At 45.3% G+C, this 142,646-nt stretch overlaps 3 protein-coding genes across 6 annotated transcripts; 1 reads left to right on the forward strand and 2 right to left on the reverse strand.

Moving 5' to 3' along the window:
* Positions 1–43,723: 43,723 nt before the first annotated feature.
* On the forward strand, positions 43,724–51,343 carry LOC111143483 (RNA binding motif protein 15). Of its 2 annotated transcripts, none has more exons than XM_022497263.1 (2): positions 43,724–46,590; positions 49,907–51,343. In XM_022497263.1, exons 1-2 carry the CDS (start codon positions 43,724–43,726, stop codon positions 49,989–49,991), a joined length of 2,952 nt encoding a protein of 983 aa, XP_022352971.1. In that variant the 3' UTR covers positions 49,992–51,343. The 2 variants fall into 2 exon arrangements, with proteins under 2 accessions (XP_022352971.1, XP_022352972.1); XM_022497264.1 differs by having other exon boundaries at positions 43,724–46,589; positions 50,649–51,343.
* Positions 51,344–63,913: 12,570 nt separating this feature from the next.
* On the reverse strand, positions 63,914–91,199 carry LOC111143243 (solute carrier family 16 member 4). Of its 3 annotated transcripts, XM_022496849.1 has the most exons (9): positions 91,026–91,199; positions 89,523–89,621; positions 82,002–82,134; positions 81,018–81,161; positions 80,689–80,850; positions 78,922–79,407; positions 76,701–76,912; positions 75,648–75,741; positions 63,914–64,167 (listed from the first exon to the last, which is right to left on the reverse strand). In XM_022496849.1, the coding sequence occupies exons 2-9, from the start codon at positions 89,607–89,609 to the stop codon at positions 64,043–64,045; spliced, it is 1,443 nt and encodes a 480-aa protein (XP_022352557.1). In that variant the 5' UTR covers positions 89,610–89,621; positions 91,026–91,199; the 3' UTR covers positions 63,914–64,042. The 3 variants fall into 3 exon arrangements, with proteins under 3 accessions (XP_022352557.1, XP_022352559.1, XP_022352560.1); XM_022496851.1 differs by lacking the exons at positions 81,018–81,161; positions 91,026–91,199 and having other exon boundaries at positions 89,523–89,609; XM_022496852.1 differs by lacking the exons at positions 78,922–79,407; positions 91,026–91,199 and having other exon boundaries at positions 89,523–89,609.
* An 8,085-nt stretch (positions 91,200–99,284) lies between these two features.
* Positions 99,285–103,974, reverse strand: LOC111143143 (late endosomal/lysosomal adaptor, MAPK and MTOR activator 5). Its single transcript, XM_022496641.1, has 4 exons — positions 103,854–103,974; positions 102,945–103,006; positions 100,249–100,366; positions 99,285–99,617 (listed from the first exon to the last, which is right to left on the reverse strand). The coding sequence occupies exons 1-4, from the start codon at positions 103,886–103,888 to the stop codon at positions 99,557–99,559; spliced, it is 276 nt and encodes a 91-aa protein (XP_022352349.1). The 5' UTR covers positions 103,889–103,974; the 3' UTR covers positions 99,285–99,556.
* Between the last annotated feature and the right edge of the window lie 38,672 nt (positions 103,975–142,646).

Consider the following 142,646-nt stretch of genomic DNA (forward strand, 5'->3'; position numbering starts at 1 on the left):
GAGCAGGGCTGGCTGGCACCTAGTGGTCGTCCTCATGGCATCTTCATTCTCTTTTCATTAAAAAGTAGGTTTGATGGGGTCCACGCTAACAGATAAAACCCAAATTCCATGGCGGGTTGGCGGGGGATGGGGGACGGCTGTTGTTAGTCCAACAACTGAATTAAGAATCCAACTGAGTGTCAGGAAAATTAAAGACCCTGAAGCATCCCTGTAGTTGTTACTTTTATCACCACTCCCCTCGGCAGCCCCCTTTCCCTCCCTCCCCCCTCACCTCCCTCCAGTGATCCACAGGAAACCCTTAAAAGGAAAACTGGCCTGTGTGCTCTTTAGGGGTGACAGGAAGGAGGCACTGGGAAGGCTGGCTCTCTGCAGCCAGTGGGGTGGGGAGGACAGTCCCGGGGGATGAGAGTGGGTGGTGGCAGCTTTAAAAAGGAGGTTCCTTCGAGGGGGCCTGGGTGGCACAGTCCTTTAAGTGTCCAACTCTTGGTTTCGGCTCAGGTCCTGATCTTAGGCTCGTGAGACCAAGCCCCACATGGGCTCCTCGCTCAGGGCAGAGTCTGCTTGAGAGTCTCTCTCCCTCTGCCTCTCCTGCTCATGCTCATGCTCTCTCTCTCTCTCTCTCACTCTCTCTCTCTCTGTAAAATAAATCTTGAAGAAAAAGAAGGAGAAGGTGGATCCTTTGGGGGAGGGTCACTGGACCTGGGGGAATGAGGGGGGTATCTGGGGAGACATGACCCTGAGGTAGAAGAACAGGCCTTCATGCTGGTAACGTCACAAACTATCCGACATGTTGGGCTTCACAAAGCTGCCTCAAGGCTGCCTGATGCGGTTGTAGAAAAAGGCAAAACCGAAGTCGTCCTCTGCCCGTGAAAACCGGAGGGAAAGCTGTAAGTCACATTATTTTTCACACACACCCCCCCTTGAGTGTCAGGGTGGTTTTTTTTTTTTTTTTTAATCTACGCGGTGGGGATAAGAATGACTGAGAAGGCTTCCTCACAGGCTTGTTGGGGGTCAGATGGCACAAGGGTGTGAAGGATGAAAGGCCTTGCTCTTCGAGGGAAAGCTCCTGTTTTCTATGAGAACATTTATCTCCTGCATGAGTCTCCTAAGTCTGTCATAATGAAATGCCCTAATCTGAATGACTGAAATAACAGAAGTATTTTGTCTCACTGTGCTGGAGGCCAGCAGTCCAGGATGGGGGCTCCCACAGGGCTGGTTCCTCCCAAGGGCTGTGAGAGAGAACCTGTTCTGGGCCTCTCCTCTGGCTTCTGGGGCTTTGCTGGTAATCTCTGGTGTTCCCTGACATAGGGAAGCACCAGCTGGGTGTCTGCCTTCATTTACAAGGTGTCCTTCCTGTGTGTGGGTCAGAGTTTCTCCTCCCTGTAGAGACATCCGTCCTATTGGATTAAGGGCCCGTCGGACTCCAGGATGACCTCATCTTGACCAACCACTGTGCCATGACCCTGTTTCCAAATGAGGTCATATTCTAGGTACTGGGGGTTAGGACTTCGGCACGTGAGTTTCGGGGGGACTCTAATCCTTCTGTTACCTCCTTGGGCACTCTTCTGTAGAGGCTAAGCCAGCAGAATGCACAGTGAGGTCAGGTGCAGGCGTGGAGTCAGGTGGGCTGCTTCCAACTCTTCAAGCACTTTCCACCTTCAGCTGAATGGAGTCTTCCGCCACCTCTTTTATTAAACTTTTAAATATTTATTAAATGTCTACATATTCCACACACACAGGACATAAAAATGAATAAAATATTGTCCTTGACTTCAAGCAAAATGAGAGACAGGCATGTAAACAAATCATCCCAAGGCGGTATGATTCATGCAATAGGAGTTATGTGGAAAAAAGAAAAAGAAAAAAAAAGAGAGGGTCCAGGATTGTGAGGAAGGCTCCTGCAAAATGGCAGCATGAGCACCGAATCTTTAAGGATGATCTTTGGCAGATGGGAGGCAGACGCGTTTCAGTTAGAGGAAAAGTGGGGAGCGTTGTGGCCTGGCTAGGGCTATGGGCTGTGGGAGACAGAGATCAAAAGGAGGATAGGGCTCGGTATGAAGAATATGAAGAATATGAATGTTATCCTACAGCTCAGCTCTTTCTCCCCTGTCAGCTCTGAGAAAGCAGTGAGCTCATGGGTTGTGGGAAGTGAGGCTGGAGCAGTGCACAGGGCTAGCCTATGAGTGAATGAGGGAATGAATGAGTCAATGAATAGCTTTTGGGCAGCGGAGTGGAGAGGAGAGACTTAGGAGTGGGATGAATCTGGAAGCAGAAAATTACAGCCAGGAGAATTTGCTGTAGTTCAGGCGAGTCTTTTGAGAATCTGAATGCAACTCCAGGAAGGAGGCCTTACCTGGGCTGGGAGGAAGGTGGGAAGAGTGAAAATATGAATATGTTTGTAGGGTTGGAAGTCAAGGGAGTTCCTGCCCCCTGGTCTCCATCTCCGGGCCGGGCTGGTTCCTGAGGAAAGGGGCAGAAGAAGCTAGGTGAGGACTTCTTTTGGCTAAGGATCCTCCAGAAAGCAGTGAGAGTGGGAGGGTCTAAGAGTGGAGCTCAGCTGTCCCCAGGTCAAAAGGGAGATGCTGACTGTGGTCATGAGCCAGGATGGGGGATTTGGAGGGCACGTGCAGTGGCAGGAAAAGGGGGCTCTGCAGTGGGTTAAACAGTGTCCTCCCAAAATTCACGTCCACCCAGAACCTCAGAAAGTGACCTTATTTGGAAATAGAGTCTTTGCAGAAGTAATTCAGCTAAAAATTGAAATGAGATTGTCCTGGATTAGGATGGGCCCTAATCTAATGACTGGCATCGTTATAAGACACATGAGGGGACACAGATACAGAGGGAGGAAGGCCCTGTGAAGACGGAGGCCGGGACCAGAGTGTTGCCACCACAAGCCAAGGAGGGGCCACTAGGAGCCACCAGGAGCAAGAAGAGGAAGGAAGGATTCTCCCCCACGGCCTTCAGAGGGAGCCCAGCTCTGCCAACACCTTGATTTTGAACTTCTGGCCTCCAGAACTGCATGATAATAAATTTCCCAGCCTGTGGTACTTCGTGATGTCAGCCCCAGGGAAATTCACACCGGGCCAGACCACAGAGGCCGGTGGAGGTTCGGGCAAACGGTAGACTGAGGAGTGGAGACCGGGTTGGGAAATGAGGGAGGTCAGGAGGGGCCGAGAAGTTCAGTGGGAGTTGGGGCTGAAGGTCTTGGGGAAGAATGACAGGTTTAGGGGCAGGCTGAAAGGCTGGGAGGTTGATAGCCACACACCGGCCTGTTTGAAATGAAGGTTTTGGAGGCCGAGCAGCTCCAGGTGATTAGAGGTACTTGTCCGATCTGTATCTCTCTTAGAGGATGAACGCTCCCTGAAAAACAAATTCACCCTAAACGCTAGGCCATTTATCCTCCCTCAAGTCTGCTTTTTAAATCCCAGGCCTGGTGAACCACCTACGCAGGTCTTCTGAGGAATTACTATTCCCTCTCTCCATTTGGTGGCATTTCAGACTTGGAGAGTCTGTGTGTTCTAGGGAAGAGGGCACGCCATGGGTAGGGGACAGGGTGCTCAGTGCCAGGCCAAGAGCGGGTCTTCCTAGGCCTGGCCCAGCCTTGTAGAGGGGAGGCCCACCCTGGGGCTTTCAGAAAGGCGAGCACTTCCGGGGACCTCTGGGACATTAGGTGGCAGAACTAAAATAACGGTCAGGGTAAAGCTGGGCCATTTGAGGAAATTCAGAAGGAAATACCCCAAGCAGAATCTTAAGGCAGTTGAGAGACCTTGCTCTAGTGCAGGCTGGAGAAAGTCTGAGTTGCCCCCGGATCAGGAGTCACTCAATTAAACAGCAAAAGCCCAAAGAGAAACACAGGAGCAGTGCCCCCTCTTACCCAAGGAGCTCAGCTCTCGCTGTAGGCCTCACCCCATCTGCCCTCTGCCAGCACCTTCTCCCGCCAGGCCCTGTCCTTAGACCAGTCTGCCTCAGATCCCAGCTGTCTGCTCCCTTCCCTGGGGCCACAGGCACTGACCTCTCCTGCTCCTCTCCCCTGGTCCAGGCTCTTTCCTGCCACTCGCTCCTAGGGGCTTCCTAGCTGAGCTGCTGGGGGCTGCTCTCCAGTCCATGGCCTCCTAATGTTTAAGCAGGAAAGAGTGTTTGCTTTGAGGGCAGGGTCAAGAGGTGATAAGAAAGCTACATTTCCTTCCATGCGATGTGGCTGTCCCCCTCCTAGTCCCCCACGGGCCTTTCTCTTTGCCGCCCAAGAGGGTCAAGGGCATAACCCCTTCACCAGCTCTTCCATGTTCTGCCTCCCGCCCACTGCACGTTCCCCCCCACACTCCGACCCCCACCCCCAGCTCTTTCTGCAGTTCCACCAAGTAGGAGGGATGGCAGCTTAGCATTCATAACCCAGTGCAGGGATCAGCTACAGCTCGTCCAAGGACCTTGCTTGCCCCGCGGGGGAGTCCATGAAATCAATGAAGGTATTTCTCTCCCAGAAGATGGTTGATGTCCTGGGGCATCCCCTTCATCTTCTCTTGGTATTTAAGGGGACAGGCAGCTCCACGTGCCCTTTTCTCTACCTGAAGGTCAGTCTTCATCCTTCCCTTGGAGCTTCTCCCCAGTACCTGGGAGAGGGGGCTTTCCCCCAGCTCTCTCATGGGAGAAAAGCCAGAAACTGGTGGGAGAATGAGGACCTTGGGAGGTGAAGAGGCAGAATATGTCAACAAAAAGCAGTGACAGTTTCTAGGGTGTGAGCCATCTGGGACAACATGGAAGGGGGTGATTATTTTGAGTCACCATTGATGAAATATTTATTGAGCTGTGAAGGGAGAAAGCAGAGAACCATCAGTGGATTTAAGATCCAGGGGTCCAAGTCCTTACACCATCGCCTTGCTGTGTGGGGGCAGTGAGCCCTTTGTCCCCTCTGGGTGGAGACCCACCCAGCTTACAGACCTGGGTCCCAGGGGCTGGGAGGGTGCAACAAGAACGTCTAGCTGAGCCCCCATGGAGAAGCTGAGCTGCCCCAGGCTGCAGTTCCAGACTGATGGAGGCAAGGACGGCAGCAGGAGCCCACCTCTAGTCCCTGGACACTATCCCATCTATCCACCAACTAGTCGGGGGAAAGCCCTGGACCTGTCCTGACAGAAGGAAGCCATTGCCCTTCCTTCCATGTAAGCCCAAGAAGAGCAGCCTCTGCCGGATGCCAGGAGGCTTGGTCAGGCCCCCCGCAGGAAATAGGACACTCAGCTGGGATGGTCAAGGTTAAGTGAACGGAGAGACCATTTGCAGAGGTGAGACAACATTAAGAGAATCAGCAAGGGGCAGTGAGGTAGCTGGAAAGAAACCACGGCAGGAAGTGATGGCCAGCACCAGGCCCGAAGAGGCACTTGGCCAAATAGTGTTCTCTGGCCCAGTAAGTCTGAGGCCTGCGAGGGGGCCACCAGGAGGAGCCATCATCATAGAATCAAAGCAGGGCCAGGAAGGAGTGAGCAGGACAAATACCCTGACCTCTTCCTCACGGCTTCTGATCTCCTGCGGAAGCTTCCTGTTCATCTTACTCAAACTGGAAGGTGGGCCGCAGGGAGCCCTGTGATGTCATCTCCAGAGCCCAAAGCACTGAGCAGTGGAAAAACAGTCTTGGGTTGGGAGCCAAGCAAAAGCACAAAGCCAGCAGGGGGCGTGCGTGCTGTGGAGGGTACACCCAGGAGCAAAAGCAAATCCTTGGGAGCCAGTGGTCAATATGAATCCTGAGTTTATGGCTTCTAGCTTTGTGACCTTGGGTAAGTCACTTGACCTCTCTGAGCCTGGTTTTCTTCTTGAGGCTAATTATACCCTCTTAATGGAACTGTTGTGAGTATTAAATGAGGTGCCTTGTGTGAAAGCGCCACGCATATGCAAGGTGTTCGTCAAGGTCAGCTTCCCTCCCCTTCAGACTCCCCTTGTCCACGCTCTAATGAACCTGAGGTGGCAGGGTAGAGTGGAATGGCTAAGAAACACAGGCTTAATATCCAGACCCTGGCTGTATAGCTACCAGCCATGTGACCTCATAAGTCACTTACCCTTTTTAACTTTAAAAAATATATATTTGTTTAAGTAATCTCTATAACCAACATGGGGCTCAAACTCAGGACACCAAGATCAAGAGTCACTCGTTCCTTGGGCTGAGCCAGCCAGGCACCCCATAACTTTATTTTCTTAATAGTAAAAAGGGACTATCCAGTTCATAAGGTTGCTATGAGGATTAGAAATTATGTAGGTTCAGGTACGTACTGATGTATTGGGCTCGTGGCAGGTGGGCCTTGGAGTCAGACTAATTCAAATCCCATATCCCTACTTGTTGACCATGTGACCTTGGAAACATTTTTGGATCTCTCTGAGCCTCAGTGTCTTCATCTATAAAATGGGAATAATAAAAGCACCTTTCTCAGGGTTGTGATAATAACATAAAGCAAAGGGCACGCAGTATGCCAGGCAAAGAGTCAGCCCCCCAAAGTTTGCTATTATGCTTGATCATTACTGAAGTCAGTACTGCAACGTTTTTTCTCCAGTCATGCATCCAACACTGCTACTCAGACCCCAAGGTCTTCACTGGAGAAGGGCAAGCAGGGTCTGGGAGAAGGAGAGGCGGCTAATCCAGAGAGGATGAGTCCGGGTGGGGGGCGGGATGCCTCCGCTTGGCCAGCAAATGCCCTTGCCCAGCACAAGTGCATAGATATGAAGTTCAATGGAGCACTGAGCCTGTGGCTCTCCCTGGCCCACCTCTACCAGGTCACCCAGACACCAGAAAGGACTGTCCTGCTTTCTCATCCCTACCTGGGGCGTTCTGATGCCTTGTTGTGACTCTGGCTGGCTTCAGTTAGATAAAAACAGAGGGAAAGCAGAACTGAACAGTATGCCTAAACCAGGAACTGTATCCCTCCAATAATAATCTGACAAACACTTACTATGTGCTAGGCACCATTGGAGACAACGTAACTGGCACTCATCAATTTCAACAATATTATGAAATCAGCGATATTGGAAGAGGAAGCCCAGAGAGGTTAGGGAACTTGGCCAGCATCACACAGACAGTAATTGGCAGACTCCACATTTGAAATCAGGTCTAACTGTTCCCAAAACCCAAGCTTGGGCAGCCATGCCGTGTAGCCTCCCGGAAAGATGGCCCATGCGTTGAACATCAGTGGAGGGGAGTCGGGAAGGCAGGAGTAAGGAACAAACCCGGGAATAGACATGAGGAAGTATGGTCTGGTCATTTCCCAGGAGGGCTGGGTACTGAGATCTCTGGGGCTTCTTCCCCTCTGGTACCCTGTGAGCCAGATCCTAACTACCAGGACACTGGAGAGGAAAGAGAACAATCCCCTCTCCCCAGGCTCCACAAATGTGCCTTCTTTCCTCTGCCCCATCCTGGTCCCCTGGGGCATTGATTACTTTTTCCTAACCGGAGCTGAGCTTCAGGAGCTAATGACTTCCTGTGCTAATCCTCCAGAGGTGTGCCCCAGAGGGTGCCTGGAAGCAATGGTGGGCTTTCAGACAGGCGTGGGAGAATTTTCTTACATCCCCATACCACAATGCCCAGGTGCTTTTGAGCATTTAATCTGCCTCGGGTAGGTCTGTGAGCTCAGGTGCCAACTGCCTGGCTAGCCAAAGGTCTATGGGAACCCCTGGGGCCTCAGTCAGCCTCTCCAGAGCACAGGTGCTCTTTTGGGACCCCTGTAGCCAGGACAAGAGAAGCAGAGAAATCCAGGGGTACTATCATAGTGCAGGGTCTGTGCCAGGAGTGGAGTTGCCAGGGTGGGGTAAGCACACAGCCCCGGGTGCCACTCAGAACTGGCCTCCTGGGCTGTGTCCTCATTTACTGGTTTCTTCACTGATGCTGCAAGCATTTCTGGAGAGCCTGCTGTGGTGTGAGCCCTGTGCGGGCTGAATCAGGCAGCATCCTGCCCTCAAACTGCTTAGATCTAGCAGGAGTGATAAACCACGTATGTGATAACATAAATAAAATAAAATAAAATGAAATAAAATGAAATAAAATAAAACATGAAAATTATCCAAACCTGTCTTGGGCATTTATGAGCTACAAGGATTCAGAAAAGAGAGAAACAGTTGGCAGGGGACGAGGGTGGTGTTTATAGAGCACTCCTGCCCGTGCCCATCAAGGTTTTAAGGGCTTTGTTCATGTTTGTTAATCCCCACAAGGACCCTGTCACTTCAGAGACAATGGACAGGCTAACTTCCCCAAGAGCCCAAAGCTGGTCAGTGGATTTGACCAGGGTGGGAGGTGACCTTAACCCGTAGGTATTCTGCCTGTCCCTATCCTCGTGTCTTACCACCTTATTTTAAAACACAATTCTAGGAGCACCTGGGTGGCTCAGTTGGTTAAGCCACTGCCTTAGACTCAGGTTGTGATCCCAGGGTCCTGGGATGGAGTCCTGCATCGGAGGGGGGGGGGTCCTTGCTCAGTGGGGAGCCTGCTTTCTCTCTCTGCCTCTGCCTGCCATTCTACATGCTTGTGCTCTCTCTTTCTCTCTGACAAATAAAGAAATAAAATCTTTTTAAAAATTAAAAAAAACCCACAATTATAAAAATGAGCACTGATGTCATCACTGGTATTCTGTTCAGTGCTAAAAATCAGGATGCCTCCAGCATGTTCGCGTGTGTCATTGCTAGATGATAAGCTACAAAAGATCTCATTCAGCTACACTTACTGAATGTCTGCCAAGTGTCAGACACTGTGGTAGCTGCTTTCCCATATTCTAGGTCAATTTACTTCTTGCAACAGCCTTGGGAAATAGTGGCAATTTCCTTTGCTTTCCGAAGGAGGGAAATGGGAGACAGAGAGGAAGGAGACTTGTGACACCAGTAACTTGCGGTGGCAAGTTGCCTTCTCTACATCTAACATGGGGCTCGAACTCACAAGCCTGAGATCAAACATCACACGCTCCACTGACTGAGCCAGCCAGGTGCCCCTACAATTTATTTTTAGAGCTAGCATCTTAACCTCTAACATTGAAGAGCATGGAACAGAGGTTTTGAATTTGGCTCTGGGCTCAAGTTTTCTGTTTTTTGTTTTGGGGGATTTTTTATTAAGGTATGATTGACATACAACATTATATCAGTTTCACGTGGACAACATAATGATTTGATATTAGTATATGTTGCGAAATGGTCACCACAATAAGTCTAATTAATATCCATCACCAGCCATAGTTACAGATTTTTTTTTTTTTTTTTTTGTGATGAGACCGTGTTCAAGCTTTATTGACTTTCTGACTGTCACTTTAGGTATGTAAACGGGCAAATTTCAAATCTCTGAATGTCAGTTTCCTCATCTATAGGATGGGGATTATAATAAGCAACCCCACAAGGTTACTGGGAAGATCACGTTAAATAGGGGCAGCCTGGGTGGCTCAGTCATTAAGCATCTGCCTTCAGCTCAGGTCATGATCCCAGAGTCCTGGGATTGAGCCCCACATTGGGCTCCCTGCTCAGCAGAAAGCCTGCTTCTCCCTCTCCCGCTCCCCCTGCTTGTGTTCTTGCTCTTGCTGTCTCTCTCTTTCTCTCTGTCAAATAAGTAAATAAAATCTTTTTTAAAAATGATCACATTAAATAGCATACAAAAAGTGCCAAGAATTATGTGTGGTGCCCGATGGGCTCCCAATGAACGGTAGCTATCCATCATGGAAAGCCAGGCAGCATGGGTCCAATAAGCATGCACTGCACTAATGGCTTTTACACAGTGCTCTAGCACACGTTTTCATTTCATCCTGTCTATAATCTTGTGAGATTGATGTCTCATGTCAGAAATACACATCCCACCAAGAGCAGCTGGCAGAGCAGAATGTCAAATGCCTGTCTTGGGGCACTCTCCACCAGCGCTCTCTCTCTGTCTGCTGTCATCTATACAATGGGGATAGCGGCCGAGTCAGGCCTGACAGAGGAAGGTTGGGAGAGTCCCTTGGGGAGACGGGGAGACGGATGCCCAGAGGTGCTTTATAAACAAAAGGATCACAAAACACTGGTGGTGTTCACCCACTGCTTCCTCCCTGATGGTGAAGATGGGCTGGTAGTGTTTCCAAGGCACATTTACTAATGTGTGCTCCTAGACAAGTCACTCCCATGAGGTGTTCAAGGCCAAAAAAAAAAAAAAAAGGGGGGGGGTTTCTTGGCCGAACATGTTTGGCCTTGGCCAATCTAGCCTCACGGAAAGCCCCTATATTGCTTATAAGTCCTGGCTTCGAAAATTCTTAGACCTCCAACTTAGTTAGAAATTCTGTCCCTGGGGGGCGCCTGGGTGCTCAGTGGTTTAAGCCTCTGCCTTTGGCTCAGGTCATGGTCTCAGGGTCCTGGGATCGAGCCCCGAATGGGGCTCTCTGCTTGGTGGGGAGCCTGCTTCCCCTACTCTCTCTCTGCCTGCCTCTCTGCCTGCTTGTGATCTCTCTCTCTGTCAAATAAGTAAATAAAATCTTAAAAAAAAAAAAAAAAAGGAAAGAAAGAAAGAAATTCTGTTCCTGGAATCTGGCTCTGGAGTTCAGGGGTAGGGTGGTTCGAGTGAAGATTTATTGGGTAAGCTATTGATGACAGCCTAGCTTACCCCGGGCTTGGGGGCAGATAAGGCCATGTGAGTGGGGAGATTCATGCTCTCCTCACCTAATGGTCCCCCCATCTGGGGTTAGGTGGGTGAGCCTGTGATCCACAGTGAGTCTCTGTGAGGTCAGCTTTGCTTGCTGACCTTACTCTAGTCTTCGCCTTAACCGATTTCCTTGTATACCTCACCTGTGATGAGTAGATGTTTTCCACCGTCCTGAGTACCTGTCTCAGGGCCCTGGGCCTGCAGGTCCTCATGCATGGGCGTGTTAGGCTCCAGGTCCTTTTGTTTTCTTGGAAAATCACAATGTATGTTAACATATCAAAGGTTCTAAGAAATGTGTTCTAGTTCATCATGGGCCTTTCATCCTAGAACACCGATGAACATCCTGGTATCCGCAGAACATACCTTGGAGAGCACCGTTCCGATGGAAAAGTTCTGAAGTTCCGAAGTCCTAGTGGAAGAGATCCCAAGCTTCGCAAACCCCCTTAATGAGCCTCCGCGTCTAAGTGATCAGGAAAGAGGCATGAACGCTTACCGTGGGCGAAGTCCTACGGGAGAAAGTGGAGAACGCGTGGGGTGGCAAAGCCGTGCTTTGTCTTGGAGCCTGCTCTCAAGGAATCCGCATCACGGTTAGGGAGGGGGAAAGCCTGTCAGGCCGTTGAGGCTCATGAAGGCCAAGTGGGGTCATGCCAAAGACAGCCCGAGCAGGGCCATAGGAGCTACCCCTGGCAAGGAGGCCAGGGGAAAGGAGAGGAGTGGCTAAGTGGTGACTGCCCAGGCCCCAGGAGGGCTCCCCAACGAGGAGGAGAGGGGAAGTGGCCCGCAATCCCAAGTGGAGGAATGAGAAGCCAGCCAGGTGTGCCATCAGGTGTGGAGGAGGAAAGTTGGCAGGGCCGTAGCTGAGCGAGTAGCAGAGTGGTGGAAGAACAGCCATTGCCCAAGGCCTGCACAGAACGAGCAGCCATGAATAAGACGCCTGGGCTGCTCCCAGGGACGGGGGAGGCTGTGGGAAGCCGGTCCCAAGAGAGCAGTCCAGAGATGGGGGAGGGCCTGCTGGCCCCAGCTCTGAAATCTCTGACTCTAGATTCATAAGGGGGGCTGTGGGTAGGGAGAAAGCTGCAGCTCACATCCCTTGTCCCTGGGACCACCCTTTGTACTTCCCTGTAGACCAGAAAACAACAGAGAATCAAACAGCAGCAGCCCAACTTAATCTGAGCTTGGCTTCAGCCTGAGAGCTGAGCGCTGGGAGTTAATCATCCAATAAATATTTATGGAGCATCTGCGCTGTGAAAGAGACGATACCAGCCCACCTGGGTCTCTATCTTTCCCAGAGGAGAGGGCTGGGGGTAGAGGCCACGCATGGGAAATGTCAGCTTTCGGTACAGACCATGCGTGAAGAGCACTCGATAAGCTGCAGTCAGTGACTGTTGGTCCTCGTCCATTGTCCCATCTGCCAGCTCGGAGCCGGGAACCGCACGCAGCCTGGCTTCGGGCTGGGGGAAAGCCTCCCGGGCTGGCAGTCGGGGTGGGTTTCATTTTGTTCAATGGGCTGATATGAATGAGCCCAACCGCGTGCTGGTGCTCAGAGTTGGGGTGGGGATCAAACAACGAAACCTCACATACATGCTTCGACGGAACTGGGAATGACCACTGCCAACGGTCTGGAGGGAGGGAGACAAGGAATATTTCAGAGGTGGTGTGTCTGAACAGATCCAAAAGCTGATATACAGCGAGGGCATTCTGCGAACGAAGAGGAATGAGCAGACTTTGAGCAGGCTCACGGGGGATGGTGAATAATCTTGGCTAACCCCAGAAGGATAGATCTTCCATCAGACCATAGACCTCATGCATGAACTGCAGGGAAAAAGAAGGGGAGCCCTCTGGCGTGGTGAGAGTACAGGGCTGGAGAGTGGTAAGGAGTCTGGCCTTTATGGGGAGCCACTGAGGGCCCATTGGAAGGTGTGACACAGGGCACAATGGTTTAGCCTTGCCCTTTACACAAAGAGTTTCTGGTGCCTGTTCTAAGAAGGCCTAGGAGTCCTAGGGAGATCAGAGGTAGGGGACTCAGGCAGGGCTTAAGCCAGGTCTTAGGGATGGCTATATTTCAGGCATATGGAGTGGACAGCCTTTGAGGCAGGGAGAAAAGCTTGGGCCTAAGGAAAAGTGGAGCCCCAGGTATAGGGGCAGAAAGCGACCAGACCCCCGCCCAATCCATGGACTCCAATCCATGGCCCTGAAGCTACACTGTGCTCCATTCTTTCCTATAAACTCCCTCTCACCACCTTCAAATATTGTTTCTGGGACCAGCCAGCCTTGTCTCCTGCACCCAGGATGAAAGCAGGCTCTGCTCAGAGGCGAAGGGAGTAGAGATGAACAGGAGAAAGAACGGGGTCGAGAGAGGAGGGCAGGAATGGATGTAGGTCCTGCCCCACTAGCTTAGTGTCTGGGCCAGAGAGAAGAGCAGGGGCAGTCTTGAGGGGAGAGCTGACCCCAGGGATTCCCGTGTTGCGCTGAGCACGGGCAAGGCAGCCCTGGGCCTGGGGGGTGTCCCTTGGGGACAGACACAATCACGTCTAGTGATAATTTCTTTAATATTTTGAAAAAGAGGACAGCAGACAACAGGCTTTGAAGAAAAGCTCGTTCAGTTGGCCTAGGAACAACGAGAGGGGATGTGCTCGCCAGGCACAAAGTGCTGCTGGCTTAAAATGAAGCCAGGGGGCAGGGGAATAGCAGGCGTCAGAGCATTTGCCATTTAGATAGTCTGGGCACGGAGCAGGTGAGTGGCAGACGCAATTACATGTCTCCTCCTTGAGCTGCGGCACAGCCCCGAAGTATCTTCCAAAACACATTGGCCAGGCCACAACAGCTCAGACCCTCCTCCAAATGGAGGAGTGGTGACCAAAGCCTGACTCCTTGTCATTAAGGGCAGAGGACACAGGGTACAAGCCCCTTCCGGAACTCCTGAATTACGACTGCAAAGATTTGGCCCTGCCTCCCCACCACTGCTCAGCACTCTGATTCCTCCCTCTTCCCCATGCCTCGCTGAGCCCATCAGGCTCACAGACCCACAGAGATGAAAGCTAATGAGAATCTCAGAGGCTGAAATTCACCCAAACCCCAGGGCAGAGCTAGACTCGCCGGCCAGCCGGGCCTCACCTACCAGGCAAAGCTGGGATGGAGCTGGGGGCCCAGGAACAGGCTGAATGAGGAGATCCTGTTGAAGTTACTGGCAGCCCACACCCTACCTCTCCTGGGCTGAAAGTATGCATGCTAGGCTCCTGTGGCTCTTTAAATCTAAATTAGTTAAAATTAATACAATTGAAAATTTTGTTCCTCAGTCGCTCTAGCCATACCTTGTGTGCTCAACAGCCATGTGTAGCTAGTGGCTACCATATTGGACAGTGCGGACAGAAATGGCCGTCATCACAGAAAGCTCTATTGGATAGCTCTGTGACATCCAAAAGTAACAATATCAGCATTCGAATAAAGAGCCACACTTCTTACACCACGTACAAAAGAGGGTTCTTCGGCCCCATTTCCCTGTTCCCTGCTCTCTGTCCTTCTTCCCCTCTCTGTGCCCCTCTCCTCAGATGCTGGGGGCTCCCTGCTCTCCCACTGTGGCCTGACCTTCTTGAGCAGTGGCACCCCTCTTGCCCACTATCCTCCAAGTTGGTCCCTCCTTCTAGGCTCTGCCTCCCCGACTCCCCTTCCCATCTTTGTGGAAGTATTGCCATGTGGGGTGTGTGACCTGGGTGGGACCTAAGCCTCCCTTATAGCCTCATCTGAGTCCAGAGTTTGCCTTCAGGGACTGGGCACTTGTCCTCTCTTCAGAGAATTCTGTAGCCTCTGGCTGCCTGCTCCTGAGGCTAAGGAAGGGACATCTGTCAAGGCTACCCAAAGGTGGGATGTTGTCCCAAGCCCTCCATATCTCTTCCATCTGTTTATTTCTCAGGGGCCTTTTCCCAACCCTCAATCACCAAATGTCCTGTGTGATTTGGGGCATGAGGCAGACACTGCTGATGTCACCAAATCCATTTTGTCTCTCCTGGGCACACAGCTAGGCTTCGTTTCCCAGCCTTCCTTGCCATGCAGTTGTCTCCTCGGGAATGAATTCTGGCCAGTGGCAATGAGGCGATGTGGCCCCTTCCAGACCTGACCCTAAAGAGGTTGGAATACAGGGCAGCCCTTTGCTGAAGATGGCAAAAGAGGGCCACCTGTGTCCCTGAAGGAGTGTTAAGAGCAGAACCCGGGCCTTTGTTGGGGTGGGAGGAATCAGGAGACCAGATACCCTCACACAGGTACACATCCGGCCACAGGGCCTCTTCCCATCCGGCTGGAGAGGCCCCTCTGGGCTCCTGGCTCCTGGATATTCTGGCTAACAGGCACGGCCTTCCCGTCTTAAGGCTCTGGATGAAGGAACTTGTGCTGCCCCAGCCACTTCCCTGCCCACGTCACCTTTCAAGCTAGTCCACAAATCACTTTGGACCCTCGCTCTCCATTCTGAGGCCAGGAGGACCATTTCTGCCCCTGAAGGCTGGGGAATGATTTGGCTCCCGGCACTTGGCAAACTTCTACCCATGTCCTTGTGGACAAACTGCTGAGTGATGAGCACAGGAGGGCGCAGGATCTCTACTGGAGAGAAGCTCCTTGTTTCTACATTTTGAAAAGGGGCCTTCCTCCCTCCCTCAACCACTTGCAGGTAGAACCTGCCATGCCCCCACCCACTATGTCTGTCAGCAAATTTGGATTTAAATTGCAGAGATTAGATTTGAAGCTTAGTAAAACCCTGCTTGGGTCACTAAGAGGCCCAGTCACTGGCAACTTAAGACCTGCCTCGCACTGTCTGGCAACTTTCTACAGCCTCACCGCAGGGCTGAGGGCTTCGGGAGAGGGGTGGGGTGCTCTCCAGACTGGCCCAGGGGGCCTGGGCACCTTCACTTCCCTTGCTCTCTGCTCCCACCTTAGGCAGGGAGGGGGCGGGCAGGGATGGTCCTCAGTGAGGCTCGAGCTCCAGCCTAACACATCTCAGGCAAGCTGCATTCGAAGAGGGTTTCTTACCATGCTGGAGAGGCTCATGAAGCCTTCTTCAAGCCATAAATGAACAACAGCTGCCTGCCGCCTTGAGCCCAAAGCCTGGATTATTCATCCTTCTTGGCTTTCGGATCCTCCTTTTGGATCAAGACAGAGACTGCTCCTACCACAGCCACCTTGGTTTGTGACGTCCCCCTCTAGCCACCAACCCCTCAGCCACCAACCTTATTCTACTTTTGGTTGGTGGGCATGTTTCTCCCATCCATCCCCAGGCCCCTCCTTCTATCCTGGACAGAGTCTCTGGGCCATTGCTGTGGGCTTGTCTGCTTCTAGCCAATTCCTTCCCCCCTCATCCCAGCAGGCTTATACTCATTTTGTTGGCTCCTCTCCATTTTACTGAACTTTCCTTAAAATATCTCTTTCCTTTTTATCTATCTCCATTCCATCATGCCCTGAGAAGTAAGCAGTTTGGGTCGTTAGCAGCATCTTCGTTTCTGCACGTCTCCCAGCGCTACCTCCATCTTCCCTGTCACCACCATCCTCCTTGCCTGTCTCCAGCCCTTGGTGCCACAAGACAGACCATTTGCTGAGACTGTGATATGTGCCAGGCACTGTGTAAATGCTCTGCATGCATTTTTTTTTTCGTTTCATCCTCACGACGCACCTTGATGGTTGCTACTATTATCCCATTTTAGAGGTGAGGAAACTGAGGGAGGCCCAGAGAGGTTGAGTGACTTATCCAGGGTCATAGACTCAGTGCGAGTAAGGATTCTGACCCAGATCTGTCATCTGTCATGCTCTCTACTCGCATTGCCGAACACATACCTCAAGTCAACAAACATTTTCCAAAAACCTGTGGCATGCAAAGCACTTAGGTTAATAGTTACTTGGCAAAAGGAAACAAAGGGAAATAAGACAACATTCTGTCTGTGCCCTCAAAGGGTGTCCCCCCAGGACCAGAGACAGGTGTGTAAATAAACATAACACATGGAAAGTGTAAGGGGTAAGCATAACCGCAGTGTTCTGAACACTTAGGAGAAGGAGTAACTATTAGCATGAGGGACGTGAAGGCCCCTTCGGGATGGTCTTGCTTATTGAAACAAAAACCCAAAGATAGAATGAGAGCGTATTTCAGGGAAGGACTCTGCAGTCACTGCGGAAAAGTAAGATTTGTTGCAGAAAATCTGAGATGTTTAGCTCTTAGGCCCTGGGTCAGACTTTTGATCACCAACCTTGGGCAAGTAGGCTTAACATCTTGAAGCCTCAGTTTCTCTACTTGCCTCATTGCAGTGTTGGAAGCTTAACTAAGATAATACAGTACAAGGAAAGGATTGAGCATACCAGTGAGTATGTTTTAAGTGCTCAGGGATTTTCATTCCCATAACCTTTCTTCTTGCCACAAAGCCCCCCCACCACTCCTACCCCATGAAGAATTGTATTTATTAAATATTTTCTTAGGGCTAGGTGGCTTTGTACAGGCTAACGCATTCAATTCTCAGAACCAGCTTGTCAGTTTGATTTAGCCCGCTTGGTTTTCATTGTTTTAACAAATGAAGGTTACCCGGGGCTCAGAGGGTTCTGAAACTTGCTCAAGGTCATCTGGTGCCCAAGAGGCCTTCACTGGGACTCCAATGGGCTCTGCCTGGCTCTCCAAGGCCATGGTTTTCCTCTACCCGAGTCACCAAGGAGTCCTGGAGTGGAGTTGCCAAGTGGTGGAAGTGGAGGCATCAAGATGAGGGGTGGGGGATGGGAATGGGTCCCAGACCAAAGCATCTGTGGAAGGAGAGGGCAACTTGGCATCTCCAGCTGACCCAGGTATCACTAAGATGTTTCTTCACTGATAGTGGGTACAGGCAACCAGAATAGCCCATTTTGCCTGGATATGTCTACCTTTCTGGCACCATCTGCCCAGTCTGCATAGGATGGGGTTGGGGTGTGTGTGTGTGAGACGCATCCTTGCTACAAGGCAAGAGGAGGATGGGGTGGGAGGGGGAGGGGTGTCTTACTGTAATGGACACAAATTGGAAGATAATTGGACATGCCCTGGAAGCTGGCCAAGCTGGGTGAGGCACTTCGGACGAGTCCTCTGTTTGCTTATCTGCAAGCCAGAATGACCGGAATCACACCAGCCTCCGGGGCTCTGGACAGCCATCGCTATAGCCAGCAAGTCAACATGTGACTTTGACCTTGCAGGGGCATGTGTAGCCCAGAATGAATGGGGTGGGTATTCAGTGGGATTCACTGCCCAAGGGAAGAACACTGAACTATCTCCCATCCCCTGTCCGATGGTGTTGAGCAGCCTCCTAGGAGTCCTTTGAGCCCCCGGGGTTGAGGTTTTCTTCCCCCACCCTGCCCCATCACGTGTGTGGGGTCCATGCCACATACATGTTCCGTGGATCCTAAAGTCCCCAGCCCTCTCTGAGCACTCTGCCCATACCCTCACGGCTGCCACCCGTGGCCTCACACAGAGGACGCCTCAACAGTTGGGGTACCTGCTTTGGCCCCTGCTTGTTTGCCTTGACAGAGCGTCCTCCTGCCAGTACTCTTCCCCTCCCATGGAACCCATCCCTCACCCAGGCCTCTTCAAACAGGAGACCTCCTCTGGGCCCCTGGCCATTGTCTCTTCTGGAGCCTTCACGTTTCCCAGGTGGCTGAGGCTGTGGATGGCAAAGCAAGGCCACGAACTCAGAGCTCCAGGCTGTTTATCACAGCTTCTGCCAGCCCCGCTGCTCCTCCTCATCCTTCCCTGAAAAGCTTTGGCTGGAACCAGATGCCAATAGGCCAAAGTCTCTGTGGCCCAGCCCTTCACAGCCTCCAAACCAGCAAACCAGGGGCTTCCCTGGGGCTGAGTGACCTCCTCTGGGAAGTGGGCCAGCACCCAGCCAGGTGCTACCTCTTTAGCTACATCGGCTGTGTGAGGCCCGGGCTGCAGCCCAAAGAACGAGGGCCGGGCTCTATGGCTGGGAGCATCAGGCAGGCCGGGCTGCAGGGACCCTGGAGCTCACCGTGCCCAGCCTCTCCATTATCCAGAGGAGGACACTAAGGGCCAAAGAGGCACAGCAACCAGGATCCAGTCCCACTGCAATCTGGGGGCTGGAGATGTGCTGGGCCACAGCCCTCGGTGATTTCCACCATCCGAAACCTCCTAGGATTTGAACTAGAAGATTCTAACTTCTGGCTTCCTCCCCTTTTCCTTTAGGGTCCTGCTGTTAGACTGTCTGAAGGAAAAAGAAGGCTGTTGAGTTTATTCTCACTTCCAACCTCAGATTAAGTGGGACTGGAAGATATAGTATCTATAAGGAAAATACTATTGCTGTCCCCATTTTATAGAGGAGGAAAGTGAGGCTTGGGATAGAAAGTATTTTGCCCAAGGTCTCATAGCCAGCACATGGCAGAGCCGGGATTCCGACTCTGCCGGTTTTATCACATTATGCCGCTCAGAATTCCTCAACCTCAGAACCACCAGCTACAGGGCACCTGGGTGGCTCCGACTCTTGGTTTCAACTGGAGTCATGATCTTGAGATCCTGGGATCAAGCCCCATTCTGGGCTCTGTGCTTGGTACAGAATCTCCTTGAGATTCTCTCTCTCCCTCTCCTTCTGCTCTTCCTCCCGCTTGCTCTCTCTCACTCTCTCAAATAAATAAATAAAATTTTTTAAAAAAGAAAGGGGCGCCTGGGTGGCTCAGTGGGTTGAAGCCTCTGCCTTCAGCTCGGGTCATGATCTTGGGGTATCAGGATCAAGCCCCGCGTCGGGCTCTCTGCTCGGCGGTGAGCCTGCTTCCTCCCTTCACCCTCTCTGCCTGCCTCTCTGCCTGCTTGTGATCTCTGTCTGTCAAATAAATAAATGAAATCTTAAAAAAAAGAAAGAAATACCAGTGGCTCCTTGGAGCCCTAGACCCTAGCCTGGGGCTGGGAGAACTCGCTCTGCTTCACACCTGAAGCTGGGTAATGTAAGAAGTGGTTAGAGGTGAAGTAGGGAGGATGGGGGCAAAGGGAAGTCCTCAGGGAGAGGAAGAGACTCTCGCTATAGAGATCCAGCCACTTTCTTAAAACAATGACAGAAGAAGATTCTAGAAGCAACTGACAAGGACAAAAACGAACTTTCTTTCTTCCAGATTTTTATTTACTTGACACACAGAGAGAGAAAGCACAAGTAGGGAGAACAGGAGAGGGAGAAGCAGGCTCCCTGCTGAGCAGGGAGGCCAACAAATTCGAGATTCCATCCCAGGACCCTGGGATCATGACCCAAGCTGAAGGCAGACACTTACCATCCGAGCCTCGCAGGCACCAGAAACAAGAACTTCCTTTTCCCTGCCCCACTGTGCTCTGAGCCTCGGTGTTTGGACCTTCTCTTTTTAATCTGTAAAACTGAGGGTTCAAATTAGTTCTCCAAGATTCCTTCTTCATTAACAGCCAGCAAGCATTAAATACCACAGAAGCACCAGCACCCACCAACCCTCTCCTGGAGAGGAAGGAGCAGCACAGTCCCTGCTGCAGGTGAATGGAGGAAACACACAGTCTGAACGAACGCATGAATGAGTCCTTGACTTCAGGTTTAAGTGGCTCTTCTAGCCGTCACAGGGTCCACGGGAGAAACTGGAGTGTCAGGATTGTCTCCCTCCCCGTGCTATCTTCCAAGTCCCCTGTCCTCCCCGGTCTATTCCCACCTCCCTGATTTCTCAAGCCTCAGAGACGTCAAGAGACCATGGCTTGAGAGTGGCAGAGACAACGCTTTCTCCAGGCCTTCAACTGTCCCTATAGCAGGATGCTGCGGGATGAAGAGGAGGGTGGGGAGTGTCCTTCCCACGTCTTTCCCTGCAACATCACCCCCAGAGAATGCCCTCACCCTGCCGAGACTGCCAGCACAGTGGGCATCCCCTCCTCGCTGCCATGCTCAGAAGGCCTCTGCTTCCATTGTCACCCAGGGCAGGTGATGCCCACCAGGATGGGGCAGGGGAGGGGAGGGAGAGAAGAATACTCTGGCATGCTCACATCATTCTTCCGATTTCATCTTCATTAACAGCACCACCAGTTTATGAAAAAGGAAACTGAGGTATGAAAATGATTTGCCCAAGGCCCTGCAGCATATATACGGCAAAACCGGGACACAAGCCAATCTGACTCCAAACCTGCCTCCTGAGCCCAGGACCATCAGGGCTAGCTAGCATCCACTGACTCATATCCTGCCAGCCAGCCCTGCCCCCCCAACCTGTCACTGGAGGTTTCAACCCAGCCGGAAAGAGAGCTTCAAACTCCTTAGTGAGGTCATGGGTTCTCTCTGAAGCAAACCCCACCCCTCCCTGCCTTGGCAGGCCACCCCCTGCCCACCTTCTCTTCTCTAGAGGGAGCCCCAGGAAACCCTTTGCTGGGAACAGATCCCTCCAGGCTTCTCCCTCCCCACCCCACCACCCACGGACCCCCGGCCCTGAGCCCTCCGTGTTATGGATCTCAGCCTTCCTTTTGCAAGCAGGGGCTACTTCTGCCAGGCCAGGGGCCCGAGGGTGCCGATGCCCACCCCGTTGGGATGTTTGCCGCCTGGCGGGGCCGAGTGACCCAGTTTCCCCAGGGGAGAAGCTTGGCTAGCCGCTCCGCAGTCGGGCATCTGCGTGTCTCTCCTGCCCTCTGCTGGTGGCCGGGCGAGAGGCTTCGCGTCGCTGCGGGGTCGTTGACTCCCCGTCGGTGAATGTTTGCAGCAGTAACCAAATGAATGAGTGGATTGTGTGCAGTTCCAGGCTCTGTGGCCCAGAGCGAAGAGACCGGGACTAGCCTTGGCAAAACAGTGAATTCGGCAGAGCTGAATCAGCCTCCCCTTTGGCGGTCCTTTTTCTCCCTGCTGAGCGCCCTCTCCCCCATGACATGCTACCTTCTTAGGATGAACTAGAATTCCCAGACCCGGGTCAACTAGGTTCTCCCATTCCCTCACCCCCGTCCAACACACACACACACACACACACACACACACACACACACACACACACGCACACACACACACACACACCCTCATTACAGGGTCCTTTATCCCATTCCCCACTGAGTGGTCTCAAGCCTCTGCTTGAATACCTCTACTGACCAGGCACTCACAACTGTGTATTCTTTTCCACATTCTGAGAGCTATATTCAAATAATGATCTTCCTTCCTTTTTGACACCAAAGCTGCCCCTTGTCACTTGTACTCAGAGATCCAGTTCTTGCCTCTTGGATGAGGGACTCAGAAGTCTGACCTATTCACCCTGGGACAGCCTGCCACCTCCTTCAAGACAGCATTCTCGTCCCTGAGACTTCTCTCCCACCAGACACTTTCTGGGACATCCTTAATAAAAGTCTTGAACACCAAAAAGCCCAGGAGACTCTCCAGTGGGAAAATGACCCTTCAGTGGTAGAATTCTAAAAAATGGAGGTGCTTTTAGTCTGAAGACCTGAAAGTCAACAATCTGCCTACTCCTGGGAGAAGCCATGGTAACAAAATGGGACAATTCTTTCATCGCTATTGGCTCCGTGTTTTAGAGTTAGAATTTACAACAGTCTTTTACAAGCACTATCTCAGTGGACTGAAATTATTTTCATACCCATTTTAGAATGAGAAAAGTGAGACCTCAGAGAAGAAAAGTGCTGTACACGTCATCTTACAGCAGATATGAGAGAGCAGGCACCAGACCTGATCTCCTGACTCCAAGCCCACCATTCTTTCTACAAAAACCTTCATTGCAGCTACTGTCTCCTGAGAATGTAAAAAGAACCCCCAAAAAAGGCAGAAAAAAAAGTACTGAGGCCTTACTATATGCCAGACACTCTTCTAAGTGCTTCATGTGTAACTTAACACTCAGTACAACCATATAAGATATGTATTATTATTATTATTATTACTACTACTATTATTATTCCCATTTCTTCCCAGGGTTGTAAGTCAAAAATCCAGCACAGTAACCCATACGGTCCAGGTCCAGAGCTGGTACTCTTCCCCACTCCACCATACCTCTCCCTGCCTGGCCGAGTTTGGGCGCACATCTTTGTTTTTCTTCCAGGACCACGGACTGGGTGGAGAACGTTCAAGGAGAGCTCCTCCCAGGGACAGGGTGGCGAATAGGGAGAGTCCTGGAGCGGGGAAGGGAGACTGGGTGGGGACGGGGAGGATGATGTTTCCACACAAATGACTTTCAGTGGGACCTGCTCTTTGCATGGAGTAACAGGTTCTCTGAATGAAGGCGTCTAATCCAACCAGGGCGGTAAGCATACAGTAATCTCTAAGTTTAACCAGAGGCCTTGGAAAGCCAGGAAAAGCAGGAAAACCTGCTTCCTGCAACCACGGTACAAAGACAATAAAATAAATGGCAGCTGGGGCTGGGAGAGAGGCTCTCTTTGGCCTCGTAATGCAACTTGACAACAGGGACAAGGGGTCCAGATACCCTTACGCCTGACCTCAATTTGCTTTCATAGCCTGTGAACTTTTAGGAAGGAGACAAACCTGCAGTGTACAAATCTGTGAGTTCTGAGGTAATAGCATCACTGACAATAACAACCAACACTTATGGATCCCACACAGCTGGTGCAGTGGCGAACACTCATTTGTGTGTCAACTCGTTGAACTTCTATATCATTGCTTTGACCTTGGCATTAGCCCCACTGTCCCCAGGAGGAAATGAGCACACTGAGGAGTTAAAAACTTGACCGTCACCATGCTGAGAGTAGTGATCCATGTCAGAGGATGAGAACCAGACTCTCTGCTTCCAGAACCGATATTCTTTAGTGCGGTGGCGAGCCGGCCATTACTCTCATTTCAAAAATGATTGTAATCGTGTATTGAAAAATTCTTTTGTCTGAAAATTTAACTGGATCTTTAAAGGTTTCAGAGCAGCGGGTTTGTCTTGGAGCACCTTCTCAGAGACAAACTGTGCCACAGGTCAACATCCTTTACTCCCCTGGAAGTCTCTGGGTAGCTATTCTGTGCCAGGCTTTGTACTAGGCCCTGGGGGTGCTGCACGGACTTGGTCGCTGCCACGTGGAATTTACAACCTGGTAAGGCAGAGTGATAGCGGACAAAGAGTTATGTCAGTACCTGGTTCTTGAGCATGATAAGTCCAGTGGGCTTGCGTACTCTCAGAATACATCACGGGGGCAGAGACTGCCCTAGGCTGGTGGCAGAGAGGGCACACAACCTCTAGAACTTTCATGAGAAAGTTCCTCATATGAAAGAACATCTTTAATAAAATCTTAAAGAAAACAGGGGTGGGGGGTGTCGCCTGAGTGGCTCAGTGGGTTAAAGCCTCTGCCTTCAGCTCAGGTCATGATCCCAGGGTCCTGGGATCGAGCCCCACATTGGGCTCTCTGCTCAGCGGGGAGCCTGCTTCCCCATCTCTCTCTCTGCCTGCCTCTCTGCCTACTTGTGATCTCTGTCTGTCAAATAAATAAATAAAATCTTTAAAAAAAAAAAGAAAGAAAGAACATCTTTTTTTAAGATTATTTCTGAGCGAGTATAAACAATGGACATGGACTCGCATTTCATGCAGAGAAAAGACGTTCAATATGTACTTCCTACCTCTGAGAAGAAGCTCAAAGTTCTGGACATTACCAAGGAAGCTTCTGAGATGCTGCTTCTTAGGTGTCTGGAGGGGGCTGGCATGAGAGTATCTCCATCCCAGGACCGTACTGTGGCCTGGGTCTCCTTGATAAAAATGACATTTCATACACATAGATGGTGTTACCCTGAGTGATGTTGTTAGGATCCGGGGCTGTGGTGTCAGACTGACACTTGGGAGTATTTAATTCCTATAGACCTTAGTTTCTATTCTGTAAAATGGGTGAATAATAGTCTACTTCCAGGGTTAATGTGAGAAGTAAATGAGATAATCCCCCATAAAGCACTTTCCAACACACTGGGCGCATGGCAGATGCGCAACCGGTGTTAACTAGCATTAGCCTAGAACTTCAACCATGCAAAGCGATGATGTGGGGACAGCTCTGGATTTCTCTCAAGGCCCCAGGTGTAATTGGGTTTTTTTCTAAATACATTGCTTAAGTTGTCACCCTCTTTTGTTCCTCCTTTTTCTTCCTTTCCTATTTATTTTTCTACTTGGGTTATCTAACTTGACAAACCTTCAGGGAGAAAGGTCACAGACATGAAATTACTTGGTGTTTCTTATGTGAAAAGAAAAAGGGAATCAATATGGAAATTGAATTCTGTTCAGCATTCCCAATGGTTATTTATAAAATCTACCCAGAGGGAGAAACAGAGCTCTAAATAGAAAAACCACGTGGCAACTTCCGTCTAGGGGACCCCAAAGTACTTTACTTTTAATTTATTATTATCGTTGTGGAGGCTGCTGTTCAATTTCAGACATGGGGATATGGCCAGGGGAAATCCTAAGTGGGTTTTGCCCGTAACCTCTCTGGGGTCTGCGGGAGGGGTGTGGCTGTGTGTGGTCTTCAGAGCCCAAGCATACATCAAAGCCAGCTCGGTGGTGGTTTCTGGCAGTGTACTTCCCTCTCCCCAAAGCAGTAATGAAGCTACAAAGAGAATGATCCGATGGGGGTCCTGGCTCAGTGTGCCCAGGGTGTAAGAAAGCCATATCCAGCTTCCCATCCATTGCCGGAGTGCAGGAAAACAGCCCTTGTTCTCCCTGGCAGAAAGCACACTATCTTTTATCCCCTTCCTTCCACAATGGCTGGAATGCTGCCTCTCCAGGCAAAAATAATTGGTCATCATAATTACACTTGGCATTTGGGCCACACTTTATAGCCATTAATTAGTTAAATGTAGGCAGCGCCCTGTGAGACCAAGAAAGATCCTGGGCTCTGCTTTGTGTGCAGGAACAAAGGGATGGGAAGGAGGACCTAGAGCTATTGCTCAAGGCAGAGTGAGGTTGGTATCCAGGTCCTAGTCCCCCTCCAGACCCAGCACAGCAAGTTCTGGGTGGCCAGTGTAGGTTTTACCTATCCTCTCCTCCAGGAAGACAATGAGGCTGTGGTTTCCTTCTGTTATGGTAATGGAAACGAGAATCTGTACGCTCTGAGCAATCTCTACAGTCATCAGCGGCTCTGGTTAACCCATCTCCAAGCACCTCTTGAGCTTTGACTGTAAACGGCTGCGTACTTCTCTCTGTGCTGAACATCCTGGAAGAGAAGCATGCCTCTACTCCGTCCCTACCTGAGAGCATAACCTAGCTGGACAGGGTACACGAAGGAATCAGAGAGTGAGCCAAAATGGAGAGAGTGGTATGGAATGGAGTTGGCTGAAGGGCCAAAGAAAGACTTGAGGTTGAGCCTGGGAGCACCAGGAGGGTGTGCACTGGGGCTAGGATGGAAAAGGCAAGGGTCCTGGTGGCGGAAGGGGGAGACGGGGACTGGAAGGACTCGTTCCAGTTCCCAGGAGTGCTGGGGGAGGAAACCTACTGCTGTCAGTCACTGCAGAGGGTCCCTCAGTCCCTCATGATCTTGCCCAAGATCATGCTCCTGCCCATGTGGCCTAACGACAGAACAGTGCAGAAATGCCAAGACCCAGCCTCTCAGCCCATCTTGGGACAACTCTGAAGGCCACTAACTATCGTGCCATTTTAACTCCAGAGCTCCCCATGGGGTCGGCCCTGGCTACTGCTGGGTCTGATGGCGGCTCTGTTATGCCCCAATAATGGGTCTGTGATTAAAGGAGCGAGACTGATACAAAGCGAAGGTCAAGCAAAGCTTTATTTCGCGCCAAGCATCAAGAATCTAACCGAACATTCGGGGACGCACCTCTTACAAGAGAGGGCGACCCTTCTCTGTTCCGTAGACTAGCTTTTAGGGGCAAAGGCCATGCGGTCGGGCCTGGCCACGCACAGGTGGCCAATGAGATTGTAACACACACAGGAAACTCCACAGTGATGCTAGGTGACCAATTGAGTTACAATTTACCCTAGTAGACATTTGATTTAGCCTATCACACCTTGGTTAGGATTGGCGCCCAAAAGGCTCCCAAAGGGCGGGGCCCATACTCCTTGGTAACCAGGGAGACGGTATGCATCCCCCAACTGATTGGATGTCTCCACCTGGCCTGACCCACCCTTGTATCTGGGCTTTGTTACCTGAAGCTGGTTTCCAGGACTTGTCTCCCAAGTAAATCCCCTGAGGGAAGGGGGAGCAGGGACAGTTTCTAAATAGGTCCTTACTGGCTCCATCTCTTCTTCTTCCCAATCCTCGTTCCTTCTCCTCCCTTCGGCAGGTGTCCATCTCAGAGTCACTCCTGGAGAAACCCCCTGCGCACTAAATTATTCTATCTCGGAGTTCAGTTTCCAGGGGAAAGTGGCAGAAAGTGAGATGAGTGGATTTCCATCAGAGGCCACTGCAGAATGTGGAGGAGGAAAGTGGGGTGTGGGATCTGGGTAAGACTAACCAGGTTGGGGGGGCACCTGGGTGGCTCAGTGGGTTAAAGCCTCTGCCTTTGGCTCAGGTCATGATCCCAGGGTCCTGGGATCGAGCTCTGCATCAGGCTCTCTGCTTGGCAGGGAGCCTGCTTCCTCCTCTCTGCCTCCCTCTCTGCCTACTTGTGATCCCTGCCTGTCAAATGAATAAATAAAATCTAAAAAAAAAAACCAACAACTAACCAGGTTGGGATAGGTAAATGGGTAGAGGAGCAAGAGCAGTGATGGGGATGAGGAGAGCAGCAGGGGTCAAGACGCGAGGAGGAGCTGGACGGGTTGATGGCAGGCGACGGAGAGAATCAGAGAGCCAACGTGAAGAAGGAAGGAAAGACAGGAGTGGATAGCCAGTTATTTTTAGAGAAAGAAAAGGCAAAGATAAAAGATTGAGTCTATGTGTTTTTTTAGGTTATCACATGACAAAATAATAAGATTATTGAGATGGAGGGTTTTGTGATAAATTGTTTTAGACTTGAGTTTGAGTTGACAAAAGACTTTCGAGTGGAGATATCTTGTGGGCCATTCAGTTTCTAAAACAGGAGTCAGGGGCGCCTGGGTGGCTTAGTCAGCTAAAGCGTCTGCCTTTGGCTCAGGTCATGATCTCGGGTTCCTGGGATGGAGCCACACATCGGGCTCCCTGCTCAGTGGACAGTCTGCTTCTTCCTCTGCCTGCCGCTCCCCCTGCTTGTGCTTGCTCTCTCTCTCTCTCTGACTGTTTCTCAAATAAATAAACAAAACCTTAAAAAATTAAATTAAAATAAAACAAAACAGGAATAAGCAGGTCAGGACAGAAAAGGTGAGCTTGGGAGCTATGTCAGACTGTAGCTTCCAGACACGGCCACAGTATCTCCCATCCCACATGCTCTTCTATGCTGGGACCTGACCACTGCCCCCATCAAGAGGTGAAGACTAATTCCCCTCCCCTTGAATCTGGGCAGGCTTGCTCTTAGGCTCTGCTCTAAGAGTAAGAAGGTAGAAGTGAGGCTGTGTATCTTCTGGGCGTGAGTCAGAAAAGGCCATGCGGCTTCTGCCTGTTTCTCTTGCAGTGAAGCCTCATACCATGAAGGATGTCAGGCTGCCCTCAGACTGCTCTGCCGGGGAGGTGGTGTGTAGTGATGTTGGCCCATGTCAAATGCTAGCCATGTCAATGACCCACTGTGGGTACGCGGTCCCAAGGAGGTGACTAAAGCCTCAGCCAACAACCGACGGAAACAACATAGGAAATTTCAAGCTTCAGTTGCCCAGGGTTGCCCTTCTCAAATTCCTGATCTGCTATTGTTCCAAGCTGTTAATCCGGGGTCATTTGTAATGTAGCAACAGGGAGGGGAACAGGAGTCATCAGTGCTGGGGAGAAGAGGGTCTCATCACAGTGTCCTGCAGCGTAAATTCCCGTCCTCCAATCCAGGTCTACCCCCTGCATCCCATCTCACCTTCCCCTACCCTACCACCAGTCACCTTCCACCAGATGGCCAGGGAGCCTTTGCAAATGGTTCCCGGGAAAGCTGATCAAATTGCTTCCCATCTTGAAAACCTTCCCGGGTTCCAAACAGCCTACAAAGGTCTCAAATTTCAGGATGTACTATTTGGCGGTGTGGTGGTTAATTGTAACGACCATAGCACTCCCGGGACTTGTGGTCAAACATTATTCTGGGTGTGTATAAGGGTGTTTCTGGAGGAGATTAACATTTAAATCAGTAGACTGAGGAAAGCAGATTGCCTCCCCACCACCGTTTGAGTGGCCCTTATTCTATCAGTTCAAGATCTGAATAGAATGAAAAGGTTGAGTAAAAAGCCGGTCTCCTGCCTGGCTCATAGAACTGGGAGGGTGGTTTTTCCTGCCTTCTGACTTGAACTGAAAAGTTGGCTCTTTGGCTCATTCAGATCTCCCAAAATCTGAATGTGGATCTTGGGAGTTGTCTGTATTTATGTCTCTATCTATATATATCCTAGTGGTTCTGTTTTCTTTGGAGAACACTGACTAATATGGGTAGGGCACAGGAATGTGCCCTTTAAAATGAGACCCTTTAAAATGAGACCCACCCACCCCCTAAGGGTGCTGGGTGTCCAGTGAACTGGGCTACCGACTCCTGATTTTGGCTCAAGTCCTGATCTCCTGGTCAGGTCCTGATCTCAGGGTTCTGGGATCAAGCCCCACAGTGGGCTCTCTGCCCAGCAGGGAGTCTGCTTGTCCCTCTTCTTCTGCTCCGCCCCCTGCTCTCACTTTCTCTAAAGAAATAAACAAACAAATAATAAATATCTAAAAAAAAAAAAGAGAGAGAGAGAGAGAGACCCCCCCCCACCCCCGCCTCCAGGCAATTTTGATTCTGACCCTGGTTGACAACCCTTGCCTACAGGATACAATCCTTGGCAACCCAATATTCTGCTTCCCCTTCTGTTAAAGGGGAAGATTTTTTCAGAAAAATCTCACCAGTACCCTCAAGAAGACAGTGGCTTTGTTGAGAACCTCTGTATCTTCTATATTTCTCTACCAGCTTTGCTAGTTCGAGCCTCAATTTTTGTAATTTGTATTATGAAAACAATAATTTTATTCTTGTTGAGCTATAAATGTATAAAATTGAACATGTAAATTAATAATTTACATAATGTGGTTTTAAATATGCATGTGCCTAAAATTTATCAGATAAATAATAACAGTAGGAAAAAAGATCTCTTTCGGGGCGCCTGGGTGGCTCAGTGGTTTAAGCCTCTGCCTTCAGCTCGGGTCATGATCTCGGGGTCCTGGGATCGAGCCCCACATCGGGCTCTCTGCTCAGCGGGGAGCCTGCTTCTCCCTCTCTCTCTGCCTGCCTCTCTGCCTCCTTGTGATCTGTCTCTGTGTCAGGGAAATAAATAAAATCTTTAAAAAAAAAAAAAAAGATCTCTTTCAGGTAAGCATTATCCCCATCCCCACCCCTTCCGTACCCCCAGAGAATCTGATATTCTGCCCCACTGAGTTGAAAATTACTGCTGTAGCCAGTAGGGCTCCCTGAAGACCCCCCTATTCATACTAAGCGCTCCATCTGGAAGGTTTTGTGTTTCTGTGACAATATCTATTAAAGATTTAGCATGTGCCAGACACTGTGTAATGTACCATATTCCCCTTCCACAGTTGATTGTTTCTCTGGGGCCACAGACCCTGAGTTTGTACGTCTGTTGTAGCCTTGTCATTCCCTCATCCTCTAGGCTCTCCATCAGTGCTCTCTGCCCCTCCTCAGATCAAGACTGTATTTTGTTCATCTTTGTATCTCAGTCACTGGCATGGTGCCCAGTATCCAGTAGGAACTCAATTAATGTTGATGAATGACTTAATAAATGAATGATGATAGCCCGGTGTCTGGCACATCGCAGATGATCAATAAATATTGGTTAAATGCAATTGAATTGAAAGTGCAGGCCACAGAAACAAGCGCAGAGAGGCTCTCTAGAAGGAGGCTTGGGGAGCACTGTCAGAGAGATACCGAAAGATCGAGGAGGGTGAACACTGGTGAGAAAAATGAAAACACTGGATTTGACAAAAAGGAGGTTAATGTTAAATCCTAGAATAAATAGTGGTTGACAAAATGTTTATCACAAAACCAACAAGGGAAGATCAGTATTTATTTACCCTTGGTATGTTAGTGGTATCTCTTTGATGAAGTTCTTGAACCTAGGTGAGGTTCGGAGGGGTGAGGTTCGGAGCCGACAGCTAAGAAAGAATTCTTAAGACGTCTTTGGTGCAAAAATGTGGTTTATTAGAGCACGGGGACAGGACCCATGGGCAGACGGAGATGCTGCGCCGGGCATGTGAGGAGTGGCTGGTTATATACACAGGAGTTGGGTAGGTGAGGACAAAGGGGTGTTCAGAAGGGCTATTGGGGTAAAGAAGACTGTCAGGATATTGAAGGCCTGGTTACTATCAAGCCAAGGCCGCTTTCCCTCTAATGAGGCACTAACATAAAGACAATTGGGAGTCTCCTGGTGGAATGTTACATTCCTGCTATCAAGCGTCCTTGTTAGTGAGATTTAGGTTTAAAAGAAATTTAACTTTATTTACTTTTCCTTCTACCTCAGCCTCCTTCAGTTTTTATGGAGGGGAGGGTGACATTAGGGCTTGAGGAACTGAGTTATGTGCCTCTGGAAATTGGGCTATTGATAAGGTAACTTTGTTGGAAATCTCAAGGACATTTGTAAATCAAGGGAGACTCTGTCTTGCAGGATTGTGATCTCTGCAAGTTAACTATTTGTTTCTCGTTTATGGCAGTCAGGGGTGCCTGAGGAATGTGACACATATTACTGAGGGGAGTGGGTGGAGAGGGGGTGCAAGGTGCCAGCTTTTGCTTTGTTTTCAGCCAGACTCCTGCTCCCTCATCATCTTTAAATCTCATTACTGGGTGATATCCTTTGACCCCTGTGGTTTATGATGCCATCGTCCTTGCTAATTAGCTAGTTAAAATACCCATACATTTTGAATCACTATGCCCCTACACCCAAAACTAATATAACATTGTGTATCAAATAAGACTTCAATAAGCAAATGTAGCCTTCCAGTAGCTATCAAAGCTCACAAAGCTTCCGTTCACACCCCAGTTTTAAGTTTCATCTTATGATTATCCTTTCTATTAAAAGATGGGACCACTAGCTGACCTGTGATCTCTCCAGAGACTTCCTCTCTCCATTCTTTCCTCGAACAAGTACTTATTGTGGTACAAGTTCTGCTGAGTAGAGTCCATTCTTCCACTAATGATACAGCTTCTATTCATAGAGATTGTTTGTGCTTGTGGCTTTATTTTTAAAATCTTAAATCCTAGACTTGCCAGAGCAGCTTCACTCCTGGGAAATTCCTCTTAGGAACCATTTAGAACTCTTCCTGCCGTTTGCTGACTGCAGAAACAGCAGTTGCATGGCTATCCAGGAGCTCTCCCTCGAGTAGAAATGCTGCCCAGAGTGTGTCCTAGAGGACCCTGGTTTACATTCTGTGGTCCGAGTTGAACGTTCAAGTTGAGGGCTTGTCTATAGGACCTGCCAGAGTCCTTTATATGCAAAGACACACAGGGGAGAGGTAGAGCCTTGGGTAATATGGTTTAAAGTGTTTACTAAACTCATTTCACTTTTTTTCCTTAGGACCACTTCATGGGATATTGGGCAATACTTCCGAAGATTATGTTCACTCATTCACTCCACAAAAAACTGTGCGTGTGTGTACCAGTTATGTGCCTTGCGACGTGCTGAGAACTGGACACAAAACGGTAAGTAACCGGACACACAGGCCTGTCCTTATGAAGACTTGGGGGAGACAGACATGAATCAAAGACACTAAATTGCATATCAAATAATCACAACAGATGTAACTGTGACAGGTGCGATGAAGGAAATACACATCACATGGCCAGATTGGGAGAGGAAACCGAAGGGACCCTATGAAAGAAAAAGCTGGGTTTTTTTTTTTGTTGTTTTCCTTTGCTTCTTTCCCTGCTTCTGTTGTTGCTAGAAACTGCACCCCTATCTTACACACAGTTTAATGAAGGTCCACCTTGTAAAGGTCAAGGAGCTAATGATGTCTTTGGAAACTTCCAGCAGGATAGATAGATAGCATCTAAGGAGTGACCAGGTGAGGTCTTCACGAACGTTCTCCAAGACCACTGACTCCAAACACTTTGATGCTAAGACCCTTGACTCCAAGGCATAAATGACTTATGGAGGACACCTGAGCACTTGTTCTTGTTTGATCGGTTCTTGGATGCCTAAGAGACACATCCTATCATCCTCAATAAAAACGTCAGACCCCTGAACAAAGATAAGACTCAGGTTTTTCCTTTCCAACTCTCTCAAACACTGTCTGTATCTGCTTTCTCTATGTCTTCAGTCAACTCTTCTCTCATTTCCTCTTGGCTCTTGTTTGATTTCCACCCTGTATTAAGCCAAAGACCCTCCTGGTCCTCAGACCCATCCTACCTGCATCACCATGAGATCCTAGAATAGGGAACCTCAGCCTGGTCAAGGAAGGCTTCCCCGAGGAGGTGACCTGGAGCTGGTACTGAAGTATGAGTAGGAGTTCACATAGTGATGAGAATGGAGAGGAGCACATATCCTGGGATGGTAAGCATTCAGTAAGTGTGTGGGACAGAAGAAGGCCAGTAGGGGATGAGTCTAAACTGGTAGAAAAGGCCAAACCAAACAGGGTCTTCTAGGCCATATTAGGGATTTTTGTCTTTATCTGAGGAGCAATGGAAGCTATCAGATTTGTGTTTCAAGGGATGCCTGGGTGGCTCAGCAGGTTAAGCTTCAGCTCAGGTCATGATCCCAGGGTCCTGGGATGAATCCCACTTTGGGCTCCTTACTCAGCGGGGAGCCTGCTTCTCCCTCTGCCTGCTGCTCCCCCTGCTTGTGTGCACACGCTCTCTCTCTCTCTCTGACAAATAAATAAATAAAATCTTCAGAAAAAAAAAAAAAGATTTGTATTTCAAGCTGCTGAGTGGAGAGATGATTGGCCATGGGCCAGAGTGGATCTAGGTGGACAGTTTAGAAGGCCACCGAAGTGGTCTCAGGTGATGGTGGTGGAAGAGATGCTGAAAAGAATTCACTCTCAGGCCTGGATCAAGTTCCCCTTCTCCTACAAAAGCAGCTGAACCCACAGAGCTGGCTTTCCAAAAACACACAGAGAGCCATTACTTCACCAGAAATCTCCTCTCTGAACCTGAGAGACTGGGCTGGCGAAGGGGTATTCTGCCCTCACCTCTATTCATTCCCTCAAAGCACTGTATGGAAACATTTGTCTTGGGAATAGAGATGCGCTCTGCAGCCTCTTCCCTGGGATCCAGAGAGAGTCCCAGGGCCCTTTTTCCAGTGTAGAACCCATGTTCTTTGGGGACTGTCCTTTACCCTATGTGACTACAGGTTTGAGTCTAGATATCTGGGAATTTCAACGCTGGGAGGGATCTTGGAGATCATTTCACCCTGACCTGTTGCAAGGATTCCTCCTACATATCTGAAGATGATTCAAACAAAAGTCAATTCATTCTACCCCCAATTACACTAATGATTAAGATCCCAGATATAGCTTTCTCAACCTGCGGCACCCCCCCAACCTCTGGGGTCTTTAGAAGTTTAAATACCATCTCATGAACACCCAGAATAATTGCTCACATACTCATAATACACATACCACCTCATTTGCTCACAATAGTTTCAATTGACAGAGAGGTTAAGTAAGTGTCCAAAGTTACACAGTAGGGAAATTGAGGGTTGGCGCCCTTTAAAAAACAGCGTTTGGAACCTAATCAGAATTTTACACTGTGCATTCTGTATTGCCTGGAATTTTACAATGAACACATATAACTCTCCCGAGTCTGCACTGAGCACTCCCATCATGAAACTTTTACACTTAACTCTTTAAATTTTATATTTTAACAATTCACAGATTAAGTGTTCCTGATTTTTGTCCCCATCCAAGCAAATTCCATTGTGTCATCCAATTCTCCCCATATTTTCACTGTGCTAGGCACAAGGAACATGCTTTTATTTTTTTTTAAAGATTTTATTTATCTGACAGAGAAAGATCACAAGTAGGCAGAGAGGCAGGCAGAGAGAGAGGAGGAAGCAGGCTCCCCGCTGAGCAGAGAGCCTGATGCGAGGCTCGATCCCAGGACCCTGAGATCATGACCTGAGCCAAAGGCAGAGGCTTAACCCACTGAGCCACCCAGGCTCCCCAAGGAACATGCTTTTAAAACAAAATGGACTGAGTGATAGTTAAAAGACCTCATAATTTTCAAAAAGTCATGTAAAGACTGTTTATGCTCATGCTATGTACACACAAACATTCGCAGAAGCCCATTATTTCCACTAGATGATTTACGGCTGTGTTGAGGGACTGGGTTTCTCCCCCAAAGTTGATCTCTTCTTGCTAACAGTGGGCTCACAGAGATGGCCTATGAGGTGTCAGGAGTTAACTGCATTTGTGTGAGAAACATTAAGTACTAAATACACCAGGACACATATGAATCTTTTTGTCCAACTGAAACACCATTGGTGACAGAACCATTCATGTTCCCTTGGCTTTGTAACCACACTTGTCTTTATAGGTGGGTTGCATAGGACATGCAAGAGATAGAAGACCGTAGGGAACCGACTGGAAACTTCACCCAACACCGGCAGGACCATGAGGATTTTGCCCAACATCCAATAAGGTACAGCAAATCAGGCTTTAACTGCCTCTGACTTTGGAAGCTTTGTACAGTCATTGACGCCTAATTTTGTCTCTACACTGCCTACAATCAAATGAAATGCTCTCTTCCGGTTGCTGTGAACTACAGAGTTTAAAGCACCATTCTTAACGCTGGCAGATAATAACAGTTACCATATATTTTCCCATTACAGTACTGACCTATGGAATTGTTTATGCCACTTGTTACAAAATTTTCCCCTCAAAGTGTTTTTCCTGTTCCTAGCAAAGGAGGGGAGAATGGCTATCAGTCAGGCAACCAGGTGTGTTACTTATAATATGAAGCATGACTTCAGATCAAACGTTTTTCAGAGACTGGGAAAGACACAAACTCTTCCAGTGTACACATATTATTCTTCTTAAATATTTAAAATATATATTGGGCCTTTAAAACTCAGTTTCCTTACTGTGAAAGGAGAGCATGAGCCTGTCCATCTCCTGGGGTTATCGTGAGGGTGACAGGAGTTAACGTGAGGGAGGTTTTAGCAGAGTCCCTGCTAATGTAGTATGTGCTCAACAAACGCTGGCTTTGGTTTTTATTATCTATTTGTGAATGGGTTACGTAATAGGACTTACTTGTTTGGATTTCTACTTTTGGTAAGGAGAGGCAGCTGCCGGAGGTCTGCGTCATTTCCAGCAACCTAGTGCCTAAGGGATACAGTGGAAAGCGCCCCACAGTGGCCATCAGTGGACCTGCTTCTGTCCCAATCCCTGCCGTTTATGGGCCAGACTACTGAGAAGGTCACAGAGCAAAGAACTGTAGGATTTTGTGGGAGGTAGGTTCTGTCTAGAGGAGCTAGAACTCCAGAATGGTGCCCCTGCTCCTTTTTGCTTTGATTCTACTGCCTCCTTCTTTAAAACAAATCAGACCCAAACTACCACCAGCAGCAACAACTATAATTAGCCTGAGTCTTAAGTTTCCTAATCTGCAATTACAATCATATTTGTCCTAACTCATATGATTACTATGAGGACCAAATTGGATAATGCAAATGAAATCGTGAAATGACAGGTTTTAACTGAATCCTACTCCGCACCACAAGCTGGGCATGCATCACGTCATGTAACTCACCCACGAGGTAGTAGAAGAGACTGCTGGTTGACCCTAATGTCTACTCTCCCCCTTTTCCTTAGCAATAAGAGCTCCGATTTTTAGCCTGGCTAAACTAAATAGAGAATACACTTCCCAGCCTTCTGTGCTGCTAAGTGTGGCTATATGTCTACGTTCTGACCACTGAGAGAGAAGTGGAATTTTAGTGAATTATTTCCAAGTAGCGTCTTACAAGGAGAAGGACATGCTGTTGTTCCTCCCTCCTTCTTCCATGCTGCTTGACTGGAATACTTATGTAGTGGCTGGAACTTGAAAAGCCATATCAGATCATGAGGCAGCATAAGGGCAATAAAATGGAAGGAAATGATACATTTCTTGAAAGTTTTCTGAAGTACTTATTATGAGCTAGAGTTATTAGCATGCCCTTTCCAACCTTAACTATTTCAGCACGTGCTGCTGAGATCAAAGGGATTATCTTGATAACCATAGCGTAATGATCAAACTCAGGAAATATAACATCGAAACATTATTAGTAGCTAATTCACAATACATATTCAGATTTCATTACTTGTCCTTGTATTCTCCATTATGGCTTCTGCCATTTAAGATATAATGTGGAGTCATGCATTGACTTTATTGTCACCGTTCCTGAACTTCCTTTACTTTGGAAGAAATTTAACATCTACTCATGATTAAAAACTTTTAGCAAACTAGGATAACAAAAAGTAAACAGACAAAACATGTAATAAACATCATCCTAAATGGACAAACATTGGAAGCATTCCCTTTAAAATCAGGAATAAAATAGGAGTGCTCACTATCATTCTACTTAACATTGTGTCCAAGATTCTAGTTAGCAAAATAAGGCCTGAAAAATTTTAAATTATAAGGATTAGAAAGGAAGAAATACTCTTATTATCTGCAGACAACATGACTGTGTGCCGAGAAAACTCAGCGTGTTCTACGTGCTAAATTAATAAAAACAGGGCGGCTTAGCAAGTGGCTGCAATTCAAGTCACGGATGACAAACTGAAAGCGTAACTTTAAAAAAGACACTATCAACACCAACAACCCATAATAAAAAACATGCAAAGGTACTGATAAAACTACAAAAACTTTGTCAATGGAAATTAAATAAGATCTAATTAAATGAGAAGATACCCCTGTTCACCGAAAGGAAGACTTTATTATGTAACAATGTTACCTTTCCCTAAATGAATCCATAGATTTAATGAAGCCCCAATCATAGACAGATATTCATGGAGCTTGATGAACTGGCTCTAAAATGTATAAGACAAACAAAATTTTAATATAGGTGAAAATATTGGCAGCAGGATTAGAGGAAGTGAAGAGGATTTCTTAGGCAAGATACAAAAAGTGCTAACAACAAATTAATGAAAAGATAAGCTGTGAACTAGAAAAAGATGTTTGCCATATATCTATTCTACAGAATACTGGAATCAAGAATATATGAAAAACCCCTACACCTGATAAGAAAGATCTAATTCAGCAGAGGAGCAGAAGACATGAACAGATATTTCATAGATGAAGAAACATATGGCCAGGAAACTTAAAAAGCCATTCACAACATCATTGTAATTGGGAGAAATAAAACATCAAAACCACAGAGGGATACTAATTGACACCCATTTGTTTGGAAAAAAAAAAAAGTTATAAAATGCCAGTGACATGGATTAACAAGACCTCTTATACATTGCTGGCAAGGATATAAATTGATAAAAAAGAAAACTTTAGAATACAATTTGGCATTTTCTTATAAAATTGACCATTAAATATTCCCTTTATTCTGGTAGTTCTCTTCCTACGTATCCTCTACCCACCACCTCCCTATCTTATCCCAAAGAAATTTTTGCATGTGTGCCTCAAGACACACGAATAAGAACCTTCATAGTAGCACTGTTCAAAATAGCACAAAAACAGAAAATGGCCCACAGGTTCATCAGAGGAGGAATGGACATACAAGTGGTGGTATATTCAATACAATGGAATATTTTACAGTAATGGAAATAAACATAGCTACATATGATAACATGAAAGAATCATAGTAACATTAGGAATGAAAAATGCAAGTCTCAGAAGATTACAAATATTATATTGTTCAAATATAAATTTGTATAAAGTTAAAAAACAAGCAAAAATACTAAGAACACGCATGCCCATGCACGCATGCACACACACGCTTTTAAAAATTCCTTCAAAAATTCTTTAAAGTTCTTGGGGCACCTAGGTGGCGCAGTTGGTTAAGCGTCCGACTCTTGGTTTTGGATCAGGTCTGATCTCAGGGTCGTGAGATTGAGCCCTACACTGGGCTCCATACTCAGCGGGAAGTCTGCTTGAGATTCTTTCTCTTTGCTCCTCCTGCCTGTGTTCTTTTTCTCTCTTTCTAGAATAAATAAATAAATCTTAAAAGAATAAAACATCTTTTAAAGTTCTTAAAACCAATCAAAACAAGAAATTATTAAACACCAGATTCAGGATAGTAGTTACCTATGAGAGTAGGCAGTGGATAAGGAATAAGGATAAGGTATTTAGGTAGATGTAAATTACCAGCAACATTCTATTTCTTGGATTGAGTGGTAGTTTCAGGGGTATTCACAGGTTGTTGATAAGGAGATGAAAAGCTCTTTCATCTCTTTGGGTGGGCCACTGATGATTATGTATCATGAACTGAGGATTATGATTACTCCAATTTTATGTACCCAAATTCAAAAAGAAAATATATTAGTAACAGCAAACATATTTGTAGTGCTTACCATGTACCTGGCACTGTTCTAAGATCTTTATGTGTTTTAACCCATTTAGTCCTCCCAGTGAAGATCCTAGGATTATTCCCATTTTATGGATGAGAAAATGAAGGCCTAGAGAGATTAACAGTAACTCTTCTGCCCACGGCAGAGCTGGGATTTAGTCCACACTGGCTGGTTCCAGCGTCCATGCTCTTCGCCACTGCCCTATAAGACGTCTAAATATATGAAAGAGATAATCATATAAGGGCATAGTTATGCAGGAGAAGTTATAGTAGAGTGCTTTCTGTAACAATGTTAAAAGGGTGAACCACGTACAGAGCTCTGTGAGTATACTAAAAACCATGGAGTTCTATACTTTAAATGGGTGAAATTTATGGTATGTAAATTATATCTTAATAAAGCTGTTAAAAATAAAGGCTACAGACCAAAATAAGCAAGTGATTTAATAATGCAAGCTAGAGGGGCACCTGGGTGGCTCAGTGGGTTAAAGCCTCTGCTTTTGGCACTGGTTATGGTCTCAGGATCCTGGGATCAAGCCCTGCATCGGGCACTCTGCTCAGCGGGGAACCTGCTTCCTCCTCTCTCTCTGCCTGCCTCCCTACTTGTGATCTCTATCAAATAAATAAATAAAATCTTTTTAAAAAATAATGCAAGCTAGGTCCTAAATGTTTATTTGCTATTTTAGGATTTAATATATACCTATGGGTAAAATGCATGCTTTTTCTGCAGACGAACAAAATGAACCTGTCAAGAGACCACTCACTTTTATGAAAGAAGATGAAATTGAAAATTTTAATCCACTATTGTGGGTGGGAAAATAATTCCAATTCCCAGCTTCAGGCCTTTTTGCATCTGCCAGGAAATCAACCAGCTTTCAGCTCCCAAGATAAATTTCATATTGCAATCATAATTGTCTGTGTACTGAGGATACAGAAACAATAAAATGTAGGAGGGTTGAAAGAAGACATTTGATTGAAAGCATACTGATAACTTTTAATTACACAGTTTCTTCCATAACTTTCATTTTGCTTTTTCCTTTTAAAACTGATTTTAAAGGATATGGAAAAAAGCACTTCATATAGAAAGCTAGTTGTGGCTGCTTTCCTGCTGGGCTGTGACCTCCGAGGTCTTTGAATTATAGTTTCAGGGAACCAAGTTTGACGCCAGAATGGGCTATGTCAGCTTTTCCTCAACTCTATGTCTTGGTTTTTGACAAGGCATTTCCAAGCCCAGATGAAACCTTGAACTGGACCTCAACAATTCCATCACCAACGCCAGAAAAAAGGTTTAAAGTCCTGGTCTTCTAAATCCTGGATCACTTTGATCCTCTTTCTGCTCTCTCTAAAGCATGTATGTGAACATAAGCTGATACGACCTCACTAAGCACCTTCATGCTTTAAAGAACACTAAGGAGTGCTGTGAAGTGTGTAAACCTGGCGATTCACAGACCTGTACGCCTGGGGATAAAAATATATTATATGTTTATAAAAAATAAAATTTAAAAAAATATATAAAAAAAATAAAGAACACTAAGGAAATAAAAACACTCACTGTGACTACAGCATGGGCATATTTGAATCATTATCAATTCTGTTGTGGACATACACACATACACATACATCAAGGTTCTATTTTGGCTGTCACTAAAAACAGAAGCCAGTGCTCTTCTGTCTACCCATTCTATTTACCAATCCTTTCAACAGCAGACAGGCCACCAGTCCCCTTAGGCAAGCTCTCCTGCCACCTACAGCTCTCTGCAGTAGCTTCCATCAGGCTCCCTGGTATTTCAAATGCTAAGCCACACTGCTAAGCTTTGCAGAGCCTTAGGCACTGCCCAGTACCTGCTCCTTGAATTCTTTCCTACCATTCTCAATCCCTGTCATGTTTGAGAAACTACGCTGATTTGGTCATTACTTTTTCTCTGGTCATTTGCTTACCTACGCAGGTCAGTTTAGGCCAAAAATAGTCACTCTGGTTTGTTTGGATTGGCTGTTACATTAAGTAACCAGATAATGGCTTAACTTCAATTTTGTGTTGTGTTTAATATAACCTTGAAACAGATTAAAATTCCCTAATAACTAAAACCTTTTGTTTTGTGCCTTTACAAATACTGTATTGGTTGTTGTCTTACCTCCTAACATCCATATTTTTATCTTTAAATATCATTTCTCCCTAAAAGGAACCAGATATCCTTGGAGAAATGGCTGCTTTCATGTCTGGGGCAGGAAATGTACCAGATAAGACTGGAACAAAATAACAGAGAGGGGAAAGAGTGGGAAGAGAGTGTACAGGAAACAAGACTGACAGGAATTGGTAATTGTTGAAACTGGGTGTTGGGTACATGGGAGTTCTTTATAGTATTCTAGTTCTGTAATTTTTTTTCCTATAAATTTAAGGGAAGCTAAAAATAATTGCTATTTTTAAAAAATGGAACACTAATAGTATGCACATGGTAAAACAAGTTTCCTTTTAATAATGCAGAAAGATATACAGTGGAAGTTGAGTCTCTCTCCCACCCAGATCCTCTACCCGCCTCTCAGGGTGATCTTAGTAACCATACTGAAGCACTCTCAATGAAGTTTCTATGAATATATTAACAGAAACACTTGCACCTACGCATATATATTGTTTTTTAAAACCACAAACGGTAGCAAGTTTTAAAATAGTCTTAATACAGCAAGTCAGTCAGTCTACATACTACAATCACGCAGATTTTTATGCTTTTACCTAGTAGGCTTCTTTCAAGCTTCTTTGTCAAATCAAGAGATAAAATTCATATTCATCTTCCTCAAGATTTCTAGAAAAAGGATGGCTACGGCAGGACTAAACATGTTGCTGTCCCAATCGTAACACAGCTTTGAAGTTTAGATTTGTTTTGGCGACATTCATATTACCTTGAAAAACGTTAGTGTTTAAAAATCTCATTTTCGGGGCGCCTGGGTGGCTCAGTGGGTTGAGCCGCTGCCTTCGGCTCGGGTCATGATCTCAGGGTCCTGGGATCGAGCCCCGCATCGGGCTCTCTGCTCGGCGGGGAGACTGCTTCCTCCTCTCTCTCTGCCTGCCTCTCTGCCTGCTTGTGATCTCTGTCTGTCAAATAAAAAATTAAAAAAAAAATTATTTAAAAAAAAATAAAAATCTCATTTTCTCCTACGTATTGGACTTGAAAGAAGTGGCAGAAGAGAGGATCAACACAAGAACCCTCATAACCTCATAACCTCCCTCATAACCTTCAACACAAGAATCCTCATAACCTCTGGGAGGACGGCAACAAGCCTAACTAACCGCTGTGAAGAACTCAGCACTTCCTCCCTTCACCTGACGAAGGGCACCTGGCACACCTGCTTTCCGTACCTCAACCCAAGTTGGGTTTTGGAGCGGTTGATGCCTGAAGGAGGCAAAGAGGTTCCTCCGGAGAGTCGGCAAGGTGGCTGCGCTACTGGCTTCTTACACTAACCGGATGCCGGGAGATACGAGAAGCTGCAGAAAAAACGCGCGACACGTCTGCCCCCGGAGCGTCCATGTGACTATCATTTAACCGGGAGGGGCATTACAGGTACGAAGCGAAGAGACCTAGATCACCGGATCTTGTACAAAATCCAAAACGCACGCGACTTCGCAATAGGAAACTGGGAACGCAGAGACACGCGCGCCGGCGGCGGGGCCCGGGCGCCGGGCATTCCTCCGCCGCCCCCTCCGGTTACGCGGGGTGCTTGGGCTGGAGCGGGGAACGCCAGAGAGCCGGGCCCCGGGCGAAGGCGGCAGCTCGGCCCCGCTGCTTCCCGGCTGCTGGTCCCCGAGAGCCCCAGGCGTTAGTGGGACCGGCACTTGGCGAACTGGGAACACGCGGCCAGCCCGCCCCCCGGGGACCCCAGCTTTTTCAGCCTGTTCTGAGGCCGGAGGGACTAAGATGGTGTCCGCTGAGGTTCCTTCCTGAGGCATTCGCCCCGACAGCCCCTTGTCCCAGACAAGAACTAAGCAGGCGTGACCAGAAGTTTCGAGTTCCAGGAGCCAAGGTACACCCAACACCGCGCGGGATCAGATTAATGCTTGAGAAGAGAACACAGAAAGCGCGAGGAGGCGGAGCTGACGCTGGGTCACCATCTCGCGACGTCTTAGTGACGTCGCACAGCAAGCGCGTGTTCTACTCTTTCACCTTCAGTCAGCCTCCCCAGTATGCGAGCCTACCCCTTTAAGCGAATGACGGACAGTTATTTCAGCCTATCAACTTCCTGGTCAACATCCAATCAGATTTAAACTTCTTTCAGCCGCCCGAGGAGTTGGAGAAGGGGTCGAGAAAGGGAGAACTTTCTCTCTCGCGAGAACGCTGTAAGCGGGGCTCTCAGAAAAAACGCCAGAACAGATGCCCCGACTTCCCAAATAGTGAGTTAAAGGACGGAGTACCAAACCAATGAAAGGAATGAGGAGGTGGGATCACTGCTTTTACCGCGCTAGAAGTACCGTTATAGGGCAGACTTTTTGTCCAATCAACGCCTCCAGAGTTTGGGTCAGGTGACCCTAGAGTGCGGGGGGCGGAGCCACGGCCTGGCGCGAGGAACCGTTAAGATGGACAACAAATATAACCAATAAGGTACTCAGACTAAGGCATTGGGAACCCAATAACAGTGGTTGGGCGGGCGCCTTTCCGGAGCGCGGGGAGATGTAAAGACAGACAAATCGTTTTCCCAATGAGACTGTAGAAGAGAGGAGCTAATTGACCAATGAGGACTGCGGGGCGGGATCCTTTGCCGCGGCGGAGTCCAAGATGGCGGCGTGCGGTTCCGCTGTGTGAAACGAGCGCGGGCCGGCGGGTTAATCATCTCCGCGGAGACGACCTCCAACGACCCGCAACAATGAAGGGAAAAGAGCGCTCTCCAGTCAAGGCCAAACGGTCCCGTGGAGGTGAGGACTCGACTTCCCGCGGGGAGCGGAGCAAGAAGTTAGGGGGCTCTGGTGGCAGCAATGGGAGTAGCAGCGGAAAGACCGACAGCGGCGGCGGGTCGCGGCGCAGCCTTCATCTGGACAAGTCCAGCAGCCGAGGTGGCAGCCGCGAGTATGACACTGGCGGGGGCAGCTCCAGTAGCCGCTTGCATAGTTACAGCTCCCCAAGCACCAAAAATTCCTCGGGCGGGGGCGAGTCGCGCAGCAGCTCCCGGGGTGGAGGCGGGGAGTCACGTTCCTCTGGGGCCGCCTCCTCAGCTCCTGGCGGCGGGGACGGCGGGGAATACAAGACACTGAAGATCAGCGAGTTGGGGTCCCAGCTGAGTGACGAAGCGGTGGAGGACGGACTGTTTCACGAGTTCAAACGCTTCGGTGATGTAAGTGTCAAAATCAGTCATCTCTCGGGTTCTGGCAGCGGGGATGAGCGAGTAGCCTTTGTGAACTTCCGGCGGCCAGAGGACGCGCGGGCGGCCAAGCATGCCCGAGGCCGCCTAGTGCTCTATGACCGGCCCCTGAAGATAGAAGCTGTGTATGTGAGCCGGCGCCGCAGCCGCTCGCCTTTAGACAAAGATACTTATCCTCCTTCAGCCAGCGTGGTCGGGGCCTCGGTAGGTGGACACCGGCACCCCCCTGGAGGAGGTGGGGGCCAGAGATCACTTTCCCCTGGTGGCGCAGCCTTGGGATACAGAGACTACCGGTTGCAGCAGTTGGCTCTTGGCCGCCTGCCCCCACCACCTCCGCCACCATTGCCCCGTGAGCTGGAGAGAGAGCGAGACTACCCATTCTATGAGAGAGTGCGCCCAGCATACAGTCTTGAGCCAAGGGTGGGAGCTGGAGCAGGTGCTGCTCCTTTCCGAGAAGTAGATGAGATCTCTCCCGAGGATGATCAGCGAGCTAACCGGACGCTTTTCTTGGGCAACCTAGACATCACTGTGACAGAGAGTGATCTAAGAAGGGCTTTTGACCGCTTTGGAGTCATCACTGAGGTAGACATCAAGAGGCCTTCTCGGGGCCAGACCAGTACCTATGGCTTTCTCAAATTTGAGAACCTAGACATGTCTCACCGGGCCAAACTGGCAATGTCTGGCAAAATTATTATTCGGAATCCTATCAAAATTGGTTACGGTAAAGCTACACCCACCACCCGCCTGTGGGTAGGTGGTCTGGGACCTTGGGTGCCTCTTGCTGCCCTGGCACGAGAGTTTGACCGATTTGGCACCATTCGCACTATAGACTACCGCAAAGGCGATAGTTGGGCATATATCCAATATGAAAGCCTCGATGCAGCTCATGCTGCCTGGACCCATATGCGTGGCTTCCCACTTGGTGGCCCAGATCGTCGCCTTAGAGTAGACTTTGCAGATACAGAACATCGTTACCAGCAGCAATATTTGCAGCCTCTACCCTTAACTCATTATGAATTGGTGACAGATGCTTTTGGACATCGAGCACCTGACCCTTTGAGGGGTGCTCGGGATAGGACACCACCCTTACTATACAGAGATCGTGACAGAGACCTTTATCCTGACTCTGACTGGGTGCCACCCCCACCCCCAGTCCGTGAACGCAGCACTCGGACTGCAGCTACTGCTGTGCCTGCTTATGAGCCACTGGATAGCTTGGATCGCAGGCGAGATGGCTGGTCTTTGGACCGGGACAGAGGTGAGCGAGATCTTCCCAGCAGCAGAGACCAGCCTAGGAAGCGAAGGCCGCCTGAGGAGAGTGGGGGCCGGCACCTGGATAGGTCTCCTGAGAGTGACCGTCCCCGAAAACGTCACTGTGCTCTTTCTCCCGACCGCAGCCCAGAATTGAGCAGTAGCCGGGATCGCTACAACAGTGACAATGATCGATCTTCCCGTCTTCTTATCTTGGAAAGGCCCTCTCCAGTCAGAGACAGACGAGGTAGTTTGGAGAAGAGCCAGGGTGACAAGCGAGACCGTAAAAACTCTGCATCAGCTGAACGGGATAGGAAGCACCGGACAGCGGCTCCCACTGAGGGAAAAAGCCCTCTGAAAAAAGAAGACCGGTCTGATGGGAGTGCACCCAGCACCAGCACTGTTTCCTCAAAGCTAAAGTCCCCCTCCCAGAAACAGGATGGTGGGACAGCCCCGACAGCTGCAGCCTCTCCCAAACTCTGTTTGGCCTGGCAGGGCATGCTTCTGTTGAAGAACAGCAACTTTCCTTCCAACATGCATCTGTTGCAGGGTGACCTCCAAGTGGCTAGTAGTCTTCTTGTGGAGGGCGCAACGGGAGGCAAAGTAGCCCAGCTCAAGATCACTCAGCGTCTTCGTTTGGACCAGCCCAAGTTGGATGAAGTAACTCGACGCATCAAAGTGGCAGGGCCCAATGGTTATGCCATTCTTCTGGCTGTGCCTGGAAATTCTGACAGCAGGTCCTCCTCTTCCTCAGCCACATCAGACACTGCCACCTCTACTCAGAGGCCACTTAGGAACCTTGTGTCCTATTTAAAGCAAAAGCAGGCCGCTGGGGTGATAAGCCTCCCTGTGGGGGGCAACAAAGACAAGGAAAACACCGGGGTCCTACATGCTTTCCCACCCTGTGAGTTCTCCCAGCAGTTCCTGGATTCCCCTGCCAAGGCACTGGCCAAATCTGAAGAAGATTACCTGGTCATGATCATTGTCCGTGGTGCGTCCTAAAGTCCATGTGTAACTTGTATTTACTACTTTGACATGGTTCCTGTTTTGTGATGTGTAATGGGATACAGCATCAGATGAAATTTCCTTTTGAATTAGTTTTAGTTGTAGCTTTTTTCTTTTTTATATTTTTATAAACCTTTAAAATAGAAGTCAGGACAGTTTAGCTATTATTTTAAGTGAAAGGGATGCCCTGAAGGTAGCAGGCAGATGAATTTATTTTAATTAGGAGTTCCTACTCTTTTATGAGTAACTTTTTTCCTCTTTTTTCTTCAGTTTTTTTTTTCCCTTTTGTAACCTTGAGCTTAAAAAAAAAAAAATCCTCAGAGTTACAAACCCAAAATTTTCTTGAAAAGTCGGGATTTGGAGAAGAGCCCACTGACTTTTAAAGATGATATTACACCTAAAAGTGGGTTGATTGGTATGTAAGTAAATAATTTCTGTACCAGAAATGTTATTTGTGTGGCTGAAATTTGATCAGGAATCTTAAAAGTACAAGCTGGTAAACTGTATAGCAATGTAATTATTTTAATCAGGTATTTGAGTATTTCTCTTAAAGTACATGGTTTATTCCCGGAGTTTGCTTTAACATACACATTTTTATCATTAGTTCTTAAGTTCTGTATCCCGTATATGCACTTTTGGTTTGTAGCTGTAACTGTTCAGAAAAAATTGAGGAGTAGGTTACAAACCATCTATGTCTTATGCTAGTATGCAAGAAGTGAGTAGGTGTTTTTAAAATCAGAATTCTTTGGTTAGTTATTGGTGTGTGGTGGTGTTTTTACTGACTTTCAGAGAGGTATAGCAGGTACAGGTCTAATTTAATTGTGCATATTTCAAAACTTTTAAGTGTTTTTCATCAAAGATGAATGTTTTTGTATCCATGCAAATTTCTGATTTCAATAATAGAAAGAAGAGTTGTCTGCAGGCTCATAAGTCAGCTTTTGTTTTAGTGGGCATTAATCAGCCATATCTGGATTGCAGAAATTTTTAAAGTCATCGTGAAATGCCTTTGACATGCTCTTTTTAAATTTTGCCTGTATTTTTATTTTCATATATAAACAGTAGCGATGACATTACATTATTGAAAATGTTGAATATCTTTGAAATTTTGTGTTTAATATTTTCATGGGTGTCCAGCCACAGAGAACTGAAATGTCAGTGTAGGAAAACCACTTTTTATTGTTTTATTTCCCAAACACCTGAAATTAATACAGAATAATTTAACCCACCCTCACAGTTTTTTTCAAAGCTGAAGGTTATATCAATTTCTGGTTCTTAACAAGGGCTTTTGCTGCATAACAGTAATGGATGATTTTCTTTTTTGTCTTGTTTCTTTGATCTGTCCCCTTGTCCTCACCCCTAGTTTCTCAGGTCATTAGTAAGTATATTTCCCCCGCCTTGATATATATATATGCTGAGGACTTTAGCTAAGGCCCTTGATATTTAATTATGATTAGAAACTCTAGGACCTTTTGGATCATGGTCATGTTTCTATTCTGTGAAAATGACTTATAGAAAGCCTGGCAGAACTCAACTGTTTTCTTTCTGTTATCAAAGCTGGTAGTTTTGAAATAGCACCAATAATAACCCAGGGAAATGTCATGTAATTTTTTTATTTTCCGTTATGACAGGTGTCTAATGCATGTCAGCATGAAATCCTCATCACTGCTGTGTCATCCTTTTGGTTTTCACTATGCATTTATAAATTTCTTTTTAAGTTGGGAGGTCTTTGTGGGGTTTTTTTGTTTGTTTTGTTTTTAAACTGGAAAAATTAGCTATTTTGACAGAAGGAAGGTACTAGGCAATGAGCACAAAGGTCCTTGGTGTCCCTGTAGGAAAAATATCTGAAATCCTACAAATAAGACTTGCTGCTTTTTGTTTTTAAAAAGCTGTGCTTAGCACACTAATATGGAGGAGACACTTCAGAAACTAACGCAAGTTTGCAGTCTGTGCATACATGGGGTCAAAGTACAGTTTGGCTAGATACATTTTTCCAGTTTAAATAATCTCACTAACCATTAACTTTTGAATATCTTTTGATAAGAAGGCTGGACAGATGATTTTGCTCTTTTAGAGAGTGAAGTTCATAACATTTAATTTTACTCTAATCCAAAATGTGGTTTTTCCCACTTTCCTTTTTATCTCTCTTTTTTTTTCTTTTTTAAGTTGATGTGACAACTTACCGAAGAGTACTGTGGTTTTTGCTCCATGTTTGTTTATTTGAATCTTTATCTGACATGGCGGCTTTTGTTAGATCTGGGCAATTTGTGCTTCTGTGTTTTTGAAACAATGGCTTGATACCATTTCTAAATGTATGTATTAGAAATAACTAATTATGTTTAGTTTGGTGCTTACCTACAGAGTGCCATCATTCAGGTGGATTTCTTATTTGTGTTGCCCATTCTGTTGTGCCGGTTCATAATACTGTTAAACTATTTAAGCCTTCAGGATGGAATGAAAGCGAGAGTCTAAAGCTATCTGGTTCTAATTCTCATTAGCCAGAATTTCATAATCTCATTATTGGATGTTCTTTGCAACAACCACTTGTTTCTTTTACTTAAAAAAAAAAACAAAAAACAAAACTTGTTTAGCTAAATTGATTTTTCTGGAACTCTGTTGAAATGAATGCAAAGAAAATTGCAGTATATCATTTAATGACTTATTAAGTATTACTGGTGAAGAACATCAAACTAATTAAGACTTAGATCACAACTTCAAAGTTTATGGAAAATTAAACAATCATTCAGCTCCTAGCCAGTCTTTTAAAGATTATTTTGTTGGTTTTAACTGGGATTCCTATAAAGCGTTTTCTACACAAAAATTTAAATTCCTGGTTTAACATGTATACTTGGACTCTGTAGATTGAGTTTTCCCTTTAAGGATTACATCTTAAAATGTCCATCCTCTGGCTGGCATAAGCTTTTGTCACATTTTGAAGGTAACATACTCTGGCCCTTAATTCAGTTAGATCATTTGAGATACAGTAGGAAAAGTGAGGTGTGTAAGTGTTGCTTTCAGAGTCAAACACTGTTTTGGTTTATTTAAAAATTTTATGAGCAGATTTTCACTGACAGTATTTGTTTTGTTTTTTTTTTTACAATTTGAAATCCACGTTCTTTAGACCATGAAATTGCTCGTTATGCAGGTATAGCTTGAACTGCAGTTTGGGTTCATATAGGAACCGTTCACCAAAAACTCTGGTAACAGAATCAGGAAATCCTTTTGAGAAGAGGGCCTTAATAACCTTTTATGTGAAAAGTTTTGGAGAGAATTTCGGGACTTCTTTTTTTCTGTCTCTGCTATGGCGTTTGGTTTTGAGATGGCAGTTAGGTATGAGAGCAAGAGAAGTGGAGCTGACCCTGTTAACGTGCTGGTTAAAGGGAGAAAATGATTTCAGGTAACCACAGTGAACTGTCTGACTAAATAAAAAAGGTTTCTATGTTTGATTTAAATAGTTGAAAAGTAAAAGTCCTAAAATGTTCTTTGGCTGTTTAGCAATTATTCGTATGAGTTTTCTTAAAAGAACAGCTGCTGTCTTTGGTAACACAGATGAAGGTGGATTTTTAAGTGGCTTTGTATCTTGACCCCTTTTTACAATGGAGTAGTTCTGGATTGTTCCATGTAAATTATGGAATGAAAACAGAGGGGTAAAAGTTTGACTAAACTCCACCTTTTTTTAGTTTAATTTTTTAAGTTATATTTAGGATATATTGATCATAAATTGATTATAAACGTCCTTCTGAATTTTTTTGACATATTTTACTCAGTTACATGAGTATAAAGGGTATTTTCAATCCTATGATCTTTGCTTAATTTCAGTCCTTAAAAAAATCCACCCTGTTGTTCTACTTGTTATTTGTCTATTCATACAGTAAATTCATTCAAAGTATGTGCCAGTGGGTATTATTGGTGCTTTTTGAAGTCAAGCTGGACTATCCAGGAAGGTCTTGTTAATGTTATGTTCATCTATAATGGCATAGGGGAAATATATATATTTTTAATATTGTAAACATTTGTACTGAATAACCTTTTTTTCCCCCCCCGCAAGCAAAACTGGTGAACTGCGGATTGAAGATATGGAATTCAAAGCTCTAATGGACCTTTTTGAAGAGAAGTTGTGGCTTATGTGGAGTTTACATGGGCCTCTTGATGGAAGAAAGCTAATCTGTTTAGTATTTGTGCATTTTACTAAAATGGCAGCTTAAAGTTGTGTATCTGCTATTGTGATGCCAATGCCGGTGTTTTAAGTGGAAAAAAAATGACCTCTTGCTTTGTGCTGTGTACACAAGATTTCTGGAAAAGTAAAGAAAAACCCTTTTTATGGCTCACACAGCTTAAAAGTAGCTGTCACTCAAACGTGCGCTCACAGTTGAGCTGCTTTTGTTTTATTCTAAATAAATTGTTTCTTTTGAGGAAAATGTTTTTCTGCCTGGAAGTGAATTGACGGCAAACCTTTGACCCCTTTGTTTGCAGCCGAGGGGGTACTTTCTGCTGCTCAGATCTTGTATGTCTTGAGCAAGAAGCAGGGAGACCATCATTTTGACTATCACGGTGTGTCAATTCTGAAGGATCACTAGTGTTACTGTGACCCCCTTTGTTTGCAGCGAAGGGGATCTTTGGCCTCTCAGTCCTCAACTTGATGAGGAAATGGTGCTGTTTGCTGGCACACAAGAAGCCGGGGCAAGCACCGTAAGCCTCACCACAGTGCACGAGTCGGGGGCTTTGCTGGTTTGAAGAGCCGGAGTTGCTGAAATTTAAGTTTTGATTTATTTTGTTCACCCGTCACGTTTGGCCTTAGTTTCATTTTTAATTTGAAGAGAAGTTTGAAATTGCTTTATCTTGCACTTAACATTTGCACCAAATTGCCAAAAGAAGGAGAAATGCTCCGTTTGCTTTTTAAATGTTAATGATGATGTTAATAAAGCCTTTCCTGACACATTTGAGGAGCTCCTCCGTCTCCAGGGGCTTCTTACCAGAGTTATGCAGTGATGGGTTTAGTTCTGAATGGATGAAGAGTTCCTGAGAGCTAGCGTGTGTAATTAGAACCGTTACTGTGGTATCTGTGCCTTATTTGACCTGTGGTTCCACATGCCTCGGATGTGCATGCACCGTGACGGTTTCGTAGGTACGAACGCACACTCAGGCCCGGTCACTTCGGTTGGTAGTACAGAGTGTGAGGAAAAAATGGAGGCGTCCCTAAGGAGGAGAAAGTGTTTGCCTTTAGTTCCTGCGTTATCCTGTACAGGGGCTCCTGAGCTTTGGAAGCTGTTCCCAGTACAGGAGAACAACTCCCCTGTTTGCAGCAGGAGACTTCGGTGCACAGTGACAACGCTGGAGTTCAAGAGGAAGCCAGCAGTGCTGCACCATTGGCTTCAGACACCACTGTTGTTTGCCAGTTTTAAACTTACCTAGTTGCAGACGAAGACCACCTTGAAATGCAGGCTTGTTGGGCTTGTTTTGAATTTTAACCTCGGATGGAAGAGCCCTAGTGCTGTCTGTCTCCATGCGGGATGATGCTTAGGCAACAGGTGATTATCAACAAAGGATGGCACGGTTATACTCTGCAAGGTGGTGTTCCAGTGGCAAACAGCTGTATAAACTCTTGTAAACAGGTAAGAGGGTTTTTAGAGATCAAAAATGCATTTGGTTAACAGGGTGAGGGCTTTTACTGGTGGGGATATTGTTTCTCTGATTGGAAGTCTTGAGGCACTCTGCTGCTATCTCTAGCTTCCTCTCCTTACCAAAGTGTTGTGTTTGTAAAATTCTGGGCCAGAACTTCTGTTGTACTTGGTGTTTATATGTGTATTTTTTTTTAATTTAACGTGTGAAAAAAGATTTTGTATCGTGGGAGCCAAAAGTGTAAAAATCCTGGTCATGGGTTTGGGACTTAACAGCCTGGTGTCCTGTACAGTTTGGACATTTTCCATTAACCCTAGCCTTCACCCTCTGTGGTGATTTAATGGTTCTAGAAGAACTTACTACTGTAAAATGTTGCCATTACAAACACTGATTCTAAACCTCTGGGTTAGTATATAGCACCAGAAAAAAAAAAGTACCATCATGCTGGGAATGATCGTTTAGCCAAAATGGTTAGTTTTCTTTTTGGCTTGCAAAGAGATTGAATTATGGAAATAGGCAACTACAGTTTTGGGAAGTGAATCGGCAATGTTAACGAGAAATCTAGTTTTTGTTCTGCTCTTACCATTTTTGTTGTGCCTCTATTCCTACCAGCCTTCTGAGCCCTTCCAATCCACCGCCCACCCCCCACCCCGCCAATTAATCTGGTATGAGGCTTTGGCAACTTGGTATAAGCACAGCTTTTTTAGTGTATGATAAAACTAGGTTTCCTTTCTTTTAAATAGGGTTGAAATGTTGAATGTTTCTTTTTCACAAAATTCTGGTTTTTCATCTCTTTCGAAAGGGGAAAGGTGAAGTGCAGTTGTGTGTTTTTGCCTTTCAATTTGTCATTGTGTGATTCACAAGTTTTTAAAACCTGCTTATGAGTTGGCTGTCATCTAAAACTGCTGGATGATCTCACCTGCATTTCTTTTTTTTTTTTTTTAAAGATTTTATTTATTTATTTGACAGACAGAGATCACAAGTAGGCAGAGAGACAGGCAGAGAGAGAGGGGGAAGCAGGCTCCCCGCCGAGCAGAGAGCCCGATATGGGGCTCGATCCCAGGACTCTGGGATCATGACCCGAGCTGAAGGCAGAGGCTTTAACCCACTGAGCCACCCAGGCGCCCCTCACCTGCATTTCTTCAGACGTTTTATACCTGTTGGAAATGTCAATTTCCAATGTATTTTCTTTCTCTGGCAAGTCCACACTGAAAGCCCATTAAGTAGTTTTTCCAACTAGTAAGCAAGTATTTTAAATCACTGTAATGATTTAAGGAAGATTATGTGACACTCTGCATGTTTCTACATGTTTGGTATCTTTCTAAGATCTCGGGTTTCATCTCAAGAACAAGAAGAAAAGTTTGTGAATAGAACATTTATTTGTATATGAAAGCATATCATGCAAAATGGTAGGGTACACAGCATGACAATCTTTTGAAACTATTCATGAAATCATTTTATTTCTAGCTATACCATGAGAGAAAAATTATTAATTGGGCTGAGTGTTAGATCTAGAGTTCTGGTTTTATAAGTTGGGACCTGCCTTTTTGAATTCTTTGTGTGGTTTCTCAGTATCTTTCATATGGTCTAAATATAGGATTCTACTATAAAGGAAATTATTCCAAGAAAACCTCTGAATTGACTTGGGCTTATTTTGAAAAGCCTGGCTGTGGTATTAAAATGAGAATAGGGAGTACCTGGATTTTAGTAATACAACTTAGAGTCTATAAATTGCCACTTCTGTAGCTTAAGTCACATTCTGGTTTACAAGCTGTTTATCTGAGGCAGTCATTTTAGTGCTTATGGCTGGTTGCAGCATCTGTTTTTCTTTTTACAATGGGTTATCTGATTATGGCTTATCTGACCACCATTTACATCTCCCTCTGGTTTCCTAAGCAATTTATTGAATGACAGAATTCCTTCAAACCTCAGACAAGATTGTCCTTAGCAGCCAAGAAGAGATTTTGACCTTCAGGTCAAATTACTTAACATGCTTCTACTCAAATGCTGTAACATTAAGCTCTCAGGTAGAATTGCTGTATAATCATTTGTATGCTGACTGTATCTTAAGAAGTAAGGTGCTGAGCATATAGATGGAAAGTATCAAATAGGCTCTACCCGTGTCAGCAACTTATACTGTCATTGGGGACACTAGATATAAACAAGTAAATGGTTAAATATCAGGGGGAAAATTCACAGTTTAAGACCGTTGTAAGAGATGTCACAGGCCGGTTTTTTATTAATTGCTAATGAATTTTTACAGGTGATATGGGTCTATGAGCATATGAACTTAAAGTTTCCTTTAAGCTGGGATAGTCAAGAAAGACTTTACAAATAATTTGTTAGTTGGAGGAGGGTGTGGAATGATGAGGGAGATTGGGATTGAGATGTTGGGCAGATAAGCATGAATAACAAAATAGCTTGTTGATCAATGGAAAAGTTGAGCAGGCTGAAGCCTGGAAAACGTGTGAAACGGTCATTTCGACAGAACTAGGAAGGGAATCTTGAAAGGCAAGGCAGTTTGAGGAAGGTGGGAAGTGAGGATGCATAATGAGTTTGAGGCAGGTTGATGGAAAGGGACAGTACTAATAATAGCCATTGTTTATTAAATACCCACTTAGGCCAAGCATTCTGCCAAGGCTTGTGCACACATTGTTTCAGTTAAGTTTCACTACAGACCATAATCTCACAGCTAGAACTGATAGAGCCAGAGTTGTAACCAGGCCTTTGTTTCACCTAGTGTTCTTGGTTGCTGTGCTGTCAGACCTCAGTTTTTTCTGGAGGCTGGGATGGGATAAAGCTGCAAACTTAAGAAAATTTCTGGGCAGTGGGTTTCCAGCTACAGAGTGTATCAGCACTAGTGGTTTTTGGGAAACATTCAGGCCTTTGACTGCTACCCCATGCATTCTGGGATTTGTTAGGGCTGGCATGGCCCAGGAGTCTTTGTTGGTCTATGAGCATCCCCGGTAATTCTGATGTAGTTTGTGGTGGTTGGCCACATGTTGAGCATCACTGGCTCAGAGAGAGTAGAGTGCTGAAATATAAACTTTGGGGTAATGTCATATATAAGGCATGGGAAGGGGAGATGGTGTGGAAAAGATTCCCAAGAAGAAGAGCCAGAGTAGTGTTCTCTCTCTGAGGCGGAGAGGAGGTATTTCCAGAAGATAAATTCAGAGCTGTTACAGAAACAAACAATGAAACTGCAAATGCCAGGGAACTTATCACTTAAAATTGTCACTTAAGTAACCTTTATAGTTGTGTGATTATTTTTCCAAGGAATTCAATCTAGCTTAGTATGTGATTTTTGCCTTATAACAGTCTGTAAGAAGGGCCACTCTTTAAAAAGTTTATAAAATGCTAAAGGAGTACCAGGAAAGTTTTGTGAGTTTGGGTAGGGGATACACAACCAGAAACTGATTGGGGTATCCTTGAGGTTTCAGATGTTAATCTAAAAATACTGTGAATTCAGTCTCTTTTAAGTTAAAATGAAAGTGATTCTAGGATTATGAGTATGTGTATGTACACGAGCAAGTTGTTTTCCATGAATGAACCGGCACCTATATATACCACCTCTGAAGCTGGTTACTGATAGGATTGAGACAGAATGGAATTAGGAAGTTGAGTGTATCTTTGACTTCTAGATGGTTGAAGGATTTCCTATTTTGGGTTATATAACCTGGGTTTGTCTTCAATTAGTATAGAATTAATTCATTTTTAAAATATTTAGATATCTGTTATGTACCAGGAATTATTCTAGATTTTGGGAGTATATTAGTGAAGAAAACAGACAAGTTTCTCTTTTCTCATGGAGCTGACATTTTGGTAGAAGAAGGGAGATAGTGAAGTGTAAGGGCCAAGTTGCCAAGGACAAATGCTGAATGCAATAGAAAGCCATTGAAAGTTTCCAGGAGGCAGAGTGATGTGATTTGATCAAGATTTGACTACCTGTCTCAGGAAAGTAACACAAATTTCTTCAACTTTTCCCAAGATCTAGAATAATGCCTGGCAGATAATAGCTACCCAAATATTTGAAGAATTAAGTAGCTACATTAATTGAAGACAGATGCAATATAAGTAATTCAAAATAGGAAATCTTTCAGCTGCTGACAAGTCAAAGATACTATTTCCTCCAAAGATATATTAGCATTTCCTATTCACTGTAAGACTGAAAATGTTCTTGTTCAGAGATCAGTGGTGTTCTTTTATTTAAATAAGCATAGTAGAGATTGTATTTCTTCTTCAGGCTCAGAGTTGCCGGCCGCCCTGAGATTTCACATCAAAGCAGTCTTCCTCCGAGTACATCTTATTTCCTCAACGTGTCGTTTCTTATTCTTTCTGCTTTCAGGCCATTGTCAGAAGAGCTTCCGCTATAGTCATACACGGTTCCTGCTACGTTAGCTTCTACGTTAGCATCACCTGAGGAACTTTTTAGTGCCAGTGCCTGCAAATCACTCAGATTCATTTAAATTGATCTAGGTGGAGCGGGACTTTGCCAAGGCCCTGGTATTATTTTTTTGTTTGAGGTGCCCCAGATGATTCTAATGTGTAGCTGGGGATGACAACCATTGCTCTAGAAACAGGTCTTAAACAGCCTCACGAACACACACAATGAGCCTCTTGAGCACTGTTTGAAAATCAAAACCAAAAACTTTCAGAGTACAGTATATATATATATATGTTGCTTGGTCTTTCAGTAGCCTTAACCCTTTAACGTGTGCGCCTCAGACCGGTAGCATAACCATCACTTGGAAACTTGTTAGAAGTATAGAATTATACGGTCTCCCCCGGACCCATTGTGTGAAATGAGATCCCCAGGTAATTTGTATGTACTTGAAAGTTTAAGAAGCAGTGCTTAAGCTATAGATACATAAATATTTTCTATGCTAAAAATGGATGATTAGAATCTTACTCCTCATGGGTAAGATTTTCTGATTTGTTCATTAGGATGTGACATTTACTTCAAAGCATTCAGAAAATATCTTCATCAAGAAAAGTAGGAACAGAGTTCTTAGGTAGTGAGCTTCTGGTGACCAGGAAATTACTAGAGGTCTCTGTCCCTAAGACAAGGGGAGGGGTTGTTGTTGCCTGTCTTGGTTAGCTCTTGCTTATTGGTTCTTGCTTATTTTGTTATGCTTCTTTTTTCTCTCCTTCCGATTCTGTTCTAGTCTACTCTTTTCATTGTGAGATAGAACATGTTATTTTTGAGGATAGTTGAGATGCTGTTTGCTGATAGCTGCCTCGTACTTTAGAAAATTTTGTAGAGGTAGGTTTAGATCTCTCTATGGGGATGGATATAGACAGGATGGAGGAGTGGGTTTGAATTGCTTTGGTTTTTAATTGTAATATGATAGTAACTTCATAAATGAACTGATTTTCCTCACATAGCAATAAGAATCAAGAATCTAATTCATATTAATCAGTGATAAAAAACACAATAAATATTAAGATCCATATATTAAGGAGAGTGGTCTGGTATGAATGATCAGGGACTACTCTAAATTGCAGTGTATCAATTTAGATACAGGAATGATTTTTACTTTGTAAATTTTCATGATAAATGACTCTAAAACACCAAGCAATCCTGTTGATATCAAATGAAGAAATGCAGCAAGATTATTCACATTCCACAATGTTTTAGTTTTTAAATTGGCACATTTGCTTTAGAGGCAGTCAGCTTCTCCAGAAAACTTTTCTAGGTTCATTTCTGATTTATAGATTGCTCCTGCGGCCTGAGATATTTGTTTTTAGTGGAGACTTAACCTATATCATCATTTATTGCTCCTGACAAACTTCATTTGTTTGTAGTGTTATAATCTTACTGAAAATACATTTCACAGAAAAGAATGAATTCATCCAACTTTTAAGGTTTGGTGGTTGACAGTACTTTATTTCTGTGATACATGAGTGGTTTTTTCCTTCAATGTGTGGGTGTAAAGGTATTTTGAACCTTCAAAGACACCTTTTCTTAAATTTGCTGCTCCTTAAGTTTAGAGATAATCTGAAGCTCTAATAAAATGTTTTTAACATGTATGGTATTGGATCAACCTCCTCCACCTTTTTTAATAGCCAAGTTTAAAGGAGGGAGAATGTTTAAGTACAATAATTGGTTAAACATCTTTTTTTTCCTCCTGGGTTTCTTTTTAGGAACTACTGACAATCAAAAACGTATAGCCGACTTTGGGATATGACTTTATTATTCAGCAACTAAAAGATGAGTTCTAATTGGCAGACTTCTGGCACTGGCACTTGTCCTCCTGTTTCTATAGAAACTGGGTTGGAAGTCAGAGCTGCACAAAGGGAAAGGGTAAGTTTCTTTTAAACTCCATATTTATAAACCCATATCTTATTAACTGGCATGGTGTCAGTTTTCAATAAGGAAATACGTCGGTGAACTAGAACTCAAACATCAACTACTAATTTTCACTTGAGTGGAAACTGACATCAAGTCATTAACTATAATAGGGTTTAAATATGGATTTATTTTTCTTGTGACTCTGACTTCACATTTCTTGAAACAATTGAACTCAGTATGACAATTCTCACTTTCAGTTATTTCTAATTTGGGGGTTATGAAATTGATTTTTATCCTCTTAGATCTTATTCTATTGAACTTTTCTGGTAAGTGAAAATTGGAATATAAAATATGTACAGAGGACATTTTAAAAGTCTGCATGATTTACAAGTCTCTTCTTTTGAGCAAAGTCCTATTCTTTCCATTATAGAGCAAGTACTTTACTACTGACCAGTTTTTTAGTTTCTCTCCTCTCTTTGCCAAGCAGGATGAGGTCGTCTGTTGGGCACATACATTTGTTTTCATCCAGGTAGACATCCATTATTTGTAGACCTTAAGACACCTGCCAGTTGGTGAGTCATCTTACTGCTCTGGCTTCAGAGAGCTATGCTACACAGCTGGGGCATTTAGTCTTGAAATTGTTTAACCAAGTGTGATAAACTCCAGTCTATAGGTTGATGTATGCAAATTATGCTAAACTCTGACTAGCTTTGAGATATTGGAAGGAAAACAATTTGGCCCTTGCTCTTTTTTTTTTTTTTTAAGATTTTATTTATTTATTTGACAGAGATCGCAAGTAGGCAGAGAAGCAGGCAGAGAGAGAGGAAGGGAAGCAGGCTCCCCGCTGAGCAGAGAGCCCGACATGGGACTCGATCTCAGAACCCCGAGATCATGACCCGGGCCTAAGGCCACGGCCTAACCCACTGAGCCACCCAGGTGCCCCTGGCCCTTGCTCTTTAACACTTAATTTTCTCATTTCCTTGGTCCTGACAAACTTCTCTTTCCTGCTAAAACATTCCTGTTGGTTGACATGAACCAAAGAGTTGGGACATCTTGGCTTTACTTCAGCTCAAATTGTCACTTCTGTAGAAATAGTAGAAGTGAAAACTGGAAGTCTTCCATTACTTCCAAGTCCCTGGGCAGATAATGCCTGAAAGTGGATTCTCATTAAAAATGTCTGCCTCCCTTCCTTAACTACTAATGTGTAGCCTGTTTCTGTTTGCTCGCCGGGGCTTGAATGAGGTAAAAATAGAATTGAATTTGTGATTTTCTTCTTTTTTGGGGGGGGTGGGCAGTTGCTAGAAGAAAACTTCAGGTTTTAGCTTTGCTCTGTCAAATATCTAGACATTCAGAGTATAAGGGTGGCCAACTCATTTTGGTTTTGAAACTGGAAGTCCTGTGTCCCAGGAACTCTTGTTTCCAGCCAAACCAGATAGTTGGTTACCCTATCTAAGTTTATTCTCTGTATCCCTAAAGAAAAGCTCCACTAGCTTACCATTCCTAAAGAAAAGCTCCACTAGCTTACCATTGATCATTATTTTGTGTAGAAGGAGATTTCACAATATCCCAGCTTCTGTTGGAATGTTACCAGGGATTAGGTTCTTTTGCTCTTCCTTTTTCTTTCTTTCTTTTTTTTTTTTTTAATTAAAAAAATTTTTTTTAAAGATTTTATTTATTTGAGAGAGAGAGGGAGAGGGAGCATGAGCAGAGGCAGGGCAGAGGGAGAAGCAGTCCCCAGTGAGCAAGGAGCCCATTGCTTCTAGGCTCTGCTGTGAAGCTCCAATCCCAGACCTCTGGGGTCCTAACCTGAGCCAAAGGCAGACACTTAACTGAGCCACCCAGGGGCTCCTCTTTCCTTTTTTTTAAAGAAATGATTGTCATTTGTCTCAGTGACTGTAGGTAATACCAGCTTACCTCTCAGAAATAAAACATGAATTTTAACTGATTTGTTGATTCCAGAGTTGATTCCAGTCACTTCTGTTATTTTTTGTTTGTGTATATGTTAAGACCTTAGGTATAAATCTGAGACAGTTGGATGATATTTGTGGGAAATGAGTAGGCAAATGAGGTAAATATGTGTACATAAAGCCTCCTACAAGTTGATTTTTGGGTTAAGAGAAACACTTAAGGTTTTTAAAAAGTATTGGGCTTTTTTTGTATTCAAGTCTTCAGAGAAACCACTGTCCATGTTTTGTATTGTCTTGCATAAAAATAACTAAAATCAAATACTAATACATGGTGTGTTTTTTCTCATGGAAAAAGCTGATTTTACAGTAGGACAAGTTTATTAACTAAGCTAACATTTTTTTTTTTAAGATTTTATTTATTTATTTGACAGAGATTACAAGTAGGCAGAGAGGCAGGCAGAGAGAGAGGAGGAAGCAGGCTCCCTCTGAGCAGAGAGCCCGATGTGGGGCTAGATCCCAGGACCCTGGGATCATGACCTGGGCCGAAGGCAGAGGCTTTAACCCACTGAGCCACCCAGGCGCCCCATAACTAAGCTAACTTTTTGCAAACAAGCATAGCATCACATATATTAATATGCCTAGATTATTTGGAAAATATCACAAAATTACCACCTCAGTCCATTTAAGTGTAGTTGTTGCTTTTATTAAATTTTAATCTTCTAGACAATCATTAAAGAAGGGAAAGCCAGGGGCCGTGATCTAATCAACACTGGTAATTGGGTTTCAGAATTGGCTCTGTTAAAGACTAGCTTTGTAACTTTCCGCAAATAACTTGGTTTTCATTTGCTTTTGTTCCTTAAGTATAAAATAGGAATAATAATACCTATTCAGCTTCCTTACAGCCTTGACATGATGATGAGATAATGGGTAAGAAGGAACTTTCAAAAGTTAAAGGTACCATAAAGGTAGAGTTTTAGTATCAGAAATAGTACTTCATGATCAACATATGTAGAAAATTCCTTCTGTTTTGGTGATAGTATGGCACATCTTAGAGTAATAGCTGCAAGAAATGGTATCTTTGACTGTTTTATTTTTTAAATTTTTTTAAAAGATTTTATTTATTTGACAGAGCACAAGCAGGGGGAGTGGCAAGCAGAGGGAGGGGAGAAGCTGGGGAGCCTGATGTGGGACTTGATCCCTGGACCCCGGGATCATGACCTTAGCCGAAGGTAGTCGCTCAACCAACTGAGCCACCCAGGCACCCAGGAGTTTCAAATATAAGCCAGCAAGTAGCTGAGAAGAAAGTATGCTGAACTTTTATGTTCAAATTATCATAGCTCTACTAAATACAAAAATACATTTATGTGTATTTTAAGGCTTAAAATTTACAAACATTACAACTAATATTTTAGTACTGAGGAGCTAATTACAAGTGGCCTATACTCAAGCATTACTGTCTTTGGTAAGATTAGGTGAATATTGGAAGACCTAAAAAAAGTTAATTATCGTTACAGTTACATTGTTACTGCACTGTAGCAGATGTGTTTTGTTGCTTTAATTTGTTCTGGTTCTTCAGTACTTTGCATTCTCCTTTTCATTTCAATCTAGATATTATAAAATTTTATGCCAGTTTGAGTTAGAACAAATTTATAACTGCTTCCAGTTAAATCAGCTTCATAATCTTGTGGTGCTGGTGAGAAGTCAGGGTGATCTAGGCGTGACAGTGTAGGGTTTCTTGTCAGTCTGTATGAATTGTGACTTCACTAGTTACTGGATGTTTAATTGCTTTGACTTTATTCATTGTAAGATGGGCATCATGCTACCTGTTTCTAAAGTTGTGAAGATTAAATAATATATAAAATGTGCCTCCCTCAGTGTTGGGTATATATTGGATGTTGAAATAAAGTTGTTGGGGTGCCTGGGTGGCTCAGTGGGTTAAGCCTCTGCCTTCAGCTCAGGTCATGATCTCGGGGTCCAGTTTTTTAACTTAATTTTAAATGATTTATTTTAATTATTTAATTTTAACAACAGTAGTTTGAAAGAGTCTTGTGAAAGAGATTATAAGGGAGCTTGGTGTTACAGAGAACTCTAGGTATTTTCTTCCTCTTAAAATCACCCAAATAATGAAATGAAGGGCTCTCTAATCACATGTAATTGCTTAGTCTGAGTAACATTATTAACTAGTTAACATAATTATTCTATATTTAAAAAACATAGTTTAGGGGTACCTGGGTGGCTTATTCTGTGAGTATCTACCTTCTGCTCAGGTCATGAGCCCCATGTTGGGCTTCCTGCTTAGTGGGGAGCCTTCTTCTCCCTCTCCCTCTGCCTGCTTGTGCTCTCTCTGTGCCAAATAAATAAGTAAAATCTTTAAAAAACAAAACGTAGTTTATCTTTCATTAAAAGCTACTTATTCAACCTTCATGTAAAACTTGTAGTTCCTTTTTTCTTTTTTTTAAGTTTTATTATCCATTTGAGAGAGAGAGCAAGAGCATGAGTGCATAGCTGAGGGACAGAGGGAGAGGAAGAGAACCCCAAGCAGATTCCCTGCCAAGCGTGGAGCCCAACATGGGGCTTGATCCCACAAGATCCCTTGTGGGGCTTGATCCCACAAGATCATGACCTGAGCCAAAACCATGAGTCAGACACCCAACCACCTGAGCCGCCTAGGTCCCCCTGAAACTTGTAGGTCTAAGGACATATCTAGATCATTAAGCTTGAATATTTTAGATTATTAGATATATTTAGATTATTAGATATAATGAAAAGTAATATTGTTTGGATGGGCAGGAATACTATTCAAATGATCTTGAAATAAAGGATTTTTTTTTAAAGATCTCATTTATTTGTCAGAGAGAGAGAATGAGAGTGCACAAGTAGGGGGAGCCGCAGGCAGAGGGAGAAGCAGGCTCCCCACTGAGCAGGGAGCCGGTGCAGTCTCACAACCCTGAGATCATGACTTGAGCTGAAACCAAGAGTCAGGCACTTAACCTACCGTACCACCCAGTTGCCCCCCCCTCCTTTTTTGGCAATTCTTACTTTTTATTACATAGCAATATACATTTTTCATAGACAATTTAGTAAACAAAATAATGAAAACAGAGGTTACTTCTAATACTTCAAATAAGGAAAGATAACTTTCTGGAGGATGTATACCATACTAGTCACTCAAAAAGGCTTTGATACTCATTCAGATTTCAGAGTTCTAGTCAGCCAGTGGCTACGTTTAATACTTCTTTAAGCTAATGAGAATGGTTTTTCATCTCCACATATTTTAGTGGCTGAATTATCAAGGCACCATTGAGAGTTTGGTCAATTTTTTATTAAGTACATTCAGATTTTTACTTAATACCTAAGGTAGTTGTTTTGACTGATAAATATTTTAGTCTTTTTGATTAAATACTAACAAAGGTTTAGTTTAAGTGGCTATTATTCTTTTCTCACTATTAATTAGACATTCCTCAGAATGCAAAAGCAAAAAAGAACCTTAAAAATGATCTTGTTTGCCTTCTCATTTTACAAATGAGGAAACTGGCTTCTTCCAAGCTTTTGTTTCCAGTGACTTCTTAGTTTAGATTGTGTTTTGTTAAGCACTTGCTTGATTGCAGTCCTTTTCCTTTCTGGTCAGGCTCTGTTTTTCCATCTCTCGGCCAGCGGTACAAAGAACAGGGAAACTGAAGAGAGGAGAAAGCATATGCCAGAGAAGTAGAAGGAACCGGTGTATGTCTGGGTGTGATCATATAACCAGCCTGGAAGGAAGGAGTGGTCTCTGTTAGTGAAGCAGACATTTCAGGTAGTAATTCTCAGCCATCTACTGTGTTGAGGGAAGGAGCCTTTTGTCTTTGCTAGTATGTATTGTGACCCATTAGGAAGTTAGTCTAGCTGCTTGCCTTATTTTCTATTGATGAAGGTAAATCTGTTCCACCTTGTTAAGGACTTAACCCTGTGGGGGAGAGAGTCATCGTGGACTCAGAACTCATCTGCCGTCTTACAGTGGAAACTGGGGAAAATTAGGGACGTATACCATCTGATTTTATGATATATATATATATTTTTTAAATCTTATTTATTTATTTGACAGAGAGACACAACGAGAGAGGGAACACAGGCAGGGGGAGTAGGAGAGGGAGAAGCAAGCTTCCCACCAAGCAGGGAACCTGATGCAGGGCTCGATCCCAGGACCCTGGGATCATGACCTGAGCCAAAGGCAAATGCTTAACGACTGAGCCGTGCAGGCCCCCCTATGATGCTTTTTGTTTTGTTTTGTTTTAAGATTTTGTTTATTTGAGAGCACAGAGAGAGGAGGAGAAGCAGACTCCCTGCTGAGCAGAGAACCTGACGTGGGTCTCAATCCCAGGACCCCAAGATTATGACCTGGGCCAAAGTTAGACGCTTACCAAACTGAGCCACCCAGGCACCCCTGATTTTACGATCAATCTTATTAGAAGGCCACTGTTCTTACAAGGAAAATAATAGCGAATTACTACTACTTTCCAAAGAAAAAAGTGATAGTAGTATCTTTTTTCCCTCGCTGAAACTACATTCCCAACAGTGTGCTAGTTGTTGGAGGAGAGAGTGGTAATGAGCCAAAACAGACATTCTCCCTGCCCTCACAGACTGTACAGTTTCATGTGAGTTGGGTATTAACTACAAGACTTACGTATGTCATAAGGACTGTGAAGGGAAGGTTCAGGAGGCTTTGAGAGCATGTGAAAAGGAAGTGACTACTTGAGACGCCTGGGTGGCTCAGTTGGTTAAGTGTCTGCCTTCGGCTCAGGTCATGATCCTGGGGTCCAAGGATCGATCCCCGTGTTGGGCTCTCTGCTCAGCAGGAAACCTGCTTCTCCCTCTCCCTGCCACTCCCCCTGCTTGCATTCTCTCCCTCTCTCTGACAAATGAATAAATGAAATCTTTAAAAAAAAAAAAAGGGAAGTGACTACTTAGGTGGGTTAAATGATGACTATAAGTCCCCCTGAAATCAAATGTTCTTTTAAAGGAATAATGAATGGGTACCATTGGCTAATGGCACATACCAGAACTTTTTTTTTTTTTTTTTAAGATTTTATTTAGTTATTTGTCAGAGTGAGCACAGGCAGACAGAGTGGCAGGCAGAGGCAGATGGAGAAGCAGGCTCCCGCCGAGCAAGGAGCCCGATGTGGGACTCGATCCCAGGACGCTGGGATCACGACCCGAGCCGAAGGCAGGGGCTCAACCAACTGAGCCACCCAGGCGTCCCACATACCAGAACTTTTTAAATGAAACACTTTTCTTAAAAAACTGAGTGTATGGTGGCAAAGAATATTTGTGCAAGGAACTGGCTTTTAAACATTGTTGTACAAGTCAGCCCTGTGAAATGGCAAATAACGTCCTAGTATCATTATTATGATAGTTTTGACCTCCAAGTCTTTGTAAAAAGGTCTTAGAACTTCCAGGTATTCACTGACCACACTCAGAACCTCTTTTCTAAAGTAGTATATGCATATTATGCTTGTAGATACAAATTGGCTTTTAATCCCAAAATACCCTAAGAAGTTAAAGCTGTTATTTGATTATTTATTCAAAGAAGTTTTGGTGCTGTGTGCCAAACAGTTCTAGGTACTGGGGTATATCTGTGAATGAAACAGATGGAAATATCTGGCCTCATGGAGTTTATGTTGTATCTTTTCATTTATATTTTGGAACATGATTTCTCACTGAATGTGTAGCAAGTGAGTGTGTATACCCTCTTCTCTTTTTGGTCTGATTGTGTATGTCTTTATCTCCTATACTTTTTTTTTTCTTTTTTAATTTGGTTCTGATATAAACATTTAATTTTTTGTTTGCTTCATTAGCTTTATGTTTCCTGTTCTTTTTTTTTTTTTTTTTTTTAAGATTTTATCTATTTGTCAGAGAGAGAGGGAGGGGGCGCAAGCCAGGGGAGTGGGAGAAGGAGAAGCAGGCTTCCTGCAGAGCAGGGAGCCCAACATGGGGTTTGATCCCAGGACCTTGGAATCATGACCTGAACCAAAGGCAGACGCTTAACGACTGAACCACCCAGGTGCCCCTAAGTTTCCTGTTCTTGACGTAATGCATAAATGGAATGCTTTATAGCCTCTTAAATTCAGCTACCTTTAACTTGCTTTTTACCTGTTAACTCCTTGTTGGATCAGTGACCTCTAACTAGTTAAATGTTTCTCAGTGTTAAGCAAAAAAGTGGAGAGAAACTGACTAGGACACGTTTTTGTATTAATGTTGATTGTGATTAGCCTTGAGATATCAAAGAGATGGGTAAGTTACAGTCTCAAATTTCTAGAAAGTAGGAAGTATAGAAAGCACCAGCATCCCTTCCTATATCCCTTCTCATCTTGCTTTACTCTCACCAGTATAGCAGATGTATCGAATTATAAGGTAAGCATTAGAAGTAATGCTCTGGAAAAGACTAGTAATTCTTAGTTAAGGAAGTAGATTGTGCTGCTAAAAAGTCAGGAGGGTGTAGGTAAAAATAGTGGAAAATGGGGGGTGGTGATGGTGGTTGTCTTTATAAATCCTAGAAAACTGGTGATACGCTTTTCATAAACACATTTAAAGTCAAAATGTTTCTGAAAGATTAAAATATATTTAATATATTTTCTTACCAGGGCAGGGAATTATTTAGCGTAATTTAGAACTTTCCCTGTATTTCCATGCGAAATTTAATGAAATAATTAGTTTTAAATCTGTTTCTCTTGGGGCAGCTAGGTGGCTCAGTTGCTTGGGCATCTGCCTTTGGCTCATGATCTCCACATCCTGGAATTGAGCCCTGTGTTAGGCTCCCTGCTCATGATATCTCTCTCTTAAGTAAATAAAAATTAAAATAATAATAATAATAATTAAATCTGTTCCCTCTTACTCTTACTTGATAACTGAGATAGTAGTAAACTTTAAAAATTCTATTTCTAAGATCCAGTTGCCATTCAGTAGGTTAATCCTATGCTGCCGAGTCTTTAGTTTTATATTTATATTTATAAAATTTGCAAAATATGAATGAAATGTAGAATGTAGGGTTATTTCATATTATTGACTGTTTTGTGAATGTATTAGCTGTTATAAGCTTAGATTTACATGGCTACTAAGTAAGTTAAATTCAGAGCTTCGTTGGTATTGAAATACCTATTTGGTTAGAAAAATCAGCCTTTTCCCACCACCAAAAGTAAAAGAAGACTGTATATTTGGTCTTATTTTATTAGATCTCTGTGCTTTTTTGGTAACAGTATGGAAAAGCTGTGTACAAATGCACTTTGAACCCTAAACAGTTCAAGGCTCCTGTGGGTATATATTTTTTTAATTAACATATAATGTATTATTAGCCCCAGGGGTACAGGTCTGTGAACTGTCAGGCTTACACACTTCACAGCACTCACCATAGCAAATAACCCTCTCCAATGTCCATAACCCCTCCACCTTCTCCCTCCCCTCCTCCCCCCAACAACCCTCAGTTTGTTTTGTGAGATTAAGAGTCTTCTATGGTTTGTCTCCCTCCTGATCCCGTCTTGTTTCATTTTTCCTTCCCTACCCCCCAAGTCTCCCACTCTGCCTCTCAAATTCCTCATATCAGGGAGATCATATGATAATTGTCTTTCTCTGATTGACTTATTTCGCTCAGCGTAATACCCTCTAGTTCTATCCATGTCGTTGCAAATGGCAAGCTTTCATTTCTTTTGATGGCTGCATAGTATTCCATTGTATATATATACACCACGTCTTCTTTATCCATTCATCTGTTGATGGACATTTAGGTTCTTTCCATAGTTTGGCTCTTGTGGGCATTGCTGCTATAAACATGCGGGTATGTTTTTAAAAGAAAGGATTGTTGGTAGTTAAGAACCTATCATAATCTAACTACTTGAAATGTAAACACCTATGTTGACATTTAAAAGACAGGGTTCCTTTGTGGTCATAGCAAAAGCATTGTGAATGACAGAGAAAGACAAGATAATATACCAGCCATGATCCAAAGGAGTGTTGCATCCATCTAAGTGTCTACTGCATGGAGCCAGCAGTCTGAGGAGTAGTGCACTAGCAGCTGGTTCAGACTGCCTAAGCTACAGTGCCGTGTAAGCACTTCCTCAGTGTTTACAGACTACCTGCCTTAGACTCATCTGAGATGCGAGTTCATCGTGCAGAGTCCTTGGCTTCCCTTAAGCATAATTCATCATGGGGTGATCCAGTCGATTCTTACGCACAAGAAAATTGTAGTCCAAATTATTTTCCTATGCCTCTGGCTCTAACCCTTATTTTAAGCAGGGATGTCTAATAATGTTTCCTTTTGATAATTGAAAACAATTAAGGACGTAGGGCTCAGCTTCCATAAACAGTTTTGCAAATGAGTTTTTTTAATCTTCTATCAAACTTGATATTAAAATAGGGTTCTAAATTTTTTTAGACATCAACACTTTTAAACTGTTCTGCATCATTTTATGGGCAAAGCTATACATATTTAAAAATAAGGGTAACATCCTGTCTAAAAAGTACCTCTGGGGCACCTGGGTGGTGTGGTTGGTTAAGTATTTGTCATCGGCTCAGGTCATGACCCCAGGGTCCTCGGATCGAGACCCACATCAAGCTCTTTTCTTAACGGGGAGCCTGCTCCTCCCTCTCCATGCACCTGCCGCTCCCCCTGCTTGTGCTCTCTGTCTCTCTTTCTCTCTGTGTCAAAATAAAGAAAAATCCTTAATAAAAAAAAAGTACCCCTGATATCTCAGAACTAGATTGTTGAGCTGAGTTATGAATCCTTTTTTTTTTAATTAATTAATTAATTTTAAGGGAGAGAGGGCACTGGAGCAGGGGGAGGGCCAGAGTGAGAGAAACTCAAGCAGACACAGTGCTGAGCATGAAGCCTGACACAGGGTTTGATCCCATGACCCTGAGATAATGACCTGATCCAAAATTAAGAGTTGGATGCTTAACAGACTGAGCCACCCAGGTGCCCCATGAATCCTTTTTATTAGGATTGCTACTGTAGGTATATTATTGGTTATCTTGTTAAAACTTGAAATATACCCATAGGGCCCTTAATTCCCAAGTTCCTGGATGCTAGTTCAAATTAGTGGTTGAGAATTCTGTAAGTGACTAGTGGGTGTTGAACCAGAACTTCCAGCTGTTGGGCAGACTTTCAAGGTGTAGAGAGACAATGATCTTGTCGTCACTGGAGCCGGCTGGCTATTACTACGACCTGAGCCAAAACCAGGAATCTCAGCTGCTCAACCAACTAAGCCACCCAGACCCCCCAAACCTCACTGCCTTTTAAGACAGGAGCTCTCTAAAATCCCTATGTAAGGAAGATTTATCGGGAGTGCTTTATGTATTTGCTTTATGCAAGGAATTTCATTAAAAGGATTGTGCCTCTGTGTTAGGATTTTGAAGCTTGATTTTTTTGGCTTTGTGAAGAAAAGACTACTCCACCCTGGCCCTCTTTTTAACCATAGTAGAGAACTATTTGTAATTTATTTTTGAGATTTTTGTAGGGATTCATGAATCTTAGGAATACTGAATCAAATTACAATTCTTTGGGGCCTTATTGTTTATGGGAAAAATAATCACAGAGAATTAATGATCTACATTATTTTCTTTTGGTTCTTCAGGGTATAATATATTCCTCAGGATTTAGAGTATAGAGAACCCTGCTCTGCCTTCTTAATTATCTCTACCTACCCCAGCCTCCAAAGTGGATTTATAGCAAATCAAAAGGTTGAGTTGTTTTATTTGTTTTCCAAATAAAATTTCAGGTCATAGAGAAGTTTTCAACTGATTGGCCAAGGTGATAAAACTGTAGAGGGCAGGGTTGATAAAAGGTGGAGTGAGGAGCCAGAGGGAGTTATTTGTTTCACATTACATCTGAAATGAGGCTCCAGTAGAGAGAGGGAGTGACCATTTCATGAGGAGATGACCTTATCTGGATTAATGGGACAGAGACAAGCTTAGATGGATGAATTTCCATTTTAGCCATTGTCTGCTCTTATAAAACACAGATGAAAAATTAGTGTAAAATTACCAGTTTCCCTCCATGGTATTTCTGATGAAGAAGTGTGAGGTTGACAAATAATAGCAAGATTCTCTTTTTCTTTTTAGGAACTATGTAACTTACTCTGGGTTAGAACTAGCTTATACTTGTTCAGCTTTAGAAATAGCTCTCCTTGAATTTGTCAAAAAAATAATTTTTGTGAAATACCTACTTGATAGAAGCTTCAATATTTTTAAAGGTCATTTTTATTATACCACAGCTCGGGATGCCTTTATTTAAAGGTAAAACTCTGTGTGTGTGTGTGTGTGTGTGTGTGTGTGTGTGTGTGTGTGTGTAAAACACGGAATGTTACTCAGCCTTCAAAAAAATGACCCGTTTGCCACCATGTAGATGGAACTAGTGGGTATTAATGCTAAGCGAAATAAGTCAGTCAGAGAAAGACAGTCATCGTAGGATTTCACTCATATGTGGGATTTAAGAAACCAAACAGAGGAGGAGCCTAGGAGAAGGGAGGGAAAAATAAAATAAGATGAAATCAGAGAAAGAGACAAACCATAAGAGACTCTTAACCATAGGGGAAAAACTGAAGGTTGCTAGAGGGGAAGTGGGGTTTAGGAAGGGGTAAATGGGTAATGGGCATTAAGGAGGCCACTTGATGTAATGAGCATTGGGTGTTACATACAACTGATGAAACACTGAACTCTACCTCTGAAACTAATAATATACTATATGTTAATTAATTGAATTCAAATTAAAAAAAATAAAGGTAAAACAGAGTCAACCAGTTTTCACAATAACCAGGTTACAGTGACTTAACCAAATTTTCAATTAATGAAGTAGAGAAAAAGTGTACGTTCTAATAATTCTAAATTTAAAGGTTCTAGACTATTTTCTTCTGTATTAATTTCTGGTAGTGTTTTTGACAGTGCTATGCCATGGTCCAAGGTGCTGTGGAAGAATTACAAGTATAACTTTTGTCTTTATGTTCCCCATAGCAGCTAGGAGAGTGCTGTGCTAGTAAGTTGTTTGATAACTATTGAATGAATTCCAAGTTATAATCAAATAATTATTGATGATGGTTTAAGGGAGTTTTCAGATTATACTTGTGATTGGTTTAAATATATTAAAATATATTAGCATAATAAAAGGATTCATCAGTTGGCAGTGGGTGGGGTGTGTGGAAGAGAGGGGAACTGCATTTAGTTTTATTTTATAGGCAGCTAATATGGGCCCTTGGTGGTTTTATTTTTAAGTGAAACTGAACCTTTAGCATTTTTGAGTTTACATATCAAATGCCTTGGATACACGATTAGAAATTTCACATTCCTGTTTATATGTTGGGGAATATGATTATATGCTTTGTTTACTTAAGGCATGACTTTTGTATTTATATTGTTTTTTGCAAGTTCATTTTTGTTAACAGGGATTAACTAGAAATATAATAAGGTTTTAAAATATCATTAATTTTCTACAACCTTCCAAGGCCTCCACCTGGGCCAATTTGTAGCTCTGGATACCATCCACCTGCAAAAAATAGTACTTGGGTTTGAATGAGCAGTGACATTTGGCTTACACTTAGGTCTGTTGACCACCTTTGGTCAGGAAACCTAGAACAATCCTAAAAAACTCTCCTAATCTAAATCAGATCCCGGTATTAACTAACACTGAATTTGCCATGGAGTGTTAGGAATGGCAGGGACTGTCGGATGGAAGAAGCAGTGTGTGTATGAGGAGTCATTTTTCACTTTTTTCCATTTCAGTCCCTGTCTGTTATTTTCATTCAAGATCTGATACATGTGTTGCTACTGTGTTTTTTATCATATTCAGAGTTAATGAAGGTCTATAAATAATTTTCTTGCCCATATACTCTATTTACATTTTTTAAAAGATAAGTGTTTTTTATTTTATTTATTTATTTATATTTTATTTATTTATTTGACAGAGAAAGAGAGATCACAAGTAGGCAGAGAGGCAGGCAGAGAAAGAGGGGGAAGCAGGCTCCCCGCTGAGAAGAGAGCCTGATGCGGGGCTCGATCCCAGGACCCTGAGATCATGACCTGAGCCGAAGGCAGAGGCTTAACCCACTGAGCCACCCAGGTGCCCCGATAAGTGTTTTTTAAAAACTCAGTCATATGATTCCAATGGGTTTCTTATACTTTTTTCTTCTTTCCTCAAATTATTAAAACAAGCTGTGTAGGACTAACTTGGCTTTTCTTTTTCATGTTCATACAAGAAGGAGAAAAATACTGTTAATGTAATTGCTAATACAGTTTTAAACTAGTGTTTTAACTGAGGGTTATTGTGAAAAATTTTACTGTTTGCTAGATTCCTAATTTAAAAATGCCTGTAATCTTTTATAGGAATTTCAGCTTTTGCAATTTGATAATAACAGAACTAGGTAAGTACAAAATGAGCATCTCCTACGTTGGGAAAATCTCAGTTTGGTGAGAATGTAATATTTTATAGCCAGTAAGCCTTTTGATTTAGTTAAAGCTGAAGATGATAAAGTGACTGCCCATAACTGTCCAGAGCCAAGTGAATCTGGAAATCAACATCTTTGATGTTTCTTTGGTCCTTGCTGCTGGAGTCAAAAGTTAGGAGTAAGTCTAATGGCCTTTGTAAAATTCTCTTTGTTGTTTTTGTTTCACAGAGGAATGGTTTCCTTGAGTAAGGACTTTACTGAAGTTTCTCCCTTTAACAAGATGCTTAGCATAATGTTGCAGTCCGTGAGAGATCCTGGTATAGAGAAGGAAATGTAACTGAATTTTATATTATTATAATCCTGTTTAAGGTACTGTGAGGAACTCCCAGACTAAAAATCTATATATAAGCTATCAGCAATAGCCTATCACTTCCTTTGATTATTTTGTAGAACTTATAAAGTTTATGATCGCCTAGATAATATCCTCAGAATTAGTGAGTAAAAATTCTTCCATTAGCTCTCCTTATCCTCACATATAGGGCTGGGTATTGTGGACATTGGGTGATAAAAGGCTTGTAGATTTTTTTTGACTCACTGACCATAAGAAATGTTTTGTGTCACATATATTTTATATGACATAGGTCTGGGTATGATTTTTTTATATGAAATAAGTGTTTATTTTTTATTTATTTATTTTTATTTTTTGAAATAAGTGTTTAAAATAAAGTGATGCACAGTGTTTTTTAATCTTTTCTGTTGTAGTCTGTTTTTCTTTTCCTAATAAGATTTATTTATTTATTTTTGAGAGAGAGAGAGAGAGAGAGAGAGAGAGAGAAAGTGAGAGTGCGTGCACGTGCGCGCCAGTGGGAGAGACAGAGGTAAAGAGAAACTCAAGCAGACTCCATGCTGAGCACTGAGCCTGACACGTGGCTCGATCTCAGGCTTGAGATCACGACCTAAGCTGAAACCAAGAGCGACTGAGCCACCTAGGTACCCCTCGTCTATTCTTTTTCATTAAAAAAATTAAAAGGATCATGACCCAACCAATTGATTCAAGACCCATACACACATCTGTAGTTCTTTCCTTTAGAGTAATAGTCCTCACAAAACTTGCCTTGTTTTCTCATGTACTGAACTCTCAACATTTTAAGATGTAGGTGGTGCCTGGGTGGCTGCATCGGTTTAAACGTCTGCCTTCTGCTTAGGTCGTGATCCCAGGGTCCTGGTCAAGCCCTGCTTAGTGCCCCACACTCGGGGGAGCCTGTTTCTCCCTCTCGCTCTGCCCTTCCTGCCCGTACTTGTGCATGCTTTCTCTCTCTCTCTCTCTCTCTCTCTCTCTCTGAAATAAATAAAAATTTAAAAAAATAAATAAACATTTTAAGATGTATATAAAACATACAAAACTTGAAATCTCTAAACATGTTACATGTTTTTATCATTTGGATAAGATACTCTGTGCCCTGGTATTTGTTACCTCCTTATATTTGGGGCCTAATAGGCTTGGAACATTTCAAGGCATCCCTGGGATGGCTGTAGAAGAAGGATCAAGATTGAGAAGATGCATCGACAAGCTGTATTTGAGTTCTGTTTTTTCTAGCTCGCTGACCTGGGCCCCAGCTGTAGAGCGCTCTGCTAAGCGTGTCTAGTGTTTAGTCTCCTATCACCAGCCCCTACATCACGGTTGTGGGCCTGACTTTAAAATTATAAGCTGCTTTCCAGGTGTGAGGTGTAGGCTGAACTAGACCAAATGGGCAGAGGTAGGCTCATAAACACAAGTAGGAGTTGGCTGTATATTTGTATAAACTTTTCCTTTAGAAGAGGTACACCTAAGTTGAACCTCAGGTAATGGTATGTTTTTTACCATCCAGTAATAATTTTTGTTACTAATTTTATACTTTCCCTTTTGCTGGTTGCCTTTTCTAGGTCTTAAATTTAGGTGCAAACCTAAATAGTATTTAGTTTTTAAACAATGATAGTGAGGCAAGATTGTATCTTTTTTCTGTCTCACTTCAGGAAGTAAAAGAAGGTTTTACGCTGAATGCCTTTTTGTGGATGATTGGAAATGCCATAGTAATTTGGACATTTAAACACTGAGAACCTGTAGTGTGTGAAATACTGAAGTTTAAGTCTGTTCCCTAGAAATATTTCTGTGTGAGTAGTATTTTCAGAGTCTTAGATTAAATGTTTAGCAAGCACAAAATGTCCTTTAAGTTAAAAGTGCATACAAAACAATGCTTTAGTCTAAAGCTAGCTTAAATATCAAAGCTCCCTCAATTTTTCCTGTACTCGTTGGCCTCTCCGCAGAGATCCTGGCCTGTAGGTCAGGTATCCTCCCACTTTCGGTCCAGGTAGGGGATGGAGGGCCTCCATCATCCCTCTTGGGAAATCAGAGATGCTGGGAAGCCCTGGACAAGCTGTGCGAGTAGCACATCTGAACAGCAGAGGGGTCAGAGAGCCTTCATGGTCTGTAATGACTCCTGCTCAGATGACAGATGCTAGTGGTTGGTTGGTTGGTTTAAGGCATTATCAGTTTTCGAGAATCTTCTAAAACTCTCAATTGTCTCCCCAGGCAAGGAGATACACATACAATCCCTGCTCTAAGACTCTCAAGATATTGTAAGAAGCTGCTTAATTAACCACCTATTATGTGTTGAGTGAATCCTCAGATTCTCCTGGATTGGTGATTGAATGTGAGAGTGAGTGTAGGAACAGTAGAGATATCTTCAGGTTTCTAACCTGATACTGTTATTGCGTGTTACCATACATAATGGATCAGCATTTTCTTTCATAGATGTTGAAGTTTGCTCAGAATGTGGCCAAGCTGTTACCTGCTATAGGTGGTCCAGAAAGGACAGCCATCCCAGCAAAGAAACCGGCAAATCCCAAGAACCTGTGTACTCTAGAATTCCCAGACAGATCAACCTGTAGGGATTAGAATCCAGTGTTAGCCATATTGAAGGCAAAACTCTTGTTGAGACCTATGCCTGCAAAGGGATAAATACTATGAACAGTTGACTTCTGAGGTGATTTTGGATGGCCTTTTGCCTTGGTATCTTACAAGAGCTGAGACAAACAGGGAAGAGTTACTGTGCCAGGCAGGCAGTGTTTTCATTGTATTAGTAAGGAGCATAGGGTTTCTTATTTTAAATCTTTAAGGCAACACGGGGTACCTTTCTTCCTTGATCCTCACGGCTCTTCTCTATTGGGAAATGGTATTTACTTTCTGATCTGACAGTGGTATTCTCAAATCCACCTATGGCTAAATACCAGCCATTGGTTTGTAAGAAGTCAGTTTTCCCAGGTTGATTTCAGCTTTAGAAAGTTTGATTTTTACGTAGGCTTCGTATAATATCCTACAGCCCTTATATGAATATTGACGTCAAGCCAGAAGAATCCATGAAATATTTGTATAAGTATTTCTGTTCCTTTTGTGCCGAGGACTTGAAGTCAGTTTGGGGTAAAAGTAGAGGAATTGATCAACATCCCTATTAAAGTACATAGGACTGGTCTCAACAAGAGAGAAGCCACACTGGTCAGGAAGTCCCTTTTTTTCTCATGGAATTCCTCAAGATGGTATCTTAGAAGGAGCCAAAAAAATTTCTGGAGCTGAAGGAAACAAGTAAACACAACCCTAACCTTTTGGGAGACAGAAGCAGAATGGTTCTTTTTTGTCTCATGTAGATAGTTCTCACACCATTCCTCCCCTGAAGGTAAGATGAAAAGTGGGCAGGATACAGCACCAGGGTTTCTGAGGCCTTGCATGTGATTTTTTTTTTTTAATTATAAAATTAATACCGAATATGTAATCTCTTTGGGGAAGTTATTACTAATACTTGCTTTTTCTAAATGGTTTAACAGTGTTAATGAGTATGTCTACTCACCAGTACAGGAAGTAGCACTGCCAGGTAACCACCAGTGAAAATGGCAAAGAAGACGATATAGGTCATCAGTAATGGAAATGTGGTGGCCAGAGGAGCGAGCAGGTTAGTGATGCCGCAGAGGATGAGGTAAGACTTGTGGTAATGATACCTCTTGATCCAGTTTTGATCAGCAACCCATCCAGAGATTATCTGACTGACTGTCTCAGTGATACCTGGAACAAGATTGAGAAGACCTTATGATATCCGAATTCCATTTCCCTAGCCCCTTTGGAAAGTGTAACTGCCCAAGACCTCTTTTCCTGAGTAATACAACTTCTTCCTGAGGTGAGGACATCTGAGCAAAAAATGGTCTCATTTATGTCTGTCAGTCAATTCGGTCATTTATTTACCTACTCCAATACATCTAATACAGCTCCAGAAAGACTTCTCCAGAGCTGGGTAGGAGACCCCTCAGGTGTTTTGTTTGTTTGTTTGTTTGTTTTTACCCTCATCAGGTTTGGAAAGCTTGTACCACCTAACTGGGAATCCCTGGTTATAGAGGCCTGGGCACTCAGGCGGCCTTCCTCAAAGAGGTTGTGCAGGTGAGGGAGTGAGAGTTCTAAAAGACTGGTAGGCCCTCGGGGCAGTGTGCTGGGGAAGCCAGATGGTGGAAGACTCGACATTATAAATAATAAAGTCTTATGTTGAAAAAAAATAGATGTTGGGACTTTTTCTTACAGTTGTACATGATGTTTTGGTAATTAAAGTGTCCCTGTCAAGGTTATTATGCTTGGAAATAGGAAATCTGTTTTGTTTGTTGTTTTGTTTTGCTCTTTTGGGAAATAAGTAGGAAATCTGGAAATGTGTGATCATTTTGAACATTGGAGCTATGGTGTAAACTTGAATAAAATTTAAGTACCATGTTTTTCATTTATTTTCACGGTAACAGAATATTCTTATTTTTTATCGATTATAAATTAGTGTAGCAGTTAAATAATAGAACATTTTCACCAAGAGTGGCATGAGCTACAGTTGCTTTGTAGTGTAAATTCTTCCTAAATTGCTTCACAAAAAAGGGAGGGGGGGCAGAAAATGCATACTACTATTTCTATTTTTACAGTTACTTCCTAGGATACATATGGAAACTTTTTGTTATGTTCTTTGGTCCCATTGCATAGCCTAATCTGATCTAAATTGATGACTATCAGACATTCTAATAAAAAAAATTAGCTATGTATCTTTTCCTTGTGTACACAGGCTTTAGTTGACCGAAGTGGGGTATCTTTGCAGTTGGAATGGCATATAGTCAGTTTTGTAAGGATTTTGTAAGCAGTCTTTTCAAGAAATTAGGGAGAGAAAAGTTAACATCAAGCTACATAGAATTTCCAGATATTTAGAACAGTCCATGTCATCCCTTTAATTTTTTTAGGCTCCCTATTTTGTCCGTTGAGAGAATCCAGATCTTTTGAATTAAGCATTTTTGTCTCCTTACATTTTTATAAATACTCAACTAAAATGATTGTTTTCATTTTTAACTTAACCTTGTAAATTTTTTTAAGTATCAGCCTGGTCCGTTAGTGAATGGCCTTAACAGGCATATTTATCTGTCTTAGTGCGAATGCAAGGGCAAAAATTCTTAGCTACCCATACTATAGAACATTATTGAATGCTTATGATGGGCCAGGCACTATTCTAAACTCTACATGCATTGCTCATTCAGTCCTGATAACCGTATTATCCCTATATTACAGATGAAGAACTGAGAAATTGAGGCACAGAAAACATGCGTAACTTGTCCAAGGTCCTACAGCTAGGAAATACAGAGCAAAACCTGAACCCAGGAAGTCCAAAGAACCAATCCTTTGAACCTCTGCCCTGTGCTGTCTGCCTATGATTTTCCTGCTTCCTGGAGGTGGCTGTTGCCAGCTTTTTAAAGTCACGTGTTTATGCCACAAATACTAAATGTGTACTATGTCAGACAGACACTGACATGAAAATGAACGAGGCTTGCTTAGGGGCCACTCTCTGATAAAGAGTGCCTGTGTGCAAGGTGCGGTGACAGATCTGTGGAAGGACAGGCCTGGTTCTCCCACCAGCCTCAAAAGACTTCCTTTTTTCTGGCCCTCCCATGACTCCTTTTTAAAAGAATTATTTTCTTTAGTTTTTTATAAAATTGAATAAATTTTTGTAAAATTAAGTTCAGTCTTCCTTTTGAGTTTGAGGTCAAAGTATGCTTTCTTACCAGCTACAGAAATAAGGAAGGAGGCATCCATCATGTCAATCCCCAGTGTTCTGGCTCTGGCCACCAGGTGGAAAGTAGGGATGAAATATGCCAGCTGACTGAAGAGAAAAGACCAGGTAAATATGTAGAAGAAAGGATTTTTTAAAAGGGAGATGTCACCGAGTTTTTGTTTACAGCTGCATGAAGTAGCCTCTTTCTCATAACGGTCCCCATTAGGCTCATTGTTGAATTCTTTGTTCTGTGAGACTATTAAATTTGTCCCATGTTGTCTGGCCTTTTGCGTTGCACTCTCCATGATTGTTGCCTCTTGTGTCTCATCGCAGGATGACATTTCTGTCGTGCCCACTGCCCCTGGATTACTTGCAGACAAGCTGCTGCCTTTATTTTTAATATCAGAATTGTTCTCGCTTTTGATATGGATGGATCTTAAGAGCATACTTGAAGGCACCAAATTTAATGTCATCCCTCCAAGTAGTATAAGGGCACCTAAATGGGGGAGAGACAGTGAGAAGTTAGGTTAAAAATTACCCATCTCATTTCACAATACTCTGTTCTTAGGCTTAGGAGGGGCCCACCATGAATATATTCAGTCATAGTGCAATAATTTTTGAAAACACTACTCTGTCCCCTAAATTTAACTAAAGTATCGAAATCTGTTTATTTTTAGCCCTACACACCACTGTATCCTTGTGAAAACAGGGCGTCCTTTGAAAATAGAAAACCAGAAAGCTGCACCAGGAGATGACCTGGAGGGAGAGAGTGTTATTTGTGCGAGAGAAAAAAAGAATAGTTTTTGGGGAGAGTACGGGGGGTGGGTATTCGAAATGTTAGAAAATTACTGTAGTTTTTAAATAGGGATTTAAAATATCCTGAAGTGGGGATATAGATTTCAGGACAGAAAATACAGAATTCTAGAGTTAGATGATGAGAGTCATTCAGAAACTGCCTTAGAAGAGGGGCCAGCCTTTCATTTCATTCCATTTTTAATTTCCTTGAAAGAAGACAGATGTCAGGCTTGGTTTCAGCGTGGTCTGACCAAAGCTATGGGTTGTGTGCGATGTTTCCAGAGATGGAATTGGCTGTAGGTTCTGCTATCCTGTCTTAGGGATTTGCCCCCTGGTTCAGTTTACCATGAGACCACTGGTAGTTTTTCACTTGGGAAAGGAAAGAGGCAGCAAAAAGGCTCTGTAGGTAGAAATAGGCTCATATATATCCCTATATATGTACATGTACATATATTTTTCCAGTGATTTAAGATTATTTAAATCTGAATGTTTTAGGTCAGGCACAAAGAAAATTGTGGAGTGAATGGTTTTCATTTGTTTGTGAAAAAATTTATATATAGATGATGGTGTAGAAGAGATTAAGGTCTATTTTAGTGAGTCAGGTGGAGGAGGCATTTTTTAAAGAGAATATTTGAAAAGAGAGCGCTTCAGTGGTACAAGAGGAGAAGGGAATCCGTGTGTCCCCAGGAGTATCACTTTCCCTGCAAGGTGTTTCTCCAGCTGCACAGAGTGGCCTCCATCCCCGCAGACGTGAGTCCTGTGAACTCTGAGTTGCTCGTGTGGTCTGTGGCGAAGCCTGCAAATAGTTCAGCATATCTTCTGCTGTGTGTTCTCCAAGGAAGAGGAGGCACATATTTACTTTACTGTAGAAGTCCTGCTTACTTATTTCTTCCCTGGCTCAAAAAGTCTGCACTTCCCACTCATTTGAGGGAGAGAGCTGAACGTACCTTGTGGAGTTGATAGTTCAGACAGAGTGACTTACCTGTCCAGTCATACAGATCTATCAGGACTTTTGTAAAAGGCGCTATCAGAAACGTCAGGCCCATCCCAGAACGGGCGATAGCTGTGGAAAGAGCTAATCGTTTCTTGAAGTATTTGGTAGTTAGCACGGCAGCTGTATGGTACAGGAGAGCAGAACCCAAACCTAAAAAGAACAGGAGCTTGGAATCACATGAAGTGGCTTGGTACCAGATGAGCTATTCTCCTGGACCTGAGATAATGTAAGTAGGCCTGTTGGGTCCATGGACAAGACAGTAAGAAGGAAGGTTCCTAGTCTCATCTTCTACAGTCTTATTTTTACAGTGGACTCACCAGGTAGAAGTCCCATAGTCACACAAAGAAAGGGGATGTTAGTAGCCAAGCTGCTGATCAGATATCCACCAGAAACAAGGAAAACCCCGAGAATGGAGGCAGTCTTCTCTCCAGTTATTTCACTAATAATGGCAACCAGGGGACCTCGGAAAAAGGAAGAAAGGCAAATACTAGGTAAATACGCTCTGGCATTTCTTATTTTCTGATGTGCAATAGAAATGAGCAACTGAAGGAAAACAAGAGGACTTGACTAGAATATTGTGTATCCTTCAGAAAGGTGTCTCTATTGGGCTTCATAATATTCCCAGTCCCACACTATTGTATTTTTTGGAAAAAGAGTTGTTTGTTTTAAAGACGATTGCAAATAGGTTTGAAAAATGCATTCTAAAACCACAAAACGAGGGGTACCTGGCCAGCTCAGTCAGAAGAACATGTGACTCGATCTCAGCGTCATGAGTTCAAGCCCCACATTGGGTGTACAGATTACTTAAATAAGTAAAACCTTAAAAAAACCAAACCCACAAAATGAGATTGCACCTAGTTATCTATGACTAGAACAAGATTCAATCATTAATCTACTCTGTCATGTTTGAGCCCCAAATAGAAGCAAGGGAAGAGGAATTGGTTCGCTGTGTTTTGAATATGCTTAGATGTTGGGCTTAAGAACTTTGTGGTCTGATTTCCCAGAGAGACTGGCTCACTGAACCCGTGTTTAGGCACTGTGAAAAGAAATAAGGCATAAAAAATTGAATCATGGACTTTAATAGTTGGATTCTTAAGCTTTTTTTGAACCCCATTTCTTCTGATTTTGTCAAGCCAAGAAGAGGCCAAACACTTTGAGTCCATAACTTTTCTCAGCTTTACCTATTCATGAATCTGGGTTTTAGCAATGCTTCAGCCTTAAATGACTGACAGACAAATCTTCTCAGGATTGCCCTTTGTGGTGCTTTTCCTTGGACAGCAAGCTTATTGCCAGCTTTATACCTGCAGAAAAACGAAGTGATGACATGATGGATCCGATCCAGGCAGTTTGTTCTGAGGAGCTTTCAAATTTTTCTTGGAAGACCACAAAGAAAATGGCGAACGTCTTGATCATCCCCATCAGAAACACGTTTACCTAAAGCAAAGCAGACCAAAGAGTCCAAGTCAGGTGGTGAGTGAGCCGTCACAGAGAAGGTTACAGCTGCTTGTGCTTCTGACCCCATCCCCCTGGCCCCAGGTCACCGGTATTTACCAGTGTGTTGGTTGGTTCCACATTATACATTTTGTATTTTGTGGGGCGGTCCTACTCTTGGAGTATCTAAGTGCTTGACACAAGAGCATCTTCTTTAATCCTCATTACAAGGCTCTGGCAAGCAATGTTTTCTTTGGAAAGTGAGGTTTAGAGAGATTAAAAGTCACTTGAACTTGATATGGGGGTGCCGGAGGTGAGATTTGAACCCAAATAGACTGACTCCAAACCGGACACTGTACTGTTCTGTCAGAATCGTATCTGTTAAAGACACTGTCAGAATCGTATCTGTTAAAGACAGCTAGTTGCATTTAACTCTTGTGAGAGAAGCACATTGGTCCAAAAGATGAATTGTTTCCATCGGTTCTTAGATGAGCTTTGCTAACTTTGCTCTTAAATTGAGTACCCTTCCTCACTTGGTATATAAATAGGGTGGCCCTATACCGTCCCAGCGGAAACACTGGAGGGCAGAAGGGAGCACTACTAACTGATGCTAGAATAGTGAGCGTAAACAGTTGGAGAGTCAGCTTCTGGTTGGTCACGTGCCCCATCCTTCCTTTTGTCCCAACTAACCCTCCTTGCCAGCACTACCCTTCTCCCTCTCACTAGGAGGAATATCCCTTTTGAGGTCAAGTTTTCTTTCTGTGGCATGCTAACATTTGTTGCTTAGAATTCCCATTACCCTGGGGGCAGTACCCTGGGGTCAGCAGGAGGAGCCGGAAGGGAAGCCACCAGGCCAGAGTCTTTGGGCACTCAGCACAGGAGCCGTGGGCACTCACTGTCCCCACGAGCTTCCAGGCTTCCCCTTTCTTTTTTCAGTGGCTTTAGCTTTCCAGGCCACTTTCTCTGCTTTCAGCCTGGCCACGCATCACTTATGAACCACAGACCCTGGGCTTCCTTTCACTAATTCCACTTTCTCTGTCTGCCTGGTGAGTATTACCCGCTGTCATTGACTCATCCCACTCTGTACCTGGGCCATAGACAGTCGTTCACTTGAACCTTAAGATGCCGTCATATTCATAGTGTCATGGTGACGAGTACTGTTCAGAGATCAGCGCCCCTTGGCCTGAATCCTGGCAGCACTTCCTCGGAGGGGTTGTGACCTTGGGCAAACTACTTCACAGCAGTTAAGCTTTCTCCTTTGTAAAGTGAAGAGAAAGGAGATACTATGCTCACAGAACTGAAGATTGAGAAAATTCAGATAAAGAATAGCACTTAATACTGAAACTCTTAACTGTGGTTTTGTTACCTCCTATAACCGTTTTGCTTTCTCAAGAGCTTCAGACTCATTTGTATAATCACCGTATCTAACTTGGTCAACCCATCCAAAATCAGACTTTTTTTTTTTTTTTAAAGATTTTATTTATTTATTTCACAGAGATCACAAGTAGGCAGAGAGGCAGGCAGAGAGAGAGAGAGAGGAGGAAGCAGGCTCCCCGCTGAGCAGAGAACCCGATGTGGGGCTCGATCCCAGGACCCTGAGACCATGATCTGAGCTGAAGGAAGAGGCTTTAACCCACTGAGCCACCCAGGCGCCCCAAAATCAGACTTTTTTCCCCCTTATCCCACACCTGGTTTTCCTTTTCATTTCTCCTTTCATTGGGATCAACCCAGTCTTGCTCACCCGAGTCAGAGATCTGCATCCTCTTGGGCCTCTGTTTCCCTCAGCCCCCACGTGCTACCTAACTAGCAGCTTCCCCCTCCAGCCTCTTCACTTGACTTTTGTTTCAAACTAGTATTTTTTTCTTGTCTGGAGTAAGGGACTAAGAACCAGTGGTGTCCTGAGGTTGCAAAAGTCGGGCGTGGCGAGAAGGGGGTCCCTTCATGTATTTTTCCTGTTTTGATTTGATAGTAGCGCAAAATTGTCCTTATTCAGAGTGAACAATGCCACGGAAACCCGGGCTATCCATTCACAAGTGAAGAGGACATTTTATCAGGCCCTTATTCCGGCAATTTATAATCCTCCTATTCCTCAGAGTTGCTTCTATCAGGAACTGAGGCTAGAGAGCAGAGCAGACCTCAGGCGGCCCCCCACTTGTCTTGCCCAGTTTGGAAAGCAGAGTGGCGATTGCAGCCTCTCATGAGCAGGAGACACCACAATGAGGCATTATTCTGTAAAGTACCCTTCCTCTGTCTGTGGACTTGGGTTCTGTGCTGTTGTCTAGATGGTGCTGACCTCTCCTTTCTTAGCCACCTGAAATGGGCTTGTCCCCACACCCATTCCCAGTTCAGGACCTTTTCTCTCTGGTCTGTCCTTGATGTCTGGGCAGAGCAACAGTGAGTAGCTGGGGCTTGCTTGTCTCTGACAAGTAGGTCTGTGCTTTCCACTGTGTGTCAAGAAAGCCAAGGACACAGCCTTTGCATCAGCTCTCCCTCCCTCCCTCGACTTGTAACCTTCCAACTTTGTTTCTGTTTTGACTTAGATATCAAAACTCTTTCCCAAGATCTGGATTTTCCTATGGTTATCCAAGCAGACTAGGTACGTCTATATTCTGCCTATATTCTGACTTTTATCTAAGGTAGGTGGGTTTCAGCCCTGTCCAGAGTCTATCTCAGACATTGTAAATGGGCTCACCCCAAAATACAAGCCCCTAGAAGTTCTCCTGTGGCTGACCCAACCGCCTCATTTTCTTTGTACCTTTAAGAGCACCCCCCCCAAAACACACACACTCATACACAGAGCTCCCTCACCAGATCACTCTCATTAGAAAATTGTCTTGGGAAAGAGGGCTGGATCAGCCAGGGGGCCCCTTTTGAATAGAGAGCATGAGGCTTTGTCAGAAATGATTGGGTGATTGTTTAACAACAACTTCCTTCTACTCCGGCTCTCTCTCTCTTATCCCCCCAGCTCTTCCTTCCTGGACTACACAAACTAGAGAACAGTCTGTTAGGTTATCCCTGCTTCCTCACATCCCACCATTGACTGTAGGGATGCTCAGCCAGGCTACCAGAGGCTTCCTTTTTGGTGAACTTACAAACCCCGTCATCCATTCTGTGACATCCCGCCTCGGGCAGCATCTGTTCATTATTCTTTGCTCCTGGACATTTCTGCCTTTGCTTCTGGGATGCTGCCTCCCCACTTCTCCCACTGGTTTCCTCCATGGGACACTCTCCGCCCAACCCCTAACATCAGTTTTCCCCAGGATTCTGCTGAGTTGCTCTTCTCCTCCTCCCTGGTGATTTTACCCATCCTGCCTATTGGTTCAAGCCAACCCATGTATGCCGATGACTCACAGATTTCAGTACACAGATCCCGCACTCCACCTGCCCGTGGGCTGCTGACATTACTGGTAATGTCGCAGGTCCCACTGTCCCTGCCCAGGATTAAGCCATCCAAGTACCTTCAGACGTTCTTCCTGTGTCCTCCAACTCAGTGAATGACGCACTATCCTCCAAGTTGCGAAAGCCAACATCCCAGGACTCCTGAGTCCCTTTTGCCCTAATACTCTGTTCCTGTCCAAATCTTACAGGTCCGTTTCCTCCATATTGCACTGACCTGTATTTGCTCCATTCTCACTGCTACTGCTTTCATTTAGGGCCTTTTTTGCTCACGTGGATGATCACAACACCCTTCCAGTGGTCTCGGTGCTTCCAGGCCTGTCCCCTGCCAGTCGTCATCCACCCTGCCGGCAGAGCTGTTTTCCCGAAATGCAGATCTGATCCCACCATTCCCCTGCTTGCTTTTTCTCATTAGCTCCTCAGCCTCAACATAAAAACCAGTGTTTTAAAAATGTCCCTGCAAGGGCCCTGCCCATTTCCAATTTCCTCATTGTCACTTGCTTTATTCACACGTGTGTCCAACAGTCAGTTCATCCATCCCTCCATCCAGCGTACCCACCCAACAGCAGGCGTTTACTGAGTGCCTGGCGTGTCCCAGGCTGTTCACTATGAGGGGCCAGGCTTACGGCGGTGAGCAGGGTACCTGCTGCTATGGGATAGTCGGTCCAGTGAGACAGAAAGCAGAAAAACAAAAAAAACCTCATGCAAATATATAGTTACAGAGTGTGGGAAGTTAGAATGAGTCCTTTTTAAAAACCTTTTACTCTTTTGGGGCACCTGGGTGGCTCAGTCAGTTAAGCGTCTGCCTTTGGCTCAGGTCATGATCCCAGGGTCCTGGGATCGAGTTCCGCATCAGGCTTCCTGCTCACTGGGGAGCCTGCTTGTCCCTTTCCCTCTGCCTGCCACTCCCCCAGCTTGTGTTCTCTCTTTCTGTTAAATAAAATCATTTTTTTAAAATAAACTTTTAACTCTTTGTAAATATTTTATTTTTAACTCATCTCTACACCCAACATGGAATGTAAACCCATAACTCCAAATTCAAGAATCACATGCTCCACCAGCTGAGCCAGCCAGGATCCCAAGAATGAGCCCTCTTAAAGTACAGCACTCCCAAAGAACATTTTGTTACTGGATTTTTCTCTTTTTCTTTCTTTTTTTTTTTTTTAAATTTAAATATTTAAAATAAATAGATTTTATTTATTTATTTGACAGAGATCACAAGTAGGCAGAGAGGCAGACGGCGGGGGGGGGGGGGGGGGGGAGCAGGCTCCCTGCTGAGCAGAGAGCCCGATGTGGAACTCAATCCCAGGACCCTGAGATCATGACCCGAGCTGAAGGCAGAGGCCTAACCCATAGAGCCACCCAGGCGCCCCATTTTTTTTTTTTTAATTCTTAAGAATTGTTGAATGAGGGGCCGTACATTTTTATTTTGCACCAGACCCTGCAAATGATGTAGTCACCCCTGCCTGGAGGTGAGGGCTGTTACCACCCCTCTTCCCGGAGGGTGAAGGTGCCCTTGAGAGGTTAAATCACTTGCCAGAGGCCCACAGCTACATCTCAGAACCAAGATAAGCCCTGGAGTACCTTAAAATCCATCCCTGTTTCCTCAGGTTCTGGCTTCTTGCTCACTCATTTTCCTCTCCCATGCACTTGACTTTTTTTTTTAAGATTTTATTTATTTATTTGACAGAGAGAGATCACAAGTAGGCAGAGAAGCAGGCAGAGAGAGAGAGAGAGAGAGAAGCAGGCTCCCCGCCAAGCAGAGAGCCCGATGCGGGACTCGATCCCAGGACCCCGAGATCATGACCCGAGCCGAAGGCAGCGGCTCAACCCACTGAGCCACCCAGGCGCCCCATGCACTTGACTTTTTAATACTAAAGGGCCTCCGGGTACCTGGGTGGCTCAGTGGGTTAAAGCCTCTGCCTCTCTGCCTCTGCCTACTTGTGATCTCTGTCAAATAAATAAATAAAATCTTTAAAAAAAAAAAAAAAACTCTACTGAAGGGCCTTTCCGTACCTCTCATTTATTAACTGGTTAAAACATAATTATTAAGCTGGTAATCTGAAAAGAACATTTTATAATAGGCCACAGGATAGACTGTAGAACTGTTCTGTCCAGTACAGTAACCTGTACATGTGGCTGTTTGAATTTTAATATTAAATGAATTTCAGTATCATTTTGATTAAGTTGGAGGCTAATTCTCATTTTGTGTAATTTTAATTAAGTTGGATGCTGCATCAAAATATACTGGGGCTCCCTTTTTCAAATAAAGTGTGCATGGTTGTATATGGAGGGATCCTGGGGTTCCAGAGTGTGAGGTCAGGACTAGGGAAAGGGGTGTGGAGTTCACACTTGACTTGAACGTGCTCCTGAGGGTGTCTGTATGAATATATTGTACACTCCAGCCCCTTGTTTTATTTAGTTATTTAACCAAATTACAGTTTTTCAGCCCCTGCCTCTATAATGTAGGTTCTTAGTTGCACTAGCCACATGCTCCAGGATTTTTCACTCACCTCCTTTCTATTGTAGAAAAATATACTTGTAACTCATGCAGACAGAAAGCCATAGTCCTGTAAGTATCCATGTACCACTGCAGTCACTTAGCCAGAGCCCATTGTTAACGCTTGAGGACTCAGTATATTCCTTGTGCTTCTGTCACCAGCATCACATCCAGAAAAGTGGAACACTGAACACTGTTTAATAATCTGGTTATTAGGCAGTGTTTCTTTCCAGCAACTACATTCATCAAATAACCTCTCCCCAGAGGACCATGTTGGGAAAGTAAGGCTCGTTACTGGGGAGAAAGGTGGGAGATCTGGAGACCCTCACCAGCAATGCTAGTTCTGCAAAATCCGTGATCTGGGGACGTGGCCCAGCTCCTGGGAGGGCTCTTGGCCTTAGGCCATCCTTAGCTTCCTTATTAATAACATGTCTGGGAGAGCTCAAGAAAAAGTGAGTACACATTCTTTGGTAATGAAGCTAATGTTTAATCGTCCTCTGGTAAGAGATTTGTATTACATAAATCCTGCCTGAGGACCCGTGTCGCTACTTTCCCCTTTGTCATTAGGGAGGAGGAGGTATGATGTTTTCCCATCGTCCTGTTCATGGAGCTCTTGTATCACATTGTGGGCTGCAGGATTATTAACTAATAGTCACCAAGACCCGCAGTCCTGTGTTTGTGAGCCTCTTACTGTAGGGCGGAGCAGGGGAGGAGAACAGGAGAGAAAGGGTACCATCGTGAGTCCATCTCAAAGTGAACCGATTTGGGAACACTGATGTGGAATATGGAGCTGGTGCCACTGTTAGAGGCTTGCTTGGGGCACAGGTGGGATGGGACTCACCAATATTCTAGAATGGCCATGCCGACATTTCAGATCACCATGTCTCACAACAACCTTAAGAGCCTCTGGGAGGATGAGAGAAGTTACTTAGGAAATGGGAGTGCCCAGTCCAATTGCTTACAGAATGGAGAAAAATCAGGTCCCGGTTTCAGAATCCACACACTTCTCTCCCTTTCCAGACATGTCAGAAAGACATGGTGGTTCGAATTATAGCATAAGTTAGGGTTGCAAGGATGGGTTGGGAAGTGGACAGCAGACAGAACAGAGAGACAATGGCCCCATCCCCTGGGGGAGAGGGAGGTTGCTGCCCTGTGTATGCTGGGTTGAGCTGGGAACCCACCCAACAGCACTTTCCAGCACCTCCCACTGCTACTTCTGGGGTGCTTCAATGTATGATTATCTACACATCCTAATTGCCATGCAGCCAGGGTAGAGCTGCAGGTGGTGGCTGGAACATTCTGTAGGTTTGGTGTTGGTAGCGAAGAGGGGACTAGAGGGGAACAAATTGTCTTTCACTCAGGGAGGACGTTTTTCTCCTGAGTTCAGTGTGGGCCACTGACTTGGGAAGCTGTTGGCAGTTCCTGGATTTGCTCTGAGCCTTTCTCCAGAGGAGCCTTCTTGGGGGCAGTAGAAAAGGGGAAAGTAAATTCTTACCAGGAAGAAATGAAATACAATCATCCATCCCCAACCTCCATCCAGGGCTTCAGTGTATGGTTGGGCCTTCCCTGCCCTCTGCGTCATGATGCTCGGTCTCTGTGACAATACCAAAACAGTTGACTCAGTTGACAAGAAACTGATCTAAACTTCTAAACTTTATTTTTCTCTGTGGTGTAAAACCACTTGTAATTTTTTTGTAGCCCACCCCTTTAAAAATAGATGATTTCCTCATTTCTAAATTGTTGACAGGCTCTGATCTCAACCTCAAAAATGCAAGCAGGGCTTTGTACTGTCTTTGTGGATTTTTCTGGAGGCCTGCTGCCTAACTTCACCTGGCAAGTCCAGAGGCCTTTGACAGTTATCTTGGGGTATGGCCTTAGTTACATATAAGTCTGCCTGACTATTTCTCCCATCCCTGTTTTTCTATAATCACAATCCAGGCAGAACCATGGGAGAGGTAAGAAAAAGCTAATGAAAGGCCATAATTTGAGAGACATCAAAGCCATCGCAGAGATATGAATGGCATCTGAAAGATGACCACTTGGTTTGCTATTTCAGGCAGGAATTACAAAGGAGTTAACTACAAGCCGACCTCTCTGTAGGGTGGCCTGTCTTAGCACTGGCCTCCCTGGCCTAGGTCTACATGCCGCATCCTAGGGGAAGTCATGCATCACCCTCTGGTCTTCTGGGTGAGCTCTTGACCTTAGAGAAATAAGGAAAGGAGGAAGAGCTTCGGGTTTAGGAATTTCCTTTACAAAGTAATTGCCAAAATGAAAATATTCTAAGGGACTAACTAAATAGATGTGACAACAAAAATGCCATGATCGTTCCTTGAATGAATCCTGGACCAGAAAACAAGTTGTAAAGGACTCCAGGAGGTCACTTGGAGGAAATTCTGGAAGTCCACTTCTGGACTTTCTAGTAGACCATGTGAAATCTCTTAAGGGTGGTGGTGGTCTTGTGGTACTGCTGGGAGCATGTTCTTGGTCTCAGGAGTGAAGTATCCTAGAACCTGCTATTTTCTCCCAAGTGGTTGAGTAAAAAATATATATATATAAAGAGAAGTAGCAGAAAGAAATGTAAATGTTCTGAGGATGGCATGCGGTATTCTTTATTTCCCACCATCAGACTGGCAGGCAGGCTGCTGCTTCCAGGACGGCCAGGCTGCGGCCAGCGTGTGTGGAATGGCCAGCTGTCTGGTGAGCAGGCCGGGGAAGGAGGGTGGGGGTTGGGCTGTGCCGCTCATTCAAAACATTACAGAAAATTGGGGCGCCTGGGTGGCTCAGTGGGTTAAGCCGCTGCCTTCGGCTCAGGTCATGATCCCAGGTCCTGGTTTGAGCCTCACGTCGGGCTTTCTGCTCAGCAGGGAGCCTGCTTCCTCCTCTCTCTCTGCCTGCCTCTCTGCTTACTTGTGATTTCTCTCTGTCAAATAAATAAATAAAATCTTTTAAAAAAATTACAGAAAATTAACCCCAGCACACAGTCCCATTTTTTTCTTACCTTTGATGTGGTCTTCAGCAAAGGAATCCTTCAGCAATGAGGCAATCTGGGAAGAAAAGTATAGAATTTTTGACAAAGTGACTCCTTTTTCTAAGGCATTTCATTCGGCTGCACTGTGAACACAAGCAAGCATTCTAAGTCTGTGAGGCCGAGCCAATGTGGTCACTCCTGCCAGTGGACTTTACTTCCTGAGGGGAGGAGGAAACTGTGATCTGACCATCCCAGGCCCTCCCTCCACCCATCCAGACTCAGAAAGTAGAATTTGTCACCATAGGCTCAGAAGCAAGCATCAGAGTAAACCAAATGGAAAATCCTTTTGGTAACTATGGTTAAGTTAATTTTTTTTTAAAGATTTTATTTATTTATTTGACAGACAGAGATCACAAGTAGGCAGAGAGGCAGGCAGAGAGAGAGGAGGAAGCAGGCTCCCCGCTGAGCGAATAGCCTGATACGGGGCTCGATCCCAGGACCCTGGGATCATGACCCCAGCCAAAGGCAGAGGCTTTAACCCACTGAGCCACCCAGGCGCCCCTATGGTTAAGTTAATTAAACAAGGAGGCCCTTACACACAGGTGAGTCTAACGCCAGGGGGGTTTCTGGAAACAACCCAAAATCTGAGCTGGTCAGTGCCACAGAGGTACCAAATTAAAATGGTAAAGACAACTCATCCCGGTGAACTAGGCTTTCAACCATAGACTATCAACAAGTTCCTTGCTGGGGTGCCTGACTGGTTCCTGTCGGTAGAGCGTGTGACTCTTGATCTCAGAGTCCCAAGTTCCAGCCCCATGGCAGGCATAGGGCCTGCCTAAAATCAATAAACTATCTTAAAAAACAAAACAAAATAAGCCACCCAAAACTTCCTTGCTTTGCTTCCACCTTTTATCTGTAAAAGCCTCCCCCTGAATTGATTTTTCCTCAAATAAACTCTTAACATATTTATTTAGTATGCCTCAGTTTTTCTTTTAACAATTCTGGTATCAGAAGAGAGAACCAAGGAAGGAGACCCGACCACCCACCCTGCCACCGCCCCCCTCCCAACTCCACGAACAAGGGGCACGGGCACCTGCCTAGCACATGGAGCTTAAGGCTTTCTCGCTGCCTCTGCAGGTCATAGACAAGTCCCTTTCCGTCCTAGCTCCAGAGCTTTGGTATTCTGAACTGTCAGACTTCATCGAAGCATTTCTTTTTAGGGACTGGGTCCAGAAACCGACTGCGTTCAACTTAAACACCGGCCTGGGTCTGGGGAAGGACTAGGTCCAGTTTAAACTGGGCTGGGTCCAGTGTGAGGCCTCAGCTGAATAAAAAAATGTGTTCAAGCTGAACAAGCAGATTAGCCTTACCAAAGGTAATTGTGAATGCCAGTGGCCACAGTGGAGAATTTGTAATTTAGGTGAACGTAAATTACATAAATTACATTTATGCAGTTCTCTTGAGAAAAAAGGGTCTTAGCCAAACACTCACTATAAAAGGTGGGGGAAAATAATTTTTCCTCCTCTGCAATTTCTGATGACCAGGAGGAGACCTCCTGGGACACCCCACTCACTCCAGAGCCTACAGACGGGATCCTGGGAAAATGCAGAAGCCAGCAAAGGGTGAGAATTCCTACCAGAGTTAGCTCTCCTGGATCTCTGTCTGTGGTGCCCGTTGGCGAGAGGATGGTGAACTTCATGCTGTCCTTTCCTTTCTGAATTCAGGTTGACAGGAGGAAAACATTTGTGAGAATTAGATCTTTGAATTGTGGCTCGTGAATTTCTGTTTGGGTACCTGCTAGGTATGGAGACAGATAATGCTTTTCCCTTTGTCTCATTCTGCGTCCTGAGAACTCGGCTTGGCTTTTCTGCCTGTTGTTGGGACACACAGGTTATTAGTTCTTGCAAGTGCAGGTTGGAGGGCCTAAAACTATGGCTGCCAGAAATATGGGTTGCACCCCATATGCAGCGTCTCCTGCCAGCCGTGCCCAGCCGTCGGGGTTTGTCCGTAATTTTCCTTTGGGTTCTCTTTGGGAGTAACTCAGGGTGTCGGGAGATAACATCTCTTGTCCCCTCCTTGGGAGCGCCTTTTCTGTCCATGGTTAAGTCATAAAGGGTTTGTTAGTTTGGGTTTTGAGTCATCTGACAGTGAAACCTCTGGCTTAAAAGAAAAAGAAAAACGTTTACTGTTCTCCCAGCTAAAAACTATTAATAAGATACTTGAAAGGATTTTTAGTGAGCTCTGCGGTCAGAAGTTGGCCAGATTGGAAGCTAATATTCAGAACCTGATAGGAACTTAAAAAAAAAAAAAAAAAAAAAAAAGCTTTTCCTCTAAAATGAAACTATGTAACCAAAAGGGAAAGAAAAACATTCCCAAGCCACTGTGAAAGGATTTACTAAATCATAAAGGCACACAGCTCTAAATCTAAAGCTTATGAATCTTTTAATTTCCATTTTAGTTGAAATCACCCTAATGGGTGCGCTTGGGTGGCTCAGTCAATTAAGTGTCTCCCTTTGGCTCGGTCATGATCCCAGGGTCCTGGGACTGAGTGCCCGCATTGCATCGGGCTCCCCGCTGAGCATCTCCTGTGTCCCCTGCGTCTCCCTCTCCCTCTGCTGCTCCTTCTGCTTGTGCGCTCACTCTCTGTCAAATAAGTAAATAATATCTTTTTAAAAAATCCTCCTCTCTCTCTCTGTCAAATAAGTAAATAATATCTTTTTTAAAAATCCTCCTAATAATAAATGAAGCAGCAAATTGAAGATCATGTAGGTGGATGGGAGGGTCAGTCAGCCTCTTGCGCATTCAGGTTGCAACCCAGTTCTTTGAGAAATTAAAAACAACTGTACTGTCCTGACAAATCTCATTTTTCAAGACCAGAAATGTGGCTCTACAAACAGTTCAAATCCATTACACCATCCCCAAACCTCTCCTGCTCATCTCAAAAAGTTTGCTATAAAACATCTGGATTTAGGAAATAAAAGTCCGTTTTGATGGAATTTATATCCTCTCCCTGCGCCTTTGAGATGTAAATGTTCTACTTATGTTCTCTAGGTATCCAGAGCCATTTCTTTGAAATGGGGACTTCAGGGAGGTAATTCTTATCTGAAGGGACAGAAAAACTGCGGTTAGGGGTGGGGATGCTGCTTGGAAACTAGGAGAAAGTTATTCTAAGTTAGGTTAAATGACAGATATTCACGGAATATCTACATCATTTCCAAATAAGATAAAATACTAGAATATCAGTTATTGAACACAAGTTTAATTACTTTTGGCTTTTTTTTTTAAAAAAGATTTTATTTATTTACTTGACAGACAGAGATCACAAGTAGGCAGAGAGGGAGGAAAGCAGGCTCCCTGCTGACCAGAGAGCCCGATGCGGGGCTTAATCCCAGGATCCTGGAATCGTGACCCGAGCTGAAGCCAGAGGCTTGAACCCACTGAGCCACCCAGGCACCCCATACTTTTGGCTTTTTATACAGAGGAACTAAGGATGTTTGAGTCTATTGGTAAGTATGTTTTGGGCCACACTGAAAAATTTGCTGTGAGGAGAGATACACTACTAGAAATAATGAAATGTATTTATAAATCTGCCAGTCCCCAGAATACTAGTGTAACAGTCCACTATTGCTTACGTCCCTGCTTTCATAAGAAAGTAAGGATTCTATGCAAGCTGGTGCAGCCACTCTGGAAACAGTATGGCGTTTCCTCAAAAAGTTGAAAATAGAGCTCCCCTACAACCCAGGAATCGCACTGCTGGGTATTTACCCAAAAGATACAAATGTAGTGATCTGAAGGGGCAGGTGCACCTGAATGTTCATAGCAGCCATGTCCACAATAGCAAAACCATGGAAAGAACCTAGATGTCCATCAACAGATAAATGGGTAAAGAAGATGTGGTGTATTAGATATGGTGTATATATACAATGGAATACTATGCAGCCATCAAAAGAAATGAAATCTTTCCATTTGCGATGACGTGGATGGAACTAGAGGGTATTATGCTGAGCGAAATAAGTCAGTCAGAGAAAGACAATTACCATATGATCTCCCTGATACGAGGACTCTGTGAGAAACAAGGCAGAAGATCATAGGGGAAGGGAGAGAAAAATGAAACAAACCAGAGAGGGAGACAAACCATAAGAGACTCTCAGTCTCAGGAAACAAACTGAGGGCTGCTGGAGGGGAGGGGATGTGAGGGATAGGGTAGGTGGGTGATGGACATTGGGGAGGCTATGTGCTGTGGTGAGTGCTGTGAATTGTGAACGACTTATGATTCACAGACCTGTACCCATGAAACAATTTGTTATATGTTAAGAAAAATAAAAAAATAAGGATTCTAAGGGTTAAGAATTCTAATTAATATATGTAATTAAAACTACTTAGAAATAGTAAGGGTGAAAGAAAACAATTGTGTATGAAAAGTAAGGAAGGAAAGTAGAATGTGTTTTTTATTTTTATTTATGTTTAAATTTTTTGTAATTACTTGAATAATCTCTATACCCAACATGGGGGCTTGAACTCATACCCCCAAGATCAAGGGTTGCATGCTCCACTGAGCCAGCCAGCTTCCCCGTATAAATTTTAATATACCTTAGTTTATTGTTTACCACTATGCTGGAGGCAGGGGGTAGATCCCCAGAACTTTGATTCTGGTGCTGTTCCTCTGTGGGCTCTTCAGGATATGCTTATTTTACAACTCTCCCAGAGCTGGGAGATGTGTTTCCTTGCTACAAATGGCATTCTGTAGTAAGTTCTGCCTATCTGTGTGACCTTTTGTGTATTGACTAATTTTACTTAGTAATCTGGAGTTGAAACCTCATTTCAATTCCTTTTTTAAAATTCTCAATTACCTTAATTCCAAACCCCTCCCGTGGAACATATGTACTTGCAGTTTTAATGAAGCCTTTCTTCTTGCATTTTGGAAACAGTTACGTTTCCTCAAAAATGACGGGGATAATTTGCTTTCTTATCCCATTTCCTTCCCCTGTCCCACCCTCCACATCAAAAAATAAAATATAATAAAAAAGGCAACAGGAAATCACCTTTCATCTCCCTAGCACCAGCTTTCTAGGTTTTGAACCAGAGTGTGTTTTTCTTGTTTTATCCGGAAAACCTGCACATATTTATGCTTCCTCTCTTATAAAAAAAACAAGGGGTTTCTCAGGCTCTTAAAACCAAACTCTGTAATACTTTCTGATGAAAGTGCTGACAGGAGCAGAGCTTCGTGGTTAGGGAAGATGCCTTGCGTTTGGGGTGGAAAAGCTTATGCATTTGCGAGGTGCTGGTGCCAAGGATCCAGCTGACCGACTTTCAGCAGAGGGCAAAAGCCTAAAGAGGGAAGGTGAAGGCTTTTCAGACAGTTATTTGTAGTTACTAACAATGTTCCTAATTGTTAGTGTGTTGTACTTACATACTAACAAGCATTTTCGAGGAAACATCTGTGGGACTAATTTTGGGGGGAGCACTTGTTGCTCTTTTAAAGCAGGGCACTCTATAGTCCTGATAGCGGGATGAGCTGAGGGTAGGCTTTATATGGATAGAGAGTTCTGATGCTGAGGGTGGGAGGGAGGTCAGGTTCAAAGTGTGTGGGAACAGGCAGTCACTCACGGAGGCTGGGAGGGATGCAGGGTCCTCCAATGAACTGCTCGGAGAACCTGGGGCATACAGGGAGTTTTCAAGTGTGGTGGGAAACGCAGACTTGGTTAGAATCTCAGCTTTGCTGATTTTTTAAGCCTGGGGACTCCAGACGGGTTACCTTGAGTCTGTTTTCAGATCTGTGAGATGTAGCTAAAACTACTTTGCAAGTTTCTTGGCGAGGACTAATAATATAGAGAGATGGTAGAAGAACAGAACCGGTAGGAGATTTCTGTATATGCACACAAGATCCTACTTTGGTGGCATCAGATCACATACAATCCCACTTTAGCCGCAGCTCTGTACAGACCCAAAAATCAGCGGTCTCCAACCCTGAACTCCTTGCAGCACTCTTTTCATCAATAAATATGGGGGCACTCTGCCCCACCTTGAAGGTTGTTATGAAGAATAAAGGAGGAACTATGTTCGTTTATTAGTTTCATTCAATAAAGGAGGAACTATGTTCGTTTATTAGTTTCATTAGTGCCTTGTGTCAGGCACTGTGCTAGACAGAGGGGCTATGTGCAGGCAGAGGGTGGTCTGAGATGTGGGATAAGGGTTGGCCAGGGGCCAGATCTTGCAGCGCGTGGGAGACCATGTAACAGTTTCAGGTTCTGTTCTACAGGCAATGGGAGGTGTAGCACTGTGTCTGCTACAAAGTGAGCACCTGATACATGTTTCTTTCTGAGCATTCCCACCAGCATGTGCGGTTAGAAATTCAAGTTCAGCATATCTAAAATCAAACCCAGCCATCTTTGCTCTGACCCGTCCCTCTAAGTCGACTGCTTCTTTCCAAGGCACCTAGTTCTTCATATCTCTAGATTAGACAATGCAGTTATCTTCCTTTGTTCTTTTCCTTTCTCCTGATTTTTAAAAATTTATTTATTTGACAGAGATCACAAGTAGGCAGGGAGGCAGGCAGAGAGAGAGGGGGAAGCAGGCTCCCCGCTGAGCCCGATGTGGGGCTCAATCCCAGGACCCTGAGATCATGACCTGAGCTGAAGGCAGAGGCTTAACCCACTGAGCCACCCAGGCCCCCCATCTGTCAGTTTTTTTTGTCACTCACGTTTGATCCTGAGCTAAGGACTTTATCTTGCTGAGCCTATTTCTTCCTCTGAAATGGGGGCCATAGCTTGTAAGAGGATTAAATGAGCTAATTCCATGTAAATTGTTTAGCATGTGTCTAGCGTGTAGCGAATCTAAAGATCGGCTCCTATCACTCAGGGTTATGAACTGGAAATAAATACTAAGAGCAAGTTTTTCTACTTGAAAAGAGGTGAGTTTGGTCTACCTCATCAGATTCATCTTTAAGCTCAGATTAGAGGCTTATTTATTCCAAACTCCATTCTGTTAACAGGATAAGCCCTAGGATTCTTAAAAAGTAGATATTTAAGTTCCTTCCCTACCTCCCAGCTTTTTCACCTCCTACCTTAGGACCAAACTAAAACATTTAGTATTACATAGATAGTCCTCCTGGTCTATCACTGGTGTTTGCTATTGCCACTCCCTCTGCCTGGGAAGGCCTAGGTCTTTCCATAAATCTCTCTTCTATTAGTTATATATTCTTCTATTTGGCAAGTATTCAGTGCCTACTGTGTCCTGGTACTAAGTACTTGGAATACATTGACTAAGACAATGTCCCTGCCCACAAACCCTATGCAGAGGCAGGCCAGACAGACAAAGACAATGTAACATATGAACAATTTTTAATATATAAAACAAACATGTACTACATGTCAAGTATTGGTGAAGACATCATATGTGCACATCCCTTCTATCAGAGTACGAACTCAAAGGCTGGAACCAGGTCTTAATGCAAAATCTTTGTATCCTCTTATAGTATCTTGTATTTGGAGGTGCTTGATATTTTGGAATAAATAATATTCCGGAGATTTTTTTATACTGTCAAATACTAAATTGCTAAAGAGTAACAGGACTGCATTTAAATTCAACAAAATCAGGTCATCTGTGCCTGCCTGTGCTCCAGTCTGCTGTTGAGAACTATAAAGGTTAAAGAAAAGATAATGTTGTCTTCTACATTCAGGTGTTAGTTTTTTCTCACCAAACATGCCTATTTTTATGATGGTCTGGTGTTCAAAGTACAAGCTCTGAGTTGGGAGTCTTTTTCTTTTTTTTTTTTTAAGATTTTATTTACTTATCTGAGAGTGCAAGAGAGAGGGAGAACATGAGCGGGATGGGGGGCAGAGGAGAGAGGGAGCTGCAGACTCCCCAGTGAGCAGAAAGCCTGATGTGGGACTCGATCCCAGGACTCTGGGATCATAGTATGAGCCCAAGGCGGACGCTTAACTGTCTGAGCTGCCCAGGCGTCCCTGAGTTACTCTGCAAATCCCTTAGCCTTAGTTACACAAAGGCAAAATGGGGCAGCTAAGAGTACATATAGGGTTATCAGTGAGAATTACATGAGTTCGTGGTATCTAATAGGTACTTAATGATAATAGCTATTATGTTGTTATGCGGTGGGTATAGGCTTAATTGGTTTTCAGTATCCATGGGCACTTGTGTGAGACTGTCTGTAGTTCAGGAAGCTTCTCAGAGAGAAGAGACTGACTTGGAGCAAAGATTTTAAAAAATATATAATTTGGTAATCCAAAAAAATGAACATTTGCTAAGAATTTAAACAATCCAGAAAAGAGCCAAGCTTTTCTCTGACCAGATTTATTGAATGTAAGAAAATTCTATGTACAAAGTGACTGGGACCTGCTGCTTCAAAACATGATCCTTTCTTACTAATATTTGGATAAGTCAGTCCATTGAGTGTCCAAAAGAAGCTTACTCTAAAATTAAGAGAAAAGTGCCCAATGCACACGAAATAAATGGCCTATTGGGACTGGTGTAGTTGTCTAAGATAATTTACACAGGTGGGATCGAGCCCCGACGACAGGCTGCTGGAGAACCGCCATAAGCCGTCAGGAGGCCATCTTGTGCACCGCCACCGTGATGCCGTCGTGCTTCTGGATCATGATGTTCCTGAAAGGCAAAGATATTCCATAAAATGTTACAAGTGGGAGTCTGCTGAAGATTAAAGACACTGTTTGGTTTAGGATACAACTAAAAAAATATTATTTATCATTTTTTTAAGGTACGAAAGCAATATATGAATATAAGAAAACATTTGGGAAATACAGAAAAGTATAAAATACACAAATGAATCTATAATCCTACAGCTCAGAGACAGGCACTACAGTGTTTTGTTAGCTGAGTGTATACCATCGTGCATTGTCTGCTCTTTTTACAAAACTGATCACACTGTGCAGTTCCGTACTCTGCTTTCATCACTTACTATTACTCCGAGGATGCTCACCTGGAACCGCTTTAGTATTTCTATTACTACGGAAGTGGTTTCTGTTCCTTGATTGGTCTTTGCCTATGCTATTTATTACTTTCTTTTTCTTGACAGTCAGGACAATTCTTACTATTCATTTAAATGTCACTGTGGTCTGAAAGCTTCGGAGACCAGTCTATTTTGTGGTCCAAAGAGTGAAGAGCCTCCCTCCAAGTTCTTTGAATGCAAATCGCTAATAACACAGGGCAGGCCTCACTCAACCTTCCCAGTGACTTTTCTGATTAAAAAGGAAAGAATCTGCCAACATGTACTCACCCATTATCTGATTCTAGACACACCACAGGGATATCAGTGGGGTCTGAGGTCAGCTTAGCTGCTTGCTGGGCTAGAACGGATATCACCCCGGCGTGCTCATCTGACAGGGTCCCACGGCCTGGAAGATAGGTAATCATGTCCATGAGTACAGAGCTATAGTAGAATCTCTCACTGATTTATTCACAAAAAGAAGGCTCAGTTCATGGTCTTTTAGGTTAGGTACCGACATGAAATGATTTTGTCCTGATATTCAGCTGGTTACATCAACAAGAAAGCCAGACAACAGTTCTTAAATCAATAAAGCGCCAGGAGACTCTCAATTTCCAATCACTCTCATCATCACCATCTCTGAATACCTTCTCGCACCTATAAGGAAGCTATAATTCAAGTCATTCTGAAAGCCATAAATGCCTTTTACAGGAAGCTTCGTGAAACCAACAAGACACTCAAAGGTGAAGTTGACAAAAAGCAGTAAGGGCAAGAGACTTGTTGAAATGTATAATTTCCTCATGGGAAATCTGATTTTCTTTGAGCGAGCTCAACCTCAAAGGATACAAAAGTCTTTACTCAGGAGTTCGGTTGCAGGATCACCTTGGTTGACAGCACACGTGAATATTCTGTGCGCAGTTATTTCGACTTGAATAAGCTGGCTGTTTTCAAATACAAACTTAACTGGCTTTTTGTTAAGATTTGTTTTCTCCTGTAGATAATCTTGGGTGCCCGATACAAAAGGTAATTACTAAGTTTACACTTCCACATACAAAGGCAGCACAAGCTTGCCTGCCTGGAACTATAGCGGAAAACAGACATACCAGTGTGGCAGAGCTGGCGGATTTCCTATGGTTACAGAAAACACTAACTGGACAGACGGTGCAGTCTTTTGGGTCCTGAAGGTTTCTTGGAGGAACTAATTTCATTTTAGATTTCCACACCTGAATTTCAGGCTTTCCATCAACCAGCACCTCAAGTAAATCTGCCTTTTTTCTCCCAACCAGATTTGTGTAAAATCTGAGTGACACAGATTACCTCTTTCAGTTACCCTCCCAGCAGAAATTCAGAGCTTTAAAAATTCCTGCAGTAAAGAGGAATAAGGATGGAGGAGTCCTTGGTTTACGAGTTGGGACATGAATTAGCTGAACACTTTAGTTACTTACCTTTCAGGATTTATCTCCTCATCTGTAACTCTTACCATTTATTGAGCATCATGTCTGGGTTCTGTGTTGAGTGTTTCACACACATTATATAATCTTACAACACCGTGACTAAGAGGTTTTGGAGCCAGACTGAAATCCTAGCTCAACCCTAGCTCTGTGACCTGGGGCGAGTTACTCAACCTCAATTTCTTCATCTGCCTCACAGGGCTGCTACAAGGATTAAATGACTTAGTTTGGGGAAAGCACTTAGAATGGTGCCTGGCACATAGCAGGTGCTCAGTAAATGCAATTCTTTAATTACTGCCATTATTAAACCACAAGCCAATACAGAGATCCTGGGTTGGCATAGCCTTGGCAGCTCATGTCCTTTCCACCCATGTCAGCCAACTGCCCTAGACCTTTGCTGCCCAATGCCCCCTCACTGGCCAAGGCCTGCCTGCTCAGCACCATTCTGTGCCCCACAGAGGCCCAGATGAGGGCTGCGCCGGTGCAGGCGGCCTCAGTGCTCATGTAGGGTCCGGGCAGTTCTACAGACCGGCTGCCAGGATCCTGATGTGCCTCCTCTGACGTGAGAGGGAATCAAAGACCATGTTCTTTATAAAAACAAACAAACCAAAGTCTTTAAACTCAATGAAAAAATCGACCCAGAAAAGCTCTAGGTAAATTCCCATTTGATGAAAAGAACAAATGGCTTAGACCGTGTGGACCAAGTGGAGATTATCGTGGCCATGGAGGGGGACTTTGGCTTTCACATTCTTGATACAGATGTGGAGAAGTTATTGTGCCCATAAGAAATTGTATATTACACTGCAGATAAGAAGGATGTACATGAATAAAATGTCAGACCCCTTTCTCCACTTAGAGAAGACAAGGAAGATACTGGTGAGTGTCTGGAAGTGACATTATCACTGACTTTGACAGGGTATTTCTGTTTAGACTTGTATTTAAACTAAGAGTTTTTACCTTTGAAAAGAAATCTATACAACCAACCAATTAGCCAACCAACAAAAACAAGCCAGCAGAGAAACTGAGGCTCAGAATTTTTGGTCCAAGGTCACACTATTAGCAATGGAAGAGCAGGGGGCTGACCCCATGCATTCAACTCTGAAGCTCTCATTTTTACCGCCTACTCTCTTACTCAGGTGTATTCGGACTACAAAATAGCACTGTCCATCTTCCTGGGTTATTGTGAAAATCAGAGATAAAGCATACAAAACCCTAGCAGTCTGCACCCATTCTCAACCAATGGTACCTGATGTCATTATCTGAGGTCCTTGCTAGACCCAATTTAAAATAATTCAAATACTATTTTAGTAGAAACAATTTCTAGTGCAAGAACTGCAAGGACCACTTCTACCTTCATAAATACCAACTGAAAAGTTTCAATTTTCTAATCCCGTTTGGAGATAAACTCTACTCTTACCAAAGAACCCAGAAAGCGGCAGGATAACAGGAAGTACAAAAACTAGAGAGTAGCACACTAGGCTCCTAGTCAATATCAAATGCTATGCAATCCACCAGAGTAGATGGTGACATACTTACAGCCCAGATTAAGTCCTTGTGAATCTGTGCACAGGACTCCAACAATGGATGGATTCTTCATTCTAATTCCAGGAGCACCAGAGGAATGAAGCAGATGATGTCAGGAAATGAATTCAAATAATTATAACACACACCTACAGGTTTTTCTATGTACCAGGCACTTGCGCTTTAAACCACTGCTTTTTTATCACGCTGAGAAAAATTAAACTACAATGAACTAATTTAAATTTAATAGTTAAACCAATGTACGTGTGATGGGAGAAAAGATTATGTCAGGTACTGCAGAGCTTCTGAGAGCCGCAGACATGACAATTTATCAGTATTTTGTCGCCGTTGTTCAAAATGACGAAAAAACACTGGTTGCCTCCAGGAGGGGAAGTGGGAGAAACTGAGCGGCGCTGGTGGGAGGGAGCTGTTTCGCGGTGCGCCTTCTTGAACTTTCAATTTTACACCTTACGTGGATATTACTTGTTCGAAAATTTGAGAGGTCTTTCGTTTCCTCAAGCACCAAGTAACTGGTTACACACGCGAGGAGAGACTTGTGTTTATGTTCACGTTGTAGGGTTCGCTTTGCACACCTGGTACAACCTTCCCCCAAATAAACCCATTTCCTAAAACTACTGAGGAATGACCCTGCCATACAGACAACTGCAACACGACGGAAGGTTTTGGCCTTGGGCTGCGGAGACTAGCTCGCGGAGGGAGGGTGCGGAGCCCCGGCGGGATTGCGGGATTTTAATTCCGGGTCACCCCCTCCACCCCGCGGCCGCGGGACAGGGCTCGCCGCGTCACCCTCTCCCCTACCCCCAGGCCCGCGGCGTCGTCGCGCGGCGTCGCCGACACGCCCGGCGGGCAATCTCAGCGCGCGCCTCGGGTCCCGCTCAAGTTCCCCCCCGCCGCGCTACTCACGTATCCTCCAAGTGCTGCTCCAAGGTGGCCTCCATCCCTCCCACCCGGCCCGGGATCCCGCAGCTCTACACCTCCTGCTCAGCCCCAGGTCCCAGACGCGTCTCGCTCACGTGACCCGGGCCGGGCGCAGCGGGGGACGGCGCCTCCGAAGGGACAAACTTCGCCGAGCGACCTCCGCGCTGTGTTTGGAAAAGTTGGTTCCGCCTCCGCCGCCCAGATCCGCAACCGGGTGGCGCGAGTAATTCTCGCACGGGAAGAGGTGTGCGGCCGGGCTGTAGGGCCTCGGTTCCGGCTTGGCACTGTGTCTCGGCGATGTCGACCTTTGCATTCCCGTTCAACCGACTCCGAAACCTTCAGGCCAGATCTTGTTTGCGTTTTGCAATAACCGGGCGGGTCAGACAGGGTGAGATCCAGGCGGTGCGGCGGGGGCAGAGAGAGACGCAAGACCCTGGTGCGGGGCTGCACAGGCGTGTAGGGGAGGTGACGTGCGCGCGGGGCCTAGAAGACCACCTGCAACTCGGTGAAAACCCCAAGCTAGGTATTGGGAAGACATTGGTTCTTCCTTTGGCGAGGGCGCAGGAAAAGTCCGGGAAAGAAGTTGTCACTTGTAAAGAAGACTGGGTAGGACTACTTAAAAATAACTTTTAAAGAGCATTTGTGAAATAAGGAAAGCCACCCATAGTCTGTCCAGAGAGGACTTAAAATCCTGTGGAGAGGGGCGCCTGGGTGGCTCAGTGGGTTGTTAGACTTCTTCTTGGGTCTTAATCTTGGGGTCCTGGGATGGAGCCTGATCCTCGTGCTGTGCTCCCCGCTCACTGGGGAGTCTGCTTGTCTCTGTTTCTGTCCCTCTCCCTCTGCCCGTACCTTGCTCATGCTTTCTCCCAAATAAATTAATAAAATCTTAAAAAAAAAATCCCTTGGAGAATTTTCAGTGTTTTTATTCATTTTTTTTCTTTTTTAAGCAAAATTGACACATAATGGACATGCAGGTCTGTAGCTGGCCTTTTCCACAAAATTTAGCATAAATGTCTTTTCAGGTCATTAAATATTCATTTGCATCCATTGTCGTAGTTACAAAATATTCCATAATATAGTTGTACCATAAATGATTTAACTAATCCCTTATTAATACTTAGTTGGTTGTCGGTTTTAGGGGGGCAGGTATTACAAATGCGGGGTAAATATCTTTGTAGGTAAATATTTGTCCATGATAATTATTTTTTTAAATAATAATTTATGATAAGTTCTTAGAATGGAATTACTGGGTCCAAAGTTAATAATTTATGATAAGTTATTAGAATGGAATTATGGGTGTCTGGCTGTGATAGTGAAACTTGCACCTTCCTTAAAATTCTAGTCTTGAATGTTGTAATTCAGGAGTTTCGGACTTCTGCCTAGAAAAATTATTCATGTTAACATACTATGGGCCATTTAAATCTTAGAGGAAGCAGCTTAAAACTACCTTTAAAAGATAGCATTAATAACTAAATAAAATCTTAAAAAAAAAAAAAGATAGCATTAAAAAAGGCTAAGAAGCCAGTTGGCTTCCCTCCGAAGTTCTGCAGGCAGAGACTTGGCTCTGCGCGAGCGCCCCCTATGGCCCCATGCGTTTGTAACCTCCGGGATAGTGCCGTCCCATAGAGCTCTAACTTGAGCCACATTTGTGATTGTGAATGGCCTGGCCACACTAAAAGTGAAAGAGGTGAAATTAATTTTAATAGTATATTTTATCCAAATACTATGTCCAAAATATTGCCATTTCAACATGTAATCAAGTTGAAAATACTAATGAGATATATTACATTTTCTCCCCCTGTACAACGTCTTCAAAATCCAGTGTATATTTTTCACAGCACATTTCAGTTCACACTGGCCACTTTTCAAGTGTTCAATAGCCACGTGTGGCTACAGATTACCGTATAGGCTAATGCAGCTCCCAGGTATCTCTGATTATCTCAAAGCCAGATTGATGATTACAGTGTTCTCAGAAAAGGTGGTGATTGCTTCTCAGGCTATAGGAAAGGCCTCTCAAGGGCAAATGAGCAAGCAGGAAGAGGGTGACCGCTGGCCCACGCGTCCTTGCCACACCTAGGGCAGGAGGGCAGACTATATCACACTATCCCTCGTTCGCTGCCCTGTTGCTGTTGGCCCCTGCAAGGTGGGCAGAAGGAGTGGGTAGCTCTTAGAGGCTGGAGAGGTGCAGGGGGTTGGTGAGAGGGTTGGAGGTGTGTCTGACCCCACACTGTTTTCTACTTTCGCCAGTTGGTGGGGATATTTGACGATTCTTTTTTTCAGTTTTGAGTGCTGGTATCCATTCTTGGGGTGACAGACGAAGTCCCATATTCAAGTACTTGCCTCGTTGCATTGTAATTCTTTATATGTTTGCTTTTCAAAGACAGGAAAAGTATCTCCTCCATTTCTGGACACTGAGCATTGTGGAGCACAGTAAGGATTCAATATTTATCGAAGAATCTTGATGGGTCTTTTGGGAAAGGAACTCTGTGTCGTGTTAAGAACCTTTAAGTCATGGGGCACTTGAATGACTCAGTTGGAGGAGTGTGTGACTCTTGATCTTGGGGTTGTGAGTTTGAGCCCCTTGTTGCATGTAGAGATTACTTAAAAAAAAAAGAGAGAGAGAGAGAGAGAGAGAATGAGAGAAAGAAAAGAAAAACCTTTAAGTCCTGAACTTCTGCCATATATATCCTCTTCTTTCTCCTCTCCTCCGTGAACAAGCTCTTGGAAAATGGAAGTCCCAGGAGGGTCCAGCAGAGAATGGCCATGCCAGCATGTCCTGACTGGGAAGTTGGAGGTGAGAAGCACAGTTGGGGAACCAGACCTTCTAGGTCCTCTCGTTGCTGTTGGCCTCAAAGACCCTAGTCCCTCTTCCTTGACCTCTCAGGAGTAGAGTCTTCCTGGTGGGGGCATTGAAGAAGCACAGCTCGGGTACACAGTCTGGTTATCCCTTGTGTGCACAGGGTCTGGTACCCAGGGCCAGCCCTGTTGGTCACCCCGTGAAGTGTTGAATGTCTGCCGTAGAATGAGCCTGAAACCTGGCTGAGGAATGGCTCCGAGCCTGCCACTAGGGGGCACCACCGCCGTGGAAAACCCTGCTCAGGCTGGAGGAAAGGGACCCACAGATCTACTGAGCGGGCACACTTGGTTAGGATGGCATTAGGAGTCACACGGAGATGGAATTGAATCCTGGCTTGACCACCGCCTACCTGTGTGACCTCTGAGCTTCAGGGGCTCCTCTGTGGTCTGATAGTACCCTTACCTGCCCCATAAGGTTATGGGGATGATTATGTGAGATGCTTTATGTCAGAGGGGCTGGTGCATTGTGGGAATCAGTAAGTTGGCTCTGCTAAGTCTGAGAAAGAAACCCTGTTTGTTTCCTCACACCGTTTCCAGTCTAGGTGAGGACACCCATGAGAAAATTGGAAACAGTTCAATGAAGGTCGGAGCCAAACGCTGAGGCATACCTCCGGCGGCCTAGTTCCTGGGGGAGGGAGGTCGCAGTGCTGGATTTACACAGCTGCTCTACAGAGCCCTGTTAAATGCCCTAATGGAATATGGTTTATCACACTTTTGTATGGTATAAAAATTATAAAACACAGTGAGAGGAAAAATCACCTGAAATTCTAGTGCTAATCCTAATGACATGAGTGTGAATGAACTAAATAGAATGGGACAGGATTTGGGTAAGGTGGAGCTGGGGAAAAGCATGTCCCTTTGGGTTACCAGAGTGTTGCCACCAAAGTGTCTCACTCCATGGAAGCCACTGCGTAAGACACTGGGTCCCTGCCTTCCTACAGTGGACACCACCGGAGAGCAGAGAGCGGAGTCCCAGATCCAAAGCCTAACTGACTGCCACTACGAAGAGCGGTAATGCCATTTAAAGTTCATGTACATGAGTGACAACTGTGTTCTGGGCAATTCGCAGGCCTTATTAGCCCTCATAGCCTTTTTTGGTTTTTGGTTTTGGTTTAGTTTTTTTTTTTTTGGCAGAATATTTATGTTCTGTATTTTTAAAAGTTTTTTTTTTTTTTTTTTAATTCCAGTATAGTTCACATACAGTATAATATCAGTTTCAGGGGTACAATACAGTGATTCCACACTTCTGTACGGCACCCTGTGCTCATCTCAGATGTGCCCTCCTCAGTCCCCATCACCTGTTTCACCCAGGAAACCTCCCCTTTGGGAACCATCAGTTTGTTCTCTAAGTTAGGTCTGTTTCTTGGTTTCTCTCCCTCTCTCATTTTTTTCCCCTTTGATTGTTATGTTTCTTAAATTCCACATATGAAAGAAATCATATGGTACTTGTCTTTCTCTGACTTATCTTGTTTAGCATAATACTCTTTGGGTCCATCCACACCCTTGCAAATGGCAAGATTTCTTTCTTTTCTTGGCTGAGCAATATTCCATCATACAGTCGATGAAGTAGCTCCCATCACTGTCTCCATTTTACAGTTAAAAACCCCCTGAGGCTCAGAAGGTCAGTGCTTGGTCAGGATCACCCTAGTTGTAGGGAGTAGAACTTTACCGTGGACTTCCCTATTATGTGGCCTCAACTTCTCTCACTTCCTCAGCAGCACAATCCTGGAGAGATGAGAGGGCTTTGGAGGCCCATCCAGATCTCCTGCTCTCTGGAGAAGAAATCTGAGGCTCAGAGAGGGCAAGTGGCTAATTTAGAACTTGAACCTTCCACCAGGGCTCTAACTATATTGTGGTGCTGGAGGCTGTTTTAGACCTTTCCTTGAACCAACTTCAGAGACATTCATTGTTACAGGTTGAATTGTGTCTCCCTAAAATTCGTGTATTAAAGTCCTCACTCTGAATGTGACCTTATTGGAAATAATCCTTCGAATCAGGTCATTACAGGGGGCCCTAATCCCATATGACAGGTGTCCTTAGAAGGAGGGGATTTGGACACAAAGACATTCCCAGAGGAGACAGGGATACAGGGCAATACAGGGAGAAGACCACCATCTGCAAGCCAAAGAGAACGGCCCGGAACAGATCCCTTTTTCACAGCCATCAAAAGGAACCAACCCCACTGACGCTTTGACCTTGGACAGCTGGCCACTAGAACTGTGAGACAATGACTTTCTGTCATTTATGGTACTTTGGGACAACAGCCCTGGGAAACCACTGTACCCGTTTGTAAGTCAAAGTCAATGTCTGTGATATCAGATATTTGGCGGGAAAAACTGGTTGAGAAGATCACCTCACTAGAGGCAAAAGGATAGAGAAGATAATCTTTCCAGATTGCTCCCAACCTTAGTACTTGACTATTTTCCTTATATTGGACACTGGCCAACAGTGGTGGCGTGACCCATTTGTCTGTGACCTTCTTGAGTCTGTTTTATATCCCTGAGCTTGGCCTATCGAAGAGCTCAATAAGTGTGTGTAGAGAGAATGAGCACGAGAACAGGCTCCTGGCCTTTTTGACCCAAGCCTCTCCAAACAACAAGTTGGGTGGGGTGGAGCGGGGAGGGGAGGGTATGGACTGTCAGTGGACAGAAGTTGAAATTGGGCACTGTCTCCCAAAGTGTCCAGCCGAGTCCCAATCCTGGAAGACACAAGTAAAATATATTTTAGATGACTCAGGGTGGCCTAGAGAAGTTCCAGCTTAGGATGCTATCTTCCCAATGCTTTATTAATTTTGCTGTTGAGGATAAATGAGATGCAGACTTCCATATCCAAGCCTTCATTAGATGCCCAGTTAATGCAGCCATGACAAATGGGAATGAAGCCTTTATGAATAAAAAAAAGATCAACGCAGTATAAAAAAAATCATCCATCAGAGAAAAGAAAATGTAGAGGAACTGATGAAATATCGTATCCTTAATCCGACCATCTGTACCACACATCAAATCAGGCTTAATGTCAAGATTTATCGGACTTGGAATTGTGTAAATGAAATAAGAACTTGAAAATGAAAGGAAAAGAAATTATCTGTATTAAAATGTATTTGCAGTGCAGACCTGTGCTCTGAGGCTTTTAGTCCAATGCCGGCATCTAGCTTCTTCTGCTACATATCACTGTTTACCTGACGTGCATCCCCTTCACCCCAGGTGGGTTTCAGAGAACTTGCCTGTGGGTGAACATGACATCCCATGGTCAGTAATCTTGTGAAAAAACCCCACCATTGTGGACAAATCCCTTCTCGGATAGTGTCTTTGTGTCTTTACCTCGTCATCTGCGAACCTGGTGAGATGATGCTGGCCCTTACTTCAGAGAAGAGACTGTTGTGAAGAGGAGATGACCCACCTAGTCCTGCCTGCTTGCCCAGCAGAGCAGTGGGAGAAGCTTTCTCCTGGACCGCCGCCACCGGCTGTGGCATCCACATGTGGCTTCTAGCGCTTAGCTACTGTCACAGCATTTCATTACCCTGAGAAGACCGTGCACAAATCTTCTCATGCCCTCATGTCCCCACTCTTCCCCACAATCCCTGAAGATAAGAAGACCACCTGCTTCAGCGTGGCGACAGTGTGAGGATGCTGGCGGAAGAGGAACGTGGATCCGGGAGCACAGTTCCAGGCACCAGTGCGAGCACTGAACAAAGGGAAGCCGTCATTGTTGCTGGGACTTCAAGGAATGATAGCTGGGGCGCAATGGGACTTGACTGTCACTCAGGGTTCATAGTTACCAGCAGTAAGAGCTGACTTATGGAGTAGGAAAGGAAGTTTTATTTTTATTTGTTTATTTTTTAAAAAATCCATTTATTTATTTGAGAGAGAGAGAGAGGAGAGAGAGAGACTGCACATGGGGGTGAGGGGAGAAGCAGGTGGAAAGGGTGAGGAAAAGAATTTATTTTTAATTTTTTTTGAAGATCTTATTTATTTATTGGAGACAGAGTGCAGAGTGAAAGAGAGGGAGCTTATGGGTGGGGGCAGGGTGGGCAGAGGGAGAGGGAGAAGCAGGCTCCTGGATGAGCAGAGGAGCCTGATGCGGGCTCGATCCCAGGACCCCAAGATCATGACCCTGCAGGCAGATGCTTACTGACTGAGCCACCAAGGAGGCCCAGGGGGAAGACTCTTGAGCAGACTCTGCACTGAGCTCAGAACCCAATTTGGGGCTTGATCTCTCAACATCATGACCTGAGTCGAAACCTAGAGTTGGCCATTAAACTGACTGAGCCACCCAGGCACCCCAGGAAAGGACATTTTAAAATGGCATTGGGGGGGCACCTGGGTGGCTCAGTGGGTTAAAGCCTCTGCCTTCAGCTCAGGTCATGATCCCAGGGTCCTGGGATCGAGCCCCACATCGGGCTCTCTGCTCAGCAGGGAGCCTGCTTCCTTCTCTCTCTGACTGCCTCTCTGCCTACTTGTAATCTCTGTCAAATAAATAAATAAAATCTTTAAAAAAAAATAAAATAAAAAAAAATAAAATGGCATTGGGAAACTGGTGGGACTGGGAGGGCTGGGAAGGTCACTCTCAGCGTCCAGCAACCAAGCTCCGACCCCCTCGGGAGAAAAATGTCCCCGACAGCCCTGCTCCTGGCCTGTCGCAGCACCCGTGCCACCTCTGTTTCAGGAAACTAACCCTACAACCATGACTCCCCACCCCCCAGCCACCCCCCTGCTGCCGCCCTTGCCAGCAGAGTACAGTTTTCCTGGAGCCTCTGAGGTCTCCTGTAGGTGAGCATAAGCAATCAGGCGAAGATCACCTGCCTGGCTTAGAGCAAAGGAGGCTGAGGAAGAAATGTTCCTCTTTCTTCCGCATCTGATATGAAAGTGCCCTGAACATAGTAACGGCACCCACAGGGGGCTGGGCAGCAAGACAGGGTTTCAAGTGTGTCCTTCTTGCTTTGCAGCAGGGGGAACTCACAGGAAAGCCCCCACCCCCTTCTCCAGCTGGGCAACCTTCCACTCCCTGGCAAAGGGGAAGGGAGCACTCTTTGCTCTTTCTTCTGCATGAGCCCTGTCTATATAGAATTTGAGAGCATTGGTCATTTTGCTTCGTGCTCCCAGAAATAAGGGCTGCCCGAGCCATCTCAGAGGCTGCGTGACCACCAGCTTCACGCTGGGGCCTCACTTTCAGTCTATGGTTCCATTTCCTTATGGATTTCACAGTCCTGGTTCACTGAATTTTATGTGGGGAGCACTAATACAGAGCTTCCCTAAGAAAGGAGCTTGTATTCTATACAGCAAAGAAGGCAGATGGTGAAAAAAAGCCTTATGTTTTATTTTGAGTAATAGAAACATTTCAGACCAATGATCACCCCCCATGACAACCTGCATGTAGGTCCTACCTGGAGCCTGGGGCCAACACTACCATTTCCAGGCACCAGGTTCTCAGGGGAGGACTCTGCAGTGGTGGGTCCGGGGTGGGGGCATTTATCCCTACCCAAACCTGTCAGGGACAGAGTTGCTTCTGGGACAGAGAAGATGATAGAGAGGTGGCAGGAAGACCAAGAGAGAAACACCGAACCCTCACAGCCAAGGCCTTTTCAGAACTTGAGTGTGTGGTCTTCACTCTCCATGGTCCCTAGAAAAGCATCTGGGCCACAGCAGGTGTTCAGTGAATGCCTGTTCTGTTAGAGAAGGAATCCCCTCTGGAGATCCCAGCAAACCGACCCTCTCCACCCCTTTGTCTGTACATTATCCCAGTTCCCAAAGAACAGTAGAAACGGTGGTGATCTCAGGTGTTAATAACAGTGAAGATGGTGGATGGTCTTCCTAGCTTACTGGCTGTTGCGGATTTCCTCTTTCTAGGCCTCCGTAATTGGCCATCTGTAAACTTGGTCAGTTTCTCATTCAAAGGCATTGCCTTTACTCTTGCACCTGAAGATGAAAAGCTGAAATCTACAAAGCACGTCTGTTCACGCGTGTTTCCTCACGTTGATCCCACAGTCATACTGGGATGGGGGATCTGTATCCCCACTCTGTGGATGAAGGAGAGGAGAGGTCAATAACTTGTCAAGGACATAGAACTTGAAAGTGTCCATGGCTTTGGGGACTCCAAGGCTAGGGCCAGCCAGTTGCCAGGATGTAGGTCCCAGATTGGTCAGTTGCAAATTATTTTCTCCCTAAGTTTGGACACAGGTCCCTGAGCCAGTCCCATAAAGTGGCCAACGGCTGCCTTCCCCCGCCTCCCCTCCCACTGGGGGGAGAGCTTGTCTGCCTGCCTTTAGACAGCACACAGTAAATCAATTGCCACATTAATTCTGGACCATCAGCATTTTCCCCCAGGAGAAACTCAGGAGTGAGGAGACTAATGTCTCATTGATCTTTTCAATTGCTAAAGGGGAAGCAAGATGAATATAATCCCATCTGTCAAGGCTGAGAAGGGCCGATCTGAAAGCAGTGTGGATTACTTTAAGGGAATAACAGTTTATCACTCTCTGGACAAGTGAATATGAAATTAGGACTAACCTCCTTTACTAGTTGGTGGAAACATTGATCAGCAAGGGGACTGTATAGGGAAACGAGCAGCAAGTTCTCAGTTCTTTTTCCTTGTCCTTTCCTTAAGACTTTCTTTTTCTTATATCCACACAACCACACACACTGGACCCTTGACCCCAAGAAATAGTTAACATTTGCTGGACACTGATTATTGCCTGGTGCTCTACCAAGTGCTTTATTCTCACTCTCCAGTGGCTTTATGAGATGTTATCATCAGCACCATCTTACAGATTTGGAAACTGAGGCTTAGACAGGTGGAGTGACTTGCCCAACGTTACTTAGCTATCGAAGGGGAATCAGGAGCAGGATGGCTGCCGCCCTCCCCTGCCTGCCCTCAGTCCCCACTCAGTGCTTGCAGGTTACTGAACCTGAAAGGAGTCCAGACAACCCTGAACTGCTTCCAGACTGCTTTGCTTCTCTCCACTCCATTCATGCCTTCCTCGGTCAGCCCCTTAGGTAACCCTGCTGACCCCAAGGGGGAGATGGCCTGTGCTGGTTGTAGTGGCTGAGCCAAGTCGAGGGGCTGGGACCATCCTGAGGCCTCAGTCAGGGCATCCGGGCAGCTGAGGCTTGGGGTATAGGTGGTGGGGTGGGCAAGCCGGGGCCAAGGGGCTCAGCAGCAGACGGTGCTCAGGCTCTGCTGAGGCTCCTCATGGTTCCTGCCGTGCATGGATTTCCATGGAGGAGGGGAGAGGTGAGGTCAGTGACAGTCTCCTGGCTCGTCAGAAGCTGAGACATCTGGAGGGTCCGGCCAGTGCAGGCTGCCGTGACCACTGAGAGCCCAGGAAAACACCATGACCAGGGGTTAGGAGGTTTGCATTAGGAAGGCCTGGGGACCACAGCAATGTGATCTCAGAAACCCAAGAAGAAACATGCATACCTGACATCTTCAGAAAACACAGGTCTCAGCGTTAAATTTGGACCCTTCACTTCAACCAGGGGCAGAAGCCCCTTCCAGAGCAAAGAGCCCCGAGAGAGGGGTTTTGCCAGCAGCCTTCCCTCGAGATGCGTGCTGCCAAAGCAAAGGTCATTTGAGGGCTGCAGGGCTCATGCTCTGTGGCCAGAAGTAAGTTTTCTAATTAATACCACTTTGGCCCCAACAGAGATGGCTGCTCTGTCTCGGGCTTGTTTGCTGTTTATCCCCATGATTGATGCTGGAAACATTTAGAGTCCGTCAGGGAGATATTTCACGGATGCGCCATGTGGGAGGACTGAGACAGCCAGGAAATGTAATTCCCCAGGTAAGGCAGCATGGAAGATGAATCTGAAGTGTTGAAAGAAAGGCCCAGGACTTTTCTAGCTTCTTGGGGGGTAGGGGAAAGGGAAGAGAGGTGGAGGCAGGGGCTTGGGAAGGGCTGTCCTATCCCAGAGCTGGAATAGAGACCCCTTGGGAAGGGCTGTGAGGAGAAACAACACAGGAGAAAGGCAAGGGGCTTTTTTTCTGGACTTGCTTGTGTGAAAGTATCACATCTGCATTGGCCCTTAGATTTTGCTGGCTAAGACACACAAGAAAGGAAGTCAACAGGAAGGAAGGCACTCTCTGCCTCTCCTGGGGTCTTTGATATCCTCCACAGATATCCATTTCCATTGGCCAGAAGTCCTCCTGTTAATCAGAAGGCTAATCTCAGAAGTGAAAAGGTTTTTGAATCCCTCAACCAGAGGTGATCTTCACCCAGACATGTGTAGCCCTTTGTATGTTACCATCTAATTCTAATGTTCAAACATTTAAGAACATGGTTCTCATAAAACACGGAATGGGCATATCTCAACATGAGAAACTCGTGAATGAGGGAGCCTGGAAGGTGGGAAAGCTGGTTCGGAGAGCATTTTGAAGAGCTGTGTATTTATAAGCACTTAAAAAGAAATGTTTGAGGGGGGCCTGCGTAGCTCAGTGGGTTAAGCCTCTGCCTTCGGCTCAGGTCATGATCTCAGGGTCCTGGGATCGAGTCCCGCATCAGGCTCTCTGCTCAGTGGGGAGCCTGCTTCCTCCTCTCTCTCTCTCTCTGCCTGCCTCTCTACCTACTTGTGATCTCTCTGTCAAATAAATAAATAAAATCTTAAAAAAAAAGGAAATGTTTGAGTAAAGTTCGTGGGTTAAAAACAAAACTTACATATGTGGCCAAATGATATATATATATATTTTTTTTTCTTTGCCAAATGATTTTTGACAAGAGGGCCAAAACCATTCCACAGCCTTTTCTACAAATGGAATTGAGGAAACTGAATATCCACATGCAAAAGAATGAAGTTGGATTCTCACCTGACACAGTATACAAAAATGAACTCAAATGGGTCGAAGACCTGAATGTAAAAGCTAAAACTGAAGACTCTTAGAAGAAAACATAAAGGAAAGGCTTCATGACATTTCATTTGGCTATGATTTTTTGGATATGACACCAAAAGCACAGGAAACAAAAGAAAAAAAAAACAGATAAATTGCATTTTATAAAAGTTGAAAACTTCTGGGGCACCTGGGTGGCTAAATAGGTTGGGCATCCAACTCTTGATTTTGGCTCAGGTCATGATCTCAGGGTCCTGGGCTTGAGCCCTGAGTTGGGCTCCATGATCAGCGGGGAGTCTGCTTGAGGATTCTCTCTCTCCTTCTCCCTCTGACCCTCCCTTGGCTTGTACTCTCTAAAATAAGTTGATCCATCTAAAAAAAAACCAAACAAATGAAAACACTTTTGTGCTTTAAAGGACACTATCAACCGAGTGAAAGACAGTCCGTGGGATGGGAGAAAACATTTGCAAATTGTATCTGATAAAGGGTTAATGTCCAGAATATATAAAGAACTCCTACAAGTCAACAACAAACCAAATAACCTGATTTTTTATAAAAATGGGCTAAGAACTTGAATAGACATTTCTCCAAAGAGCATGTACCAATGGCCAACAAGCATATGAAAAGGTGCTCAACATCACTAATCATTAGGGAAATGCAGATTAAAACCACAGTGAGATACTACCTCACACCCATTAGGACCCAAAAACCCCCCAAAACAAAACCAAGAAATGACAAGTATGGGCAAAGATCTGGAGAAATTGGAATCCATGTGCACTGTTGTAGGGATTGTCAAATGGTATAGCCAATTGTGGAAAACAATATGGTAGCTCCTCAAAGCCACTTCTGGGTATATGTTCACAATCACTGGAAGCAGGATCTTGAAGAGGTATTTGCTCACACGTATTCATAGCATTAGTCATGCTAAGCGAAAATGTGGAAGCAACCCCAGCATCCAGAGACAGGTGGGTGGATAAGCAAATTGTGGGTTGTACATACAATGGAATATTATCCAGCTTTAAAAAAGAAAGACATTCCAATACAGCTACAACATGAAGGAAACTTGAAGACAAATCCATATGATTCCACTTATAGGAAGGCCTAGAGTAGTCAAATTCAGGGAGACAGAAAGTGGGATGTGGTTGCCAGGTTCCGGGGGAGAAAGGAATGGAGAGGTATTGTTTAATGGGCACTGAGTTTTGCAGGATGATGGGTTCTGGAGATAGACGGTAGCGAAGGTTGTACTACAACATGAATGTATTTCATAGAGCTGCTGGTGAAGCTGGTGAAGATGGTAACATATTATGTTAGGTGTAGTTTACCACAGTTAAAAAATAAAACAAAACCAGCTGATGTTCTATAAGGCAATTATAATAGCAATCTTTAAAATAGAAAATTATCTTTTCCATTTGCTAGAAATTATTTATATATCTATTTTGAAGTTTATTTATTTATTTTTAAAAGATTTTTATTTGTTTATTTGAGAGAGAGGGAGATTGAGAGAAGGAATGGGAGGGGAGGCAGAGGGAGAAGCAGGCTTCCCCCTGAGCAGGGAGCCCGATGTGGGACTCGATCCCAGGACCCTGGGATCATGACCTGAGCCGAAGGCAGATGCTCAATGACTGAGCCACCCATGTGCCCCTATTTATTTGTTTTTTTAGTAATTTCTACACCCAACATGGGGCTTGAACTTATAACCCCAGGATCAAGCCTTTTTTGCTCTCCTGACTCAGTCAGCCAGGCGCCCTGAAATTATTTACATCTTTGCTGGACACGATCTACAAGTTAATATGTAACCTGACAGAGTCTGAGCCCTTAATGGTAAATAGCCAAGTCAAACAGAAAACCATCCCCTCGGTAATTAAGTAATCCTTGGGTGGGCTGGTGTAACCATGACTAAATGATGTTCGGAGGACATAGTGTCCTCTCGTGGTCTTATTTATAGATAGGCTTTATTATTTTTTTAACATCACAGTCATTTATATCCTTGTCTTTATCACCAGTCCGTTGAGGGTAGGGGCTCTGTCTTCCTCCTTGTTGCCTCCTCACTTAGCTCTGGTTTGTTGAGCAGAACTGTGGAAAGCAACATGGTAGTACGAGTTGGGAGCAGCGGATCTGAGTTTTCATTGTGCCGTGACTGTGACTGGTCCTGTGATTTTCGCTGGGGCCATGATTTTCTCACCCACCATATGACTGCATGGAATGCTGGGCATTGTGCTGGGCACTGGGGATGCTGTCTCCCATCTAGCTTTCCTCCCAGCCCTAAGACGGTTGGATTCTAGTTTGGCCTGTCATCCACCCAAGAAAGGAGTTACCTATGCAAACGTGCAAACGAAATATATAACCAATACGTGAAAGATGTATCCGGGTGCCAGTGACACACAGGGACTTTCTTCTTGTTTCTCTTGGAAGAACCACCCATGATGCACGTGAGGTCTCTGGCCCAGGATCCGCACGGGAAGCCGACGAGGATGTGCTATTTCATAGTTTTGCTAGAGAGAGAACAGCTGCTGTTCGCTGGTGGCAGGAATGCCTCCTCCCCGAAGCTGGGGCCCCTGGGTGAGCAGGCCCCAGAGGGAAAGTACCCAGTCTCCAAGTCTGCCTTTGAGAAAGGAGCAAATTACTGTCTTATTATGTATTCATGAAACTCTTAATGCTGTTTTCTTTTTTTTTTTTAAGGTTTTATTTATTCATTTAACAGAGAGGGAGAGTACAAGCAGGGGAGAGCAATAGGTAGAGTAGGAGGGAGAAGCAGGCTCTCTGCTGAGTCAGGATCTGGATGTGGGACTTGATGCCAGGACTCTGGGATCACGACCTGAGCCGAGGGCAGCCACTTCATGAACTGAGCCACCCAGGCGTCCCCTTAATGCTGTTTTCAATTAATCTCTTGAGAAATTCTGACAGTTCCTCTTCTTGTTTTTCTTAGGACAGGAGGAACATGCCAGGTGATTCATTAAGAAGGTGAAATTATGTGCCGGGTTGGGAGCTCTGGGGACCCCTTGCTGAAACTGACTTGAGGGCTTTGGCATAAGATTTACGTGGCAGAAGGGAGCCAGGATCGCTCCTTTTGGCAAACGCTGCTGGGTCATGCTGCTGGGTGTTGCTGCTATCATTCCCGTGGTGGGCAATGTCCCCAAAGGCCTTTGGAGCCATGCTCAGCCCTGTCCTGGGATCCCCATGTCCCATATGACCCTGCCATGGTGGCTCAGCCAATTTCTTGGCTGTGGGTCTCACCAACTTGCAGGCACATTCACCCATCTGCCCCTCCCAGCCAGCTTGGCCCCCTGCTTGCAAACACACACACACACACACACACACACACACACACACACACGCACACACGCTGTTTCAGAAAGAACATTCTGTCTGGAGACTGTGTCCTGGACTCTTCAGTGTCAGCTCACATGGCCATAGTCATGGGAATACTGAAGGTTTCTGCTGTTCTGCACCCCTGTGTCTGGGCTGGAGGAGCTGCTGGGCACTTGATGGCAGGTGGGGGCACCTCCCAGCAGACCTCTTCTAGGGTTTCCCCAGGCTGCCTTCAGTCTGCCGTCTCTAGATCTCAGTCTCAGTAGAGGAGACCCAAAATCCCTTCCTAGCACCATGACCATCTTCCACTGGCTGCTAAGCCCCCTTGCTCTGCGAATAACGACCGAGCACCATGGAAACAACAGCTGTGCCTTCTTCAAGCATGTACTGGACAGGCGAGTTAGGGAGAGGAAACGGTGGCCCAGGGAAGAGAAATCATTTCTCCGAGGGCATCGGCTAAACAGGGGCTGAATAAGGATCTGAGCAAAGTTCCAAATTATCCCAATACTCCTCTTCTTTATATTTCCGCTTTTCCACCCTTTGTAATTATTTTAAAGAAACATTTATTTCATTTTCTATTACAAAAGGAACATATGCTCTAACTGAGAACTTAGAAAGCATGGAAATGTATTAAGACAGAAGAACCACCAAGACCCACAAATGAATAAAACCGAGCTCAATGTTGTTAGCAATTCTTCTTTGCTGGGATGAAATGCTCACATTTTAATTCCTTTCTTTCCGACCTTCTTTTTCTTTGTGTCTATGTGCATGCACACACAGCACCCCCTCCCAACATGCACAAAATGGAATGACATCGAACATTCTTTTTTGTTTCCAGCTTTTTTCGCTCTGCGCTATAATATTAACATTTCCCATGATCTTTGCTCATTAACTTCTATCCAAGGCACAATCCGCCCAACTTTTTTTTCTGTGTCCAGTCACACTTATCCTTTCTGGGCTGTACCCTAGGGGGACTCTGAACCTTTTTCCAGAGTGAGCTGGTTTGTACCCAGGGGACTTGCTTTGCAAATGATCCATACCTGCTTTGTGAACCTACCAAACAGGGTGGGCCTGTTAACTTATTCAAAGTTCACCTGAAAAAGAAAGAGAGAAAAAGAGAGATAGAGAGAAAGAGTGAGAGAGATGCCATTCATCTGTGCTATAGTGCCCTTCCAAAGGACATTCTCTTAGGCAGTGTGGTCCCTTCCTCCTCTGCAGTTGACTTGGAATCAGAGGGCTGTATGGGGAAGATGAGGCACAACCCTATTAGGATGACTGACCCTTTGTAGCCACTCTAGTCCCTGTTTCTGAAAGGGGATTACTGACCGCTGGAAAACAATTCTCAAAGTGAACTTGCACACCCTTGGCAGGAACCACTGACCTTGAGACCTGAACCACTGACCTTAAGACTTTGAGGCCTGAAAGTACTAGGTCTTCTTTTGCTCGGAGCTGAAAAGAACCATTTTGAGAGGCTAAACATTAACCGAGGAAAAGTGAAGAGCGTCTCATCATTTGGGGGAGATCTGAGCCCGTAGAAATCATCTTGGCCCCTGTGCAGTCATCGCATAGCCTCTGCCCAGGATGGCCAGGGCGGTGGCCTCCCTAGAAAGGACTCGCATCCCAGAAGGTAGAGTTTCTAGGGTTTAGCCCAGGTCTCTTTACCAAAAGGGTAAGAAAAAAGTAATAAAGCAGTTTACTCCTTGAACCCCTAGAAAAGGGGAATGCACTGAGGATTCATAACCCTATTCCCAGCACCAACAACCCATAGCTCTCAAGGAAAGGACTCTGGTTCCAACGGGATGTCTTGAGCCAAAGGCTGAAGGCATTGCTGGAATTCATTTCTGTCATCAGAGGCAAAAGCATAACTGGGAGTCGAAACCCCCTTGACCCAGAGCCTGGGTTTGTTTTCTCGTTGGTATTTTCTAGTATAAAATGATTCTTTCTGCATAGGGCCTCCTGGTTAGAAAATATATGACACTAGTGTCAATATTTTCCCAATCTGTACCCATGGCAGACATCACCAATCAATGCTGGCACCCTCTCCCATGGAGCCCCGAGGTGGCTTCAGGCTCAGGCTTGGTACGATTCTCTGGGCAGCCATTCCCACCAACCAGCACTGGCATCCACCTTTCCTGAACGAGTTTCTCATCATAGGCAGGAGTCATAGGCCAAGCTCCCATTGGATAGAATACTTAGAAGGGCCTCCAGTTTGTCTGGTTTCCCTGCAAGAGCAAGGGCAGGAGGTGGCTGGGAGGGGTGGATGTGAATAGAGGAAATGGAGCCAAACACGGCCCAGGAGTCTTTTCCGGGCCTTGGCATTTTCTGACGGAAGACGAGGTGAGTCTCTGCTTCCATGGCCACAAGCAGCCCCACTCCTGCCTGTTCCTCATCCATTCTTGGGACGCTTTCCACCTCTAGGCAGGGCAGTTGGAAGTGGCGGCCGAGGAGCCCTTCTTCCTAAAGGCAGGCGAGGGGCAGAGCCCTGTCCCTGTGCCATGTAGTGGTCTCATCGTACGCAGTGACCCCGGGCTGGCTCTGCTTCCCGAGACCCTCCTCCCGTGAGGACCCCAGCTGTGCCTCTCCACACCCTGCTATTCCTGCTCCTCAAGAAAAGGCTCGTTCAGTTGCTAAATCTTACGTGGGGGAGAAAAAAAAGGGACGTTGTAAATGTACCTTCGCTGACGAAGGTTCCCCCGTCTGCCACCAAGAGAACTGTTTTTAATTTAATTGTCTTTATTTGTTTTAATGAAATGTTTCAAATGCATAAAAGAGCCTGGGTTAAGGAATGGTATTAAAACAATCACCCACATACTCTCTCTGAAGCTTCAGAAATTGAAGGATTATTTTTTAATGAGAAGAGAGTGCTGTAGGCCCTCCACTGGGCCAGAGGCTCCCGAGGGCTCTCCAGGAGGATGTGGCTGACTTACTTTAGTGGGGAATTGGCCAGCTCAGATCGATGACCCCATATGAGTCTTAGGTTGTCTGTTCCCAGAGAGCTTCTGTTGATGGCCCTGTTCAGTCATTACGCCACCCTCCTGTCAGTGAGGCCCTGGGTGTGGGTCCTGACCATCCGGAGTCCCCCCCACCCCCTGGCATTTACAAAGCTCATCCTGTTTAGGGATTCTGGAACTTTCTGGCTTTGCTCTTCTTTTCACAGGCACTGGCCAACAACCATTTGCCTCCTCATGGCGACTCACAGACCACAGTCCCTCCCCCCCACCCAGTTAATCCTTTGGGTTTGTAGTAGCCAAACACGGAGGGAGCCACAGGATTCTTCTATGAACTTGCCAGGTGGACCAATTCCTAGCCAGAGAAGAGAAGAGGAACTGGTCTCATGTTTCCTGGAGATGAAGGTGGCTGGGTGGGTTTTCAGAGGTCAGCAGGAGCAGGGACCTCGCCCTCACCAAGGACCTGGGCCGTGCTCCACAGCTTGGTGGCCTGGGACCTTGCTCCCATTTGCATGTACGAAAGCTGTACTCAAAGATGCTTTTCACAGAATAATCATAATTATTATTCTAATCATGCTAATGATAAGCATAATTATGACTCTAATGTCCATCCTGAGGCCGCACACTAACTATCCCTCAGTGGCAGGTCACTGCAAAGCACACCCGACTATGCTTTTCTCCTGCTCTAAACCCTTCAGGTGTCCCCATGGCCTTGGATTTGGCTAATAGTAGAAACTTGGGCTCTCAGGTCCTCTACGAGCTCCTGCCTGCTTACTGACCCTCTCACTCCTTTTTGCATTTAATGTTTCCTCTAAAGCCAGAGCTGGCTTCTTCTCTGCCCCCCGCCAAATCGGGCTCTGCCCTTTCTCAGGATGCTTTTCAAATCCCCCAGTCTCTGAGCCTCCCGAACCCCTCAGCCACTAGCATGGGACTGTGCTCACGGAGGCCACGTGGACAGCTCCCTATGGAGGAACTGGGAACTGTCCCACTTGTTCTGTGGCTGACCCCCAGCACAGAGACTGAGCCTCTCGTCTTCGGCACAATGCTCGTCACATGATAACCTCTAGTAAATATCCATCAAGTGGACACAAGGCCCCCCCTCCCAGCTGACGTATGGCAGAGCACCAGTTGAATGGAAGAGCTGATTTCTAAAGCTTATGACCTTTCCACTACCCTGTATCCTTGGAAAGGGCCCCCCAAACCACTGAATTCCACCCCCTATTTTATGGAAGGGGGCAGCTGAGGCCCAGGGAAGAGAAGTAACTTACTCCAGATCACACAGAGAGATGGGGAGAGAGCTGGGAGGGAAACGCGAGCCCTATAGGGGCTGGGAGACTAACACAAATGTATGATGTAAGTCGGTAGCAAGTTAGCCCTAGTGCTCATATGTTCTGTCCAAAGAGACAGCCACCATTCGGCGCCAGCCAGCTGTGGCCATGTGAGGCGTAGGCCAGTGAAGCCAGACTGTCTGACTTTCCAAAGAAGCCAGGAACAGGATTTCGCAGTAAAATCTCTTGAGTTTTAAATGTTGGCTAAGAATCCAAATTACATTGACGATCTCCAGGCCATTGAGACTGGCCTTGGGATTTAAACTCGGTCTAGTTACTGACCTTGGGCACATAATGTTATCCCTTGGGCCTCAGTTTCCTCATCTTTAAAATGGGCCTCATGGGGGTGCCTGCCTAGTTCAGTCAGTGGAGCATGCAACTCTTGAACTCAGGGTCATGAGTTCGGGCCCCATGTTGGGTGTAGAGATTACGGGGGAAGAAAAACACTCTATAAAAAAAAGCAGGGGCCGGCCTCATGGCTCCTGCCCACTTACTGGGCTGCTAATGGAGTTGGAAGAACAAGTTACAGATGGCCCCGGGGCTGTTCCATAGCCTCAGCTCTCTGTGTAGGTGCCCCTTACCATGTAACGAGTTAACATCCCATTGCCAAAATTAGAACATTATTTTGGCCATTATGACAGAGACTGCATTTTTTTACGCCAGGTTTAAAAGTTCCAGAATCTTCCCACTTGCATTATCTTGGGGTGTTGGTGGAGTCAGTTCCACTCCAACAGTGACCAACTCCAGTTGGTCTGGAGACCCTCGCCAGAGCCAAGCCCTTCTTTTGAGTTGGGTGGCACATTCCAACAGTGGCTGGAGAGGCCGTGAAGAACAAGAGCTCTGAAGTCACCCAGACCCAGATTTGAATCCCTGACTCCCACTCCCTAATCTTGCATTCTTGGGCTTCAGTTTGCTCCTCCGTGAAATGGGCATAACACTAAACCCACCTGGTGGGGCTAGTGGGACAGTCGCATGAGATGATGTCATACAATGTCCTTTGGCTCAAGGTCCAGCTACACCCAGAAAGAAGCTTGTGTAGACTGGACCAGATGGGAACTAGCTGGGAATACTGACCTGTGGGTTCTCCTCTCCTGAGAACCCTGCTCTGACAAGCACAGAGGCAAAGAAGTCTCTCCCAGTGGCTCAGAGGTCAGTCCTGCTGACCACAAGCTTCCTGGGTTCTGGAACCCTGGCTTTTACAATTGCCCTCTTTGCTCTCCCACTCTGAGACACCCTTCCGTTGAGCTGGGAGTAATTAGTGCGCAGGGAAGCTGATGCTGTCCGACAGTCTCTGAGCCCTCCCAGCCCTGCCATGAGCAAGACAACAGTGGGCTGGTTCCCACTGCCACTTCAAAGACATCTCTGCGCTCCCACAGACAGGGTGACTCTGACATTTACAGGGGAACCAAGGAGCTAATGAGCCAGAGAGTTTTCTGGTGCCTGAGGGTTCTTCTTACAGGAAGAAGAAATCCATCCCAGATAGTAATGTCCAGAAGTTTATTGGAAATGTCCATCCGAGGGGAGAGCCTACCCTGAGCTTCATTTCGGGTGACCCCGTGATGAGACAGGCAACAGGCTTTGTGTGTGTCCTTGTGTAATGCCTCCTCAGACCAGGGGGTGTCCCCTCAGTAGAAGAGGCTGAGGGGTGGGACTCTCTTTTCTGGAGCTGCCTCTGGGGTCAGGAGGGAATGTTCAAGACCAGTGGTCTTCTAACTAGTCAAAGCACAAGTCCTTTGAAAAAGTAAAGTCACTTGGATCCCCAATAGATGAGACAGCTGAGGGGGAGCTACTCTGTTAGAGTGGGGGGCTCTTTCTGGACCTCACTGTCCGAGGGAGGTCCTCTTCCTCCCAGGACAGTCCCTGAGGCTCAACGTCTTCTAGAAACTTCTTACTTTGTAGAGGATGGAAGTGGGAAGTCCAAAGATAATGAGTGAAACCTTGGTTTGGGCTCCCCAGGAAGCAGAGGCCAAGGCAAAGGCTTGGTTGCTGGTGTTTTCTTTGGGAAGTGATTCAGGAAATAGGAGGGAGAAATGGGGAGAGGAAGGTGGGAGAGAGGGAATGCCACTAAGGAATGTGTTTTTGAAGTAGAGGGCTAGATTCTTCCAGGGTTTTCCAGGTTGGAGCAGCTTTCCAGGGGCTCCTGGGCCCCCCAGTTGACAGGGCTCCCAGGTGGGTGGGGTGGGGATCAACTCCCTGTTTTTGCAGGCTGAGCTCCTGCCAGGCAGTGAAGACCCTGGGTGCTCAGGCGGGAAGAAGTGGCCTTCGGTAAGTAGACCTTGTCAGCACAGGTAAATCTGAGCTCCTGTGGAGCTTTCCACCTCCTCTGTCCCTGAAATCAGTGATAGGTCCAAGGGACGTGTCATCATAGCGCCCCAGTGGTGCCCTCTACAAAGGACTTATCCAAGGCCCAGGAAGAGAATGAGCTGGGGCTTAGGAGGCCCACTCTATAAGTGGAAATAACATAGGATGGGGCACGCCTAGGTGGCTTGGTCAGTTGGGCGTCCGACTCTTGGTTTGCCTCAGGTCATGATCTCAGGGTCATGGGATGGAGCCTTGTGTCAGGCTCTGAGCTCAGGGAAGAGTCTGCTCAAGGTTCTCTCTCCCTCCTCCTCCGCTCCTCCCCCCACTTCTGTGTACATGCACAGAAGTCAGAGCCGTGGGAAGTCAGATTGACTGAGAGAGAGAGATTTCTCTCTCTCTCTCAGATAAATAAATGAATAAAATCTTTAAAAAAACCCATAACATAGGAGGTTATACCCATTTGTGTGGACATACATGATCTGACACAGACATAAAATCGCAGACATATTCTCTCTCTCCCTCTCTTTCTCTCTCTCTCTCACACACACACATTCATTTTACTCAGCACTTGAAAGGATTGTGGAAATAAAGACCAAACGAGAGAAGCAAAAGCTATTTTCAGAGTTTGTTGCGCAAGAGAGTCGGCCGCCAACAGTTTTGGCAGATACCCAAAGGCAGGCTGAGGAGTGGGCCAACTCTCCAATGGGGAGAACGGAGGCTTCGCTGTGCCCTGGCTGGGGGCTGTTGTGTGGGGAGACTGTGGGGGGCACTAACTAGAAGTGGGTGTCCCCTGTGATGGGCTAGGGGTTCGTCCTGAACTTCTTCTGGTTGGTCTTAGCTTTCTGTAGGGACAAAACATGAGGGGAGCTGTCAGGTATTAGCCAAGTCCTGGCTCTCTGTGCCTGGTGGATTAGAGGAGCTACTGTCTGGCTTGCTGGGTTGTTGCTGGAGGCAGCAATCTGACTTCCCACGGCTCTGACTTCGAGCAGGCTGGCTTCCCCAGCTGCTCACCTAAGATAATGGGCTGGCTTCCTGGTCTGGTTGCCGCAGATCGTGGGTCAGAATTGAATTCTTATATAGGGTATGTTAATGGTCCATTTGTCTACTCGGTGTCATAGGGTCCTAAGAGTCGCCCGAGACAAGGATTTCCTCTGTGGCCTTGCAGCCTGAACCGCAAGCCTCGAAGCATCTAGCAACAAGCTCGTGGCTTCCGGGGCTGTCCCTTCCCTTCCCTGCTGGGGTAGTCTGTCCTGCCCTGGGCTAGGGATAGTCTTCCTTGCCCTGGGCAAAAGTCTCATTTCCTGTAACTTCCACACTTTAACCCTGCTTTTGTCTCTGAAGCAGCCCCAGAGCAAGCTTGTCCCACCTTCTTTCCAGCTGTCTTTCTCATATGTAAGTGGAAGTGCAGTGTGGTGGTTCCGAGGGGGTGCCGAAATCAGATTTGGGGTCAGATTCTAGCCGTGTCCTTCCCATCTGTTTGGTCTTGGCTGCTTACGGAGCCTCAGTAAGCTGGGGTGATGCTCTCTCGGGGGGACTGTTGTAAGAATGAAGCCAGAGGACGCACGAGGGCTGCTCAGTAATGAGTCATTACAACCGAAGATTGTCACCGTGCCTGCTTCTCCAGGCTGAGCCCCTCCAGCTCTCCTTCGCGTGCTAAGGGGCCATTTCAAGACCTGCTCGAAGACAGCCCACCTGCTCTCTGTTGCAAATGGGCCTGTGCTGAGGCAGGGGGACAGTGAGGGTTCTGGGACTCTACCATTGGGGACTGGAGAGTCTGGAAGCTGATGGGTGACAACATGATGGGAGAGAGGATAGTTGGGGACTATCTGGGGAAGAAGGTAGTCAGATTAGCTGGCTGGCCCTCAGGGTGGGACCTGAGGAGGGGAAAGTTGAGGGGAGTGCAGGAAACTGGTCTGTTGATTTTCCAAACTGACCCCCAGACTCAACCTTGACCCTCCTCTTCCCCCCACCCCCCCAGCCCGGGTTGGTAACACAGATTCAAGAGGGAAGGGAGCCCAGGCTTTCTCCAGGGCTGGGCAGTATTCAAAAAGCTCCACCAGGTCTGGACTGTGGAGTATGCTCTGGGCTCAAGGCCCTGTTTGCCCTTTCCCTCCTGTGCCCCAGATTCTGTCTGTGGAGTTCCCCACCCAGGAGCAGGGGGCTGGACTGGAGAACAACAACATTCTGGCTTTGGGGAGGAATGGGATATGCCCTGGAGTTGCGGGGTGGGGGGTGGGGGGAATGATGTAGGGAGGAGGCAGTGCAGTTTATTAACATCCTTTTTTCTTTTTTTAAAAGGTTTTATTTATTTATTTGTCAGAGAGAAAGCACACAAACAGGGGGAGCAACAGGCAGAGGGAGAAGCAGGCTCCCCACTGACCAAGGAGCCCGATGCAGGACCTGATCCCAGGACCCTGGGATCATGACCTGAGCTGAAGGCAGATGCTTAACGAACTGAGCCACCCAGATGTTCCTACTAACATCCTCTTGGGGCCCCTCTTCTATCCTTATTGCCTGCTGAGCCAGCCTGGTGGGTCTTGAGTGAGCCCCATCCCATGACTGTTGCCTGCCAGACCTTGAGGACGTACCAGCATGGCCCATGACGGGGTTTTGCCTGGCCATGTCTTCTTCCAGCGCTCTGCCAGATCACCACAAATTACCTTCCGCAAGAGTCCCACTCCCAAGACCTGAACAGATGATTCTGCTTTAGAGCTAAAGCATGAGGGCTTCCACAGGGCTGAGGATCCATGTTCCACTTCTGTGAAAGACATCCCAGCTCAGAGTATGTCGGCACCTGCCTCTCCGTGGGTCTTCCCCAGAACATGGGAGGGGAGGGGTAAGGGAAGCCAGCTGAGCCAGGATTAAATGTCAGCCTTCTTCCTTCTATGCCTCGTTCTCTGTTTTCTCTACTACAGCTGGGTGGACTGTGGGCTCCCCCACTGTCTAGCTATGTGACTCCAGGCAATTCCATAACCTTTCTGGGCTCAGCAACTTCTCTGAGGAGTGGGTGGATAGGGAGGGACTAACACTGGAGAGTGAAGATGGACAGTGGTCTCCTGGCAGTGGGTGCCTGGGGCAAGAAAGCCCGGTCCCAGCGATGGCCGGCTTCCTGTAGACTCCCCTCGGCCAGCTCAGGCTCATCTCCCTGGGCAGTGACACAAATGTCCTTACAATGCCTGGGACTTTAAGTTCCCTAATGAGACCCTTAGGAAGCAGGATGGAGAAGCTCAGTCAAAATGACCAGATGTCGCGGTGTCTACGATATCCACAGGGACAAGACTGTCCAAGCATTTCTTAGAAGAGGTTCAGAAGCAAACAAACAGGAGTGCCTGGTTGGCTCAGTCAGAAGAGCATGCCACTCTTGGTCTTGGGGGCATGAGTTCGAACCCCACGTTGAATGTAGAGAATACTAACAACAACAAAAAAATAAATGAACTTAAAAAAAGAGAGAAACAAATGAACATAAGTTGTAAATTTCCGAGGAGTTTTCAGGAAGCAAAGATAAATAGGAGCTCATTCCCCTGCGTTGCCCTTGAGCAGTGAAGCTGGTCCCCTGGGCTTACTAGCCCTGTACCCGCTGGGGAGCCTATTCCCTTCCTGGAGTGTGGGTGGTACAATGCCCCTAGTCCATCCTCACTCTTCACAGAGGTATCCTCTGTGGGGATTGTTTTTAAAGATTTTATTTATTTTTTAGAGAGAGAAAGAGAGCACGCACGCACGAGTGAGGGGAGGGGCAGGGGGAGGGGGAGAGAGAGAATCCCAAGCAGACTCTCCACTGAGCACAGAGCCCAACACGGGGCTCAATCCCACAACCTGAGATCGTGACCTGAGCTGAAACCAAGAGTCAGATGCTTAACAGACTGTGACACCCAGGTGCCCTGGTAGTGCTTGTTTTTAAAGGGGTTTGGATGTGCTGCTGGCTGGCCGGGGCCTGGCCTCCGTGGTCCCCAGGCCAGTAGCATCCCTGGTGCAGCCCAGCTGGAAAGGATGAGGATGGAGGGGGAGGAGGAGAGATGGCCTCAGTATGTCTGTGCTCATTCCTGTGGCTGCCCGTAAGCTGCCCCAAATTCAGTGGCTTGAAACAACAGAAATATATTCTCACAGATCTGGAAGCTGGAAGTCAGACATCAAGGTGTTGGCAGGGCTGTGCTCCCTCAAAGGCTCCAGGGAGCCTTTCCTTGCCTCTCTCTGCTCCTGGAAGCTCCTGGCATTCTGGTGGCCTCACTCCCATCTCGGTCTCCATCTTCCCACAGCCCTCCCCTGGTCTCTTCCTTTTAAGGCCATTCGCCACTGCTCATCCAGGCTGAGCTTGGGCCAAGACCCTTCCCTCCATCACGACTGCAAAGGTAATGTTCACAGGTTGGGATGGGAGGGAGACATATCTTTCGAGGGGTCACCTTCGAACCCACTGTGATGTTGAAACACTCTGCGGAGTTAGGCTGTGTACTTTTCACAAAGCACGCAGGAAGAGGATTATTCTCTTCTTCCAGAAGAGAACACCGAGGTTCAGAGAGATGCAGTAGCTTTCCAAGTTCGTACCAACAGTAAGTGGCTGGACAAGGATGGAGACCTGGGGCTTTAGCACTCGGGCTGGAGGGAAGAGGAGTGACACGTGGAAGCTGTGGGGGGATGACACAGACCGGCCCCGGGGAGGAGCCGTGAGGGGTTCTGCGTGGCTGGGCAGGTGAGGGTGTGCGGCTGCGGGATGATGGCTGATGAAGCTGAAAAGAGAGCAGGATGGGCCATTCCAGCCTTGGACAACAGGCTGATGGTTTGGGCTTGCTCTTGGTCGGTGAGGAGTCCTTGGGGAACTTTTGATCTCCAACAGGTGCAGAGCCGAGGTCTGGGTTGTGCGGAAGCTGGGTTGGAAAGGGGTGAGCCTGGAGGGAGCCAGCAGGGAAGATGTTCATGGACGGTGGTGGACGGTGGTGGTGGAGATGGAAGTGGGGGGTGCGTGTGTGTTCTAGGGAGGCACAAGTGATAGGAGGGGATGACTTATGAAAGCTGAAACTTTCCGGAAACCAGGATACTCCCGGGTGGGACTGCTGACTGTGTCGTGGTGCCATTAGAAGAAGGGCACACAGGAAGAAGAAGAATGGAGCAGCAGGAGACCGTGCTTTGTAGCTGCCTGAGGACTTTGAACACTTTCCGTGTCTTCAGGGACGAGTCAGCCACATCCCTGTCCCCGCTCCCATGGGGGGTGCAGGGGGAGACCGGGGCTCTGCAGTCAGAACTCAGGAACAAAGTGACATGAAGAAAGAAGCTCCACATGAGGCCTGGAGGTCACCGCAGATCTGGCTTCGGGTGGCAGTCTCCCTTGTAAGGCAGCTCTGCCCTGTGGCTCTGTGACTTGTTCTTGGATGCCTGTTTCTCAGCACACCCGCGGACAGAGGCCGGTGAGTGTGGGGTGCCAGTGGGTATCACTGTAACAGCCTTGGGGCTATTGGCTGTATGGGCCTGGAGGTGGGGGGGCCCAGGGTGGGGACACAGGCTGGGATCCTAAGCATTTCAGTGATGTGCATTTTGGGTGGGTGTGGAGTGATAGAAGACTATTGAGCGTGACCCCAGGGAACAGTTTCAGGGTTGGAAAGGGCAGGGGAACCTCTGAAGGTGGAGGGTGGGGACGACAGAGAAAATGATGTCAAGAAAAGTAAGAGAAGAATTTTAAAAAAGATTTTATTTATTTATTTGACAGAGAGAGAGAAAGAGATAGCATGAGTGGGGAGGAGGGGGAGAGGGAGAAGCAGGCTTCCCACTGAGCAGGGAGCCCGATGCAGGGCTCACTCCTAGGAAACCATGATCATGACCAGAGCCGAAGGCAGATGATTAACCAACTGAGCCACCCAGGCGCCCCCATGGTGTCTTCTTCTTCTTCTTCCTTTTTTTTTTTTTAAAGATTTTATTTATTTATTTGACAGAGAGAGATCACAAGTAGACAGAGAGGCAGACAGAGAGAGAGAGAGAGAGAGAGAGAAGGAAGCAGGCTCCCTGCTGAGCAGAGAGCCCGATGCGGGACTCGATCCCAGGACCCTGAGATCACGACCCGAGCCGAAGGCAGTGGCTTAACCCACTGAGCCACCCAGGCGCCCCTGGTGTCTTCTTTTTAATGACACCTTCGACTTGTAGAACAGAGAAGTCTTGCCCTCTTTGGAAACACAGCTGGACAGTTGGGATCAAAGGAACTTGAAAGTAGACTGAAGTTTGAAAGACTGATGGGAACATGGTCTTTGTTTTCATTTGTTTTGTTTTTTTGTTTTTTTTGTTTGTTTAAATCCAAAGTGTTCTGAAGCTAAGGTAGGTGGGGATATAAGTCGTATATGGGTTTGGGAGACAGGGGAACCAGGGCTGGGGTCCACCTGGATCCCGATTAGGAGCCAGCTCAGCTCTTCTGGTGAGCCCTCAGTGTGGCCCCACTGTCTCGGTCCTGCTGCTCTGCCCCGCCCCGGAGATCGCACCGTCAGGCCAGTTTACACCCGCTGCTGTTTCTCCCCCACACCCCCACCCCGTGCCTCTCCTCCTCCTCGACAGCTCTTTTCTCAATTTCTCATTTCTCAGAATGCCCTTGCTCAACCAGGTCTCCTCTCCTCTCCTCTCCTCTCCTCTCCTCTCCTCTCCTCTCCTCTCCTCTCCTCTCCTCCCTTCCCCTCCTCTGCCCTCCCCTCCCTTCCCCTCTCCTCTCCTTCCTTCCTTATTTATTAATTTATTTGACAGAGAAAGACACAGCGAGAGAAGGAACACAAGTGGGGGGCGTGGGAGAAGGAGAAACAGTCTCCCCACTGAGGAGGGAGCCCGATACGGGGCTTGATCCCAGGACCCTGGGATCATGACCAGAGCCGAGGCAGATGCTCAATGACCGAGCCACACAGGTGCCCCATCTTCTCTCTTTTCTCTGTCTCCTCACTCTGCCTCAGAGGTTCTTAACTATTTTTCTACCATGGACCCCTTTGAAGTCCGTAAGTCCTGCTCAGAGTGAAGTTTTATATTTTTTTCTCAAATTTTTATTTAAATTCTAGTTAGTTAACGCATAGTGTAGAGTTGGTTTCAGGGGTAGAATTTAGAGATTCATCCCTTACACAGAACACCCAGGGCTCATCATAACAAGTGCCTCCTTAATGTCCATCACCCACTTAGCCCATCCCCACCCACCTTCCTCCATCAACCCTGTTTGCTTTTTTCCCTTCCCCTATGTTCATATGTTTTGTTACTTAATTTCCACATATGAGTGAAATCCTGAGGTATTTCTATCTCGGACTTACTTTGTTCAGCATAATACACTCTAGCTCAAACACGTCATCTCAAACAGCAAGACTTCATTCATTTTTTCATAGATTCTTTGTAGATTTTTGGATACTAACCCTTTATCAGATATGTCATTTGCAAATATCTTCTCCCATTTCATAGGCTGCCCTTTAGTTTTGTTGATTGGTTCTTTCACTGTACAGAAGTTTGTTTTTTTTAATCTTGCAGAAGTCCCAATAGTTCATTTTTGCTTTTGTTTCCCTTGACTCTGATGACACATCTAGTAAGAATTTGCTACCGTCGAGGTCAAAGAGGTTGCTGCCTGTGTTCTCCTCTAGGATTTTGATGGTTTCCTGTATCACATTTATTATCTTTCATCTATTTTGAATTTATTTGTGTGTGTGTTGTAAGAAAGGAGTCCATTTTCATTCTGCATGTGGCTGTCCAGTTTTCTCAACATGGTTTGTAGAAGAGACTGTTTCCCGTCCCCCACTGGCTATTCTTCCATGCTTTGTTGAAGATTAGTCAACCATATGGCTGTGGGTTTTTCTGGGTTTTCTATTCTGTTCCATTGATCTATGTGTCTGCTTTTGTGCCAGTACCATACTGTCTAGATGACTGCAGCTTTGTAATAGAGCTTGAAGTCCAGAATTGTGGTAACTCCAGCTTTGTTTTTCTTTTTCAGGATTGCTTTGGTTATTTAAGGATTGCTTTTGTGGTTCCATACAAATTTTAGGACTGTTTGTTCTAGCTCTGTGAAAAATGCTGGTGGTATTTTGATAGGGATTGCATTAAATGTGTAGATTGCTTTGGGTAGTGTAGACATCTTAACAATGTTTGTTCTCCCAATCCATGAGCATGGAATGTCTTCCCATTTCTTTGTGTCCTCTTGGATTTCTTTAAAAAAAAGTGTTCTATGGTTTTCAGAGTACAGACCTGTTATCTCTTTGGTTAGGTTTATTCCTAGGAGTGATTGTAAATGGGATTTATTCCTTGATTTCTTTTTCTGCTGTTTCATTATTGGTGTATGGAAATGTAACAGTTTTCTGTTTGTTGACTTTATATCCTGCGGGTTTGATGACTTCATGTATTACTTCTAGCAATTTTTTTGGTGGAGTCTTTCATCTGCAAATAGTGAAAATTTGACTTCTTCCTTGCTGATGTGGAGGCCTTTTATTTCTTTTTGTTGTCTGATTGCTGAGGTTCAGGCTTCCAGTACTACGTTAAATGGTAATGGTGAGAGTGGACATCTCTGTTTTGTTCCTGACAAAAGGAACCTGTAGAGGAACCTAGTCCTGTAGAGGAAAAGCTCTCAGCTTTTCCCCATTGAGGATGATATTAACTGTCGGTCTTTCATATATGGCCTTTATGATTTTGAGGTATGTTTCATCTATACCTACTTTGTTGACAGTTTTTATCAAGAATGGAAGCTGTGTTTTGTCAAATACTTTTTCAGCATCTATTAAGAGGATCATATGGTTCTTATCCTTTCTTTTATTAATGTGGTGTATCACGTTGATTGATTTGCAAATATTGAACCACCCCTGAAGCTGAGGAATAAATTCCACTCGATCGTGGTGAATAATTCTTTGAATGTGCTGTTGGCTTCGATTTGCTGGTATCATGCTGAGAATTTTAAATCCGTGTTCATCGGGGATATTGGCCTGTAATTCTCCTTTTTAGTGGGATCTCTGTCTAGTTTTAGAATCAAGGTAATGCTGGCCTTGTACAATGAGTCTGGAAGCTTTCCTTCCATTTCTATGTTTTGGAACAGTGTGAAAAGAATAAGTATTAATTCTTCTTTAAACGTCTGGTAGAATTCCCCTGGGAAGCCATCTGGCCCTGGACTTTTGTTTGTGTGGAGATTTTACTGATTCAATTTATTTGCTGGTTCAAATTTTCTATTGTTTCCTGTTTCGGTTTTGGTAGTTTGTATGTTTCTAGGAATTTGTCCATTTCTTCCAGATCGGCCCATTTGTTGACATATAATTTTTCGTAATATTCTCTTTGTTCATATTTCTGTGGTGTTGGTTGTGATCTCTCTCCTTTCATCATGATTTTATTTATTTGGGTCCTTTCTCTTTTTTTGTTTTTTGGTAAGTCTGGTTAGGTGTTTATCAATTTTATTAATTCTTTCAAAAAATCAACTCTCAGTTCTGTTGATCTCTTCTACTGAGGCTTTTTTGGGTTTGTTTCTATATCATTTATTTCTGCTTAATCTATTATTTCCTTTCTGCTGGCTTTATGCTTTATTTGGTGTTCCTTTTCTCGCTCCTTTAGGTGTAAGGTTAGGTTCTGTATTTGAGACTTTCCATGTTTCTTGAGGTAGACCTGTATTGCTATGTACTTCTTTCTTTGGACCATGTTTGCTGCATCCCAAAGGTTTTGGGTTTTTCCATGTACTTTTTTTGTTTCTTCTTTAAATTTCTGGTTAACCCATTTATTCTTTAGTAGGATGTTTTCTAACTTCCAAGTATTTGTGGTCTTTCCAAATTTTTTGTTGTGGTTGACTTCAAGTTTCATAACATTATAGTCTGAAAATATTCATGGTATGATCTCAATTTTTTGTACTTGTGGAGGGCTGATTTGTGACCCAGTAAATAATCTATTCCAGAGAATGTTCCATGTGCCCTGGAGAAGAATGTGTATTCTGCTGCTTCAGGATGAAATGTTCTGGGTATATCTGTTTAGTCTGTTTGGTCCAATGGGTCATTCAAAACCATTGTTTCCTTGATGATTTTCTGCTTAGATCAGTCCATGGCTGTAATGGGGTGTTAAAGTCCCCTACTATTCTTGTATAATGAGTTTCTTTGTTTGTTTTCAATTGATTTACATTATGGGTGCTCCCAAGTTGGGGGCATCAATATTTATAATTGTTAGATCTTCTTGACGGATACAGGCCTTAATTATGACAGAATGCCCTTCGTCATTTCTTGTTACAGGCTTTGGTTTAGAATCTAGTTAGTCTGATGTGAGTATGGCTACTCCAGCTATTTTTTGCTGTCCATTAGTGTGACAGCTGGTTCTCCATCCCCTCACTTTTGGTCTAAACTGAGTCTCTTGTAGGCAGCATACGGATGGGTTTGTTTTCTTTATCCATTCTGATACCCTATGTCTTTTGATTGGATCATTTACATTCAGAAAGGTTATTGTTAGATATGAATTTAATGCCATTCCTGTCTAGTTTCAGTCGCTTTTTGTCTTTCTTTCCTACTCAAAGAGTCCCCTTTAACATTTCTTGCAGGGTTGGTTTAGTAGTCACCAACTCTTAGTTTTTGTTTATCTGGGAAACTCTTTATCTCTCCTTCTATTCTGAATGACAGAATTACTGGAGAAGGTATTCTTGGCTGCATATTTTCCCCATTCAGCATATTGAATATACCATGCCATTTTCTTCTGACCTGCCAAGTTTCTGTGGACAGATCTGCTGCAAAACTGATTTGTCTTACCTTGTAAGTTAAGGACTTTTTCCCCCTTGCTGCTTTCAGGAGTCTTTCTTTGTGCATTTTGTGAATTTGATTATGATAAGTCTTGGTGTTGGTTTGTTGAGAGTTCTTTGTGCCTCCTGGATTTTGATGTCTGTTTCCTTCTCCCATATTAGGAAAGTGTTCAGCTATAATATGCTGAAATAAACCTTCTGCTCCCTTTTCTGTCTCTTCTTCTGTGACTCCTATGATATTATCTGTTATTATGCCTTAAGGAGTTGCTGAGTTCACTAAGCCTACATTCATGATCCAATGCCTTTTTTTTCCCTCTTCTTTTTAACTTCATTATTTTCAATAATTTTATCTTCTATGTCATTGATTCATTCCTCTGCTTCATCCCTCCTCATTGTCATCACATTCTGTCAGTTTTGCATTCAGTTATAACATTTTTGTTTTGGCAGGACTGGTTTTTAGTTCTTCTATCTCTGCAGTAAGGAATTCTCTAATGTCTTCTATGCTTTTCTTGAGCCTAGCTAGTATCTTAATGATTGTTGTTTTTAATCTGGTTTAGGCATCTTACTTATATCTGTTTTGATTAAATCCCTGACTGTGACTTCTTCCTGTTCTTTCTCTTGGGGTGAATTCCAACATTTTGTCATTTTGTCCAGGTTACTGTTTCTGTGTGTGTGTGTGTGTGTGTGTGTGTGTGTGTGTGTGTGTGGAAAGCCTGTTATATTCCTGCTCCTGAGAGTAATGGCTATATTAAGAAGTTCTATGCTGTCTTGGGCTTGATGCTTTGGGAAATGTTTCAGAGTGTACACTCTGTGTTTTGGCTGTTCTTTCCCTCAAGTCAGTCCTCTGCCGAGTTTCTCCTTGCCCATCAGTGGGGAGTGTCTGGACCTTGTCTACCGTGTGACAAGTTTTGACGAGGTGTGTTCTGATCTGCTTGTTGAAAGATTCTAGATCCTGTTTCCCCTAGAGCTGAAGTTCTGCAGTGCTCTATCATCAGTAGACTTGGTGTGGGCAAGGTGTTTGTGCTGGTCATCTGGAGGAGGTGCCTGCTGTGCTGGTTCTCAGGTGGACTTGCCCTAATAAAGATGCACTTTCAGGGCACAGGGGCATGGGGATTGGTGTAAGCAGCTCGTGTTGCTCACTGAAGTTGGTCTGTGCTTATGGGTGGGGGTCGGAGGGTAATTGCATCGCCCTGCTCTCTTATCCTTGCAGCAGGGAGTCTGCACCCACCACTCTTCAGGAAGCCCTCACAGAAGAGCAAACAATCTTGTGTCCCCAGCTTCCATCAGATCCCTGCCTTCACCCTGTCTGTGTCCAAGCTGTCTGCCTGCCAAGTGGCACGGCACTCCCATGTGGCTGGATTTATCTTGGGGTGTGGCTGGGTTTCAAAACTCCAAATTCTAGGGATCTGCATAGCACAATCTTGTGCTGATCTCTTGGGGGAGGATCTTGCCTCACTGTAGCTAGTGCTGGTTTGTCCCAGAAAAGCACTTGCACAACTGCACAGTAGCTCAGAGTTTATGGTGAAGTGCAGCAAAAAGTCTGCACCCAGGTTTGCTGTCCGCGGCAGGTGTCTCCCTGTTCCTAGGCTAATAAACAGTGCAGGACAGTGGCTCCCAATAGCTTTTTTGTCCCCAGAGATGCTGTGCCCCATCTCCCAAATGCATTCCAAGCAGGGGAATTGTTTCTCCCCATGTGACCCAGGGGATCTTTGGACCCCACTGTCTGCTCCCAGGCCTCCACCCTCCTTCCCCACAGAAGTAACCCTAAGTCCACCAGGCACAGCCTAGTGAGGACTTCAAAAACTTCAGACTTTGGTCTCTGCCGCTTATAAAGACTTGCAATAGTCAGGCCCTCTCCTTTTCCTAGTCAATGATTTTTGGGGAAGAGTTTTTCTTGTACACCCCCCTATGTGTTGTTTTCACTCTGTCTCTGCCTCTCTCTCTCTCTCTCTCTCTCTCTCTCTCTCTCTGTCTCATTCCTCTCTCCGTTTTCAGAGCTCCCTCCCCTCTGCAGCACCCATGATTCTTTTCTCCCCCAAATCACCTCTCCGCAGCTCCTACTGCCATGATGTGGCCATTTTTCTACCTCTAGATGTGCGGTTGGTTCCTTAAATTCTCAGATGGATTTCCTGGGTGTTCACAATGATTTGTTATGTATTTAGCTGTGTTCGAAGGAGGAGGCAAGCCTGGGCCCCCTCCTCCTCCATCAACTTAACTCTTCTCCCAGAATAATGTTTTGAAATGTATAAAATAAAGTATGCAAGATTGCAAAGGAAATCGATTAAGTTAAAATATAGTTATCAAACATATTAAAAACACATTTGTGATATGGTAATAGGTATGCTTTTTGTTTTGTTTAAAGACTTTATTTATTCATTTGTCAGAGAGGTAGAGAGAGAGGGAGCACAAGCAAGGAGAGTGGCAGGCAGAGGGAGAAGCAGGATCCTTGTTAAACAAGGAGCCCAATGCAGGATTCGATCCCAGGACCCTGGGATCATGACCTGAGCTGAAGCCAGATGCTTAACTGACTGAGCCACCCAGGCATCCCTAAGTGTGCTTCTTTATTCACCCTTCAAGTAGCACAGTCCAGCAGTGTCCCAGTAACTCCCATGACTTCAATATCGTGATGAGCAGAAATCTTTTGAGCTGTTTGCAACAACAGTGATAGGATATGAAAACACCTGCAACTTCTCTTGGTGATCATGAGCTAGGTTTCACTGATACTGTTGTGTTTGTGGCTATAGCTAGAATCGAAGAAAATGTTCAAACCTTGTTAGACCTTAGTGAGGATGAAGACACAATTCTTTTCTCTAGCCATGCTCATGGGTCCTCCGAATTCTGTTCACGAACTCCTTGGGAGGCTGTGACCCCAGGTTCAGAATCCCTGGTCCCTGCGCTTTGTTTTCCATCGTTTGTCGATTTCTTTCTTCATTGTTCTTTTTTTTTTTTTAAAGATTTTATTTATTTACTTAGAGAGCATGAGCAGGAGGAGGGGCAGAGGGAGAGGGAGAAAAAGAACCTCAAGCAGACTCCGAGCTGAGTGTGGAGCCCTACGAAGGGCTTGATACCATGACTCCAAGATCATGACCTGAGCCCAAATCAAGAGTCAAATGCCCAACCGACTGAGTCACCCAGGCACCCCCTTCATATTGTTCCTAAATGAGCCAGAGTAATTCATGTTTAATCATTGGCAAGGAACCAATGGTAGTGACCCCATTCTGTCACACTCAAACAGGGGCAGGGAGACCCCCAATGTGCACTGTTTTGTAGCTTGTAGAACAAGGACCTCATGGTGGAGCTGGAAGGGAGCGCCAATGCCCTTACAGTCAAATTTATTCTGTGGATGAAGGTAAACCCTCTTGGAGAGGATGCCAGGCCAGTGCTGACCTGGGCCCAGAGAATGGCTCTTGTTTGCCACATGTGTGTGTTCATGAACACACACACACACACACACACACACACACACACACACAGCTGTATGGTCTGGAGAATGGTGACACCAAAATTAGCTAGAGGGAGAAGTAGGGCCAGGTCTCAGTCATAAGGCGTGTGGCACAGAGCCCTCTTATATGATCACTCAGCAGTGGGCCATCTCTGTCCACATGCCTCATCTCCTCTGGCCCTGCACATCTCACCGGCTTTTGTGTCCCTGGGGGACGCAAGTTCACTGTTAGTACTTGTCATTGTGTTTTTCTTCTCACCACTCACTTCTCCTTTGTCTCCTGGGGCTCCTACCTAGGTCTAGTTCGGGGCCTCCCTACTCCTGCTTTCTCTTCTGTGCTACATCTGTCAGCCCAAAGTAACCCCGATTTGGTTAAAGTGTACCAAAAATATTGTTGAAATCCACGTGTTCACAGGAACAGGAGAGCTCCAAGTTCCAGAGAGAAATCAGACCCGTAACCATGAGCTCTCTGGCCTGACACATAGAAGGCACCCAGCGAATATTTGCTTAGTCGAGTTATCAGGTAAAGAACCCCCAAAGCTCCCAAAAAACCTCTTTCGGGATTCCCACCAAAGTCACCAGCTATCCCTTACCTTCCTCTAATGAAGGTGGCTTTTCCTCAAATGCCAGCATTCCAGATGAATACAATGCTTTCAATCAATGTTATTGGCTTTGTTTGCAACAGTATTTCTCGCTACCATTCTTCACCAGTTGCGTGGGATAATTAGTTTTGTGTTGAAGGGAGGGGGTGAGAATGGGAGGCAGAGGGAGGACGGGGGTAGGGGGTGATCAGCCATCATTTACCACTTCTTAGGGAAGGCGGCCTGTGTGAGGTGGCATCTGTGGGGACACCCAGAGCTCAGGACTGCTTCGGTAGTTCCTCTAGCACCCAGCATGGCCCTGCTTTCTTTCTGAAGGTAAGTGTTTGATAAGCTGGATGGTCTCTCGTTTCTCTGGTTGTGTGCCTGACTCAGTGCGCAGTGAAAAGTAGGCCACACATGGTCATTATTTCCATGCCACCTCACGGGAGAATTTTATATTAAGGCAGATAGGTCCATCTTTTGTGTGTGTGTGTGTGTGTGTGTGTGTGTGATACAAATTGCTAATTATTAGCAAATCTCTGCTCTGTACCAGGCTGGTGAAAAGCATGTCACACACATCATCTCATTTAATTCTCTGTATGCAGCCAGAGACATCCTCTCAAAGTATAAATGACATCTCCCCCTCCTTTCCCCTGCCCCAAACCATCCAAGAACTCTGGCACATTTGCCGCCAGGCCCAATGCAGTGTCTTGCAACGCTGGTGGGGCATGGCTCCTGGCTCCTGCTCCAACTGTATCCCCTCCCTTCCCCTTCTCGCCAGCCTCCTTGCTGCTCCTGGAACTGGCCAAGAAGGCCCTGCGCCAGGGCCTTTGCACTGGTTCTTCCCCCCAGGCACTGCCCACATCATTCCTTCACCTTATCAGGCCTTCTCTAGTGTCTCTTCACAGAGAGCCTCACCCCATCCAAAGTATCACCTGTTGCTAGGCTCTATTTCTTTTGTTCCTGATAGAACTCAGCACACCTGGCTATTTTATTATAAATCTATTTGGTTGTCTATTACTTATCTCCTCCCTAGAACCAAAGCTACCTGAGTGCAGGAACCTTGTTTTGTTCACTGATTGATTTCCAGCACCAAGAACGGTGCCTCCAATGGAGTGGTCATAAATAAATAAATATGTGGCCAATGAAAACATAAATGGATGAATCCTCACAACCCCCATAATGTAAGAGGTACTCTCTCCCCCATGTTATAGATGACAAGACTGAGGTTTTTTGTTTTTTTTTTTTCAAATTTATTCAACAGAGATCACAAGTAGGCAGAAAGGCAGGCAGAGAGAGAGAGGAAGGGAAGCAGGCTCCCCACTGAGCAGAGAGCCCGACGCGGGGCTCGATCCCAGGACCCTGGGATCATGACCCGAGCCGAAGGCAGAGGCTTTAACCCACTGAGCCACCCAGGTGCCCCCGAGAAGACTGAGGTTTAGAGAGTTTGACAGTATTCTCGGGGTCATAAAATGAATGAGCCACCTGGGACCAGAAGTTAAGATGTCTCGCCTCTGGGGTCTGGCTCTTAGCTACTGTGCCAGTTCACCTCTCTCTGCACTCGTAAACACCTGCCAGTGTTTCTGTGTAGGAACCCTATTTCCCTGAGACACTCTAAGGAAAAAGCTTCTGATGGATGGCTTGGTTTGGGAGAGCTACAAATTGCCTTTCCTGCTTGGTAGCCTAGGAAAGGCTCTGAAAAATCCTGCAGTAAAAAACCTGGTTGAACTTGTATAATCAGTGTTTCCCAAAGTGTTGACGGTAGACACTTTTATTTATTCATCGGTGTGTGTAACATCTATTAACATATGGCAAAGCATACTTGGAAATAATAGCTTTTATTCTTGTGAAGGGAAGCAGATGTCTGGTACAGGATTCTGAGAGCTATCTCTGGGTTGGCTGGTGTGGGAGGTCTGGGACCGGAGCCTTCCTAGCCCAATGAGAGGACCCATGCCCAAATTCAAGTTCCTACCAAACTGGCACTGGGGTCCACCGTGTTTGTTCACCCCCTCTCATGCTCACCCCAAACCCAGGAAGGTAGCAGGGAGGCTCCTGGCTCCCTTTATCTGTACCCGGACCCAAGTGTGCTTCTCTGAAGAGACCTGGGCTCATCTTCTGCCCTCTGGTTCCTGTACCAAGTGACACTTGGTGTTCCTCTTGAGCCTCTTACGGGCTATTGCTCATGTGGGCCTCTCAGAGATGTCAACCCTTTCCCCCCAAGCATGGCCTTATTCTCTCACTGTCTTATGTCTCCCTATCGGACTTTTAACCTTTTAGAGGACCAGGGACACTGCCTTCCCCATGCATGTCTTCTTGGCCACCAACTCTGGGCTGGACCAATGGTAAATGCCCAGGTAATTCTTGTTGGCTTGATGGTGAGGGGGCGGGTGATCCTACATGTATGCTGCATGGTTTGGAGCAGAAAGGATAAACGGTGATGTTGTAAATCCCTTAATTCATTGCCAGAGCTGCCTGCCCCCCACCACCCCCCGCCCCAATCAGAATAGAAGGATGCCCC

This window comes from Enhydra lutris, unplaced genomic scaffold (assembly GCF_002288905.1).
Source record: "Enhydra lutris kenyoni isolate GAN:26980312 unplaced genomic scaffold, ASM228890v2 scaffoldscaffold9, whole genome shotgun sequence".
NCBI lineage: Eukaryota > Metazoa > Chordata > Mammalia > Carnivora > Mustelidae > Enhydra > Enhydra lutris.

Bases quoted from the DNA above. Each gene is read 5' to 3' on its own strand.
- LOC111143143 (XM_022496641.1), bottom strand. From the start codon at position 103,888: ATGGAGGCCACCTTGGAGCAGCACTTGGAGGATAC. The intron at 103,007-103,853 runs GTGAGTAGCGCG...TCCTGGAATTAG, and splicing joins GAGCAGCACTTGGAGGATAC to AATGAAGAATCCATCCATTG. The intron at 100,367-102,944 runs GTAAGTATGTCA...CCTATCTTCCAG, and splicing joins ACAAGGACTTAATCTGGGCT to GCCGTGGGACCCTGTCAGAT.
- LOC111143243 (XM_022496849.1), bottom strand. From the start codon at position 89,609: ATGACGCAGAGGGCAGGGAAGGCCCAACCATACACTGAAGCCCTGGAT. The intron at 80,851-81,017 runs GTGAGTCCACTG...TGTTCTTTTTAG, and splicing joins GACTATGGGACTTCTACCTG to GTTTGGGTTCTGCTCTCCTG. The intron at 64,168-75,647 runs GTAACAGCTTGG...CCTTCCTTCCAG, and splicing joins TTCTGGACCACCTATAGCAG to GCTGGTTATATGATCACACC.
- LOC111143483 (XM_022497263.1), top strand. From the start codon at position 43,724: ATGAGGACTGCGGGGCGGGATCCTTTGCCGCGGCGGAGTCCAAGATGG. The intron at 46,591-49,906 runs TGCGTCCTAAAG...CTCTGCTATGGC, and splicing joins GTCATGATCATTGTCCGTGG to GTTTGGTTTTGAGATGGCAG.